The sequence below is a fragment of the Schistosoma haematobium genome, chromosome ZW, assembly GCF_000699445.3.
Source record: "Schistosoma haematobium chromosome ZW, whole genome shotgun sequence".
NCBI classification, from domain to species: domain Eukaryota; kingdom Metazoa; phylum Platyhelminthes; class Trematoda; order Strigeidida; family Schistosomatidae; genus Schistosoma; species Schistosoma haematobium.
The window spans coordinates 17,652,328-17,767,653 of record NC_067195.1 but is presented as its reverse complement, the minus strand read 5'-3'; the positions used below and the strand labels follow the sequence as shown (position 1 = coordinate 17,767,653).

General features: G+C 37.1%; 3 protein-coding genes across 4 annotated transcripts; 2 read left to right on the top strand and 1 right to left on the bottom strand.

Annotated features, from left to right (window-relative positions):
* Positions 1 to 5,970: 5,970 nt before the first annotated feature.
* PLPP1 (Phospholipid phosphatase 1) lies at positions 5,971 to 21,485 on the top strand. The gene is made up of 8 exons (XM_051210568.1): positions 5,971 to 6,074; positions 9,582 to 9,712; positions 9,751 to 9,899; positions 9,939 to 10,010; positions 10,063 to 10,271; positions 11,786 to 11,843; positions 16,217 to 16,393; positions 20,777 to 21,485. The coding sequence occupies exons 2-8, from the start codon at positions 9,658 to 9,660 to the stop codon at positions 20,834 to 20,836; spliced, it is 780 nt and encodes a 259-aa protein (XP_051070575.1). The 5' UTR covers positions 5,971 to 6,074; positions 9,582 to 9,657; the 3' UTR covers positions 20,837 to 21,485.
* Positions 21,486 to 50,694: 29,209 nt separating this feature from the next.
* MS3_00002912 (uncharacterized protein) lies at positions 50,695 to 87,438 on the top strand. Of its 2 annotated transcripts, XM_051210566.1 has the most exons (12): positions 50,695 to 50,756; positions 53,745 to 53,951; positions 58,104 to 58,198; positions 59,662 to 59,724; positions 62,015 to 62,472; positions 63,448 to 63,856; positions 68,054 to 68,332; positions 72,143 to 72,540; positions 81,312 to 81,682; positions 84,295 to 84,866; positions 86,144 to 86,240; positions 87,231 to 87,438. In XM_051210566.1, the coding sequence occupies exons 2-12, from the start codon at positions 53,765 to 53,767 to the stop codon at positions 87,404 to 87,406; spliced, it is 3,105 nt and encodes a 1,034-aa protein (XP_051070573.1). In that variant the 5' UTR covers positions 50,695 to 50,756; positions 53,745 to 53,764; the 3' UTR covers positions 87,407 to 87,438. The 2 variants fall into 2 exon arrangements, with proteins under 2 accessions (XP_051070573.1, XP_051070574.1); XM_051210567.1 differs by lacking the exons at positions 86,144 to 86,240; positions 87,231 to 87,438 and having other exon boundaries at positions 50,695 to 53,951; positions 79,444 to 81,682; positions 84,295 to 85,529.
* On the bottom strand, positions 87,250 to 108,894 carry MS3_00002911 (uncharacterized protein). Its single transcript, XM_051210565.1, has 6 exons — positions 106,890 to 108,894; positions 105,973 to 106,003; positions 99,578 to 99,817; positions 93,143 to 93,228; positions 88,946 to 89,148; positions 87,250 to 87,683 (listed from the first exon to the last, which is right to left on the bottom strand). The coding sequence occupies exon 1, from the start codon at positions 108,094 to 108,096 to the stop codon at positions 107,383 to 107,385; it is 714 nt and encodes a 237-aa protein (XP_051070572.1). The 5' UTR covers positions 108,097 to 108,894; the 3' UTR covers positions 87,250 to 87,683; positions 88,946 to 89,148; positions 93,143 to 93,228; positions 99,578 to 99,817; positions 105,973 to 106,003; positions 106,890 to 107,382.
* Positions 108,895 to 115,326: the final 6,432 nt, after the last annotated feature.

Genomic DNA, 115,326 nt, shown 5'->3' with positions numbered 1-115,326 from the left:
TGATTTTCAGTCAGTAAAATTTCTAAAACTTCGCTCAGTCGTCGTGGTGAACTACATTCTCAATTTCTCCAAAACTCACGTTTGTTTAGTAGTTGTTCCCTTTATCGCAGAAATACGAGAAATGATTCAGCAAAGGATCGCATAGCAGGCTACATAGTTGAGCACAGATTCGGTCAATGTTTATCTCATGGTAAATCTTGCTTGCGTAATTTATGTGTCTTTCTGTGATAATTAGGAGCATTTGAATTATTGTACAAACTAAAAATCCTAGAAATAACGCAACTCAACCAACAAGTATTAGATGAGCACGAACAAACGTATTGTATTTGTAATTCAAATTCAAGCAGTCAACAAGTACAGAGAAGTCGTTAGTTCATATAAACACTGTTATTGACTTTGTGGCCCACTAGTTATCGCGTAGTTTCTTCGCCAATCAAAATAAGACTTATTCGCCCTTGTACTGTACTAAACCAGTGACGTCCGACCGGTCTGATAAGTCTAGTGTCCTACTGGTCCGTCACTCGCCTAACCCGCCCAGCTGAGTCCAGGATGCCAACAACAGCCTCCACTATTCGAATCATTTATTTCAGACATACGGGGTTTATATATCAATCAAACAGACTGCAACGCATCATAAAATAGAAAATAACATTTATACACAATAAAGCCAAAAAGTAGCTGTGAACGTGGGAGACAGTAAATAATAAACTGAGTATAACTTATGAACGGTAAATCGTACAATAATAATCTATAGATCAAAACGAAGCTTATAATAAGGGAAATATAAATATACATAATCTGATGACTGAATAATTATACAATAATAATAATAAGATAATATTTGTCCATTAATAGGTCTCCGAACTTACTCGTAATTCCATCTTTTCTAGGATATAACAAACACCACACTTTCGTCTTCTTAAATGCTTTATGTGTGGTATAGAAGGATACATCAAATCGGTTTGTAATGCTACTGTTTATTTTACCATTGGTGATAAAAAAACCCTGTTATTCAGATTTAATGAGGTTGGGTGCTTATAATAGTCACTTATCTTTATCCACGATTTCGCAAAGTACATTCCGTATTCAGAAAGAATTAAATGCCTCTCTTGTTTTATTTCATGGCTTTATCGTCGACACAAGCGATATAGAATATATTACTTGACTCATGACCTTAAATCCCTACGATTCTATCGTCGTCGAACGACCTACTTAGGTTGCAGTGCTGGGATTACTCGACAAAAAACACCCACACAAGGACAGTGTGAACTGTTAATCAGAGATGATAGTTCTGTAATCATACCTCGTGAGTTTTTAGTCATTGAAACTGGACCTTCAGTGATGGATTTGAAAAATTTGAAAAGACTCGAAATAATTTCTTATAGTGCTCGAGAAGCAGTACATTGGACACTAAATGATTAGCGCACAAAATGCATAATTGAACCAGTTCAGTCTTTAGCATAAGACAATCTCATTGGTATGCTCTTGAAGTCTGATGACAACACCTCTAGAACATGCGGTTATCATACAATGAAGACCAAACTGCTGTTTGCTCAGGCAACACATGTACCTCGGTGGAAGCTTAACCTATTCTTACTTCATGGTTCAAAGGTACTCTCGAACGCAAACCTAAAAGATGGTTGTCTTCGAACCCCTTATACCAATCTGGATTTATTTCGACAACTAACACTCGTCTTGGTTTATGTAAATACAATATCCTTCTACGTTAATTAGGTTGTTCTCCAGCCATATTTCCTGAAGTGATGAATGATGCTGTCACTGACCTCAATCTTGTCGAAGTTTATCAAGGTGATCTTATTATTCATGGTTACGATAAAGTTTCCCGTGATCAGAGACTTATGGCTTTATTGCGTCGTCTATTAAGAATATTTCCGGAAATCTAAGAAAGTGTTCATTCCGTGTATCTAGTGTGGAATGTACTGAATACCTACTTTACTTACTCACTTACTTACTTACGTATGTTAACCTCATGGAAAAGCATAGGTCGTTCACCAGCGTTCTCCACCCAACTTTGTCCTGGACAATCCTTTCCAATTCTTTCCAGTCGCCATTCATCCTTTTAACGTCTGCTTCCAATTGTCGGCTCACTGTGTTCTTTGGTCTTTTACTTTTCCGTTTCCCTTCGGGATTACAAGTTAGCACTTACCTCGTGATGCAGTTTGATGATTTCCTCAATGTGTATCCTATCCACTTTCATCGTCTTTTCCTAATTTTCCTCCTCAGCTAGAAACTGGTTTGTTCTCCCCTACGGTAGATTGTTGCTGACGGTATCCAGCCGACGGACATTCAGTATCCTGCGTCGACAATTGTTTATAAATACTTGTATCTTTTTGGTAGTTCTCCAAGTTTCAACTCTGTACAGTAGAACTGTCTTCACCTTCGTATTAAAGATTCTGACTTTGATATTGATTGACAGTTGTTTTGAGTTCCGTAGGTTCTTCAACTCTAGGAATGTGGCCCTCGCTTTGCCATTCTTCATGTTTACGTCTACATCCGATCCTTCACGTTCATCAATGATGCTACCCAGATACATTAATGTTTCCACTTGTTCAAAACTTCCTCCACCATGTGTGATCGGGTTGGTATTCTTTGTGTTAAATTTGAGCATCTTGCTTTTTCCGTTCTGTATGTTGAAGCCTATGGATGTATAGCTGTTGCTACATTGTTTGTCTTGACCTGCATTTGTTGGTGTGTATGGGATAGAAAGGCCGGTTCAGTGCAAAAAATTTAGCTGCATCCAACCTGTCCATTTTATTATGTGCTTTTCCTCAGATGTCGCGGTTTTCATAATCCAGTCAACCACCAGAAGAAAGAGAATGTTGGAGGGTAAGCAGCCTTGTTGGACTCCGGTCATTATTTGGAATGCATATGTCAACTGTCCTACATGCACCACCTTGCAGTGTAGTCCGTCATATGAATTCCGGGTGATGGTGACTATCTTCTCAGGTACTCCATAGTGTCGAAGGTGTTTTCATAATGTTCAAGAGTTCTTTGGAGTGTTCCATCCATATGACCCTCTGTCCTTCAATTTCAGTGATTTTCTTGCATTCTTTACCATTGATCGGTCTTTCTTCCGTTTTCGTTGCTAGCTGTTCCAAGTATTTCTGCTTGTCGGCTCTAATGTTCCTCTTCACTGACTTCTTTGCTTCTGTATGTTTAGCTTGTGCCTAAACTTTCTGTGTTCCTGTTTATTTATCCTCTCAATTGCTGTCTTCTTGTTCTTCCTTTCTAGAATCTTGGCTGGGCTCTTAGTGGAGATGTATTCTTTGTGATGGTGCTTATCATGACCCTGCACCTTCCAGCAAGTTCAAGTTAATGCTTCTTTGATCCCTATCCGATTATCCTCAATAGTAGTTCCTTCTTCTTTCAGTAGATAATGTAAGGCTTGGAACATGTTGTTGAGAGTTATCTTTAATCCGTTGAGTTTGTGAGTATTTCAAAGGAAGGCTGTATTGAACCTTTGTAATGCTGTTTATCCAGTTGTACAATGTCTCTTTAGCTTCAGTTTCATCTTGGTCACAACCAGTTGGTGATCGGAAACTATGTCAGCTCCTCTCCTGGTTCTCACGTGTCCCACTGTTCTACTGAAATTTTTATTGATGCAAATATGATCTATCTGGCTCGCCGTGGTGTGGTCCGGTTAGACACATGTAGTTTTGCTTATGCGTTTGTGTGGGAATATTGCGCCGCCTATAACCAGTTCGTTGAATGCACGTAGATTTGCGAAGCTCTCTCGATTGTCATTCCTTTTTCCTAGTCCATGTCGTCTCAAGACCATTGTTTTCCACTTCGACTTTGGTGATGAAGCCCTTTCCTGGGCACTTCATTATGGTTGATTGCGATTAATCGATGCGCACTCTTTGTATTTGACCATGATGAGGATCGGTAATCCACTCGATATTAAGTGACCTGACCACCAGGTGATCCGACCAGGTCCCAGCAACATTTCACTGGCCCTACAAAACCTCTGTTAATTGGAATACGGACAAAAACGGTATGTGCGAATTTCACTTTATTACGAAAAAACTCAACTAATTTAGGTTTTCTGTATCTTAATATTCTACCATGTTAGCCTGAAGTAACACTGTGTGTGTAAATTAAAAAAACATTCGTACAATTGTGTTCGGAGTGGTAACGCCGATGTATATGATTGAAAATGTCTCTGCGAAAATGCTCATGCATGTCCGTGGACCTCACCTTGTTATAACGAATCCACACGAATTGGTAGAAGGCAGGTTAATCTATAACCCCAAGATTATCTTTAATATTTAGATGATACATTGTTTAGTTAGTATCTTCATGTGTATTTGGTGATAACTTACCTGTAAGCTTTATGCCAGAATCAAATACTATGTAACGTGACATGTATAAATGCTATGTGGAGCGAATCGCTGCTCACGATGTTCCTTCCCAGATTCAAATCTATCTTCTGGAATAATGGAAGTTGGGTTAAAATCTCAGTAAGAGGGGTAGAAGTAACATAAACATTAGGTAATTCAAAGAACATCTTAAACATGAAACTTTTTCGAGAACTACCGAGTTGTGTCATCTGATTTACGCTGCTAGTTGACTGGTCCTACCAATCTCCCACATTATAAGAATATTCTATGTGCCTACGTCAATCGTTGCTCTGAATGTAACAAGATACATCGGCATCGTGGCCCCCAAAGGATCTCAGTTTTCAGCATGAGGCGTCATAACTTTCTAAATAAAGATTCTTCAACTCTTAGGCTACAGTTTAAATGGTTTAAACGATATTTTCTGGTTCACACCATTTTAGCAAGCTTTGTTTCTTCGACATGTGGTTGCTTACCCCGTACCTCTATCATAATAACACCTTGGTTAGTGTTTGAAAAGTTATCTAATCTAAGCCTCCCAACGACGGTTTAGGCCAGATAATACTGAAAGCTTTGGAGTTTTCCTCTGTTACCCACTAAGCGATGTTTTTCTGCAGTACTTCGGTTATTAGCTGTTAATAGAGATCTATAAACACCAGTCCTCTTCCCAGTTTTCAATAGAACCGAAAAAGCTGACTTCGTTTCCCACAGATCTGTAGCGTTGATTCCGATTTTTAAAAACGTGATGTAACGCTCGAAGGTCGACCAGATGTTTCAAACGATTCCATTTTATGCTGCAAAGGATAAACAGCGCAGCTAGTTCCTTTATAAATCATCTTTACTCAAAGACTTTATAGAATATGAACTACATCTGCTACCTGAACCTCTCCTTTGTGTTTCTCTGGGCAAACCTTAATGACTAACAAATTAAGGGGTTTTTATCCGTGAAAGGTCGCACTTTTACCAATTACTGGTAAGCCCTGCTTTCGACGCCTTATTGATCGATCTGACTATAGCTCCTTCGGTGGACCGTCTCAAGAAGAGACCAGATACCATGTACATACCTACAGATTGCCGGCCCCCCTTCAAACACTAATTAGCCACGCACATACACGCAAAAGTGTCCGTTACATATCTTAAGCTTTTTATGTCATAATTAATTGTTGCTACCAACTTCAGTGATCTACTGTCCAAAGATGCTGCAACTTCCAACAATCCTAATGGCTTAGAATAAACGAGTTATCTATACCCATGCCACACCAACCCTCAATTAATTATCAAATGTACTAGGCTTAATGCACCCGATTAACAGGAGTACCATACTGAGAGGAAAAAGAGATCAGCGCCGTATCTTTGCACCATAAAGCGGGTAAAAGCACTCTCCCAGCACCTCACCACACAGATATTAGAAGCCAAAAGTCAATGCATTGTTTTTCGCTGCTAGAATCAGTAAGTTGTGAGACTCTTATTAGAGCTACAGTAATGACACGGTCTGACCAATATCCCAAAGGAAGGCTGGACGATTACTTTAAATTTATAATTGCCAAGTAGGAATACTCTGTGTGACTATCCAATCGCAGACCACAAGTAACAAATATTTCACTCATCCTCCCAAACAAGGTTGCATCACGAAATTGTCAACTCAGTGGTTGTTGTACATAGTATTCCGCAGTAAATCTTTTGAAGTGTGCGTTACACTATCCCATAGACTGTCAGGTGATATTTCAGTAATTTCTTCTCATTGTATTTCGAACCGCCTCTAAGTTGAGAATTTTACGAAAACCAAATCTCGGTATTTCAGAATATAGGGAGAATCAACGCGCTTCAAACAAGAGTAGTGATTTCGTGCTTGTTGTGTATTACATTTCCTTTTGTGTATTTATTGTATCAAAATCATACTTAGTATACTGTAACATGAATTATTCTAATTAGGTTTTCGGGTTTTCTCCAAATCTATTTTCTGCAACTTTTATATTAGTTAGTTCTCATACTGCTGATTATATAGTTCCGAGCTCCCGAGTTTGGGGAAATCCCCAAAGTCAAATGACCTTCACCAAGGTTAAAGGTAAATTTTGTGGAAATCTTAAGGAATTTCCCTAGTCCAGGAAATTTTGGGGTTTTAGAGGCATTTTCTCAAAATTTCTCCAAATTTAATATAGCGACTTCCCTATAATCGGTCAAATTTTCGGCAAAATTCAGAGCTCCGGGTGCTTTCATCGAGTTCTCAATTCAATAATAATGATAGTAGGTCCGTCGACATATCTCAGTCCTCGAAATTTGTAATACTGTGAAGGTCCGATCTCGTTTTGAATGTGTCTACAGAAGGTGCCGATACTACGTGTTCTGGTAGGGAACTTCACTAATTCACTACTCAGTGTGAGATACAGAACTCCAGACGTAAACGGTTTGATCTCAGTTTTTGAACTGTTCTATAATATCCTTTAAATGATCAATCCTGGAATGAAGTAAAAGGTAAGACTTATTAGTACTAAGATCATTGTTCAGTATACAGTAACCCAGTGTTAGATCACTCTGTAACCTGCGGTAAGATAACGGAAATAGGTAGAGGAGTCTCAGTTTGTTTGTAAAAGATAGGCCAGAGAAACTTGTTACCATTTCCGTCCTTCATCTTTGAAGTCGTTGTATATCCTCACACCTGAAACATGGACCCGCTACTAAAATACTGAATTCCAAATACGGCCTCACGAAAGTTGGTTTCAATTTGGAAAGGGCAGGAATCCTGTTGGCCTGTGCTAGTCCTGGCAACGATGGTCTTTCAGTCAATCCCAAGCGTCGACATGATTAAAAGCCTCACGTATGGACCATAGGGTTCTAAAACATTTGACGTTTATGGCACGGCAATATGTAGTAGTTTTTAAGTCTTGCCCAACAATAACTCCTAAGTCATTGTGCGTCTGGACGATCGGTAGCTCAATGTTATTCACCATGTGTGTATTTGTATCTTGCTTGGTGACCGATATGCATCACAATGCACTTTGAAGCATTTATCGGCAATTTCCAGATTTCAAACCAGCCAGATAATCTCTCCAGGTCATTTTGAAACTCTAAGCTATAACATTTACTTTTTACCGCTCTCCATATCTTGACATCGTCAGGATATAGCAAGACAGATGATGATAGAAGACTAGGAAGGTTGTTAACATACAAGGGGAATAACATTGGTCCCAAAACTGTACCCTGAGGCACTCCTGTAAGCACAGTTTCCCAGCTGGACAACTTGGAGTTCACCCGTACTATTTGTTGGCGTCCAACCACGAAGTCTTTTATCCACATTAATAGATTGCCTTCAACCCTTGATAGTTCTTAACTTATATAAAAGTTGGTTGTGAGGAACTTTGCCAAAAGCTTTGCTGAATTCAGTGTAGGCTACGTCTATAGGTAACTTTTGGTCTTCAAGAGCACACCGGCTTTCACGAGTCACTAATAAGCTAGCGAGACAGGAATAACCTATTCTAAAGCCCTACTGCCTTTCCGAAAAGAGCCGGTTTTCATCGAGATACGTAAACAGCTCCTTCCGAATAATTGTTTCCTAAATTTTCATAACTACGTTGGCTGGAATTACGGGTCGATAGTTTTCAGGTTTGCGTTTCATACCTGTTTTGAAGTTAGGACTTACCGTGACGTTCCTACAGTAGTTTGAGAATACTTGAGCTTTACCATAGTCGTCCTCCACTAATGATAAAGCTTTACTGTCTCCACATAGCGTTGGAGTATTTCCCTTTTTTTAGTCCTCCGTACTTAATGTCTAGATATGTTTTATTTTTGTCTCTCGATATGCTCGTAATATCTTAGAATGAATCGATGTGACAAAATGTGGATTGATCATTTCCGTTTCCAATCCAGTGAAACATTTTCCAAGAGCACTTATACAGAAATACTGCTATGTAACAATCTGAACCATCTGCTATAATCGCCCCTACCTCGTTTTTTTTAGAGTTGTCTACCAACACTGACATGTTTATGGCCTGGAGTAGTCCGGTACTGTCAGCCCATTACAAACAACATTTTCTTGTAGGTCTCTTGAAATCTCGTTTGGATTTTAATCCGACGAGTCACGTCATACTGTATTGAGTGTTGAGTGTGTTCTTCCCTTTTAATCCAGTGAACAACTGGTTGCTGTTAAAGTTCTTTTCAGTAAGTCAGTAATAAACAACATAGAACTTGGCAAGTTGAGACACCGTGCCAGCACATCTAAATGAAGTTATGGAGACTGGTTAAGGTATTAACGGTATCATTGATAGTAAAAACGACTAGATATAAATAATGTAATTTGAGGTAAAAGAATAAATTAGGGAAATAAAAACTATATGATAATTTTAAAACTAAAGATGTAAGCTAAGACAAAAATTAAATGTATATGCGCTATTGAGACCGGCTCTGAGCTTTTCTGCTGATTTTCCATAGCTGTTAAGGTCTCACGCTATTCAATTAACGATAACACGTAGGTAAATGTCGAATGCTAATGATAAATAGTTGCGACACACCTAAATTCACTTATTTGATCTTAAAATCATACTCGAACCTTTAAAACGACTCACAATTATTCGGTGTAATATCCTTGATTTCTCTTGTGTATCATATGATAACCCCAGATTTCCTTTTAGTGTTGAATCATTGCTAAAATCTATTTAAAGAACCTACGTTTAGCGTAATGATTAGACGGGATGTTTCCTGAAGTGTCATAAAATTAACAGGGATCAAAGCTTTTGAGCATTATCTGGACTTTGACAGCGAAATATATTTACGTTGTTGTAAATCGATAAAAAATACATATATTAGTCTGTAGTAGTACATAATCTGCCTTGAATTTAGTTTCTGGCTTGTAATATATCATTTAGCGAATGTTTAGGAAGGATGCAAAAAAACGTATATCATCATTCAAAACTTTTACAGTTGATCCAAGGTTTCAGGCAGTAGTTAAAGTTCCAACAGCGGACAAACACTTGTCCTCCCCCGTTGCTGGATTCATTTTTGATACTTATGATGCTACGTGGTTGCCTGATTCTATGTTTACTAATATTATCTCATCACCCAATGGTTGGTAGGTTTAATGGACTCAAAAAGCTCCGGTATGAAAATCCACTACTACGTATTACTCTAAATGCTGATCTGACCCTGTCTTATTTGTTTTATGAAATGAAGAAATCATTTTCAAGCTTCATTTGTTTCATGTTGTATTGTATCTACTCTTGTCTTTGGTAGTCAAAGCATTTACTGCGATTGAGTTGGGAAATTTATTAGTGATATCAACTCTGTTAACATACTCCATACTGTGATAATGAATCTTCCATTAGCCCTTCGTATTTCTTCGGACTTATTAACGATTATTTTACGTAAGTTAATTCTCGTACTCGATTCACCTTGTTTTTAGTTCATGGTGTTTATTTTCTGATCAAGTACTGTGGAAGTCATAAATGGAGTTTCTTCTGTGATGATTGGAGTATCAAATATCCATATAAAGACAATACTATAACTGATGTAGTAGTAACTGTAGTTAGTTATCTCACGCCACTTGTTACAGTAAATTGTGTTCATGAGAAAATAATCTGTTTTGAAAAGATTTTCTTAGTTGAGATAATCACTGCTGTACTGAGGAAATGTACTGAAAATAAAAATTATTCAATTAAGGGTGTAAGTTGTCACTGTAACTAATCACTCATGTTATCGTTATTTATTTTCTTAGTCTTTACCATTTATCTATGATTTCTGTGTTGCCGCCCTTATATCTCTTGGAACAACGTTTTTTCTAACTACAATTACAAAATACAATCTTGGCCGGTTGAGGCCACATTTTTGGGATATTTGCCAACCAAATGTCCCTGTAAATTGTACTGGTTTGCAGACAACGTATACATGTCAGGGTACAAATTCAAAGTTGATTGCTGATGTATTGTAAGTAATCTTTTCCTTTATTCAAATCAATTAGTTCTCCCACTCTTAATAGTTTTGATTATAAGTCAATGTTATCTCAAAATAGAGTAAAAACAGAGTACACTTAAAAGTTTTATTTTGAAACTCTGTGCAACTTACGGAGTCAAACAGTTATTTTTAACCAATTAATTCAGCTCTCTTGATCTCTTCTGAGTTTTCATCTAAAAGAGCACGTCTTTCGATTGCTTTGTGTCTTTAAATGTCGCACTGCTTGCTAATATGAGTAGATATTCTGCCTACTCATGAAAAATCATGTATTCACTGTTTTCACAATACTTAAATTCGATGTTTTATGAACTAGAATTAAGAATTCTGACTTATTTTTAGGGCCCGCGTGATCGGTTTATTTGACGAAAGGGTCTACTAACGATGACTACGCTTATCCCTATCAGACCACCGACCTTCACTTGACAAATAACACGATTTGACCAACAAAAAATGATCGTAAACAATGACCCATAAAATCCATGTTCTTATTTTTCTCCAACACACCTTTCCTCTATCCTAACATCCAGTCCTAAGTCAAGTACATCAAGCCAAGAAATCCTATTATTATCGATTCATCCGTTGTCACTTACTCAAAACTCAAAATTAATTACCTCATCGCATAGCACCACGAATTACATTGTCTGTATGACTACACCACAAGAGAAAAAACAAAGTAGTAAGTACGTACTTAGTCTACAACAATTTAGTGAAGGTAAACCATATGACAATTGTGTATGCATCAAAAAGAAGCTTACAGCACTAAGAATATAAATGACAATAATCCAGGTATTCAGTAATTACGTAGTAAAAATAAAGAATAGTAACTCGTGATATGTTAGTTCTAAAAGTTCCAACTTTCTCGATATCCTTTCTATCCTAACACAATGGAATTAAATACATAGTTTTCTGATTTTAGGTCCTATCCGTAATGCTATTCTACAAATTACAACAGTCATGCTAACTTCCCTAATTAAAGCCAGGTACCTACTCTAGAACAAGAGGCTATACTAAGAACAATTTACCATCTTTGTTAGCACCCAAAATTGGCTCGATTACTGTCTTGAATGAAAATAATGCAAGACACAAACATTAATTTTGCATTATTATTTAATTAAAAGCTCAGAATATTCATATTCTATTTTATCGAATCAACTTTCAAAAACTGAAAAGTTTATTCATATGAATTCATCAATATACATTGTAAGAGTTCATCAAATTCGATCATTTCACCAAATATTGTTCAATCGTTTTATTCAAGATCAAACTTATGAATTACGATAGCAATACAATCATTTACTTAAATTTTTTTATTAGATTTGTTACTTCATCTTCATAGTTTTACTAAATTAACACAAAAATCAACTTAGCTAAAATTACATTCATGTCATTACATACTATTACAGTGAACATCTTTCTAATAAATCATATTTAATAATTTAACATCAACAATATTCTTTTGCTTTGTCATTATTATTTTATCTATTTAGTTTGTCATTCATGTCAGGCCATGCATCAACAGCTTCTGCTAGTTTATTCTTCACTGTGGTAGGTTGATTTATTTTAAAAATGACCTTTTAAACTGTACTTCGTTATGAATTAGGTGAGTAATGATTGTCCTAATGCTTCGGGTTTCATTCATCTTCAAGAGGTTTATATACTAGTTAAGATTATTAAGCTGTACAATAGATGTGGCTTGTGACTTAATACACAAACATGTTTGGAATCGCGTTTAAGTTTTATCATTATTATTATTATTATTATTATTATTATTATTATTGTGATGAGGTGAGCTGTGTAGTGGTTACTTTCACGCAAATACGGTTTATTGCATCGTGAAGATTAAATGAGTTTAACAAAACATTAGACTAGAGAAAGAACAAAGATTGGTGCAGAATAATATGAATTCATTTTATTTCGTTAGGTTCTCATCAGCTGCTTACAACCTAAATTATTTGAAATTCAAATTATTACAGATATTGACATCTTTATACATAAGAGTGTGATTAAGGATCAATACATGTGTATGATGATGTAGCAAGCAAAGATTCAGATAGAGTTAATGAGCTCATAAAATGTTTGATTCGAATAAATAAATAAAGTTAGAGAGGGGAAGTTCTGGAACATTGAAATAGTGATTAGAACAATAAATAAGAACTTTCGTCTAAATTTGAACGAATAGTTTCACAATATTTGGGCGCCGAGTTAATTTGAGACATTAAAAAGAAGAATATATTTGTAAAATCTCAGCGAATGATTAGAACTCATGAAAATAGATTAATGGTAATAAAGAAAATATGAATTGAAATCAATCAGTTATATATGATGTAATTTATATTTCAGAAAGAGTTGCAATAATGACGTAATAAATAAATAAATAGGAGCAAATTAATAGAAAGAGTGGGGGTTATTGTTACCAGGGTAAGGAAAGATTTATTACTGTCTCTTTTTGTATACATAGATCTGGTTTTAAACTTTCTGACATCCTACCTCTACCAGTACCAGAATTCAAACGACTTTTACTCATTTGTACAAAAGATGTTCAGTTCCAGTTCAACGATATCATATAGAAACAAACCGATGGTGTAGCGATGGGAAGTCCGTTAGGTCCTGTCCTAGCAGATATTTTCATGGCTAACCTCGAAAGAACCAAACTCAAACGAGCGATTGATGAAATGACGTATTATTCGAGGTATGTTGATGATACCTTCATCGTATGTAATAATAAACAACAAGCAATAAATCTGCTAGAGTTTTTCAACGAAGCACATCCGAATATCCATTTCACTATGGAACATGAAAAAGAAAACAAGTTCCATTTTCTCGATATTGCGATGAAAAGAAGAAAAGATGGTACAGTTCAACGTTCAGTTTATAAGAAAGACACATGGAATGGTAGTTATCTTAATTTCAATAGCTTTTGTCCAATCAGTTACAAAAAGGCACTGGTCAAAACACTGTTTTACAGAACAGAAAGAATATGTACTTCCGATACACTAGAAGAGGAAGTTATGAATGTTAAAAAATGTTTAAAGAATAACGGATACCCACTGAAATTTATTGAGAAATACGGCAAATGTGAAGATAAAAAACCGAAAGAAATTACAGCAAATAAAAAGCCTATTTTTATTAAACTTCAATTCAAAGGTGACGATGTCACAGGATCAATCAATATGAGACTAAAAACTGCACTGACAAGAACCTATCCTGCAGCGAAATTGATTGTCCTGTCCAAAACAACATGTTCTTTGACACAATCAAAGGTCGACAGGTATCCCTTTCATGTTACCACCAACTGTGTATACAAATTTACATGTACCTGCCAAAGCAGTTACATTGGTAGAACAGAAAGGAGAGCCTACGTCCGATTCAAAGAACATATTCCTAAAAGTTTAAGATTAAATGGATTGAACTCATTCAACAGTGCTATCGCAAGACATCTCCTTAATACAGGACATAAAGCTGATATACTGAAGTCCTTCAAGGTGATTAACAAACAATCAAACTCGAACCTTTTGAAATTCGCTGAAGCGTTAGCAATCAAACGTTTAAAACCAGATCTATGTATACAAAAAGAGACAGTAATAAATCTTTCCTTACCCTGGTAACAATAACCCCCACTCTTTCTATTAATTTGCTCCTATTTATTTATTTATTACGTCATTATTGCAACTCTTTCTGAAATATAAATTACATCATATATAACTGATTGATTTCAATTCATATTTTCTTTATTACCATTAATCTATTTTCATGAGTTCTAATCATTCGCTGAGATTTTACAAATATATTCTTCTTTTTAATGTCTCAAATTAACTCGGCGCCCAAATATTGTGAAACTATTCGTTCAAATTTAGACGAAAGTTCTTATTTATTGTTCTAATCACTATTTCAATGTTCCAGAACTTCCCCTCTCTAACTTTATTTATTTATTCGAATCAAACATTTTATGAGCTCATTAACTCTATCTGAATCTTTGCTTGCTACATCATCATACACATGTATTGATCCTTAATCACACTCTTATGTATAAAGATGTCAATATCTGTAATAATTTGAATTTCAAATAATTTAGGTTGTAAGCAGCTGATGAGAACCTAACGAAATAAAATGAATTCATATTATTCTGCACCAATCTTTGTTCTTGCTCTATTTAAGATAATAAAGGGAACTATGTGTATGAAAAAACATTAGAATATGTGTCCTAAAGGAGGATTTTATTATTTATGACGCAAAGCATTTTGGATGGTTCAGATAAATTAGTGGAATTCTGATCCATAAATCCTGTGCGATGATGCAATATCATAGACTGATAACTACCCACTAAATTGAATTATCGACGAAAAATTTCCAATGGAACTGCTTTTAAAAGACAAGACAACCAGCCGAAAGCTTGATTAAATGTCATTTAACAGATAAGTGAACAGGCGATAATAGTTTCTTAGGTCACTCACTAATCAAATAAGGACCCTTGTATCAAGCTTAATTCTTATTCGAAATATCGTCATAGTTGGTTGGCAAGGTCAGAGTTGATACCATTCAAGAATAATAATTGTTTTGGGTTGTAGAGATTAGTAAATCCATAATCCAACCATTGTATAAGATTGCTGGTGAGGTCGTGGATACCCACTTTTAAAGGGTCCCATACTAAAACGAAACACATGTCTAATGATTCTTAGTTTTCAATGGTTGTCTTACTAAAGCCAGTTCATGATGTAAAATAATAAAATAATTGTTGTATTTCGCCACATGGAAAACGGCATCGTGAACTCTGGAAATCAATTAGTTAGAAAGTGGAAAAATACGATCCCTGATTAATGGCATATTTTTCCAGGAAAATGACAAACTTTTTGTAAAAAGGGCAGTTTGAATGAATGCTAAACTTATTACATTTTATACGTATATATAAAGATGTCTCTATTTAATCTTAAGGCAATAATAAAGAACTTAGAACCTGATATAAATATACATCAGCCAATTTTCCATCGGACTTCACGTCAACACAGAGAAAGTCAATAAGTTAGTCATCAACGTGATCGATTACAGTGGAAAGCTAAACACATTTAAGATATAGCTAGGATAAAATCAATTAATAACGATTATGATATTAAGACTCAATATTCAAACTGTGTTTAACTAGAGACATAAGATTTTTGGCTTTCTAATCTATATAAGGTGGACTTAGTACTGACACTGTGTTGTTATGCCTACAATTTTCGCCAACTTCATTTTAATTAACTTCAACATATTAATCACACCTACTTACGTTTGACAAAAAGATAGGTATGTTTATTTGTGAATTGAGTTGTAAACTGTAATATCTTATCAGAATCCTGGTGGCATGGCTGTTTGTTGTGACTGAGTAACTGTTGCTAGTTGTTCAGTGAAAAAAGACTAATTGAAAGAAAAATGCAAGATTATAGTTGAAGATTTACTTATGTACCGTCTATTGATTCAAATGACATTTTAAAAAGAATACAATGAAATATCTATCATTTTAAATCTCCGATTAATCGATAAATTTACATATATATTGATCTAGCACTAATTGACAATAATTAATCAATAGATTAACTACTTTTATTAACAAATGTGACTAAATTGCTGTGCTAAATATTTTATTTTTTGCTAATAAAAACTATAATAATTTTTTTATGTTGAAGTAATTCATTCGTAAATTAATCAACTTGTCAGTATTGTCTTCTTTTTCGAGTTCAATGTAGCCAGTTATTGTTACTTTCCAGGGTTTTCTAAAGTACTTTTCGGTCAATCTATTGATGTTAAATGACAGAATAAAGAGTTATTTACAGTACATGTAACTTTCCCCTACTGTTTTTTTTAAAAAAAAAAAGATAAACACGTATATTTTAGATGCTAAAATATACGTTAATCCAACACCAAATTTATTACTTCTTTTACAGATTTATTTACAGGCTCGACTGCATCTACCTGTAATACCTTTCCTACGACCATTTCTACAATACGTTCTGCTTTCTGTTTTGTTTTACATATGCGCCACACGTGTAACTGATCATTATCATCATCCAACAGATGTACTAGCTGGAGCTATATTAGGTCTTTTGACTTCTGTCTTCGCCGTAAGTACCTTCTCCTTCTCTAAATTACCGTTTAGAAATGGAAATTTTGTGTACTGGTTCTATCCAATTTTTAATGTATAAGCTTAAATCATGTAAAAGATGTTTTAAGATGTATTTCCAAGTGATTTAAATAATTGTAATGAATCTACAATTAACTCTCGTTGAACTTGAACGAAAAGTCGCAATATGCTAATTAGTCAACTTTCAGTCAACCAGTTCTCGTTTGCAACTCGAAAATTCAAAAAATTTCTATGTGAATTCTAATGTTTTTCCTACTGGGTCTTTGATTTTTAGGTTTATTAGAGTGTATATTGTTGAATTATTGTTCTGATTTGGGAAGATTTTATTGAAATGGTGTCCAAGGAATAATGAACAGTAGAATAACTCAATACATTGATATTCTCAGGTCCTAAGAATATTGTATGATAATAGTGATGTATTGCGAATCGACTGAAACTAATAAACATAAACAGTTTAATCTAGACTCAGTGTCTAAGTGGTATGTGGAGCTCACTTTGAGAGGCTTTAATGTTTCTAAGTTTGATTCCATGTAGAGAAGTAGGCGCACACTTCTGGTGAATCTCAACCTTGAACTAAATGTCTGTCCATTTATCTTTGGTTTTCATTCACTCTATATTTGATATCAGTTCCTGATGAAAGTTATATTCAATTTGTTTTTGTTTTGTTTACTGCTTAGTAGTATGGTATGGTGTGTTCCTCATCATGAATTGATAACAGCTAGAGCTAGACGCTTCGTATTTTTGACTTCAGTTATTTCATGATATAGGGCAACAAATATTCAATGTGCTTCTGGTATATCATTTTCAAAATAGTTTAATACTATCAGTCATACTGAGTAACAGTTCGCTCTGTATCCCTTTATGACTGTAAAACATGGCCTATAAAATTAAATGTCATGCATAGACTACATATTTTTGATCGTAAGTTTCTTTGAAGTATTTGCCACGTATCATGAAACGACCGATTGAGCAATGTTGAGGTTAAGTATATGGTACAAAGAGGAGATGAAAAATTGGTTGATTACAGTATGAATCTTCATCAACTTAGGTCTTCAACCACTGTCTATCTCAACATATAAATTTGGCTAGAGTAAGAGATAGTTGAAAAATCGGTGTGGTCAAACTAGGTAGAGGCATCAATTCATGGAGTCACTAACTTTTTGTTGGTCTAAGCCATGTTAATAAATTCAGAGTACCTGATTGGGATCCTCGAGGTTGTCGCTGCCAGTTGTTGGAGACAGGGGTTATGTGGGTTAAATCCAGTTACGCAAGGAACACTTCCACTCATTATCTTTCCTCAGATCATGTACCAGGCTCTACATTTATTATAGCTGACTGATCAATCAGTATGTTGTATTTGAACTTACGGGTTCCATGTTAAAGTTAATCCATGATGATAATCTATGACCAAATTGAAGTAATATCAGCAAAGCATTAAATTAAACAAACAAGTTCTTAACCATCTATTTTGTTTACCCGTCTAATCTGAACACATAATATTGAATAAAGTCATTATTATCATTAATTACTGGATCAGGACCTTCAAACTTCAACCACTAAGATCGTTTTCAATAATTACATAGTATATAAACGTGTACTATACAAGTGAGCTACGACTACCCAATTAAATATATCAATAAATTCATTTCATCATATCTATCTTGCTTATCAGCCTAGTTTATACAATTAAAGGTTTAGATATCTCATAAAAATGATGAAAACACTTTTTTTTAGAGGTTAATCATCTTTTTATAGTTTAATTTAAACAATATTGATTAGAAACCACGTGTTGTACCAGGTCCGATCTTTCACAATAGTTGTCTCTACTTTTCTACTAACTTATTCTTGACATTCTCCATTCGGGTTTTTTAAACTATATTATATGAATTCATAGTGTGAATGAAAAAAGTAACTTCTGCTTAAGGAATAAAACTAGGTAGATCACTAACTATTCAATACCTTAGACATTTAGCCGTATTTGTGTTGTACATACAATGCATGAATGTCATAAACTTGTCCAATACTATAATCAGTAAGCAGTAGAACAGAAATTAAATAGTCATCCACTAGTTCCATTGAACTAGCAATTATTGATTATTTTGTATTCGTTTATTCATCTCCTTAATTTAACTCTTGTTTCCGTTCCTTACAATTTGTATGAATTGATAGAACAATGAAATTTTGTTCTGTAGTTTATATTTCACAGAACAAGAAAAACTTATTTGAATGGTGTGTTGTCAAACAAAAGTAATGTATACCGTACACACAGATTTTAGTACAATCATTTAGATTAATTTGATGACAACATGTAATTATTAAATATGATGTTATGAAGAGTTCAATAATCTGTTTTTCTTGGGGGGTGTCGTGTGGAAATAAATGTACCAGTATTTTGTAGGTGATATTGCCATTTTTTAAAACTGTATTGTAACTATTTGTAAACATAGTGTGATAGCATTTAGTGATGACCAGGAATGGAATCTAGAGCTTTTTAGCTAAGTGTATACGTGTGTTCCAATAAGTGTTGATGTTATTTTCAATCTATCATGTATTGATTTGTAATCCAGAGTATTTGTTAAGTAAACGAATAATTCTACGTGTGTAGATATGACACTGCACGTTTTAAAAACAAAAAATGTAGTTTTTTGCTAATAAAGTCTTATTTTACATAGTTGATTGAAGGCTGTTCAACATTAGCACAATTGAGACATTATTCCTGTATGATATTCATCTTATAATCACATTAAATCTCGAGATGAAATTTTAACGACAATCCACCGTAATCATTTGTTTGTAAAACTAGCTCAATGTACTCATTTATTTTAACACATAGATATTGGTACAAGGAGGCACCAAATACATATGCGCCACACAAACCTCATTCGATATGTGTGAGGGCTGTGATACTGCCCGGGTGCCCAAACCGAAGCAGGTGGTTTTCTTAGGGGGCCACTCCTCGAGCCTTCGACCTGAAGGTCTGATCCACAAGGCAGTGGAGCATCGTGAGGAGATGCAGTCCCATGGCAGTCGGTGACCAACAATTAGTTCATACGCCATTTGTTCCCGCAGGATACTGGGGCCCACGTGCACCATTGGTTTGGAATCCAGTTAAAGCGCCGGACATTCGCTTTTCGTCCTCCTATTTTCGTAAACAACACCCTCGCCACGAGAAGGCAGGGAGTAGGACTTCCCTGACAGAGGCTATATACGCGTGGCCATGTGAGAGCATTTTGATAGGGAGAGCGGACTCTCCCCACTCTCGGCCGTACCAGGGCATTTGGGGGCTGGTTTAGTTCAGAGTATCAAATCATTTTGTGGTCCATCGAACAACTGTCGTTGACAAACGCTACATCTAAACATATTATGATGCTATATTTTCTTAAAGTGATCACATTTTCATACAACGAAATAAGAAAAAATGGGTGGTGGCTAGCAGTGGAATCTAAGACGCGCGTTTCGTCCTATTCGGGACTCGCCAACTGGGTGTACCTGCATCCCATACTTGGTGTTCACTCCAGGACTCGAACCCAGTACTGTTCTTTTCAAACACCATCGCGTTATCCACTTAGCTACTGAGCCCAGACAGCCACTAGCTTGTGCTGGTACGTCCGGCTGACGAGTCCCAAATAGAACGAAACGCGCGTCCTGGATTCCACTGCTAGCCATCATCCATCTTTGCTTATAATGCTTGTAAATTAAGGCAATATCGAGGCGATTCGCACAGGATGCGCATATGCTAATAAGAGACTGATCATTTGCAGTCCTAAAATCAATAGGAAGATTGAAACAAACAATACAAAATGAATTAATACAACGAAATGTATATAATGAGCATGCAATTAGCGATAGAATAGCTTTATTTGAGATCATTAACCGATCAATGTTAGGCTACCATCGAAAACCTGGAGGTGCTGGACGGCTGTTTCGTCTTGGTGTGGGACTCCTCAGCAGTGCACATCCGCAATCCTGCACATGGGGTTCGGACCCAGGACCTTCGGCCCCGCGCCCCAACGTTTAAACTCTAGACCACTGGGCGGGCATCCAGCGGCTTTAATGTCTAACTTCAACTAACCCATGATATTGCGCAACCATCTTCCATTGTCTTCGGTAGGTAAATGTCTCTCACCGAGGTTTTTTAGTGGTGGTCTGACATTGATCGGTTCATGATCTCAATCAAAGCTTAACAATTCACGCAACCATATACTGAGAATAGCTTTAATTGTTACCTCCAAATATAATTATCGTTTATGAAATAAAATCCATATCATACACCACTTCCACCTTCGATACACAAGACAATACCTAAAACTGTTACTCATTTCTGTTTTTTTTTATTTACCTTTTCCACTTTTTCTTTCTGCAGTTTTTTTGGTATTTGGGTAACGTGTTCAGTCAAAACGAAAGTGTTAAAACATCTCCCTAATAAGCTGATGCTGCAGTTCAAGATACCGCTTCCGGTCATTGGCTACAAAAAAAATTGGAAGTGGAGTTACTTCTTTTCCTTTAACAGAGATTTTGATGACCGTAACTTCGTGATGCATATCCCTTTATAAGTAATAAAATTCCTGCTTACTTGTTCTATAAATTCCTTTTTTTATTCCATACCTAGACTAATTTACTACTTTGATCAGTTTCAATTTTTTAACGCTAAATAAATGGTGTATGTTCGTTTTTATAGTTGAGGTTGTTTACGTGAGCGTTTAAAACAATTATGCAAGTGGTTATATAATTGATTCCTTTCGGATTGTTTTATCTATGGGGTTTTCTGTTCCCTGAATAATAAAAATTCAGTATACCCTACGTCCATACATACGTTTTTTTGTTTCGTCTTTAACCGATGTGTACTGATTTCAAACAAGCTCCCCGTTTTTATTGTATCACCTAATCGATTCAGTTTATCACTTCATGATGCAGTGAAAATCACTAACCATGCAAAACAGTCATTGTGCATCGGGGGTTACAGGGTGTTAAAGAATCTAAACCAAATAATAATACTTAAAGTTATGGCTCTTTTCCGGTAGTTTTTTAGGAATCGTGATACGCATTTTCATAAAATAAATGTTACCGCCAAACTCATAAATGATATGATCCAAATCGGTGCAGATATGTAACTTACTGGATTAGCGAGGTGATAATACTTGTTTTTACTAAAGAGACGACTAGTTGTTTATGACGATAACTTGGCACTCGAAACGGACAAACACCAATCCATCATAGATCTGAGACAGTCTGTCTTGCAGTTAGCTCAAACTAGGTATCAGAGAGTTTCGCACATTACGTAATTACTTTTCCTCCTAGCTATTTCCGTTTGTTGGTATTTTAAGCTTGTTCAACATTTTATTATCGTTGGTATTACTACTGAAGGTATATTCTATACTGCGTGTCACTCATGATACAACAGACTTTATCACACCTATTTTTCGAATTCTCATCCCCTATGTTGACAATCGTGACTGTACATCTGTCGGTGAAATGTATTTTCGCTAACATACATGTAAGCTGACATGCACTTGACGTCGGAAGACATTTTTAGTCGCCGAAATTTATTAACGTGAAGTGAAATTGAAAAGCCAATGAGTCTTTTACAAACGGTTAGTTTTCTATTACTTCATAATATTGACAGTTCACTTTTACTCATTATGTAACTATACGGTGCAACATGGATAGAAATAATCCCGAGTTAAGTGGCATATTTGTTTAAACATATGTACACAAGAATAACCCTGTGGTACATTAACGTTATCACTAAGTAAACATTGTAGAACGAAGTATACAATCTGGGAATCAGTGACTAGAACTAGTTACAAAAAGAGCAAGATCGTGGTGAGAAAATTTAACTCAATTCACAATCATCATTCTAATGAAAAGTACTTACATAATGCATGGCTTCGAGGACTTTGCAAAATCGGATTGCAACACCTCGATCTCCCTATTTTGGGGAAAAGCTATCAAAACCCCGAGAATTTTAAGTTATTTTGTGTAAATTTTGATTTTCCTCTAATATTTCCGAAAACTGGGAAACCAGCCCATATTCTTTGATAAAACCCCAAAATTTCCTCAACGTTTTGGCGAAATCATTGAGAACTAATCAGAATTTTCTCCGTATTTAGACATCTTTCTTTTTTATTTGTAGTTTATTTTGCAAATTCAACACAATTCTAAAACTCATGCCTATATTCTTCATATAAATGTTTATGTTGCCGTTCCAACTGATTTACTTTTAACGAAATCTCATTCTCTACTTCTTGAAATTCTTGAAGTGAAGTTAAAATACCGGCCAGTAGTGATTCCATAGGACAAGCTGTATCGAAGCATTTAACCAACGTCCATGAAAGTCCTTTTAGTTGATTCTGAAGTGGTCGATCAGTTAGATCGAACGCAACCACAATCTAATATTGATAAATATAATTCTTCTACTTTGACATTTGTCAGTGATTTTCCAATGACCAAACCAAGTTCTACTTCATGATGGACTTCGCCGGTCCCATTTGGCAACTTAATTTTTACCCTTTCAACTATGCATCTAGAAGGTTTTAAAAAGATTCAACTTTATTTCCTAGTTTTCGCATGGTCTGCATGGTTTCGTCCGGCGCTTTAACTGAGCCGGTGGACACGGTAAGTCCATCTAGGGGAGTTGGGAAACCCTGATCCCAAACCAATGGTGCACATGGGCTCCAGGATCCTAAGGGAACCAATTGTTTGTCACCGACTGCCATGGGACTGCATCTCCTGACGATGCACCACTGCCTTGTGGGTCAGACCTTTAATTCAAAGGCTCGGGGAGTGGCCCCCTAAGAAAACCCACCTGCTTCAGTCTTGGCACCCGGGCAGTATCATAACCCTTACACAATTAAAATGAAATGACAACGGTTATTGGTTATAATACTCGCACTCCTATTACAATTCAAATAACCCATAACCATTTGGTAACCTTCACTTTCATTTTTTATGTACTATGTCACTTATCCATCCACTTCCATTCTCACCTTGCATATCCTTACTTTTCAACTTATACAGCAGCTCGCTTATGTTGGAAATTATTTCTATCTAAACGATCTCGAGTCACTGTCCGGTTGAAAATTGTACGTTACCACCGAATATGAATACTGAAGCAGTTTTTCTGAAACCACGTGCATCATTCAAACTGGCTACCTTCAACTTTCGCACATTTATGCAGGTCGGACAACAGATAGAGCTGGCTATATCTTTGGAAAGTCTTAATATCGATGTTTGCTGTCTATCCGAGACCCGTATTCAAGACTCTGGTGAAGTACTACAAATTCGCTCTCCATCTATCGCTTCGAGAAGCTTGTTTTACGTGAGCCTATCCAGGGACCCTGTGGCATCTTCGTCCGGTCTTGCTGGCGTTGGTGTCGCACTAAGCGCTAGAGCTGAGACAGCACTAATCGATTGGATCCCCATTAACAGTCGGTTATGTGTTGTTAGATTAGAAAGTTCAATTAAAGTGAGAAGAAATCGGCCTGAAAAACGATGTCTTTTCGTCATCTCCGCCTATGCCCCGACAGATTGCAGCCCGGATGCAATCAAGGATGAGTTTTACCACCAGTTATCTGTTCTTCTCCAGAAAGTGCGTTCGACAGATATTGTAGTACTAGCCGGAGACTTGGATGCTCAGGTCGGGCGTCTAGGCAAAGAAGAGAGTAGTTTATGTGGCCGATGGGGACTCGTTGGTCGCAGAACAGATAACGGGGACCGTCTACTGCAACTGTGCACAGACCACAACCTGTTTCTGGCTGGCAATAACTTTCGGCACAGTCATCGCCGATGTGCCACCCGGCGTCCTCCGTCTTCATCTCAAGACTGTACTCAGACTGATCACATCACGATCAGCTACCGCTGGCGTGGTTGTGTAAAAGACTACCTCTCCTTCTGGAGTACCTATCTGGACTCTGATCATGCCCTGGTCTGTGCCAACCTTACTTTACATTTCAGTGGACAACGAAGTGACCGCCATCAACGGATTAATGATAGCAAGCTGGTTGCAACTTCTGTTGCTAGTAAGTATCGAACCAAGCTAGCTTCTAGACTAGCTATCATTCCACCGAAAAGTATAGGTGAACATTGGTTTCAGCTTCATGACACCATGAAAATGGAGAGTAAAACCGCTTGCGGCTTCACGAAACATCCCGCTTATAAGGACTGGGTTTCTTCAGGCTCCTTACAACTCGTCGAATCCCGTCGATTCATTCCGGGTGACCGTGAGTTTGACCATAAACGAAGGATGTTACGTAATGAAACCGGGAAAAGCTTGCGTAAGGACCGAGAAGCCTGGTAATTAGAGCGTACCAATAATTTAGAAGCAGCAGCTACATCTGGTAACTACCAGAAGCTCTTTCCATTCATCCGGGTCACTGACAGCAAGAAGTCTGATTTGAACGAAACAATCTATGAAAATGACGAGATGCCAATCACTAACATCCATCGACGTCTTAGACGATGTGCAGAATTCTCCGAAGGACAGTCCAACTGACCCGCTGCTCCGGCAACACCGGTCGAACCGTCCTGCCCTCCATGGCCCGCGACGACTAATCTACCAAATGAGGCGGAAGTCCGCAAAGAACTCCAACTCTTGAAACGCTACAAATCACCTGGCCCAGATGACTTACCTCCGGCTCTTTTTAAAGGTGATGGTGAATTTCTGATTAGGGAACGGACTACGTTGTTTACATCCTCAAAGCCCTATATACAAACACCTCATGTAGTGAGGGCATACAGCCACCTTTCTCAATTCTTCCATTCAGGCTGTGTGGTTAGACATGGTTGCACAGTTTTACTGTTCCTCTTTGACTTTGTCATCGATGGTGTTGCAAAAATAACTCTGATGTCTGTAGGCAGTGGTCGTGTGGATCTGTTGTCTGGGAAAAACATTCCGACCTGGAGTATGCGGATGATGTTGTCTTACTGTGCGATATTACCGCAGCCACACAACCGGCACTTAACCGGTTGGCGGATAGTGTCCGCAGGTATGGTATGTGCTTTGCACCTTCGAAGTGCGAAGTCCTTTTACAAGACTGGCAAGACCCTGAACCTTCACTTATTCTGGGCCGAGGAGTTCGTGTATCTGGGTAGCTGCATAAATGCTGGTGCTGTGAGTGATGAGATCAATTCACGTATATTGAAAGTCAGAGCGTCTTATGTCCATCTGGGCCATCTTTGGCGCCTTCGTGATGTCAGTCTAGCTGTAAAAGGTCGGATCTACGACGCGTCGGTGAGAGCAGTTTTGCTCTATGCTTGTGAAACCTGGCCTCTCCGAGTTGGGGATGGTAGACGACTCTCTGTGCCTGATCATCGTTGTCTCCGAAGAATTATTGACATCCAGTGGCAACATTATATTAGTATTGCAGAGGTTCGGCATCCTGTGTTCAGGCACAGAGATGATAATGCAATTGGTGTCACCATCTTGAAACATCGGCTTCGGTGGCTTGGACATGTTCCACGAATGTCGTCTCAGAGAATTTCTCGTCGTGCATTGTTTGCGGACACCAGGACTGATTGGAAAAAGCTGAGAGGTAGTCAGTGTATGACATGGTGTCGCGGTATGAAAAAAAGCTGCGCAGGACTGACTCCTGTTGATCCTTCACGATTCCCTTGTTGGGGTCCGAGAGACGGTGTAACACGGTGGATAGAGACTTTATCAGATATGGCTCAGAATGGAAGCCAGTGGCGATCCTGTTGTAGCCTTCTTTTAGTTCCTTCCTTAACTGATAGAACTCTTTCTGGTCGTACTTTTTTATTTCCCCCATTATTATTATTATTACACTACCACACATTAATCTGCGGTCGCTACTGTTCTCTTTTATCTTTTCTTCTCTCTTATACTCACCTTACATTCTTTTTCTCTTCCCGTTCTCATTGTTATTTTGTGGCGCATATATATCTGGTGCCCCCTTGTGCCATTATTTGTGTTCAAACAAATAAATAAATTCGTCCAACTACCACTATTTTTCGACAAATGTCCTCCAGACTTTTTGACATTATCTCCACACAACATTCTTCGTGCAAGTTAGAATATTTAAACAGTCTAAGTCTTCATTACGCCACTGAAAACACCAGAAAGGTATGCCAAACCTCCCTTTTGAAAAAACGTACCGTCTTTCTGCGTTACCCATCAACGAGCATCTCTTTAACAGATCATTGTTAACTAATCTCATTCCGGAAATGTGAAGAAATATAATGATCCCAATAGCTAAGAAAGTGTCTGGTGATAAGAATGTGAAGTTTAGAGCCGCAACAACTATTTCACCTTCCCCCAAACAAAGATAAAACTACTGTTACTCCCACTTCGCCCTGCATTGAAAGACCATATTGATCCGTATCAGTTTGTCTGTAAAAGAAGTACCTTAGATGCTGTTATTATTGTGCATTATAATATAGCGTTCAGCTTAAAAAAAGGTTAGAAGTGTGTTCGATGCGCTTTTCTGGATTATACTTCTGCTTTTGACCCTTTCAAGACAACTTTCACTTAACAAGTTAATCAGCGTCAATATGGACAGCTAGATAACAAACTGGCTATGTTCCTACCCCTCTGGAAGAGAACGAAACACTATCTGGAGGAAAATGTTTAACGTCTCTACTGTCTCATGAAGGTGTGCCACTAAGAACTGTTCTTTCTATTCTTCCTTTCTCTTTTTTTCTGCATAATATGCCATCTTCAATTTTGTTAAACATGCGGACGATCTCACTATATATATGCCGATTTTCACCTCTTTGCCATCACCTTGAAATGAATTAGTTCTTTTCTCGTGCTGAATGGTAGTCTGTTGTTGGTCTTCTCTCAGTTAACTCGTCTAAATATGGAAATTTTAACTTCAGCCTGAGACATAAACAGCACCTAATCAACTTAGGTCGATTAGTTAAGAGTTGACCACAAACATCTAAGTAAATGTCAGGACACTAAAGCTTAAGTATTTATTCACTTCCTTATTTTGTATAGGGATTGTATATCCTATTATCTTAGATTGAATGTCGAAATTCTTTGTGTGTTTCAAAAAGTGACCTCGCGCTCTACTCCACCTTCCAGGATTTCAGAATAAAGACATCCTCCTAGCGGCACGAAACTTGTACCATTGAAGATTCTTTGATAAAAACAGTGTTGAAGGCCACTTATTTTGGTGTTATTTTCGCCTTCGATCACTCTTGATTTACTTATTTTTTAGTGGGATCGAAGAAACTTTGCCGGCTGACTTACAATGAGAATAGGCCATATGCCTTCGCTGTATTTTGGAGAGTATTTGAGGCTATTGGAAGGGTGTGTGGTGAATATTTTGAGGTCATTATTAATATGGTTGTGGATAGACATCTTAAGTCTTGTAAACTTCTGACAGGTGCTGTTTTATCAGATACTAGCCATTCTCCTTGTATGTCTTCTGGTAGAACGCGACGTCAGTACATCAGAATGCATGCACGTGAGCTAAGATAAATATGCTCTACAATATTTCGTTTAATAAATAAGCTTTGTGACGAACAGGTTGTCAGAGTTAACCTAATCGATAACTTGTACTTTTAAGTATGCCTTTAATCGATATAGTTGTACAGATTCAGATCTTCTTAAAATATTTCATTTGATTACGGGTAGTTTATTTACTCAATCTTTGTATATACGTATACAACCAAATATCAAACCGAGAAAGGTTCAAGGCAAGCTATCAACCTACCGAAAATTATAGATGAGCATTGGCTGCATGACACTACGAAAATGACAAGTAAAGTCGCTTGTGGCTTCGAAAAACGTCCGGCTTATAAACATTGGGTTCCGAAAGGCTCCTTACAACTCATTGAAGCACTTAGGTCTGCCCTGAGTGACCACGAGCTTGAGGGTAAATGTTGTTATATAATGAAATTATTGCAAAGCTTGCGTAAGTATAGGGAAGTCTGATAGTCAAAACGGGCTAAATGTAGCTGCTGCTTCTAGTAACTACCAGAGGCTCCTTCAACTCATACAAATCACTGGCGGCAAGATGTCTGGCGTAAGTGAAACAATCTATGAGGACAGCAAGATATCAATTACCAACATCTACCGACGCCTAGACGACGAGCAGAGTTTTTCGAAGAGCAGTTCAGTTGGTCTGTTGCCTCGACGACATCGACCAGGCTGTCGTGCTCTCAATAGCCAGTGTCAACTGATCTACCCACTCCGGTGAACAACGACAGTATGGCACTTTCTTATTCCTATATTATTCACTGGTAAAGTCTAAATCAACTCCGAGTGAACTGGAAAATCTATTTTTTGATTATAAAACGTAGAAGAAAGTGGTTTTTCCCTCGAGGTACGTAGCATCGCAATGTCCTTTACAATTCAATATCCAGTTACGGCCAGAACACTAGTTTTCACCCATAAATACATTGGGAGTGGACTGTTGGTTTAGTTTAATATAAAATAACGTGAATAAAGCATATGATGTCATCAAAACTGTCTTGTTGTCGAGGCTACCAAAACTGTGCAAGAAACAGCAATGTCATGATGAGTTTCATGTTCATTTTTATAATTTCGGACAGTTTTTCAGGATTTTGTGCCACTGTTGCACCTAAAAAAGGATAGTAAGAGAGATATTAACGTTCTTCTGGTTGCAATCATTATATATTTGCTTCAGACGATGGTAAATAGTACTGAGTTATAAATATTACCTCCTTTGATTAGATACATACGCAGTCAAATCATTGTATTCCATTGTAGCGGTAAATAAATCCCCAAAATAAATAGCCCTGTAAGTTTTCGACATTGGATGCTGACCATATGTTTTAGTGGACTCATCTAGCTGAAGGCGCTCGGTCAGGCATCCGTACCAGATCACGTGTGGTAACGCCGTGCTCAACATCTATCGCAATCGCTAGCCAGATTAGATCAGAGAATTCCGATATTTTGGTCATCGCCAAATATACTCTTCCGATCTCCTCGACTCTGTCTCTTGATTTCTCTGGGTGGGAACGAAATATATTAGGTGTTACTGGTAAAAGAGTTGTCAAACACTGAATACCTGTGTCATCTTCATTGGTTAGCCCGACGTGATCCGGTACACCTTATTGCAACTGTGAGTCTGTTCCTTTTTGGGATTTTTTTATATATAATTGACTTATTTTTTATTTTTTAAACATTGTGATCTTTTTCATGCTTTTTTTGGATATATATATTTTTTCCCCTCGTTCGTTATCGTACTTCATATTTCACCATGACTGAACAGACACCCAAAGTATTCAAGCTTAAGACTTTGTCCCCACCTTCGTTTCAACTGACGCCTTTCTGGCCCGACAACATCGAAGCCTGGTTTTACTACGCAGAAGCAGACTTCTCCGAGCACGGCGTGAACGACACATGTGCACAATTCCTCGCAGTAGTCAAGGCACTACCGCGGGAATTCAACAGGTACGTAACACCTAGTATGTTTACTAGTGATGTTTCCGAACCTTACGAAATCTTGAAACGTTCGATTCTTAAACGAGGAGACCTGACCGATCGACAAAGGTTAGATCAACTCTTTAATAACATCGACCTGCAACACGGTTCTGCGACAGACATGTTGCAACGGATGAGAGAGGTTATAGGCCCAAGAACTTTTGACGAAAGTATATTCAAACAACTCTTCTTGTCAAAACTTCCCCAACAGGTGCAAGCAGTTCTGGTCTCGTTTCAGAACAACGCCTTAGACGAGCTAGCTGCATCTGCCAACCGCATTTTAGAAATTACGAAATCTACGACAGAGGTTTTTTCAGTCAAAGAAAAGCCTCAAACGACTCGGAATGATATAACCGAGTTATGTCATACACTCACGCGTTATCTTAATCTTCGTACCGACCGTAAGAGATCGCGCACCCCACGTAGAAGCATTTCACGTAAGCGATCTGTCTCTAGACCACGAGAGACGGATAACCCCGACTGGTGCTGGTATCATAACCAGTATGGAAAGTTTTCCAGAAATTGCAGAAAACCCTGCAATTTTCCCAACACGAAACCGACTGACTCGAAAAACAACTCGGGGAACTTCCAAGCCGGCACGCGTTAACGGCAACCGTAGCCGGCGAACATAGCCGTCTGTTATACGTCACAGATGTGACAACGAGAGTTCGCTACCCCGTCGACACTGGCGCAGAAGTTAGCGTTCTCCCAGCGAATCCCAACGACGACTTCACGAATCGACCCTAAACTTACAGGCGGTAAACGGAAAACCGATCGCTACGTATGGCAAAAGGTACGTTTACCTTAACGTGGGTTTACGCAAACCCATCCACTGGATTCTCGTTGTTGCAGATGTTTCTATGCCAATTATTGGTATGGACCTTCCACAACACCATAATCTAATCATCGATACTTGCAAACGGAGGCTAGTAGACGGAAACAAACAATTTGTCCGTTTGCGTAACTTTCTTTCCTGATTGCAAATTATCCCCAGTCACAATTAAGCATATGATAGACCCACTCTGTCAGCCACTACTCGATAAGTACCCTGGGATACAACAAACTCAACCGAAACTACCGTGTGTAACCAGCAATGTTACACATCACATCACGACTACAGGACCACCTGTATTCTCTAAAGCACGGCGACTAGCTCCTGAAAAGCTAAGGTTAGCGAAAAACGAATTCGATCACATGATAGACTAAGGGACCATACGACCATCAAATAGCCCATATGCATCTCCGTTGCACATGGTCCCTAAAAAGGACAGCAACGATTGGCGTCCAACTGGCGACTGTCGGCGATTGAATGCAAAAACCATTCCCGATCGTTACCCGTTGCCTCACATTCACGATTTGACAGCTACCTTGAAAGGTACAACTGTCTTTTCGAAAATCGACTTGGTTAAAGCGTATAACCAAATCCCTATGGCTACTGACGACATACCGAAAACAGCCATCATAACTCCTTTCGGTCTAAGGAACGCTGCTCAAACATTCCAAAGTTTCATAGACGACGTTTTTCGAGGTTTCAGCTTCTTACATGTGTATGTTGACGACTGCCTGATAGTAAGTCCGGACAGAGAATCGCATCTCCAGCATCTGGATCTTGTTTTCGAACGACTACAAAACCACGGCATTAATGTAAACATTCAGAAATGCCAAATCAGGACCGACTCATTAGACTTTCTGGGACACACTATCGATGCTCAAGGTATCCGACTCCTTAAAACCAAAGTGGCGACCATTCTGGATTACCCAGAACCGACCACCGTCAAGCAACTACGAACGTTTAACGGCCTCGTAAGTCTCTATAGACGATTCATACTTAAATGAGCGTTACTTATGAAACTTCTTACCGATCAATTTCTTGGAACTGCGAACTCCATCAATCTGGACGACACCACACGAAGAACATTCTCCACAGTTAAGGAACTTATTGCTAAAGCAACAATGCTCGCACATCAGGACACCGAAGCACCCATTAGTATCGCAGTAGACGCATCCGACTGGGCAATCGGAGGAGTCTTACAACAATGGGTTAACAACTCCTGGAAACCCTTAGCATTTTTCTCTAGACGGTTGCTAGACACCGAATCGAGGTACAGCACATTCGATAGGGAACTCCTAGCTATGTATTGTGCTGTACGGCATTTCCAACACTATATCGAAGGCCGTGAATTCACTCTTTTCACGAACCATAAACCACTCACTTTCTCGTTAAGCTCTCCTTCTGACAAGTACTCTCCACGTGAGTCTCGACAACTGGACTACATTTCGCAGTTTACTTCAGATATTCAACACATCTCTGGAGCGAACAATGTAGTTGCAGACGCCTTATCTCGCATAACTTCCTTGAACAGTTTCCAAGGCATCGACCTCCTTAAACTCGCCGAGCTTCAAAAAGAAGACAGTGATCTTCAGCACGAATTATCGTCCACAACCCTTAAACTACGTATCAAACAGATGGGAACAGGTAAGGAAACCTTACTTTGTGACACATCTACAGGTAGGGATCGCCCAATCGTGCCGAAGCATTATCGACTCAACGTCTTCAATACATTGCACAAACTTTCTCATGCAGGTGTCCGTGCAACTATCAAGCTTATAGCAGAACGGTTTTGCTGGCCTGGTATGAATAAAGACGTGAGGGAGTGGGCACGCTCCTGTGTAAGCTGTCAAAAATCTTAGGTTATCAGAAACAATAAATGTCCCTTAGACTCGTTTAAAACTCTCGATGCTCGTTTCGACCATGTTCATCTGGATTTGGTAGGACCGTTACCAGATTCAAATGGATACTCTTACCTCTTAACCTGCGTAGACCGTTTCACTCGGTGGCTAGAAGCAGTACCTATCAAGGACATCACTGCTGAAACATTGGCCCACGCCTTCGTCGAGCGATGGGTAGCAAACTTCGTCTGCCCTTCAACCATCACTGCAGATCGCGGACGGCAGTTCGAATCTGATCTTTTCCGTCGTCTGACCACACTTTTAGGAATCACTCGCTTCCAAACGACCGCCTACCACCCACAAGCAAACGGGTTGGTAGAACGCTTTCACCGACAACTAAAAGCTTCACTATCAGCTGCAAACGTTTCACAGTGGACCGATGCTCTTCCACTCGTCTTACTAGGTATCCGCAATGCAGTGAAAGCTGACATTGGATACACTGCGGCTCAACTCGTTTATGGAACGACACTTTGACTTCCAGGAGAATTCATGGATCCTTCATCCTCTCCAGTGAACATGGATCTAACCTCCTACACGAACAGGCTTACAAACGCGATGCGTTCAGTTAAACTTGCTTCCACTCGACCTCAATCAACCGATGTTTTCGTTCAATCTGACACGTTTTCATTCGTCGAGACTCGCATCGACGACCTTTCGAATCAGCATACGAAGGACCTTTCAAAGTTCTTCAACGCGAACCGAAGTACTATCTAATCGATAAGAACGGAACCAACGATAGCATCAGCATCGATCTCCTCAAAGCAGCGTATTTAGAAGGAAATCCTATCTACGTCGATTTTCCTTCGGTACAATCGAACGACACGACTCCACTCATAATTCCTCAACCGACAACCAACACACGCGATGATACTCCGAATGTATCTGAAAATAAACTTAAAACGACGCGTTCTGGAAGAAGAGTTAGATTTCCAGAACATTTAAACGACTATTGCACGTAAGGCACTACTAGACATTTAATATTATCTCGATCTTTCTTTTTACGATACATAATATATTTAATAAAAAAAAACAATTTTAATATGCTTATATATTTTTATTTTTATTCCAAAAAAAATAAAACAAAAAAAACATAAATTTTATTCTAACGACATTACGTGTAAATTAGTTTATATTCCATTTTCTTTCGCCGACATTGTTTTTACGCACATACGAGTGTATTTTGACATGCACTTACATTTTGTTTTTTCTTTTCCAGGACGGCTGGAAAAGAACGATAACGTTTATGAGGAGCTGAAATTTTCATTACACATTTTCTTTTTTTACTATGTTGTACCTCGGTCCCATATGGTAAAGAAAGACGACCAGACGCTGCTTATCCTAGCAAGCTATCAGAAGAGTGTTTACCAACGACAAACTCGCTGGGTTTAAACTTCTGGCTGGCCACGTCTTAGGGTCATCACTGTAGCGGTAAATAAATCCCCAAAATAAATAGCCCTGTAAGTTTTCGACATTGGATGCTGACCATATGTTTTAGTGGACTCATCTAGCTGAAGGCGCTCGGTCAGGCATCCGTACCAGATCACGTGTGGTAACGCCGTGCTCAACATCTACCGCAATCGCTAGCCAGATTAGATCAGAGAATTCCGATATTTTGGTCATCGCCAAATATACTCTTCCGATCTCCTCGACTCTGTCTCTTGATTTCTCTGGGTGGGAACGAAATATATTAGGTGTTACTGGTAAAAGAGTTGTCAAACACTGAATACCTGTGTCATCTTCACCATTAAGTTGACCAGATTCTTATGTGAAATGTACCGTTATTTGGTTTGTGATTTCCGTGGTTATGTGTGACCGACATGCAATCCCAGTCGATGAATTCTAGTCGATACTCCTTCAAAGCTACCCGCCGTTTCGTTTCAACAGCGTTGAACGGTTCGACTAGAGGCGGTCATTCCGTATTTCAATTGCCATGGGTTTGTTGGGTTGCATGAGTAGTAGGTTTTTTCAAATTTAGTCATCTGTTGCTGCACTGAATAGCGCAAAATAACTGCCAAAAGCATTTATTTAGCATCCTCTGTTTTGTAGGGTATACGTTGGCTCTGTTGTTGCTTTGTAAGCTAATTTGTGATCCCAGTTGCTGTAGTAAACCCCAACAAAATGTCAAGTCACCAGTAAGTCTTAATTATTTGCAGTAGTTCCTTCAGTTATTATTGTTTCAAGGAATAACTTTTTTATAATTAATGATGGTTGTTTGTAGTGCTTCATGTTCAAGTGACATTCCAGTCGACTTAAGTGATGCTTTTCAATATATCATACTGAACAAGCGTTTCGCAAGCCGGGATGACTTTGATTGCGCACTGAAAGAGTTCCAAGAGGTGTAGAAGAAGAATTTTATCCCTTCTCAGACTATCAATACCCATTATATCCACACAGAAAGCAAATGGCTCAAGGATGTCAAGTTCAAATACCTTTTTGTGACATTTCACTGCACATCCGGTCATAAGCTTAAATCAAAAGTTCCGACAATGACTCAAAAACCATGAGAACCTTAACTAATATGTGACGCTTAAGGACTAAGTTTCTTAACTGACAATCGAGGTTCCGCGTAAGATTGAAAGCGGAAGGATATGTTATTAAATCATACAAGATGCTGCACAATCATCCTTGTAATCGTTCGTTGATGGTTTGTGACTAAACATTCACCCAGGTTTTGAGCAACAAATACGTCAAACTACTGATAAACTGAAATAAAAGCTATGTAACAAATAAAAACATTACGAAAATTGACGTGTGACGGGAAAATGCTGTTAATAGCTGATAAATAACGACACAAAAAGTCCGCGACAATATGTAGCGTGTGCGCGAAAACCCCTGACTTATCGACTTGCCCGTCCTCAAGACACAGCTATCGTGCTTTCAACGTACGCGCCTTCTCAAGCGCGTGGCTCACACAAACCTACTTTATAACAACTGTAAGCTTAAAAAGTTGTATTGCATAAATACTTAACACAACCAGAATTTCCACACAATTTCGCCGGATTTGAAACGTGGACTCAGTGCTACTTTAGAAAAGTAGTTAAAATACTGTACAATACTACAATATAAACCTGACCATCAAATATCTGAGACATCTGCACGGATGTATTGACATTTATTTTTATTGATTTCATTTGCCTAACAACTGTTTGGGAAGCGTAATGCAAGCAAATTAATGTTGCAGCCTATAGATCATGCCTGGAAGATCATGCCCTGATAGAAATATCTAAATTTACGAGTAATTCCCCTTCTGCCCCACAGTTACGAGGAACCTGGTCCTATATAAAACGTTTTACACCGTGGTCTTTTTGTAATATAATGTGCTGTTCTACAGTGTTTGTTACTTATCCCATTACCACCCTAAAGAAGAAGTAGGTTCCACCAGGGACTAAGCAAACATCTCAGAGTTACTACTTTCTGTGTGGAGTTTGGAATTTTAGATTGGTGATATTCTCACAAAGATAGACAGTAGTAGAACTATGATTCGAAAACCTCGTTGAAAAATTTGATCTTTTAATATGAAACCACCATAAGAATACAGAATAATGCCTGGAAAACATTCTGATAGGTATGAAATTAAGCTGATCATCAAACACAGGTCATAGTTATTTAAACTATCCATAACCAAATCAAGGCAGATTGTAATCGTCTTTATCCAACACTGGACAAGAATAACCGTCTGGTGGTTCTGGGACACATTAACACATTATTACACATTGTTATGTCCCTACAGTAACTTTATTGTCATACTTTGATGATCGTATAAATTGATTTATGTGAAACTGGAGAAAAATTATAGTTTTAAACATCTTGTTATCTAAAGGTATAACTATGGTCAGTCAGAACAATGGATTCTGACAATGTACCTTCTCCGTTATTTCCAACTGTACGTAGAACGTTTGATTAACTTCTTCGGATGCTTCGAAACATGAACGGACATGTCTGCTGGCTAGAGGTTCATCAAGAGCTTTGATTGAATGGTTGTTACCAACGAACTTTAGCGGATATTTGTCCTCTGTGGAACTTGACATGCCTTCCATCGCACAGAGAACCAAGTCAATTATCTAGTTCCCTGTCCAACGATTTTTATTCCGAAATAAATCTATGATGGTTATGGTTAGCAACAAATTTACACTTACCCTCAGGAATTAGACCTTTATTATTGCCATACAAAATATGACCGCATGACAATATGTAGTCACTAAAACGCTCACAAGTACATCGTGCGTGCAAAGTGTCAATCGCGCGGATTATGTCTTTGTCGCAGCAACAAAGAGCATGTATAACGGTGTACCTTTTGTTCAAGACTATTAGTTGCGACTAGCTGGAACGGAAAAAACTTCAAGATAATGTTATTATTCATTACTTACCCAACTTTGTTGGTCTGATAAGTAGAGTCAATACGCACTACCTCTGGAAACGCGTGGTGGATAGCTATTCGTTCCCGTCGGCTGGAGCGAATCATAGATATATTTTCATCTTCTCGTTACATTTTTACTTCTGTGTTTTGCTGCATGGACTGCAAAATACCATTGATATGTTTAATGTCCAAATCATTTAATTAAAATGTACTTTTAACTACCTAGATACAATTGTTTCCACATTTTACCAACATCTTCATTGTTAAGCTGCTAGTGAAACTTCCGAGAAATCTGATATCGAACGGCACACTTTAGTGTATTGCTCATCAAAAATAGTCCATTATATCATCACTATCACCATATGTGTTCTGAAGACGAGCATCTGATCCCCATGCACTGCGCTCACATTCGCATGTACAAATAGATTTGACGAAGAAATACTTTCAAGCTAGGTCATATTAGTTTATTCCACATTCAAATATGGCATGCTTCTGTACGTGTACTGTACAAAGAATTAATGACCACAGAGGGTTGTTACCTCATATACTTTTCTGAAGCAGGTCTCAAAATCGTCCTAACCAGAAAGTTGTCACAATATCATTGAAAACTCGTCTCATATCGTCGCATAACTTCCGCTACTTGAAGGATGGAGGCTATCAGACAAAACATGGCTAAACTGAAGTCATGTTTAAAATAGCCTTAGATCGACCGCTTGATCAATAAGTCTTGCAGACGTATGTAATTCATCTGCCATGCGTATTTCAGAGGGAAGACTGTTTCATATAAGTGCGTACTTAATGGAGAAGAAGTTTTCCCGAGTTTTTGATCTATATTTCCCAACTTTGACCGTGGATAATTTGTTTCGAAGGTCGTATTCATGTGTGTCTTCGCAAGAACTACATTACATGTGGAATAAGTAAGGTTTTTGACGAGTTTGAAATAGAAAGTCAAATTGGATCTACGCCTTCTTTTCCAAAGGTGTTCTAGTCCTAAGATAAGACATCGGGAACTGTATTTATTGAGTGAGTCATTCTTAAGTATTTTGCGAGTAAAATCTCGTTGTATTCCTTCCACTTTTAGTATATCAGATAGGCGTAGGTTGGAAAATAAGAACGAGCAGTATTCAACGATAAGTCTTACAGAGACTTTATAAAGTGATTTTAGATTCATTTCGAAGGAAACTACGGATAATTAAGCCAAGCAATTTCCGCATTTTAGATGCTTTGGTTGAGACATGTTCGGAGAAGTTAAGATTGTGTGAGTAATGTGCCCCTAGGTCAGTTACTGATGTCAATCTGTCAGTGTGTTCTTGTTAAATCTAGTTTCATTTTAAGAGACGTGTCTCCTATACATAGCCAGCCGCATTGCTCTGTGTTGAGCTCTAGGCCCCAGCGCCCAAATCAGTTGTCTACCATGTTGAATTCATGTTCATAGAGTTAACTAAACGATATGTATCATTAAAACGTTTTAAACAATTTTGGAGACACTGAAATTACCTACAAGTCACTGTGGTGAAATTCTTCAGTCTATCACTAGCTGGTTCAACATAGCACAAGTTAGTTTCAAGTATATGATATAACGCCGACGGATATAAAACATCAAAAACTAATATATCATGCAACTATGTGTGATAGGTTGTACACTGTATTGAGAACAATTCTTTAAAGCACCTTCTTTGACTATCGAACGATCAGTTGTTTGTTTTATTGGTGTTATATATCGATATAATGTAATATAATAAATTTCTGCATGTGCAGGTACACACCGTTTTTACAGGCATGATCTATAAATTACAACATTTGTTGGTTCACAAAATGCTTAGCAATTTATTAAGTTTATAGTTGTTATAAAGTATACCCTTAGAGCGCTTGCTGTAAACTGCGACCTTGAGGAGACACGTACGTCAAGTTTGTTCCAGACGTCAGAAGTTTCATAGCTGTGCTCTCAGAGCAAATTTATGTAGAAGAAAAAAGAGAAACAGAAGAGCAGCAAGGCACTTAGATATGAACGCCAAACGTTGCTTAACATTGTGTAGTAGAACGGACAGAGGTATAATAAATTAGAATAAATTCATATTATGTCTTGTTAGAGTGAAATGAAGTCAGAGGCTCCATATTAGAGAATGTACTAATAGAGAACAATGAGTTGTGATGTTTAACAAGTTGTGGTAAGCTCACATGAAGGAAGGGAAGTCAAGGTTGATACAAGGGAAGCGGTTTATTAGAAGGGTGTGTATTTATTTATTTGAACACATGAATATTGGTACAAGAGAGCGCCAATATATATGCGCCACACAAAACAATGAGAATTCGAAGAGAAATAGAAAGAAAAAAACTAAGGAGCGCAAAAGAAAAAGAGAACAATAACGAAGAGATTGGTGTAAGGTAGTGTGGTAGTAACGAGGGAACGGAAGGGTACAATCAGAAGAAATCTTTCAAGTAAGGGAGACACAACCACTTTTTATGAAGAAAGTAAAAGGTTACAGCACGATCGCCACTGGCTTCTATTCTGAGCTATATCTGATAACGTCTCTAGCCACTGTGTTGTACCATCTCTCGGACCCCAACCAGGGAGTCGTGAAGGACCAACACAGTCCAGCCCTTTACAGCTTTCTTTCATCCCACGACACCATGTCATATACTGACCACCTCTCCGCGTTTTCCAACTAGTCCCAGAGTCGGCAAATAATACACGACGTGGAATTCGTTGGCACGACATTCGTAGAACATGTCCAAGCCACCGAAGTCGGTGTTTCAAGATAGTGACACCGATTGAATTATCATCTTTGTGCCCGAACACACGATGCCGAACCTCTGCATTACTAGCATGGTGTTGCCACTGGATGTCAGCAATCCTTTAGAGACAGCGATGATCGAACACAGAGAGTCGTCTAACATCCTCAACTCGGAGAGACCAGGTTTCACAAGCATAGAGCAAAACTGCTCTCACCGACGCGTTGTAGATCCGACCTTTTACAGCCAGACTAACATCACGAAGGCGCCAAAGGTGGTCCAGATTGGCATAAGCCGCTCTGGTTTTCACTATACGTGAATTGATCTCATCACTCACACCTCCACCAGCACTTATGCAGCTACCCAGATACACGAACTTCTAGACTACTTCTATCTGTTCACCATTTAGAGTGAGTGCAGGATTGGAATCCTGCCAGTCTTGTAGAAGTACTTTGCACTTCGAAGGTGCAAAGCACATACCATACCTACGAACACTGATTGCCAACTGATTAAGTGCGGATTGCATGCCTTGGGCATTATCGCATAGTAAGACAATATCGTCCGCATACTCAAGGTCGAGAAGTCTTTCTCCAAGCAACAGATCCACGCCGTCATTACTTACATCCATCAGGACTGTTTCCAGAATGTCATCGATGGCAAAGTTGAAGAGGAATGGTGAGATTGGGCAACCCTGCCTAAACCCACTGCTCGAATGGAACAATTGAGAGAGGTGGCTGTATGCCCTCACTCTGCCTGAGGTGTTTTTATATTGGGCTTTTAGGATGTTAATAAACTTCTCAGGTACACCCTTCTTCAATAGACAATCCCAGAGAACAGTCCTGTCCAACGAATCGAAGGCAGCCCTGATGTCAAGAAACACTACGATTGTATGGCGGTGTTCTAACATTTGGCGGAGGGTGAAGATGTGATCAATACATCCTCTACCAGAACGAAAACCAGCCTGCTCCTCGCGAGTCAATCTTTCTCGGGTTTAGAACAACCTACGAAGTATGACGGAAGCCGATAGCTTGGACGCAATCGGAAATAGACTTATCTCCCGATAGTTGTTACAGGAACGGCGTGAACCCCTTATAAAGATAGGGACAACTATCGACTCATTCCATGACGTTGGTACCCTCTCTAGCTCCCAGACCTTCGTAAACAACATCGTCAGTTCCTTAGCCAGAAAGTCACCACCATCTTTATAAAGGGTCGGAGGTAAGTCATCTGGGCCAGGTGATTTGTAGCGTTTCAAGAGTTGGAGTTCTTTGCGGACTTCCGCCTCATTTGGTAGATTAGTCGTCGCGGGCCATGGAGGGCAGGACGGTTCGACCGGTGTTGCCGGAGCAGCGGGTCAGTTGAACTGTCCTTCGGAGAATTCTGCCCATCGTCCGAGACGTCGATGGATGTTAGTGATTGGCGTCCCGTCACCTTCGCAGATTGTTTCGCTCACACCAGACGTCTTGCTGCCAGTGGCTCGGATGAGTTGGAAGAGCTTCCGGTAGTTACCAGATGCAGCTGCTGCTTCCAGCTCATTAGCGCGCTCCGACCACCAGGCTTCTCGGTCCTTGCGCAAGCTTTGCCCAATTTCCTTACGTAACATCCTTCGTTTATGGCCAAACTCACGGTCACCCGGAGTAGACCGACGGGCTTCAATGAGTTGTAAGGAACCAGAAGAAACCCAGTGCTTATAAGCGGGACATTTCGCGAACCCACAACTGACTGTACCCTCCATTTTCATGGCGTCATGCAATTGCAACCAATGCTCATCTATACTTTTCGGTGGAGTGGTAGCTAGCCTAGAGGCTAGCTCGGTTCGATACTTACTAGCAACAGAAGTTGCAACCAGCTTGCTAATATCAATCCGTTGATGAAGGGTGTGTATATAAAGGGTGAAGTGTAAAGAATACTAATGACTATATCTTTTGTTATCTATTTTTCTTCTTTTTTTGTCTATCCGATGCCATCCACACAATCCTAGTGTAAAAGTCCGAGTTAGCATGTTATAGGTTGTCTTAGTAGAATAGCTAATCCAGCATATTATTGGAAACGTGAGTCTGAGTGGTGAGCGTAGGAAGACAATCTATATCACAGATTGATTGACTTATTCTCAATCATGAGAAGCCTGATACATACAAACTGTTCTGCCCCCACAAACACGGGTGGATTGAAGTTATCGCCCTCACCATCAATGCTTGGTGGTCAGTAACTCTACCCTCCCTCCTTTTGTGATGTTAGGCTCATTTAAGCTTATTTTTGTATATATGTCATACCTCACGCAATCCTCTGTGTTTCACATCCTGTTGGAAAGCACTTTTTCTATAAGTACCATTTTACAAGCTTATCAGGCAGTTACAAGCTATGGACTGTGGGTAAGGCATCGATGCAGTGCTTTTGTTGACTATAGTACAAAGTATAGTTTGCCAATCAGAGTATAAGCATTAAGAAGGGTATATTGTAGGATAGTTGTTTATTTAAACAGGCGGAAAAAGTATAGAAGTATATGAGTTGTGGATAAGGGAACGAGTGGAGAAATAATATCAATTGCTAGTCAACATAGTGTGCAGAAGAGTAAAAAGTTAATACAGGATAAACAGGAAGTAACTCACAGTAACTTGGTGCTGATGTTATTTTGTGTTGTCCTAACCAGTTGATTGGTAACAGGCTCCATAGATGCAAGACCACTGGCAGTAGGCAGTCGATTGTGCGGTCCTCTTGACTTCCTGAGGGTGGTAGTGAGTGTCCCTTAGCGACCGAGTTTAGTTGAACAGTATCGATAGGTTCAGTGTGTTACCTGTCTACTTCAAGTGAAAAATTAGGGTGGAAAATGTAACTAGTACAACTGAAAAGTAGGAAAAGTAAGGCAAACTGAACTTGAAGTCCATTTTCGTCTAAACATGGAGAGAGCCTATGATGTCTGAGTGGGGCACAGATTTGTTCGTACGTGCAGGATCAGTGCAAGTGAGGGCTTGATCAAGCAGTTTTACAAACGTATGTAGTTCATCTGCCATGCGAACTTCGGAGGGAAGACTTCCATATTATGGCATACTTGGTGAGGAAGAAGTTTTCCCGAGTTTTTGATCTTTATTTCTCAACCTTGACCGTAGATACTTTGTTTCGAAGTTCGTATTCATGTGAATCTGGGGCAAGAATTATCTTACATGTTGAATAAGTAAGGTTTTTGACGAGTTTGAAGTAGAGAATCAAATTAGACCTCAGCTTTCTCTCCCAAAGGGCTGCTATTCCTAAGATTTGGCATCGGGAACTGTAGTCAATGACTGAGCCAGTCTTAAGTACTTTGCGGGTGAAGTCTCGTTGTATTCCTTCCACTTTTAGTATATCAGATAGGCGTAGGTTGGAAAATAAGAACGAGCAGTATTCAACGATAGGTCTTACACAAACTTTATAAAGAAGGATTTTAGATTCATTTTGATAGAAATTACGGAGAATGAAGCCAAGCAATTTCCGCATTTTAGATGCTTTGGCTGAGATGTGTTCAGAGAAATTAAGACTGTGTGAGTAATGTGCCCCTAGGTCAGTTACTGATTCCAGTCTGGGCAGTGTGTGATTGCTAAGTGTTAGTTTTGTTTTAAGAGACGTGTCTCCTATACATAACCAGCCGCATTTCTCTGTGTTGAGCTCTAACCTCCAGCGTTTGCACCAGTCGTCTACCATGTTGAGTTCATGTTGGGCTGTTTGCATAGTACTGCGTAAATCGCAAATGTCAGTTTTATAGATGACTTTCGAGTCATCGGTATAGAGGTAGGTCTTACCTGTGCTAAAGCACTTGCATATATTGTTGATGTAGATTATAAAGAGCAATGGACCCAAGACACTACCCTGCACAACACCACTGGTTATTGGTCGAGGTGTAGATGTATTAGAGTTAATCTTGGTTATTTGATATCTGTTCGTAAGAAAAGACTTGATCCATTGCAAAAGGGGATTTATAATTCCAACTGACTTCAGTCTGTTGATTAGAAGATTATGAGGTACTTTATCAAAGGCTTTCTTAATATCGAAGTGTAGTATAATAAATAATTTCTTCTGGTCGCGTATACGAGTAACCTCGTTAAAGAAGTCTATCAGACATGTACTGTACGACCTTGTTCTAATGAAGCCGTGTTGTGACGGGTCTTCCTTGAGTAGGTGATCAGATAGTTGGTTTTGTATCACTTTTCCATTATGCGTGATATGACTGGAGTGATATTTATAGGTCTGTAGTTTTCGACCAGGTTCCTCGGTCCGGATTTGTGTTTGGGAGGTACATACGTTACCTTCCACGTTTCCGGATATGTACCTGCCTCTAAAGATAATGTGTATATTTTGAGTAGTAGCGTCTGTATGTCCGGCCCTGACATTTTATAAAGGATTGAAGGGATGTCATCGGCACCAGAACTGGCATTTGGCTTAAGGGTTTTAATGACGGTATGTATATTCCTAATGTCGAAGTTTATGGTACTAAGATAGGTTTTGCCGGTGCACTTTATGTCGATATCTGGAGCATCAGATGTATTCCCATTGTGAGAAAACCATTCACTTAATAGTTCACATATGACGGTTTGGTCATTATACGTTACTCCATCGTGTAGTAAGGAGTGAATGTAGTGGTCTGTGTTCTTTCTTATGCGTTTCGTGAGGAGACAACATAGGGCTTGGGCTTTAGATGAAGAAGTGAGAGCGGTACGTTCCTCTACCTGTTTATGCTTGTTGTGGTGACTTTGTACTTCTTCAAGTACAGAGTATATCTGGTGCAGAGCACTGAAGTCATTTGATTTATAGTACGTCCTTCTCAGTTTTCGCAGTTTAGACCTTGTCTTTTGGTTTATATAGGGAGTAATTGTTTTAAAACCAATTTTAGAGGGTATAGTAGTGTCTAGTGCAGATTTGGTGGTGATATTCAATATTTCTAATGTTTCTAAGAGGTTATTACTGGTAAAGAAACTGCCCCAGTCAGAGTGCTTTATTAGAAATCGAAAGCTTTCCCAGTCAGCGTTTGCATAGTCTCTATATTGGAAACGCGTATTTAATGTCTGTAATTTTTTGCAAATGGCAACAGTCGGAAGGGTGCAGAGGACTATTTTATGATCGCTATTGTGAAACTTTTCGCCAACCACCATTGATGTTGGTGTGACATTATGACAGAATATCAAGTCAAGAATGTTGTGATTTCGTGTAGGCATGTGTACATGTTGTTGCCAGCTGTGTATGTCTAAGGACCTAAGTATGCTTTCAAAGCACAATGGGCCAGAATATGTCGTCCAGTCGATGGTGGGAAGGTTGAAATCACCACATACAATTTTGTAAGTGAAGTGAAGCGAGGCAGCCTGAGCAAATGACTCACGTATAATAGTGTCGGTAAAACTAGGAGTGTTAGGAGCTCGATATATGCATCCGATTAGTATTTTACATTCATGGGTGTGCACAGTAAGCCATATCGATTCAGGAAGTTTGCTGAGGACGTGGTCGCTATAGATTTCCGCTCTCAAATTTTTTATTCATAAACGAGACAACCACCACCCTTCTTGGTGACTCGATCACAGAGGAAGAGCTCATAGGTGTCTATTTGTAGATATGTGTCTGTGGTATCGGAGCACAGCCAACTTTTAGCTTTTAATTTATTACCAGTAGGGTTAATGCGAGAAGGGTAGTCGGGTGTTGTTTTGGTGAAAGAAGTATGTCTAAGAGTGACAGGTAGAGTTAAATGGTTAGGTAGTGTGTTCGGGGAGTAATCAGGAGTTTCAGTCAAGGAGTTTTTAAGACTAGAGACAGCTATCGAAGTTGAGTAGGATGTGCCGCTCCCCATTAAATCGGAGTACATAGACGGTCTCAGAATAGTGGGATTGTCGCCCTCAACATTTGGAGACCCCATAGCAGTAATGTTGAAGGGGAGAGAGATAAAAAAGGATGAGATGGTGTATATGTCGAATTAGGGGGGACTAAACCGCTGTATTGGGTGGCTTGACTTAGATAGTACCTAGAATCAGTAGGTGGGTTCCCAAGTAGGCCAACGTTATGGCTTCCTTGTGTGCAGTGGGCAATTTTAGTCCTATTGTGGTTAGTTGGGGAGGTTGTATGATTCTGGTAAGGAATGAAGAGATGCCTGTTATTGTTGCCAAGAGAGCGGTTTCTGTTGTGTATAGTTGTTTGCTGGTTCATGGAGCTCACCAGGTTCACACTATATGACTTATGGGTATCACGTGTAGGTGTGGTTCTTTTTGAGTGTCGTTTCACATTAGGATTAGTGGGTTTTGCCAGTTCACTATGTTTGTTGTAGGACATTCTATTGCTATGAGAAGGTGCATGTTTTGGGTTAGGGGTGCTGGAGTATTGGTGGGTTTTTACAGAGAGTTTGGTATTATTTCGTACAGCGGTGTCTGAGCGTCTGTAGCTGTTAGCGCAATTCCTGGGAGGATCGTTTTTACGCTTTTTATAGGGGCCGCTAGGGTAATACTTGGACGCTATTGAGGCATAAGTGGATTGGCATTTTGGGGTAGCTGAGTGTTTGGGCTGAGGGTGAGTGGTTGCAGCTGCTTTATATGCGGTCTTGTCCTTAGGATTAATAGCGGTGTCCGACGTGCCTCCGTTTTTTTTGGGGGGGGGCAGTGTATGATATTTTAGGATTTGTGCTGCGACAAGAGCTGTAGCTGCCGCGGCTACGTAAGCTGAGTTGATCAGTTTGTGTTCCATTGCAGATTCGACGCTGGATAGCGGTCCTGTCATGAATGGTCCTAATCTTTTTAAATGTTGGAATACGCCTCAGTAATGACTGACTATTGAGGAGGTGATTATCCTCAGTGGTACTACCAAACTGAAATAGAATGGGACAGGAGGCTTTAGTGTGTGCTTTACGTAATCTTCTTGTTACACACCTAGATTGCGACAATCCACATTCTTGTAGTAGAGTATTTTTAGCAATCTTTATGTTCGTACTATCAGGTATATTATACACAATGACATTCTGCATACACTGAAGTCTTTTCAACACTTCAGTTGATATATGGTCAATTACTTTTTCAGTGTTTTTTTATAATTTCCAGATCGGGATTTTCTGGAACACTGAATAAATATTTGTACGGTAATAGGTGTTGAATAGTTTGGGTGATGCTAAGTTCTGTTTGGCTGCTTTTAGGTCTACCAGTGGTAGGATTATTGGAGTTTATATCAAAGTTTTTAAGGTCGATATGGTTACATACAGGCCTGTTGCAGGTGTCTAGCGGATGGTCACTTTGTGCACACTTAGTTGGGGGATGGGGTATATGTCTGGGTGAGTAGTCAAGATCTACATCATCGGGCTGGCTATTGTAGGCAGGTTTACATGTGCTCCGTGGGCCGCTACTCAGGATGGCCGATTGTGAGATTGCTGGATGTTTGGGGTCAACAGCACTGTCTAAATACTGCTCACAACATGTGATGCTTTTGTTTGGACTGACAAATGATGGCGACTCTAACGGTATGTGACTGCTCTTATTTATATGGACAAGCGAGATGCAAGGTAGTGATATGTCTTGTCCAAGTAAACGGTGCACGTTTAGTGTGACTGAGGGAAGACCAAAGTAGGATGCAGACTGATCAGTTTGTTTATAAGGTTTCATATTATTCGCTTTAGTGACTGATTTAGATCTTTTGCAGGTGCTATAGGCATCAGGAGAGATTATATAATTTTTAGATGGCCTGGACATTATCGGAAGTCATGTAAATACAAAGTTTATTTAGGTGGACGGCGATAGTTGTAATTTAACTTAGTGAACGTGTAAAGTTTTATGGTAGGATCAGACCCAGTATTAGTTAAGAGTAAATATCTTAACGTTAATTGGTGATAGAGATAGCGTGAAAATTAGCAAGAATAATTTATGACGTTGAGTTCCTAATCAGGCGTCAAGTTGATAGAACCCTATCAGTGACGAATTATTTATCGCTATTAAGTGTTAAATTAAAGAGAAAAACTAATAGGAAAATAAAATAATACCACGTGAAAAAAAAGTTACAACCTTTAAAAGCGCGGGTTAGTTCGAAAAAACTGGAGTTAATAGTTCTGTATTAAACCCTGAAGCTAATTCTCGTTCTTACTTCTTTCGGGTTTTAAGGGTGATACTATAATTTGTGGATGACCTCTAAGCGACGTGTAAGTGACCTTGAGAATATCCATATACTTACTAGTGCCAAATGAATTATAAGCCAGCACGAAGGATGAGTATCGTGATTTAGAGTTGATGGTCAAGGTCAGGAACAAGATTAAAATTTTTCTAGACGAACCAACACCATCTAAAATGCTAAAATGTTTTTAATCGAATAGACGGATTAATTTCACGCCAAAATCCAAGATCTCTTACCGTAAATTCGATTGATTCATCCATAAATTTATGTCTCGCCGATTGAGGTCTTAGCACCTCTCTTTAGCCCTCCTTAGACCAGCTCATGATGATAATATTCCGTAAATCTGCATCCTGACCTCGAAGCTACTAAAGCTTAAACCTTGATCAGTTTCATTTTGGGATGGGCAAGAAGCTTGTTCCATGTGTTAGTCCTGGCAATGATTATCTCTCAATCAACTCCACTTTCTTTTGAAATAGTCGACAGATGGAGCTCCATCCACCTGCGGAGGTAATAAATTCCACTCGTTGACGATTTGATGGCAAAGTCGATAGTCAGCTAATAAGTAAGTAATTTGTTCCGGGTTGGTGAAAGTTTTGAGAGTGTTCTCGTAAACCGAAAGGCGGAAAAATGAGAGCATATCAGACAAAATTATCACTTAGGAATTTGAAAAATGTAATCAAGTCACCTCTAGTTCTTCAATATGACAAAGAGAATAGGATTAGTTTAGCCAGTCGAGCATCAAACAGAAGCTTCGCTATTCCGGGAATCAACTTAGCTGCTATCCTTTGAACCTTTTCCAGAAGCTCACCGTCTTTTTTAAGCAGATGCTAGCCACTCGTATGCAGTACTCGAGTTTAGGACGCACTAATCTGCATACAAAGTCAAAAACGTTCAAGCGTCGACATGATTAAAGGCCTCACGTATGGACCATAGGGTTCTAAAACATTTGACGTTTATGGCACGGCAATATGTAGTAGTTTTTAAGTCTTGCCCAACAATAACTCCTAAGTCATTGTGCGTCTGGACGATCGGTAGCTCAATGTTATTCACCATGTGTGTATTTGTATCTTGCTTGGTGACCGATATGCATCACAATGCACTTTGAAGCATTTATCGGCAATTTCCAGATTTCAAACCAGCCAGATAATCTCTCCAGGTCATTTTGAAACTCTAAGCTATAACATTTACTTTTTACCGCTCTCCATATCTTGACATCGTCAGGATATAGCAAGACAGATGATGATAGAAGACTAGGAAGGTTGTTAACATACAAGGGGAATAACATTGGTCCCAAAACTGTACCCTGAGGCACTCCTGTAAGCACAGTTTCCCAGCTGGACAACTTGGAGTTCACCCGTACTATTTGTTGGCGTCCAACCACGAAGTCTTTTATCCACATTAATAGATTGCCTCCAACATAAATATCTTAACTTCGGCATCATTTTCCGTTGAGGCCTCATAACCCGAAAATTTACATTTTGTAGGTCCTTTTCTTCAGCATCTAACCTAAGTTTTTCTTTTTTTCAGTTTATCGTCTTTTCGCACGTTCTGCGAGCGTCAACTCGTAACTGACATACCTCCTGATTCCTTCAGTTTATAACCATTCTGTAGTATTCTATCCCTTTTCAGTGAGTTGTTTGAATACTAATTTTGCAAGCCTGTTTTTGTTCTATTTCAACTTCATTTGGCTACCCAGTCTATAGACCTTTTACGATTGACTCCGGGGATATCCTGACGCATGAGCTTATTTGGCTACTGTTTTGTCTTCTCAACGTCATGCTCAAAAACGAGCTCTTTGTTGTGATCTTTCAATATCCTTGACTCAATGAACAGTTTTCGATTTTACGTCTACTTTTCGTGGATTGTCTTTTCTTTAATAATATTATGTCGTTTCTTACACTACATCTGGACCCAGTTATCAACTTTCGCTGGAGTATCAACCACAGTCGAGTCACACACACACTGTAATCCTGGATAATTGTCGATGACTTGGGTTGTCAGGTTTCTCTTTTATAGATATTAAAGGACCTATATTTGCGATTTGGTCCTCTAGGCGTGTTAGCTGTCATTTTGGGGACGGCGGACAGAATAAACTTCTTTTCTTTAGGTTTTATTTCTGAAAACCTCTTTAAGATCGGTCCTCTTTCCTTTGGCCGATGTAAGTCAATCGATTCCGAGCTAATGTGTAGTATCCTCACACAAATTTGTGTATCAACCGAGTGAGTACCGTCCGATGTGTTTCGACTACGCCTAGTAGTTCTCCTCTTAGGGGCATTCACCATGGCAATGACTTCGGATAGCAATCAGTTTGTATATGAGCAGCATTGTTGTCACAGTCACACGCAGACATTTTTACTGATCCGGTTAAAAGTAGCGAGCGTTAGATTCACGCAGACTTCGTGGTCCAATCGTTTGCACTAATCTCACTGCAAGCTACATTCTATGGTGTAGCGACATCCCGGGAGATAGCAATTGCTTTTTCTGAAATATGCGGCCATCGATCGGAAGCTTCCGAAAAAAACTATGCACGAACAATATAAAGAGAGGAGAAGCGCGTAATGACCAGAAAAAGCGAAAACTATTCGGATCAAATGTGCAAACAAATATAAAAACGAACCAATGTGCTTGAAAGTACAGAAGATTAAGTACCGTCGGATAAAACGACACTCTTAGAGAATACTTTACCTGAGATAAATTCATCCTAAGTGAAAACAGTAGTTTTGATGAGTAATTTACGATCGAAACAGTAAAATTAATCCAGAGAGGGAAAATACCACTGCCCGTTTTAAATAGCGCGCAGATACAGTTGTTATACTTCTAGTAGCAGCATGTCTACTTTAACAGATAGATAAGAAATAAAATCATCATTCAAAGCTTTTAAAATACGAATTATAATGAATAACATGACTTTTAGCAACATACTATCTGTTACAGCGTTTTAAATTCGCTCATTGGCGGGTGTAGTTTTGATTGTTCGTTCAAGGCCGCTGGTTTGGTATAGTTTTGATGAAGTTTGTACGGAATCGATTGAGAACTTCCTTAGATTCCTAGTTGACGTTTACATTTCTCGAAATTAAATCTTCCGCTTTGCTCGTTATCCCGATAGTTTGTATGCTATCACCCCCAATTTATGCCTAGAGCGGATTTATCAGCTGACTGCCGGCCTTCATGGTTTAAACTTTATGCACTCAAAATAAAGTTGAACCAACTGAGGGACTTCTATCACAAGGATTGTCATAAGCTATCCAGTTCGCTGTCGCCCCAAGTGTGGAACTAGGATTCTATTCTTTCGTAAAACTTCCGATTATTCAAGAACTGGTCAAGTAGTTACCACAAGAAATTGTTTTTATAATGCACATCTTAGCTTAATAGAACACCACTTGACCTAATAGAATCTATGTCAGCGGACAAATAAACAAGCGATTCGTAAACCAATGTGCAGATCATATATTATTCATTTAAAAGGACCGATAAAGTTCATGGATGTTACCTTTTTCTGGAATATTTTCAGTATCTAGCGGCATAATTCTGTGCTGCTGTAAGCAGAGGACTAACGTAGTAATAATGATAACATATTTGATTTCACTAAAATTATAGACAACATTTTTCGTTATTCTCATTTTCTTATAATAGGTTTGAGTTAGAAATGAATGCAGGATAAATGTTTAGTTTCTATTCGAATTGCTCATAATATTTCGAAAGAACCATGAGGAAAAAAGAGCACTAACCAATAGTATCATGAGACTATCATCATGATGCACTGAAAGTTACTAAGATAAAATAGATTCAAGAAGATACATTAGTATAGGTAAAAAGTCCAAAAATAAATATTACACCACTTAATCAGTTTCGTAAAATGTTGTTGCCGGGATTTATTTATGAGTTTCATATAGAAAGAGTTGGTATGAACAATGAAACAACGGGATGAATAACCTATCAGGGCATCACTTAATACTCGGGAAGCCGGATAAAAAACGAAAGCAAACAGTGATATTTTGTGTACAAACCTGTGATCTGACAATCCAAATATACGTAGCTTATACTCCCTCTTACTTTGAGGATAATGTGAGCTAAAATTGACTTCGTCGCTATACTAATGTCACTCAGTGATCGATGTCAATTTTGTCGCTATAGTCGTTATAAATAAATTTTGTAACCTACAAAGTCATCACAAGGTTTCTGATCTGATTGGGCTTTTGTTGATTCTGGTTTTTAGATGTTTAAAGTGAAAATTCTTAGGACCAGGAATCCACACTGTGGATCGTTGTGCTTAATTTCAAAAGTTGAGTTTTTAGTGAAAGGCACCAAATTATCCGACTAGACAAATTTCAAATGTCCGAGCAATACATATTCGTTCCAAATTATGAGGACTCACTAACCGATAATCTGTTATTGTTGTCATCCAACAAATTATTGTGATTTGTGGTGTTGTGTTTTTGTATATTTATTTATAATTTCATATATCGCAGTTTAATTACTAACGGAAGTTTTCGGTTACATCTTTTTGGCAATCATAACAGTGGGAGTATCTTCAACTGTCAACTTACAGAGACTGTACTAACTTAACATGCTACATTGTATCTTTACCAAACTAATGTTATGTAACATACCTATTAAAACTTCTCAATGTGTTCTATAAGATAATATAACGTAATCAGAGGACATTTTAAGTTAGCTCGAGCTTCATAGTTCAAATATATTCACATTTTATTTCTCTTTCCAGTCTCTTTATTTCATCCCAAAAATGCTTTTATTAATTAGTAATAGAGAGCCTGTTTACTTAGACTAGGAACCAGTTACCTCTTAGACAATGTGATCCACAGCCTAGTTAGTGTAACGTTATCTGTTTTTCCTCGTATCGAATACACAGAAATATTGATAATACACTATTACCATTAATTAGTATATCCACATCTGACCTCAATTCCGCCTGTTTAGAACAACAAAATTAGTTGTTTGTTTTAGCAAATGATGTTACCTCTTTCCATGAACAAATCATGTTTGTGATATTCTAGATTAAAAAATGATATGTATATTCATTTATATGTCTTCGGAGGATCTGCCCCCGAATGCCCTGGTACGACTGAGGGTGGGGGGGTTGCTCTTCTCGAAATGCTCGCACGTGGCCACGTGTATACAGCCACCTCCAGGGAAGTCCTACTCACTGCGTTCTCGCGGTGGGGATGTTTACAAAGTTGATAGGACGAAAACCTAACTAAAACTCCAAAGATTCCACTCTAGTGAAATACTGTTCAGATAATTGGTCCTTGGTTCTCAGTCTGACATCAGTTCAGGGTGGAAATTATCTTCGAATCAGCGAGAATTTCTACAAGCGTTAAATTGTCTTGTAGCCTTCAGTGACTCACTTGGGAACCTTCTTCAGCTTTTATATTTCGTAACTTGTGAAATCAATAAAATCAAATAAGCGTCCTTCAATATTATCGATCGTACTATATCGTCGGATTACTATGGTTAAACAACATAGGCTAATAAGTTCCAAGTTAGTAGATAAATAACGTGTTCACGTCATGTTCGTGATTGACTACTATCAAACGGTCTTGAATCAGGATGAAATAACTGCCCAGTTTCATAATGATTTTAAAATTTCACTTGTCTTAGAAGACTCACCAGCCCTGGTGGGTTGATGTTTTACAGTCTTAATACGGGTTCAAAAAGATGACTGTTTTTTGGCAACTTGCATTACTCATGGAGTAGGCGTGATATCCATCTGACCATAAAAGGGTGAGTGGAACTATGTACTACTCTGTGGCTGTGAAACCTGGTCTCTGAAAGTAGAACATATGTGTTTGTTCCGGATGTTTGATCGCAAGCGTTTTCAAAGTATTGCACGTGTATCATAAAATGGTCAAGTAAGCAGTGCTGAGGTTATCCACAGGGTACTAAGCAAAGATAGATTGCCATAATTTATCACTTAATCCGTAAACTTTTAGTTCTGTATTTTAAAACACAACAAACAAAGTACATCAGTCTTTTTTAAAATAGATTTTAGCTCATAGTGAACCATGAAAGAGAGCGACAAATTTATCCCATCTTGTGAGCACCATGCAACGGAAGAATTATCACCAACCAAATCTGAGGATTCTAATCTTCAAAACACTCCTGAAATTCCCACAAGCTTGCCTAGTCGAATTGAACTAGTTCGGCCTATTTATCATCAAATTTCAGATTTTTGTTTTGATTTTGATTCGGGTAAGTGTCAAATTCATCAAAATGTATCATTACTTACATTGATTTGCAATATTAGCGTTTATTCTGCATTTTGTTTCCTTCAAAATAAGTGGTTGCACCCAAATGCCCTGGTACGGCCGAGGGTGGGGAAAGTCAACTCTCCTTATCGAAATACTCTCACATGACTACGCGTACACAGCCACCGCCAGGGAAGCCCTACTCACTGCCTTCTCGTGGCGAGGGTGTTGTTTAAGAAATTGAGAAGACAAAAAGCGAATATATGGCACTTTAATCAGGTTGGTAAATACGGAGAATCCACCTAGGGGAGTTGGGAAACCTGGATTTCGAACCAATGGTGCACATGGGCTCAGAATTCTGAGTGAACAAATGGCACATGAATCAATTGTTGGTCACCGGATACCATGGGACTGCATCCCTTGACGACGCTCCACTGCCTTGTGGATCAGACATTAAGGTTAAAGGCTTTGAATATGGCCCTCTAAGTAGACTACCTGCTTCAGTCCGGGCAGTATCACAGCCCACACACAAATCAAGTGACTTGTGTGGCGCATATGTAATCGGTGCACCTTTGTACTAATATTTATGTGTTCAAATAAATAATAATAAAATAAGTGATTAATGTAATGTGATAAAAATACCATGGTCGTACAATAATATTCCTGTTAAATTTATTGTCGCTTCATAACGTCTCTTGATAAGTGTTGTTTCAACTAAATGAAGTCCCAGGTAAAAAATATTGCTACTCTAAAGTCGCAAGTAATAATATCTAACCTGATAATAAAGAATTTATCAGTTAAAATTTACCATGTAATCGAAATGTCACGATTATGCCATTGTAGAATGTTTTACTGTGCAATCTATTCATTTACTTTAACTAAACTTTCTGCTATCTTAGATAATATTCTCGAACAAATGTCGAACTTTTCTGCAGATGCTATTTGAACTGATTGGATGATTATGTAACTCATTTACCATATATGGGTTTATGTATTCGACTTAAAGCCATTCTTTTCATGTGAGAGCTATTAATTCGTGCTCTTTTCAAACTGCAAATAGATAAAGTTTAAATATTCGACCTACCAGTCGTTAAAAGTTGAGTGCTGTAAGCGCTAAGCAGACTGGCCATTCCCAAATCAATACAGTATATTTCTGATAATATCAATATTTTTATCAGTTTATAAATGTTATTAATGAGACCTTTATGATTTGATAAACGGATTTTCGGTTTGTTTAGTGAGTGAATTCGATCTCGATCGATAGTCAGCTAATCTACAGCTATCCACCGTTTCCAACATCCTGAATGGAACACTGAAATAGGTCCTCCAATTCTAATTAGAGTTCAAAAGACTTAAGCTAATCTGGAACGAGAAAAAGCGGCTAGTCCAGATGGATTAATTTCAGAAGTCTTTAAGGATGGAGGTCCAGTTTTCAGCGATTAGGTTGACTAGTATTTTAGCTAAAATTCGGAAACTGGATATAATCCCATCTGACTGGTCTCAATCACTGATCGTCCCAATATATAAGAAAGGATCAATGACATCTTGTGATAACCATAGAGGGATTTGTTTAACTAATAGCGTCTAAAACACAAGCCTCAGTAATTATCGGACACCTAACAAATACTCGTGAACTACAAACACTAGAAAACCGAGCTAGCTTCAGACATGGTCATGTCTGCACCGATTACATATTCACCATTCGTCAGATTTTAGAACATAGGCATGTTTATCGGCGTCCGACAATGATGGTTTTGCTTGACTTAGATGCAGCATTTGACTCTGTAGATCAAAAAGTTCTGTGGCAGTGTCTGTCATTGAAAGGCGTACCTTCAAAGTACATAAATCTAGTGAAGGCTGTTTACTCGAACACTACCAGTCGAGTCAGAGCTTCTGGTGAACTGTCATCTAACTTTACAACCTTAAGTGGTGTCCGGCAAAGTTATCCACTATCTTCATTTTTGTTCAATTCCATCATAGACCTATTACTGGAAATAATGTTCCCATCAACTGCAATATCGGGAATCGGTCTTCTATCAGGAGTTCCCTTTTATTGACTTAGAATACACAGATGACAGTCCTGTTTGGTGAAGACGCTGATAAAATGCAAAGTCTTTTAGTGGCACTCAGCAATAGTGCCAGGATGTTTGGGATATGTTTCCCCCTAAATGCAAGTTGTTGCTTTAGGACTGGCCTGCGTCAACACCTGAACTAATGACAGGGAGCGAAGTAGTCGGACGCATCGACAACTTCACTTATCTTGGAAGTCTGATCAGCCGTAATGGGTTAATGTTTGACGAAATCTCTGCATGGATTCAGATAGCTCGTTTGGCTTTTGCCAACTTACGTCACATATGGCGAAGGCGAGATATCCGTCTATCAATAAAAGGACGAGTATACTGAGCGGCAGTCCGTTCTGTTCTACTTTACAGCAGCGAAACATGGCCATTAAGAGTAGAAGACACTCGTAAGCTACTAGAATTTGACCACAGATGCCTTAGAAATATTTCTGGCATCTGCTGGGATCACCGGGTAAGTAATAGTGAGGTTAGACGCAGGGTATTAGGCAATGATGGTAAATCAGTTGATGACGTTGTGAATCTTCATAGACTGGGATGGTTGGGTCACGTATTACGTATGCCCGAACACCGATTACCACGATGCTTAATTCTGACTAGTCTTGGAGACGGATGGAAGAAAGTTCGGGGCGGCCAAACCAAAACGTGGCATCAGTACTTGAAGCGACTAACTTCTAGTCTCAGTTATGTTGTTAGATGCAGACTACTCGGTTGGGGTCCGCGTGACTTTCGTAACCGATGGTTGGAGACTCTTGGTGACATGGCTCAGAATCGATCACAATGGCGTCGGTGCATACACTCCGTCTTCCTTTAAAATAAGAGATTAAAATCACTTCATATCTTTCTTTCTACGAACTAATTCTTTCTTCCTGCACTATATCCTTATATGCAATCTTTTTTAAAATATATATTGCTACCATTGAAGTAACTGCTTATGTGAACTTGGCTTTCATCTTGTTGTGCTAATGAGGTGTGGTCACGTGAACCGATGCATATATGTGCCTGGTCCTACGTTGTTAATTAGTGACCATCGATAAACAAAATACCATGACATGAGATAGTCAAGTGATGTCCACCACGTGATTATATATCCTTGGGACTTGGAGAAAGTGTTGTAGGTCACCCGCATTCTAATCACTTAAAGTCTTCCCCCATATATCAGTAAACCTGCATAAGATTTCTTTGATCCTACTACTGGCTGATAATAATTTCTGAATATCACATATATGAGTTACCGTCATGTTATGTCGGTCAAATGGAAGCCATCGAACATCGGTTAAATTCACTTCAATTGTTTGGAGTCGGCTTCATATGTGACCGAGAAAACCTAATGACTTTAAATAACAAGGGAAAACATGCTGGTATATCATCATAGGTTACATAAACAACTTATAAATTATTCACAAACTACCCAGTGCATACGATATCAAATGATCTGTATGACATTCTAGACTATTTAAAAAAGTACTACCATGTAGTATGAGTAGTCTGATATAAATCAAACTAATCAACCAACCTTTCCATTCAAATTTATATGTAGACAAAATTTGTCCAACAAAAAATTCATCGTCTTCATATTTCGTTATTTTGTCTTGAAGTTTGCTAACCATCTACATAATGTTTATTTCTAATTGAATACACCTGTGTATAATGTGTTAAAGTCTTACTGATTTTATATAGAATTCGTTAATCATGCAAATGAGGTATTTTAGAAAAGAAATCCAGCTGAAGAGCAAGAGTTCAGTTTAAATGCTATAAATAAGTAATTAAATCAATAACTACTCAAAACAAGTATAGTAATCATGATTAATTAAAAGAAAAAAACCATGGATTACTAAAATCTATGTATTACTAATTCATACAAACTGAAATATTTCGTATCTACTAAATTTCTATAACACTTCCATTAGTTATTGATTTAAGCTGTAGATTTTTCCCCGTTTTGTTTACTGTAAGCCAAATATCTAGAATTGTTTAAAGAATATCCTAGCTAGTTTTATTTCCCTGAAATCTATTCTTGAATTATTTTATCAACTCTCGCATGCTGTAAACCTAATGTCTTAATAATTATATTCCAGAAGGTATTCTTCGTCATACTCAAACAGGAGACACATTCTGTGTAAAGGTAACTTCAACAGGCCCTTCACTTAAAAGACAAGAAATTATTCGTGCAGTAAGTTTACTAAATTTAAGTATTTTAAACATCACTCATTTTTCCCCGTTCCACTTATTTCCACAAAAGTGGCCTAGTGACCTTAAAGAATCAGCTTAACGTTATTAGGCTGCAGGTTTAATTTCTTTTCTTCATATAATAATGTAATATCATTAGCTTTGGTAGTAAAAGTGCAATTTGTAAAACAAAATACACCAATTTACAATTGACAACTGTAAAAGTGCCTGTCTTGTTTGTTTCGTAAATTACATTCTAAATACAAGTTATTTATTTAAAATTATGTACTGTCACACTTATATACTTCTGCACTTGCCAAAATCTCCGCTAGTATCAGCTAAGAAAGAATTTTAAATTATGGCTTTGAAAGTTTTTGAACTTCATGCCCAAAGTTTAATCTGGAGTTCTAAGTGGCTAATCCTCAACGATACCTCAAATTATTATTTAAATACTGTCGCTTTTCTCTCTTATCTTGTTGCAAATCCCATCGATTCAAATAAAGTAGATTATTTGAAAAGTTACATATATAAATAGTTTCTTGTCATATATCAACTATCCATAGATAATTTCTTTGCGTTACTCTATACTTGGCTGTTGATTTTTATGCTATGGTTTACTATTTATAAATTATCAGTAATTTGCACTTTCCGTTAATTTACTGTGCCACCAGAAAAGTTTCATATTTTGGCTTTGGATTTTAATTATTACTCAGGTTATATATACGAACTCATTATCCGTGTATATAATTCATACTTAAAATTAATCAATTATCTTCCTTATTTTCGCTCGATGTCAATTTGTAAATAAATGGAATAATTTACAATTAATTGATCAATGGGTGGTAATCAATGTCATGTATGCAAGGTCCTTCTTAGTGCAGATCGAATCCCATCGACCGTGAGTGAGGTTGTGAATACACACATTATGTTTGTGAGTATGCTTCATAAAAAAAACTTGTAAAAACTTTACTTCGTTGTCATGTTAAATTGTGTAAAATAAAATTTAACATTCTGTACCCATGTGAATTCTTGAAAATAAATTGGGAATAATTTTAGAAGGATAATCATGATTCTCTTGATTATCACTTAATTTTACATTTTAAAGTTTGTTTAGCTACTGGAGAGCTTTCTTTCCATTTCTTACTCTAACTTTATGATTAAGTTTTTTTCAAATATATTCTGTGAATGAAAGACAGTGTTAGGAAATTCAAGAAACTTTATTTCCTTTAGAATATAGCTCGACCATTTTGCATTCTGTTCATAAAATTATTAATCTATTGAAAAGCGTTTCTAATTGAAATATATTTAGAATCGAGAAAATAAAAATCCACATTTTTGAAAGTACACTATCGTATTAATGTTTACTAGACTTATTTATTTAACCTAGGTAAAATCTTTTTAATAAACTTTAGACTTTTTAACGTAAGAAACAATAGTTTAAAGTGAAATTATCTATTTTGTATCTAGATTTGTACACGTTTAATTCGTCAACGGCTATTTGCTTTAAATATGGAATCAAGTCAAGTTCCGGTAAGAGTATTCTAAAATAACTACATAGTCTATGTATGGTTGGATTATATAAATTTTATTTCATTATGTATGGAAAAAATCAGTAATATATTACTTTTCCATCATAACTCAATAAATCAAGTTCTAAAGAATTGGTATATGATAAATTTACAATTATTAACTCGCAGTATTTATGCGGTTTTTATAGACAATTGAATGGGTGTATTATACAAAGTAAAACCGTACTCAAATTTACTGTTTTGATCTAGATTATGAAAATAAGATATAAAAGACATGGGAATGATGATAACATTTAATTATCAGAGTTTTCAGAGCTCTGGTTTTGTCTAGTCGAATTATTACGTTAGATATATTGATATTAGTCATAGAATTGTATTTGGTAGTTTTCTCGTGATGATTGAAATCATTTGTTGAATATTCATTTAATATTTGCAGCAGTAAAGTTCATAGTTAGTCTAAACTAGAGAATAAAATATAACCAGGTAAATGGCATTTTGGAAATAGTTTTTACAATCTATTCTTTAAGCTATCTTATTAGATACGTTACTGAGTTAGTGTGCTAAATGATGGCCTAAGTACCGCCCTCAGAGGTATTATCTTATTTTTATTCGAATAATATAAACCTGAATTATGAAGATCTCCACATCTTAGGGGAAGCGCAAAATACAACCGACAGCTTGAATGCAACTAGACGATTTAGACTTCGCAGGTGAACTGGCTATTGCGTCCCATACACACGAACAAATGCAGGTCAGGATAACCAGTGTAGCAGAAACCTCTGTATCAGTAAGCCTCAACATATATAAAGGAAAAAGCAAGATCCTCAAATACAATTCGAAAACAGCAACGCAGTCACACTTGACGGAAAAACTCCGGAAGGGGTGGAAACTTTCACGTACCTGGACACCATTATCTATGAAAAAGAAGGATCCGATGCAGACGTAAAGACAAGGATTAGCAAAGCAAGGGAAGCATTCCTATGGTTGAAGAGTATATGGAACTCAAAACAACTTTCAACCAAAATCAAAGTCAGAACTTTCCATGCCCATGTCGAGACAGTCCCGTTGTGAGGAGCTGAAACTTGGAGAACTGTTACAACCAACTCCCTAAGTGTACAGGTATTTATAAATAGCTTTCCACTCGACATCCGTTGGCCAGACACTATCAGTAATAGTCGACTCTAGCAGAGAACAAACCAGCTTTTATTTGAAGAGGAAATTAGTAAAAGGTGCTGGATTTTGATAGGACACATTGTGGAAATCGTCAAACTGCATTGAGAGGGTAGTCGTAACTTGGAATCCTGAAGGCAAAAGTTAAAGAGATAGAAAGAACAACAAATTGCACTGCAAATTGGAAGACACCAAAATAACGAGCAGAATTTAGCAACTACTGGTAAAGAAAGCCCAGGATAAAGCAAACTTTAGAATCCCTATAGGCGGCCTACGTTCTACGTGGTGTAACAGGCGTATATAAGTAATGTAACCCTTTGCACAAGTTTATCATTTATGTTCTCCAACCACAGCCTCCAAATGCCCTGGTACGGCCGAGAGTGGGGAGAGTCCGCTCTCCCTATCGAAATGCTCTCACATGGCCACGCGTATATAGCCTCTGTCAGGGAGGTCCTACTCACTGCCTTCTCGTGGCGAGGGTGTTGTTTACGAAAATAAGAGGACGAAAAGCGAATGTCCGGCGCCTTAACTGGATTCCAAACCAATAATGCACATGGGCTCTAGTATCCTGCGGGAACAAATGGCGTATGAACTAATTGTTGGTCACCGACTGCCATGGGACTGCATCTCCTCACGATGCTCCACTGCCTTGTGGATCAGACCTTCAGGTCGAAGGCTCGGGGAGTGGCCCCCTAATGAAACCACCTGCTTCGGTTTGGGCACCCGGGCAGTATCACAGCCCTCACACATATCAAATGAGATTTGTGTGGCGCATATGTATTTGGTGCCTCCTTGTACCATTATCTGTGTTGAAATAAATAAATAATAATAAAATATTCAACCACAAAGATTTGATTCACTAAAGGGATTTTTATAAACTATGATTCAGCTTAGGTTGCAAACTGTTAGGAGATACTTATAATAATACCAGCAACTATAGTCAATATAAAACACATAGAGGAACAAAAGATACGTAGTTCAATATAATCGCATCATCAGAATCACGTTGCTAGTTTACAACCAATAAAATTGTGCAATAAATTCTTGGTTACTTATAAGTAGTCTATCCCACTAACTACCTTTTTATAATTATTCTATTTTTCTTTTAAAAAATTCGACAGATTCCTGGACATCCTACTCACTGTATGAGAGTTTTACATTCTAAAAATTTTTTTACCCACAAAGGTCCCATCATTATTTTGTTACAAGGGGGTGGAATCGCTCAGGCTGGCGTTTGGGCTCCTCGTCTTCTATTACATCCTCAACATGGTCTACAGTCTGGCAGTCAAATATCTTTAGTCAAAAAAGCACATGAACAAGGTTATGCAATAGCTATTATCAATGCAAACGAACATGTCCCAAGTGAAGCAGAAATGGATGCTATGGAAAAATTTCCTAATCCTTCTTGTCCATTATTCAATGTTACAGAATGTGTACGTATTGATCATAATCTTAAGTCACCTGTTCATGACAATAATCATGATGTACCAATCTATCTTACTTTACCTGATCATTCAAATAAGTTAATATTACCTGCGCTTGACAACAAATCTCACCATCCAGTTGCTTTCGATTCAAAGTACGTTAAAAACTGTATTTGTCAAAATAAAGTTATTGTCACTTTTGTATAACTAAAGAATCCGATGTATACATGATCATTTTTTATCAGTTGCATAAATTATAGACACTATAACAAAGGTGTCAAATTTATCCGGTTTTTTCCTGATTGAAGATTATTATCTAACTTATGCTTTCTAAGTCATCTTTCTGCTTCTTAAAATCCAATACTAGCTATTTTTTACCGGAACATAAACATAAGTTCATCAGTTCAAGTGCAGTGAGTATTCGAATCTGTGAAGAAGGTAGACCATTTCATCTGTCAGGCTTTTGGCCTATTTTATTTAGTTAGTAGCCATTCTCAAAATCCTATTGTAACCAAATCTTCACCTTTATTTTGAATATTTTTTGAGCTCCATAAATACGACTCATGTCAAAGAAATTCTTTAAATTATTGTTTGAATTATGATTAGTTCGTTAGAATGAGGTGCAAATTAAATACTTATGTATTATCAGAGAATCAGCTACTCACACCTGAAAACCTTCATTCTTCTCTACTCCTGGTAGAGTCATAGATTCGCACCTCTGAGGAGTCCCATATCTGAACGAAACAGCTTTCTAGTGATTCCTGGTTTTCATTGGTTATCTGACCAAGTCATTCTGTAATTTCAAACAATAAAATAAACATATCTACATTCTTTTTCTTTTCTATGACCACCTAGCTTGAAATTGATATTTATCTTTCCAGTAAAACGATACCTTGTATAGAACGTCCATTTTAAATTCTATGCTTTATTGTTTATTTTGCTCTTTGAAGTACATAGTTTTTTCTTGTCATTGTTTTACTGAATACTCTTTCGCCCGAAAATTAAGTTAATGAAATCCTAATCAAGCTACACCTTTTATGTTTGAGCAAAATACCAGACAGTTTCTCCATACGTTGGCCACATTCATATATTTCCTTGTATATTTTATGGAATTTTTTGTTCTTAAAAAGTTTAGAAAATCCAATACTCTTTGTACCATGTAAATCATCTACTGAACAAGAATCCAAACAGTTATTTCGATCGTGTTTGACAAGAACACCGTCATCATCATCAGCTTTATCATGTTTACTCACTGGATCGAATTCTACATCCAGTTCAACTATGCGAACAAATTCTAACCTACAGAAAACACCTGTTTGCTGCGTGAATTCAATTTGTTCGACGAATGAAACTTGTTTAACTTCATCGACTACTGATTTGACATTGAATGCGCATGTAAAATCTGTTGGTTCGACAGTTAACGCACCTTCATCATCCTCAATGTTAAATGCTACTCATTCACTGAACTACGAATCACAGTCACAAAAACATGTGTTTTTAGTTCCATCTAATAGTGTCGCTCTTAAGAATTTGATACAGGTGAGTATTTTAATCATCATTTAATGATTTTACACTAATCGCTTTATAGTATATATTTGACAGTTTAATTCCAAAAAATTTCGAAATTAAAATCACTTAAGGGAGACATGACTAGAATTTAATTCAGTTTCCTGATAGATGATTGATCAACTATGACCCATATAAAGTTTTATCTAGAAATTTTAAAAATCTGGATTAAATAGTGGAAGTCTCATGATTAAGACAAGTTACAATAGTTATGTATTTGTCTATTTTTATCTGATTAGTGAAAGTTCCCACTTTGACACAGTAAAAAGAATGAATAGAACGAGAAAAACTTCTTTCCAATTAGTTTGTCATCACGGTCCTACACTAATATACTTATATATGATCTACTCGATGAGCATCACTTCATTGTTATATATATATATATATATATATATATATATATATGTTAGTGTAGAGCCACAATGAAAGACTAATTGGAAAGAAATTTCTGCGCTGTGCTTATTCTTCTAATTGAATATTGTACCTTTTATATGTGGCACATTTTTCCGTACAGCATACAATGTATTCTTCCTTCATTTCGTATTAATTCAATGGATATTGCGGCAACTTTTAACTCAAGGTACTTTTTACATACAATAATTATAACAACTAAAGCAGACATTTTTACTGTCTTCATAAAATAACAGACAAAGCGACTCTAAACTCAAATGTTCTATATAATCAGATAATATGTCATTCTCGCTCATATTAAAAAAAACTACAAAATTACTAGTCTAAATATATTTTCTATCTACAATACTTTTTGCTGAATCAAAATTTAAATGACCTTAGTTCACTAAGATAATTTGATAGTGTAACCATTTAAGTGGGCGCATTAGATTAGGTATGTGATAATATGCTTTGTTATACTTCCTGATAAGCGAAAAAGTTTCCAAAGAATTTCAAAGTAGCTGCATTATGTTAGGTAGCTGGTGACTGTCGGGAGGGGCATTCCCCTTAAGATTTCAAATTAAAGACCAGCCATGATTTGCAGGAAACCTTGGTTTAATGTTTCTTGTTGATCCCTTTCAACTACCACCATATACCAAAGGACAGTTCACTCAATATCGAATTAATTAAATCTGTGACTATATAACATCTTGATCGATAAAATTCGATCGGCACTAGAGAACTATACAAACAAGAAATCGTTTTTCAGTCAACTTGAACCTAGGTTTGTATCCTTCGCGATACATACTTTCTTCTTACATCTATATAAAATTTTGTCAACATATTTTGAATTCTTGATTTTCAATATCTATTTCGTTATTTAAGAGTAGAGTTTCAGCAGAGCGAACTTCATTCATCAAATCCACCGACGTAAGAATTTTTTTCCTCTGTGTTCTGATTAAATTGACCGGTCGATTATCTCATTTTGAAGTGTAAGGAAAACCTTTTTCATCTTTTTATTTTGCATAATGGGAATTTAGTTCTTGAAAGCTATAATCAGTAAAACATTATCGGAAAAGTTAAAAACACTAACCAGATTTCAACTTTCCATTCTATATCATGGTAACTCGCTCTTTAGCGCTCGATAGTACCGTACGGTATCAATCCGATGCTTTACCTGAGTCATTAAATCGAGGATTTAATACACAAAACACTTGATTTACTTACGATATTATGTCAGAAATATAATCGTCACCATGTAGATCAACTTCTCGCGAGATATATATATGTGAGTTGATCTCATGGAAAATTTTCGACACTTGTCAGTATAATATCTTGTTATTTTCTATGGATCTTCAGTAGATTTTGTGTTTTCTTTATGGGATTGTGTTTTATACCTGTCTTGTACTGACGTAAAACCAATTTACAAGATTATTAAACAACTGTGAAATCAATTATTTAAATACATGCTATCTTCCTCTTTTGTTATTTTTTCTTGCCTTGTGTGCGAAAATCAACAAAAGGATATAAAATTTTCTGGACTTACCTACTTAGTTGATCCATAAGGGTTTTTTGGTGATCTAAATAGTTTGTTGGAAGTATTCGCCACAGATTAGTCTCTTTTGAAGTACCATTTAGAACCAGATAACACTGAAAAATTGTTTCATCTTAGTACGGGACTCGTTAACAGTCAGTCATTCAATCGCCGTGTAGGATCTGGTACATGTACATCTTTTCAAGTTACCATACCTCATTAGCATAGCGACATGGAACTGTTAGAGAAAATACCAGACTAGTAGAGGTAGTGACACTCGTTAACAAATAAAATCAATCTTTGACAAATACTACTTACAAATTAAACATGTTTCCACTAACCTCCTTCGAATAAACTGTAATGGGCAATTCACTAGCGATTTCCTTCAAGGCTTTCTTGAAGTTTGAGTCAGAAGTTGTAACCTGTAAAGTTCAGACATTTCAGAAGTTTAACGTTTGTCCCTAATGTTGGTCGTGCTTTGTCGACCTAGTGGTTCTGCGGGTTAAGCGTTCTCTGTGAGGGCTTAAGGTTCTAAGTCTGACCCCCTATGTGGTCGTAGATATATACTCCTGAGAAGTTACTAGAACTAGACAGTCATCATGTAATACCCGATTATCAATGATCAGTCTGTGACGAATACTACTTACAAATGATTTACATAGTTAACAGATATTTACATTAATTATTGTGCGTTTTTTGTATCGAAAAAAAAGAAAATGTTTAACAAGCTCAATAATAAGTTTTACCAGTTGATTAATAACTTTGCTTTTCCAGTATTTGTTTCAGGTATTTCTAAATTATTCTGTTTTTTTGTTAATATATATGCGAAAAATTGATTCACGTGTTAGAGAAGTCGATCGCTCATGGGCTATGTTTCTTATAATTGATATTTCTACTGGATTTATATAATTTAGAATGTCCATTTCGTTTAGTTAGTTAGTATTCCTTGATTTAACTACTTGAGGTGGGAAAGGAATAATATTTTATGTTTTATGCTAACCTTTTTTCTAATGAATCTAATTAATTAAGCTTTCATAGTATCAAGTCAAGGCGACATTGAAAGGAAGTAAAAGTAAATTGGATTATTAAGAAGTGATTTTAAAAACTTCATAGACAATTAAAACAAATTCCCAAAGTAAAGAGCTTTAGTAAAAAGTGAGACATTGTTTTTTCGAGATATGAGGGGAGACGAGGACCTGTTCACCACTGATATCAATTAAAACTCAAGAATATATATATGATGTGTTCTACTTATGTTGACAGATATAAGTAGTATGTAACACCAATCAGAAGTGGAAGACCTGGGAGAAGCTTGAGAAGATCGAATTGAAGAGAGCAGGAATTCAAACAGAGAGTAATAGTAATAACGGATTTGAAGAAATCAGGATGCATGTAAAGGACAACTGAAGGAAGATGTGCAAATAATGTATTTAAAGTATGGTTTTCATATTTTACGAAAGTACTGTAATTTTGCATCAAACAATAAACTGGTCTTCCTCATCTGAGTTCTCGTTCACTACAGGTATGTTTATGAATTCGCCTCCCACACGATCTGATCACATCAATTGATTTGTCGTCTTTATATAATTCTCTGTTTTCAAATACGATCTTCACTACTTGGTCTTCAAGAATGTCATGATTGTCATCACTGTGTACAAAGAAACTTACACATTTTTTTTAACTATCTGTTTTTATATGTGGTTTTCCTTATTATGTTTTTGATAATACAGTATATGTTACTGTTAATTGTATGATATATGGATTTGACCATTAAACTTTTAATCCATAATCTACTTGAAGTATAACGTATTTCTTTAAACATCCTACTAATGGAAATAAATATTTAGTTGGGCGGATTGTGCGGAAAGTCTTGCAATCACGGAATGACACCAGTTGGTGAATTGTTAATGATACCAGAGGACGATCGCACTATGTAGTAAATTAATCGAGACTGTAAATGGGGACTATTATGGATTCTAACTCAACGGTTTAAAGGCAGAGACCTCGCCTTGAGATTTGAAGGTCATGATTCCAATCATTGGGGGGTTTGTGGGTATACTTTCCTAAGGAATTCCATACTAGGATGAAACAGGTATCTCTGGTTTTCATTGGTCTTCACTGCCTGACATCAGTCTGTGATAAAAAGGTCTGTCATTATATAAGTATTCATCATTCACTATCATATCATTATCAACGATGGGATAAAGAAATAATTCCCTTTATGTGTTTACTCATTAAAATTATAGGTTCCACAAGGTAGAAATATTGTTTCAGATGATATGAATTCACTTAACTCATCTAACTGTCAATCATTTGTTGAAAATTCAACTTGCGTGATAAATTCCGGAAATAATATTACTGCTGTTAAAAAATCTTCAATCATCTGTCATTTTCCCGCAACATCAATGCCAACAGCATCAACAACAACGACACTACCAACAACATCTGATATACCATCATACTCCATTGAAGATAAAGACCGAAATTTTCCGAAGGGTCGTTCATTAAACAATGATCCAATAGTGGTATGCTTGATGGTGTGATTTTTACTAATGGTGCTTTTCTCTATTTTAAGTGATTGTTTGGTTAAAGTCACCAAATGATGTGATTTTTATTCATGCTACATTGTAATAGGTTAAGCTATAGTCTTATTATCGTATTATTAGAAACTTGTTCAAAAATCCCACACATTTTAAACACGTTTCTTACAGTTATAAGTTCAATTTTATCTTACTGTGCAATGCCCCCAATGCCCTGGTACGTACGAGAGTGGGGAGAGTCCGCTCTCCCTATCGAAATGCTCTCACATGGCCACGCGTATATAGCCTCTGTCAGGGAGGTCCTACTCACTGCCTTCTCGTGGCGAGGGTGTTGTTTACGAAAATAAGAGGACGAAAAGCGAATGTCCGGCGCCTTAACTGGATTCCAAACCAATAATGCACATGGGCTCTAGTATCCTGCGGGAACAAATGGCGTATGAACTAATTGTTGGTCACCGACTGCCATGGGACTGCATCTCCTCACGATGCTCCACTGCCTTGTGGATCAGACCTTCAGGTCGAAGGCTCGGGGAGTGGCCCCCTAATGAAACCACCTGCTTCGGTTTGGGCACCCGGGCAGTATCACAGCCCTCACACATATCAAATGAGATTTGTGTGGCGCATATGTATTTGGTGCCTCCTTGTACCAATATCTATGTGTTAAAATAAATAAATACTGTTCGATAGAATCAGTTGTAAAAAATAATCTTCATTGAATTACGTTCACTAATTCAAGGGGTCTGTTGTTGGATTGTAAATAGAATGCTACCCGTCTGTCAAGCAGAAACTTGTGTACTTGGTTCTGAACCACAATTTATATGTAAAGGTTATTGATACTACTCGATTGCCCAAATCAAAGTGGGACAACACTCAAAGCTGCGACCTTGTAGTTTAAAGTTAAACGCCATCCGTTGAACTTCTACCGTTTTTTCTTAAATTTCATGTAAACACTTAGTAAAGACTAATATGTATTATTATTATTATTATTATTAATCATTGGTTAAACATTATTAGTCTGCACAATACATGATTCATTTACTTCGCATTCATCCCACCTTATTATGTCTTACTAATTTTATACGCAATATAGTCTTCTACTAAACATTTGATTGAACTGTATTTGCACGATTATTTCTCTCACCCTATCTGACCCATATTTATTATGATTATGAATCTTAAATTCTCACTTAACATATAAGCTGATTCTATGAGTCATATCAACAAATATATTTTCCTTGAAAAAGCTTAGACCAGATTGCCAAGCGAAACGTTGGATTTACTTCAAATTCTTTCGCTGAGATTTTACAAATACATTCTTCCTCTTTAATGTCTCACATTGACTTGGCGCCCAAATATTGTGAAACTATTCGTTCAAATTTAAACGAAAGTTCTTATTTATTATTTATTCTATTTAGTTTGACAATCCTAAATTCACATGCTTTAAACGATTCACTTTGCCCTTAACCTGGTCATTTTTCGAAATATTAATCTGTTTATTATTGATAGGCTTCTCGAATAGCTAATTACCATCGTGACCTGTAATGTAAGTTCATCTATGACATTAAGATGTAATCCTCTGACTGTGTCACAAGTGTTGACTAAAGCTATGAATATGCACTATTGGATTCTGTTACACTGACTAGGTGGAAGATTTATGTTTTCCACTAATAATGGCTTTATGTTGGATTACGTGTCTTCATATGTATTGATTTAGGTATGTACTACTTAGGCATCGCAAATCCAAATAAAACTGCATTGACCAGTAGTTTTTCAATTACTATCTCTTCTGTCGTTGATTTTAATGACGTGATTTAAAAAGATCCAGGAAAAAATAAACAAAAATTACAACATCAGGGACTGACTATGTTTGTACGGCCGTTGAAACTAGAAAGTATGGGACAGTTGTTTTGTATGAGTATGGAACCACTGAGCAGTGTGCGTCCAGGACACCACTCAGGATTAAGCTTAGGCAGCTCAGGCTTCTTGGTCAACACTTAGCCATTCAACAACTGAATTGGCATTCAATATTCCTAATTCCAATCAAATTAGGCCCGAAGGTCCTGCGTCAATCCCTGATAGGCTTATGGAAGCGCATTACTGTGGAAAAAACAACTATCCAGTGGTTCCTACTTTTCAATCGTTGTTTAACTAAAGTCCATCTATGATATTAGGCTTCAACAATCTCTAAAACATCTTATAGACAAAAGTTGTCCAAATAAGATTGACGTTATTTACCAATAAAATATTTTAATAGTTGAGGTCATGAGTCAGTTGAAGCTAGACCACCATGGAAAACCTGGAAGCACTGGACGGCCGTTTCGTCCCACTGTAGGACTTCTCACCAGTGTGCGTCCCACCTTTCAGGATCCAAAACCAGGACCTATCAGTCTTGAGCGCAAGCACTTAACTACTAGACCACTGATCCGGTCGGCATCCAATGGTGTTAATGTCTAACTTCAATTAATCCGCGAAATTGAGCGACACATCCACCATTGTCTTCAGTGAGTTACTATCTCACAACAGACCCGGTTGAACTCCACTGGTCATCGCTTCTCAGTAGAACTCCAGTAAATACCTCTTGAAGCCAGTCACTAGTGAGCATATTTTGATTAGTATCAGAAGGGGTTTTGTGGAGATTGTAGTAATTTCAATAGTTGAGATCATGAGTCAGTTGAATTCATGAATTCAATTTGATTATCACTTATTTGTATAAAAGTCTCATTATACAATTAGTATAGTTCTACCCATTTATGGTAAAAAATAATAGCCTAAATTGTTTATCTTCCATTATTTTATCACCATTTACTTGTCAAAATTATCATGATGTATTTCTTTGCTGGAACGGTAATGTTCAGTAAAATAAAGTCCTTTTCATATCGTCTATTTTTTTCAATGTTTACATACTTTTTACGTGCGTATTCTTTCGGTCTACCTACCCTATCGTTGTTCACTACAGAAAGAAAAAAGCCTGCGTTGTTTATCATCATCATCTTCAACTTGTTGTCTTAAGAATATTCATCTATTCGATGTGGTACTATGATTTCTTTTTCCTTTTTTAACATTATAAGAACCTTGATTAATAGGCAGTGATATAACACGAAAATATTTTGTCATACTTAGGGTAGCTAAGAGATGATAAGAAAATTTTACCAATTAAAGCGAGAATATTTTTTAATATTAACTCTAATGAATTGGATTAGAATAACTATATGTCAGTAGGTCATTGTTAAAAAAATTCAAATAATTTCTGTTAAATTTACATATTGTCATTAATATAACCCAAACAGTAGTTTACCTTAACAAATTACTTAGATTGTACTATGTGGTCCGTTTTGGCACGCGAGTAAACTAATGTTGAGAATTCCAACATTAATGAGACATTTCTTACATTAAGCAGCTATCGAGAAAGAAATCAAACAGCTTAAAATTTAGCTCAGCAAAGTAGCTACCTTCGTGTTTTTCCAATTAATTGTAATTGGTGATATTGTGCATATATATTATCAGCTGTTCTAGTTAGAAATCAGTCCTTGGTGTGGCCTCTCTTCAAAGTATATTTTTATCACATCCCGATTCTAGTGTTCCTTGACTTCATTAAAGCTTTATTATACTTAGCAACCTTGTTACTGTCTTTAAATCCGGTGTATTTCTTTGCTTACACTCTTTTAATAATTATTATCTCGATGGAAAGTAACTACATTTTCCTGTATGATCGTGTATAGTATAGTATAGTATATATGACTGACAATTCACATTACTTTCCATTTTTATTTCAATCGAATTTCACTTGTATTCCAGTCAAATATTTCTGTAGAGGATCGTCTCTATGGCATATGGCGTCAACTTATACCACATTGTGCATCAAATCATATATTAGTTTGGGCTCATCAACAAGGTGCCAATGCATTTATTCATCCATTCAAACCGATGCCTGATGTGTTTCCTGGGTTTTCATTACCAGTTCCAATTAATTCACGTAAGAAATTGTCTTCAGCTCCTATCAACACGGATATAAAACAAATGTCAGAAAAACCGATTATCCCACCTACCATACATAATGATTCCATGCTTGATAAATGTCCGGAATCCTTATCCAATAACCACAACAATCTGGATTCTGTAGTTCAGCACAACTCTAAGATGCGGATTAATAAACAATTAGAGTGGTCAACTGGTTGTTTATCAAAAGTATTAAAGTACGTTTAAAAGTTACTGTGGTGCTAATAAGTTATACTTGTCACTAAATGTTTAAATCTTTCGTCTAAAAATCAATTAGCTTAAAATGTTTGTGTGTTTGGTCAGTTTACTAACTCCTACTCTGTACGATATAGTCTCCATAATGACATAATCAATAACATTCACATCATAGGTTCGACACTAACGAAATGTTTAAACTTACGCACTGTTACTCAGTTTTTAGACCATTATCTTTCCTAATAATACGTAGGAGATTCAAGAAAACCTGGTAATTGGGTTGTGTTATGTTCGCGATATATCACCTTTGACCAGCGAACGGAACAATACCAGGGACCCAATAACAGAACAAAGCTAAGATATTCCTCTGCGTTCCAGCCCTGCTAACTAGGGGAAGAAGACCAGACTCGGTTGGGTCATTATATAATTCCTCAAGCAGCCCAGAAGAATGGATAACAAACAGTCAACTCATGCGTAATTTATACAATACAAAAATGTCCTTGAGAAACGTCACAAAATAGCGTACTAAATGAGAAAACCAACCAATAACATTTAAATTCCTTCCAGATGGGAAGCAAATTGAATGTAATAATGGGCGCTTTTGGCACAAACTTTACCGAGTGATTTCCGGGGACCTAGCATCCCTAAAAGACTTTAGGCCTAATAAGATTTGTGTTACGTTTCGTCCATTGTGTCCAACAAGTACATGGATTAATCTTAAACTTGAGGAAAACTCTGAGAAAATTTGAAATTGCCTAGAGCTGTTTAAGGAGATAGTGCATTAACAGAAACAGTTATTTCCAGTGAATCAGACTTCTTGGTATAAGTTATGAAGACTGCATGAATAATATAAGACTTATAACCGTCGACTTCCTGTCGGACATATTCAGTCTCTTCCAACGACTCACTGTGTGGATATTATTGACAGATAGGTCTATTTATCATTGTATTCGTGTAACTTTGCTAAACGGGTGATCAGAACAACATTACGATAACGAAATATGTTATATAATGTTACATTATATATATATGCTCTTCCGATAAAGTTCATAATACGAAATATTTAACAAAATTTTTGACCTAATTTTGTTACTCTTTCATCCATCATTCATTTATGTCTTGAAAAGTCTTAGTTGTTTATATAATTTAAAAGGGTGTAATATTTCGTCTAAATAATAATTAGGTTAATGCAGTTCATTGATCTAATACAAATTGTTTAGATTAAGGCGTTAGTGACACCTACTATCTAACTAGCTACATACTTTTATCATTATTATTATTATTATTATTATTATTATTATTATTATTATTATTATTATTATTATTGGTTTTACTCAATATTAGATTTTTTGGTACAATATGGAATTCTCAGCACAAAGTATTTCAACAAGTTTTCTTTTCTTGTTTCTTGATCGATCCTGTTGACAAATATTGAATGAGTTAGATGTTAGCAGTTCAGGAATTGACATCTGAATAATGTTCACTCTTTTAATTGCATATTGTCAGCCATCACGATGTCTCTGATTGTACTTTTTTGTAACTTATACAGTGAATGATCGTAAACTTTTCATAAACGTGCATGAAATAGGTTATGCAATTAGTAGGCATAATGATGTGTTAAAACAAACAAAAAGCAGATAACTTGTTTAATTATCTAGATGTCCGGATCAAGTAGCCCAGATATTCAAGCAGGCCACATATTCAACCAATCATATTTGTGCTTGAGCGTAGAAACTGTAACCTACTAGTTAACAAAATCGAGCAATTTAATCAGTAAACCAGTGTTCCAAATATTACGCTTAATTTTACTTTGGTTTTTTTATGAATTCAGTTGTGAATCTTTAGTTGTTAGTTTCTTTCAGTTCAAATATTGTTCTTAAGAACTAGGAGTTAAGTATTAAAACATTCTACAAATTAATAATTATTTTGACACTTGGTAAATAAAGAAGGAACGAATTGAGCGACGAAATTTCTTTTCAACTAATCGAAAAGAAATTTCGTCGCTCAATTCGTTCCTTCTTTAATAATTATTTCAAATTTCATGATATTTAAGAGAATTTGCAAAGTTTAATCAGTGTTAGAGTGATGATACAGTTATCCACTAATAATGGCATGGAATGATGTTTAGGATCTGTTTTAAACTCTCTTTTCTTACGGTAATGACCTAGCTATTCCTATTGCTTAGTATTCTCGGACACCGATGCACTCGACAAGTCCCCAAATCAAAACACGGTTGAACAGGAAGAGATTATATTCCAAATAACAAGGTTAGATGGAAGTCAGAAGCACAATAGGGAAAACGTCAGTATATTTATAGTTTTTACATAAGAAGATTCCAGAGTATTCTCCAACTATCGACTAGTGCTGATTGGATAAGAATTAGCCAATCAGCGTGCACCAAAGCAATCATGCATTGAGCATGCTTTAATCTAGTCTATGTCCCGCTAACAGGATCTTTCTCTAATTAAAAATGTTGACCATAGGATTTGCGAACTAAATCTTTGGAAATTATCATTTAATTTTGATTATCACTTCATAATACTCATAATTATGTAGTTTAAATCACATGACGTTTCTAACTTGCGCAATATATTGCGTTTAAACCAAAAAAATTTACTCATTCGATAGTAATTTTATGAATATATAAAATGTGTTCCTTACGTTTTTATTGTAGTCAATATAACTTATTTACAATCTTAAAGGAACTAAAACATTTTTTTCCAAATATATCGTCACAGTCTGACCTTCTAATGGGGATTTGTGAATACATTTCTGTAGGATTCAGCTCTAAGTAATATAGAATTTACTACTTATATGCATCCATCGATGTGGACGCACTACATCAGTACAGTGAAATAGAATTGTTAAAATGAATAACAACGTAGTAGTAGTAGCAGTAGTATTAAAACAAATTAAACATGAGGAAAACAATTCAATAAGAAAGAATTAGTTCATGTAACAAAAGGTAAACAATACTTTTGAAAATTTGGGTTGGAGAGAAGATGAAAAATAAGTACACTTGACTCATTGCGACTAATTCTGAACCATGTCACTCAATTTCCCCAACCACTGATCACCATAACTGCATGGACTTTAACTCGGTTGTCTCAACCTGATAAGCAATAACTTCATGAACTAATGCTATTTTTTGGTTTGATCGCCTTTAGCCTAATTCCAACCTGCTCCTACCTCAGGAAACGTAGCTCTTCGAGGTAAAATATTTGTTTGTAGCATTATATTTACTTATGAATTCTCTTCGAAATCTGCCATTCTTTTATCACTCCTCTAAATATTAAAACTTAAATTCAGTTAGCTTATCAGTTTTTCTAATTCGTTTCGACTGAAAACTAGGAAATGTGATATACACTAGAACTCAGTAACCAATTAATAGCAAACTACTCATCCAAATGACATGTCAACTATTTTCAAATGCCACAGTTATTACTTACCTGTCTGTTCCTCTTAGTAACAGTTAGTTGATTCGCAGAGGAATCATTATTTATATAAACTATTTGTATTGATTTAAAAAATATTAATACTGATGAAACTTTGTTTATTATTGGTCGGGGAAATTAGTTCACTCTTATAACCTTAACGTGATAACTGAATAAACATGGACATTCATGTAACATACGTAAAACTATTGATTAAGTGTGAACTGTGGTCATATGATTACTATCGAATTATTGTCATCAAAAGTAATTGTCGTTGACTAAAAACCAATGGCTTGTATCTATCTTCATTTTTTACATCAACTGTTAATTGTAAAACAATGAAAATCGAACTTTATTTAATAACTATAGTTAGAAATTTGTTGTTATTGAATCATGAATAGCAATTATTATTATTATTATTTTTTTATTTTTATTATTATTTAATTTATATATTCCTGATATTGATTTGTTTCGTTAAGTTACGAGTTTATTTCAAATGAACCCTGTCCTGTTTCTTGAAAAATCCGTTATTGATTTGTTTATTTTACGTTGATTTTTGTTACATTAGGTCATTGTAATCTTGTTTCAAAATTATGTAATGTTTTGTATAAATAAGTGTTGACATTTCAATATAGTCAGTAATTATCATGCACATAGTATGTTTATGAGCATTAACAAGTGGTATTATTGTGTTTTGACATTAGTATTATGAATGAATGTACTTATCATTACTTTCAGGTAATTTATTCACTAAAGATAGTTTTATCTACTTAGACGTCTGCTCAGATTTCACTTTTTACGTGTGTTTTTTTAAAATACTTTTAATTGTCCACATAAATTTCTGCTTTGAAGTAACAAACAAACTTCAGCTCTCACAACAGTCGCTTAATCTTAATATCACTAAGTAAAAATTCATTGGTTCACATTTTCGATTTCAGTCAATTCAAATTAAAAAGCCTACCGAGTTCCATCAATGATGAATATCTCTTCCCCCGATATGGCTAAACTCCACCAGTAATGATCTCTCACTAGAAGTTGGAAACAGTGTAGACCATAGGATTCTAGATTAATTCTGTCTATAATGTAATTGCCTCCTATAGGATTAGAGGTTGAGACTCGATCTATTTCCGCTGACCTATTGATCATTAAATGAATATCTTTTTCATTCGCACTAAACATGTTACATATACATCTTGGCTTAAAGTCGTTTCCATGAAAATTAAAGTTTGTAGATTCAAAAAAATCTAAAGGAAGTGATTATATTAATCATATGTATATACTAAACACTAGTCTAACTAATTCAACATCGTAACCAATGGTTGTAGACTGTGGGTGACATGACTCAGAATCGATCACGATGGCGTAGATGTATATACTCTCTGTCTTCCCTTAAACTGTGAGACTAAAATCGCTTCATATCTTTCTTTCTACGAACTAATTCTTTCTTCCTGTACTATATCCTTATATGCAATCTTTCTTTTATATATTACCATCACTTGATTAACTACTTTTATGAATCCGGTGTTTATCTTGTCGTGTTAATAAGGTATGGCAACTTCGACCGATGTATAAATGTGCCTGGTCCTACGTTGTAGCTGACTGACCGACATCATGTGTGTAAAAATTGGATTCACAGTTATCTGCCTTTTACTCCTAACTCTTTAAGATTGAATGATAACGACAGAATTCTGTCAGCACTAAGGATTAGAGAAGTATTATATTGTTCACTACTCAATGATCGATTTGTGTAAATATATCAGTTTTATAGAACGTCCGTCGATAGCCGAATGAGTTAAAGGTAATGCATTTGATTTTGTATAACAATGATTGATTACAGCCACCACATATATATATTGTCAGTATTACACAAAGTCAGTTTAGAAGTATAAATACCAATCACTAAGACGCAGTATGCATGCACGTGCACTCACTAATACATCTAGTATGAAATGAATGACGTTCTAAACATCACCTATGAATATCTCTGAATTTCATACAATGGTCAGCTGCTTGTTCACAGTTTACACATCCACACTTTTTTTTTCTAAATTATATTAAAACAGTACACAATCTGGCGACTCATTATTTGTTTTTAGGGATCATTTATAATAATTACAGTTTTATGGTTAGTATTTCATACAAGATCAAAACAAGTACAGAGTGAAATAAAAATGATCGGTGTTTAAATGGTAACCTAATTAATTTAATGGTTCTTAAATATGTATACTAAAGTTACCTCAGTTCCTTTCATAAGGTAATGTCAAGGCACAACTACAATTTATGGATGAACCATTCACATATAAGATAACAGGTCTTAGATTTAGGCGCGAAATTCACCCACCCATTTAACTAAACAGCGTTTTGGCGTTTTAACTGATGTCAGTTCGTGATGAAAACCCTAAATGTAGTTTGTAACCCTAACCATCAACTGTAAATCTTAATTCTAATTCCTCACACTGCTTTATAAACCCTCATTTAGTCCTAGTTAATAGGCAGACAATCTCAAGATCACTTTAGCACCGCTCAAAGGTCGTCCATAAATTATAGTCTCACCAAGAAAAGAATTAGGAAAATAAAAACCGTAAATAGTAGTACATGTAATAGTGAAAGTATGAATATATCGTAAGGTCAACGAATACCCTACTTGTTAATTGATTGGCGTAGCACACAAAAATAAACAGTAGCTAGATACACAGTTTATCTTTTATAGGCATTAAGCCATATATAAATATAAGTTAATTTATAGTAATTAACATTTCTATATTTCGTAATGTAAATATGTTTTTGTTAAGTAACATATAAAGTAGTGTCTTAAAAAATAGAAGGATCGCATCATTTCAGATATCAAAACGAAAGTTACTTAAGAATCAAGAATTTAATAATGAGATGGAACTAAATGTGTGAAAGTTAGTCGCCTACTTAGCGATTATAAACGGGTGAAGGATAAGTTATAAACGTGTAAGTGATAATAAAGAATAATTAAAAAACCAAACGAATGTATTAACAACCAAATTACCGACCATGAAAATCAAGTGTTGGGGCTACAAAAGAATGATATCTTGCACGTTTCACTTTTGAATACAGAGTTGAGGCTTGAAAGAATGAATTACTAACGCTTCCTCAGTACACAATTTGTTGATTTATGATCCTATCAAACCCAGTCGTTTGACTGTTTAGGTGATTCTAAAGAATATATAAGATGAGACTGTGTAACCAAAATTAGCAATTTATTATTCACCTTTCTCATATACATCAAGTGAACAATTAACTTTCACACATTTAGTTCCATCTCATTATCTTCCTTTAAATTCTCGATTGTCACGTAACTTTCATTTTGACCTTTGAAATGATGTAATCCTCCTTTTCCAATACACTACTTTATATCCTAATTAGCTAAAAAACTATTGTATGGCTGAACAACCCAACGGGAATGCTATGGTTATCAAAATTTTGAATTTTTCTACTTTTTAGAATTTGGCTTATTTGATTGGTTGTATGCTTGTTTACTTATATAAACTGTTTAACTAATGAAGCAGCTCTTATCCTGGTGGTTCACTTCTGAAGAAATTGAATAAGGTCAATGGGAACTGTGTGTGCAGTAGTACAGAAGTAATAAATTCAAGAGGGTTAATGATTGTGCATTATGAATTTCAACTTAGAAACCTAGTAATAACGAATTCAATGCATACACGATATTTAATTGCATGTTATATTTTTTTTAAAAAAATAAATCACTTAACAAAACACATGAGACTTTTTTTGATAGGTGATCTATCAGCAAAACAGAATACACATGAAAGTAGATGGAAATAGCTAATATAAGAAATCATATGATCACATGACGGATGCATAAAGGAGTTGCTTGAAATCACTAAATTACAGTGAAATGAGTTAAGCACATGAAGTATTATTCATGTTTAAATAGACCACTAAGTGAGAAATCTAGCCTGTACTCAACTGCGTAAAAGACATTTTTAACTGAATGCTGTCGGTAAAAGTCTGAGAGGAAGAGGGTTTATCCTGTTATGGGAATCATTAACGTTTACTAAATTCGTCTACGAAGGTTTCCAATAAAATATCTTTTTTCTACGTCAGCAAGTTGTTCTCAAGGTAATCGAAAAAGGTGGGATTTTCCTGTTCAATTACGTTGACGTACAATTGTAGTCTAAAAATGGTATTAATGGACCAAACACATTTTTTTTACCGTTCAATCTCTCTTGTGTATATTACCTTCAGAAACTGTTGAAACGTACCGGTTGACACATTTTAGAGAAATAGTGATCAAATAATGTTTTGCTCACTCGCTGCAAAACGTTCTGACTCGTGTGAACTCTGCACAAAACGCTGCATTTGCTCTTTGCCTATCAGCTGGACGATGTGCGCTGCAAAAATGTCAAAACTACCTTTTAAGGTAGCATTATGAAGACCATTAAACAAATCTTGAAGTTTTAATTGATTGAACACACACACTGTGGCGCATACTGCAGATATCTTGTACAATGATTCACTCTTCATACGTTTCGTAAACGATATCAATCATAAAAATGTCTGCGGCTCCCAACAGCATTAAAGGGCGAATGCTGTTCATTTAATCTGTCAAACAACGGAACCATGAGCTTCACTCATGAACAACGCATAGTAGACCATGGTTATATGCCATTGACCTGTTTCCGGTGAACGATCCACCTACCATTCGAAGATGAGCGAAGGATTGACATCCATAACCAATAGCTTGCCTAATTTATTATTATACTGGATATTTGCAGAAACATCGTCGTCAGCTACTGACGATGCCGATTCATTCTGCACACACATTTAATATAAATATCGCTTTCTACAATGGCTAGCACATAAAATAAAATGTCAGAAAGCTTGATTCCCCGCAGACTCTTAATTGTTTGGCTAGCTCTTCTTCAAATGTAAATCTAACGCCGAGAAATGTCTCAAAATATATTCTCTCTACCTCGCTGTTCGATATAGACATGTGAAACGACATAACTGTGATAATAAGATTTCTGAAATAATTATCCTTTGAAGTTCAAAGTTTTTAATCGTCTAAAAGCAGGTTCTCCATTGGACGATTAGAACTATGTTTTTGATTGATCTAATGCTACATGGAAATATAGGTTTACACCTAGAAAAAGATTATTCCCTGAGACAATCGATTACTCTAACTGTATAGTTTGAGTAAATAATGCCATCGGAAAGAAACGTTTCTTCACTAAACTCTTTTTAATTCTTCAATCGTAGGAAGACTAACATTAGTAAAAATAACCGTTAATTAACGATATTTAAATTTTATTTTTCGAAGTTTCTTTTACATTTCTTGTTTGATTCAGATCACCAGTTGTTCTGTCTGATACAGTATCACATAACACTTCTAAAAAACCACGTTTATCTAATGAATGCGATGGAAATAATCCTTCTACACAAGTTGCATATAATAATGTGCCTAGTGACTATCATAACAATGGCATCAATAATATTGACAAAGCAAAAATACGTTTTACAAGAAGACGTCATTTATCTTCTGGACCTATACTTATGACCCATAAAAATGAAAATAGTACACGTAAAAGTGCATATATTTTGGAGCCTACAAATGATAATTTACCTCTCATTACAAATGATTATGAACAATCTCAACAAAATAAACCTCTTGTGACTATCAACACTATTCCTGATGAAATTAGAGAAATACTTCCTAAAGGTAACTCTTATGTTAGTAAATGGACGATAAATCTATCAACTTGTAAATAATTCTTTTATTATTACGTAATGAACTTCATGTTTGCATTGTATTGCGGTGAAAACGAAAAAGTTTAGTTCAGTTGCGAGTACTCTTTTCGACGAATCTATTTTCATAGTTGTATACTCGTAAAACATAATTTATTTTTACTTTAATGATCAGTGATATGTTTATCAAAAAAAAACCCGTAAATATGATTAGTAAGACATTAAAATATTCATTAGAAAATATCTTAGACATTAAACAAATAATGATTATTATGAAAAGCTGTTTGGGTGGCAAGGTAAAATGAAATATTATCAGAAAGGGTATGGAAACAAAATTAATCAGTTATTAGTTTAAGACATCAATAGAGAGGTTAATAACATTGGAAAACTAGAGCCTGAGACTATGATAAAAAAGGAAGTTGTATAAGTTTTCGTTTGAGCACTACATCTGTACTATTTAAATTCAGCAACAGCGGCACTAAAGCCCAGTTTGTCCAACTTTATACTTCGTCTTCGTTCTTCATTTCGATCCCGTAGATCGCATAGGCTACATTTTTTCGAATAACTCTCGAACTTTCATCACCTGTCAGTTTATTAGACCCAATGCTATCTACCGTGTAAATAAACTGGTCTATATCAGTGAGCACTTGATTCTCTGTATGAAACTGGGTCTAACCAAACAACAAGAATATATGGTACAAGCTGAACAATAGTCTTCTCTACTAGATAATCTAATGTATGTAGTACCAGTTAGCTAGCATCTGTATGTACGCAAGAAAAAAGGTAATGCATAACTCGGTTACAAATTATTTTTAAGGTTAAGGTTTCCAGTGTATTCAGTTTAAAATGTTACCAATAAAGATATCACGTAAATAAGTAATCAAAACCATGGAGTACTGTAAAAATATTTTACTTCATGTTGAAACTTCTCATCAATACATACTCAACCTCCCTATAGTAAGAATAGAATGTTGTACATATAAGCTTCTGTATGGTGGAGAAGATTTGTAGCTCAGGTGGATGATTTTGATGGAGTTTTGTTCTCTGAGCTGGATGGTTTGGTCGTGGAGCTTTCATCGTTCTTCTGAACGACATCATCAGCACAAACTTCAGATAGAAGTGAAGTGTTCGAATTTCTCCATATGTGTTTCACAGCTTGTTCTGTGCACCTCGATGTTGATTGGTTCTTGTTGACCTTAAATTTATCATTGTTTACTTCTTTGTTTTGGTTGTGTCTCCCATTGGTTTGATTTTTGTTCCCATATTTATGCATGGTTTTCCTGATTGGTTGATAAATTGGATTGATTTCAATATGTTTGTTAATTGCTGATTGACCTGAGTGCCAGGCTTCTAGAAATTCTCTGGTGTTTTTGGAGTTTCCTCTGTCTAAGATTTCTACATTTTCCCAATCGAATGAGTGTCCGTAGTTATCCACGTGTATTGAAATAAGTGAAGAAATATCATGGCGTTTGACTGCTAATTGATGTTCATGTAGGCGTAGGTGGAGGGGACGTCCGCTTTGTCCGATGTAGTGTTTGTCGCAGTTGGTGCAATTTATTTTGTAGATAATGTTTGATTTGTTCTCCTTTGTTATTTCATCTTTTGGTTTGCATAAGATTGATTGTAGTGATTTTGTTGGTTTGTGTGCCACACCTATCCCGAAGGTTTTCAGCAGTCTCGTTGCAGTTTCTGATATTCCTTGTATGTACGGTAGGGTGATCCTTTTACTGATTTTTGTGCTTGACTTGGGTTGTGATGCTGTGTGCCGTTGGTGCTTTTTGATGAAGTTGATTGGGTAGCCGTTCTTTTGAAATATGTCCTTCAGGTATTTCTCTTCACTTCTTCGTGCTGCCAGTGTGCTGCAGTGTGTCCTCGCCCTCTTGAACAATGTGTGTACGCAGTTGATTTTGTGAGCCCTTGGGTTGTTGCTGTTGTAGTTGAGAATTTGATCTGTATGGGTTGGTTTCCTATATACTTGAGTTTCCAGTTTTCCTGTATCAGTTCTAGTGACCAATATATCCAAAAATGCTAGTTGGTTGTTTGACTCTTGTTCCATTGTAACTTAGTAACTTAAATTCAGATCACTGTTAACATCCATTCGGTTAAATCGGAAATCTTGATCACTATTTATGATTGATTCGTTCGTGCAATACAAGTTCATGTAACCATACCGGACGCTTAATGATATTGAGTCGCTGGATATTTGGGTTTCGGATATTTCTGAAATAATTACTTTGGAACTGTTTAATATCTAGAATCTGTTACATTTCTCGTAAATGGCCTTCATCAATCTTCTAATCATTTGATTAAATGGTGAAAATTAAAATAAGTTCAAATTTTTCCTGGTCAAATTTCCGATTGCTGAGTGTCAACGAAAAAAGAAATAATGTATTCACACGGAAATCTTATTTGAATGTAGTACAAAAATTTCATATCCTACAAGCATCTAATAATTACGTTTGCAAATAATTGTAATATGAACCTCAAATACAGTAATCCTTATATACAGTCTAACTTTTTCCCACTATGTATAACCATCCGAAATATAGCCACAACTGAACTGTATTAAACTTTAATTGTTTGTAGTTTCAACTGGACGTTTATGGTTCGATCGACGTATTTATGGACCATGGAGACATCATGTCACTCCAGAAGCTTCAAGGCGTGCATTTTGGTTACCAAATGATAACGGCTTATTAGTTAAAAACATTTCAAAGAAAAATGCCTCAAATTCTATTACAAACCAAACTGAAAATAAATTATGTGTTGATAATTTACCAGCAGTAAGTGGTAGTGACTTGGATGCCATGCGTTTCGCTAAACATGGTGGTGTCATACCTCAAAGTGTTGGTATATGGTCTGATATCATTTCAAAGGATAATAATAATTCAGATGAATTTTTACAGCTACGTTTAGCAAGAGCATGGCAACGTAAAGCGGAGCGTTTATGGCGTGAGTTGACAAGTCGTGTAAAAGCTGTTGTATTTACTGATTCAGCAGATGTGTTGGATTTATGTGCAGCTGGGGTTGGATGGGGGTTGAATATCCTTAATGAACAGAATATTAATGATAATGAATTACCCTGTATTTATAAGCCTACAATATATCAGCAAAATATACCAGAAAAAGTCTTACAATTCAGAGAATGGTTATCACAGGTACGTTAGTTTTATGAAGAAAGAACACATTTTCATAGCTAAATTCACAAGTCGATCTAAACCAGACCTCCATTGAAGACGTAAAAGCAATGAACGAACATTCCCTCCCAGTATGAATCCACACTGCTGAGTACCATACTAGGACGAATTCAACCGTTAAAATACTACAATCTCCACAAATTTCTGTACTGATAAAGAACACATTGTTGTCCACTTGCGATAGGGTATTTTTACGCTTAATATTTTGTTAAAGTCATTCATAAATTGGGATCATACCACGAACAATTCTAATTGTCGTATGTTGGAGAGTCTACTTTCACTTTAGTGTACCTATAAAATGTGAACAAAACTATAAAGTATATTCATCTTTGCTTACTCCAAACTTTAACTATCGAAAACCATTCATGTACCTAACTATTATACGACTCAGATTGTAATTTGAATATCTATTTCATTTTACACCACGTTATCACGATTTCGGACTGTTTAAGGTGATATTCACTGATATTCATTTTTTTAGAATAACTACTACATAATAATCGGATGATATTCAAGTAAATTTTCCAACAATTTCTAAACATGATGACTGATAGTCGAACTAAAACAATAATTTTATCAGAATTATATGAATTAATGAGCCCCATTATAATTGTAATAACCTGGTTATATATATATATATATATATATATATATATATATATATATATATATCAAAAGGAGTATAAATAAAAATGTAGGAAGCACCAGAGTGATAGAGGAACGACTCACTAAACTAAAGTGCACCATTACCCGAGTTGGATTAATATAAGTGCAAAATGATTTTTAACATACAAGCAATTTTAAATATTTTTCTTATGACCAAAGCTTTCAAAGATCTAAGTATTCACCCAAAAACTATATGTGATAATAAAAAGGTTGAATCAAAATCAATCCTTAGACCTGTTTCAAATACAGAAGAGGATGAGTGTTTATCATTCGTTTTGATAAACTTCGTTCATATTAGTGTGTAGAAGTTACTTAGATTTAGAAGACAGTTGTTTCAAGTTCACTATAGGTTTAATTACTCGATGTTTCTGTGTTAAATGAACATTTTGCGCTAAAATGAATGCTCAAAGGCATTCAATTCCCAAACTTTTAAATGTGTTTATTTGTCGAAAATTTTGGAAAAAAGTATGGTCTATTAATTTTTCATAATGGTCTGTCGTAACACCATTGTTGATGTGCCTAAATTTTATATATCTACTTTCATTTTCAATCTACTACTACAAACAACTCAGAATTCAGTGAACTATGTAGCAGCCAATCTCAAATTAGGTACACGACTCAATCCACAAGTTAATGCACAACGACATGCTATCCCAACACTGTCATCAAGTAGGTATTTTTTAAAATTAATTACCACATTTATCTTTAAATACCGCTTTAAAGTGTTTGTTTTAGTTAAGTTTACCTGCAGAGTTGTTCTTTCGATACACATATATGTGCTGACCTTGTTGGGAGATGTTGACTACCTGACTGGGGTTTATCAGACAACCACGATCAGTAGTTGAAGACTAGGTTATGCAGTTTAGGATCAGTAATAATGTACTAGGTCCGGAGTACCTCTTTTCCTTCACATGTACATTTTCATTGTCTTTTCGAAGTATGAACTCAGTGTTTAATCTTGCTATTACTTCGGCTCTTGTAATATTCATCTAATTTATTTCATCTCATCATACTGATGTGATATAACGACTGGAACCTACTCACACATGTTCTAGGCTGTCTTATTGACCAGGTTTTTTCAATGATGATTACTCTTACAGTATTTTACTTCGATCGGCTCAGAAACAATAATGATTTATACAAATGTGAAAATTACAGTCTATGTCATCCATGAACCTTGTCAATATTTAATTCGTTTTTGTACTGTTCGTTTGGATCTTCCCATTGATGTTTGGGACTGCAATTGATCCGTCTCTTATTGGCATATATGCATCTTGTGCATTGATATTGCCTTAAGTCACAAGCATTATAAGCAATGATGGGTGGTGGCAAGCAGTGGAATCTAGAACACGCGTTTTGTTCTATTTGGGATGCGATACTATTTGAAACGAACGGTGCTGGGTTCTAGTCCCAGAGTGAACATCAACTCGGATGTAAGTACATCTAGCTGACGAGTCCCAAATAGGATGAAACGTGAGTCCTGGATTCCACTGCTAGCCACCATCCGTCTTATTAGATTTGTGATGAGATAAATATTGCCCCTTTGTACCAATATTTGTGTTCAAATACAATAAATAAATAAACACCACCCATCTTTGCTCATAATGCTTGTCAATATTTGTTTCTTTTTCAACTTTTCTTTTTTGCTTTTAATTCAAGGCACAACAGAACATGATCTCATTCCTAGTACTGTATTACATCATATATTTGATTTTTTCCGATCAAAATTACAACCATCATTTCCCAAGGAAGACAGTGAACATACAAAATCAGAATCACCTTCAACAACCGTGGAGAATAGTACGTGTTCAATGTTGTCATCTGTACATTCATAGAAGTAGTAAATTCAGACACTGTAGTTCTTTATTTTTGTTTTTCGCAAAGCAATTAATAATGAAAATATATGTAATATGTGACCAAAAAAGGTCAGTTGTTTGTTTTTTAACTGTTTTGTGACGAATGCATGGATAAAATCAAGTCACTGACAAACGCGCGTACAATCATAAAACTTGTACTAAACCAACTGATATGGCAACACCAAGTGATAATCCAAAAGATAAGTATATACTTAATGCTGCACCAGCGGATTCTTGGTTACCAGGTGATGCGAAACTAAACGAAACAATAAACAGGGAAGTTTAATCATACGCATATATCAAATAATTAGTAAAATTACAAAAATAAAAATAGTAGTGATAATTACAAGGTGTGATATACAAGCAGGTAGAAATAGTGTGGGATGTTCAAGAAATTCGAAATTTAATGGAAAGTGAATGAACATATAATCACGTTCGCTATGCATCACTTAAAGTGTCAGAATTCCTGGTAGTACCTTGTAAGTCAGCCAAGAAGTTACGAGCATAAATCAATAATCCCTGCAAAATCATTTTCTGTACTCAATAAACTGCGTAGAGTTTGTAAACTAACATATCTAAGTCCCTTAAATCCTGAACAACATCTGCACTACCTTGTCAAAAATTACGATACGTTTATGAATGCTATTATTCATTAGTGTTGTTGAATTAAGTCCTAAATCAAACCACGCGAACCAATAATTCCAACCATGATATTATCTTATGCAGTAAAGAAGTAGTTATTTGAACTCTAACTAACACACTTGCAGGAAGAATCATTGTCACTTATATCCATTCATCTAAATATTTAGAGCAAAAATCTAATGTAGAAATGAGTTTGTCAAATGGATTTGGTTATCGAATCTTAGTTTTGAACTGTGAACAAATCAAATTTTCAACAACCTAACAGTAGCTATTAACTTATGCTTCTCCTATATCCGTAAGCTACTGGAATCTGATCATAGATGCCTTAGAAACATTGTGCATGTTGGGACGCCTGAGCGTGTAGTGCTGAAGTTAGACTGACAGTGCTAGACAAAAATGACAGACAGGTTGGTGAGGTAGTGAATGTCCAACGACTGAGATAATTGAGACATGTATTACTTATCCCCAAACACCGTGTTTTGTGATATAGAAGTATGCTGGAAGAAAACCGTGCTAATGTAAGTGCAGCAATTTGAACCAATCAGTACATATACCACGTTCTGCGTCGCACATTACTGATTGATTTGTCTGTCAACGTCAAATGAAAAAAGACAAATATTCATGACTGTAGTTATTGATGACTCGCTACCATAATAATAATGGTGACCGATTGTCGAATAGCTCGTAAGTGATAGTGCTTAACTGTACTGTAAATGAAATGAATAAAATTCAAATCTTTGATTCAAAACTAGCTGTACAATATACAGTGAATTACTACCAATTCAACTATCTATTACGAATATTTTGATAGAAAAAAGTTTGTCTTTACAGTGTAGGAAATTGTTAGTATATGAAAAAAGCACAAACAACACTTGCCTTGGTCCATGTATCATGGATATCGATACTAAATAACCATTAGTTAGTCCCAAAAATAGAATCATGAATGCTGGGAAAATATCATGTTTAAATATGACTGGTAAATAAAATCTAGGTTGTGCATTACACAGCATACATAATGGGATGATAGCAGCACGTAGAACACATAATAACAAGACTATTAGCATTTGATTTCTTCTAGGCTGTAGAAAAGACCCAATGAAAAGATTTTATGTTATCTCAGTTGATAAATGTATTATTTTGAAATTATAGTAGTTGTATAACATCACGTTATGAAATAACCTTTCTAGTTCCTTTAAAACAAATAGAACCATTACGTAATTAGACATGAAAAAACTCACAAGTTATAACTAAATTCAAACTTAAATCAAATGCTTTGCGGACAGAAGAATTAGATCTGAACCTGTAAAAACAGGAAGGTTCAACAAAATGATCACAATAAAAAGTAGATCAGGTATAGTCTTTTACTTAATGAAACACTCCTAGGTAGCGTGGTTGCTAAGTTAACTAAGTATCACCTGGGTGCAGATTTTGCAACTCTGTCTGACTTTTTAGAGGCTGATCAACCAGGAGATTTACTTGTTGACTAAGAATGCACAGATGATTTAGTTTTGTTTTGTGAAGACACTTCTCTGACAAGCAAGCAAACATGTGACTACTGGCAGGATCAACCAGTTTATTCAGTTATACGATTTACCCTTGTGGGCCATGGTAATTTTACATTGGTTTTCAGGAGAATCGAACATCATCCAGACTTTTACGTGACAACAAAAACAATACAGCTCAATCCGTTTCGCAGGAGAACCAGACACCAACCAAGCTTAAACTTTATAACCCGAGCAGTACAGCTCAATCCTGTGGCGCAACCACACAGGTACCAAGCACTTTGGTGGGTCATTCATATAAACATCACATGTATAATTATTCCGATCATTGACCGCGTAAATCAATTATGCACAGCATGAATAGGCCAAAGTTGACCTATTCCGCTTTAAACGACAGTCAAACTCATTAATGTTAGCAATGGCGATATGCCTTACAATGGCCCTTGAGAACACTGAAAAGTAACCACCAGTATGAATGAAATCGGTTAACCAGCAAACCAGCTTTGCGTATAAACAGTCAGCAAAAGTAATGCCGAACCTTCCACAATATCAATAGCGAACCTCCAGTCTCATATGAGACCTTCAGCTGTACATAGCAATATAGCTTATATGATGAAGACTTACCCTAAAACTGACAGCCCTAAACAACTATGCAAACATGTTTGGGATGCGATTCTCTCCCCGAAAATGCAAAACATTGCTTCAGGATTGGCTTGCATAGGCGCCTGAATTAGTGACAGGGAGTGAAGTAGTTGAGCCTATTGACCGCTTCTCTTATCCTAATAGTCTCATAAGTCCTCATGGGCTGTCGTTTAACGAAATCTCGGCACGGATTCGGAAGATTCAATTGGCTTTTGCCGACTCCAGTTACTTGTGAAGTAAGCGAGATATCCATCTGCCAACCAAAAGAAGTTTACTGTTCAGTAGTTCGCTCTGTCCTACTTTATGAGTGTGAATCATGACCATTAAAAATGGAGGATATTCGTAGGTTACTTTTATTCGACCATAGGTGTTTTCGAAGCATTACTCGTGTATTTTGGGGCTACCGAGCAAATAATGACTGGGTTAAGAAATAGGATATCATGTAAAGATGGGAAATCGATGGGTGGTTGGGACATGTGTTACGTATGCCCAACTACCACTTATATCGACGGGTGGTGTTCATTCTTTGTCTTCCCTCAGAGTCTAGGACTCCGAATTTTTTACAATTTTTACCCCACTAATTTATATTTTTTTAGTCGTATCTTCGTTACCTAGTCTTTTATTAACACTAATACTACTACCTCTACCACTGTGGGAATCTTCCTAACAATTTGATCCCGCTCTGCTAATGGGATGTGGGAACGTGAACTGACGTGTATACGTACCAGGTTTTGCGTTGCGACTGACTAACCATCAATTTCGTCCCGTGTAATTTCAATGAAATTAGAAAACAATCACCATCAAATTGACTATTTTCGATTTCTAATTTAAATCCGTACGGTAGTTTGTTAACTGGTTCATAATACACTTCTGATTGGCCATTTATTCACGAAATTTCTCGAGTTTATATTCTAACACCCTTAATATGTAATTCTATCATATTACTCTAACGGCATGCACGCTAGCAAAGAAATCAGTCTTTTCACGTTTATAATTAATGGATCGATCTATCATGAACTTGATGAGGTTTTTACATTTTGCTTAATTAAATCACTAGTACAAATTGGTCAATAAATACTGATGTCAATAAAATCATTAGTGATGTATCAGTTGTGAAGTTTTAAAGCAAATGCGTTAATCATTTACAATGATAAAGTGGGGAAGGAAACATTGATTGACCAATATCATGACAAATTTAGAACAGAAGTATTCGTCATTATAAATCGTTAATAATATAACCGTAAATAGTTTTGATATCAGTAAATACCAATTTATCTTCGAAAGGACAATACTTCATTGTACGAACCCTTATACGTTAGACAAATTCAAAATAACATGTCTACTACTAACAAAAATTTAATGGTTTGAAAATATTCCTACTCTGAGTCGACTTTTTACGTTGTATAAAGTATAAAGATTTAAAAAGATACATTTAGCAAAATAATACAATATACTAAGAAGAAATAGTAATAATAGCAGAAATATATTACACTTCATATTAACGATAAAACGAATGAAAAAAATATAAAGAGAAAATAATCATACTAATTACAATAAAACAACAAATATGAAGAATAAAAGTTAATAAAATATGAGTGATGGAATAACACTAAGTTCAATATTTAAAGGGAAATAAAGATGGAAACCACTTGTGTCGCTGAGAATGGCCTTAAGCCGTTTGTGTCACTGAATCCTACCAGAAAGCTCAATCTGCTCGACATGCTCTATGCAAATGATCAACAAAACCACACACCGATACTATGTCTTGATATGGTCGAACTTTCAATCTAGTAAGTATAGTGCATCGTGAGTATGTGGTTGACTCTACATCAGTACCATGTGTCTTAACAGCTTCGTTAAATCACCATCCCTTAAGTTTACTGGATTTTAATAAGCTACTGACTAAGCTTGCTTACAGAAGTCACTGTTACATTTTCAACAGGCGTAAATCATGATTGCTTTTTCTGGTTAAGTCCGTTTAACTTGAATGTTAAAGTCGTCGGCTAAAGTTACGACATTAGAGTATTTGACTTTTTGGACACCAAAAAGCGTTTCATAGAATTGTTTCATTAATGATTTAGTCAACAGGAGCGGTTTCATTAATTGCAAACAGTTAGCAACGTGTATCCCTGTTCTTTTGAATTGTTATCATTCCACTTAACCGAACAGGTAACTAGTAACATAGTCAAAAAGTTTCGATCCTGCTTCCAAACAACTTCAAGAATGAGATACCATGCCTGAGACCGTAATGAGGAACTATGCATGACTCTTTACGTCAATTTTTTTTTTAATTCTAGAGGCCGTTCATGTGATTTAGCGTCGATGAATTTTATTCCTTTCAGAAACTGATGACACTGAGTGGAACATCCTGAAGCTATTAATGATTAAATCTTTATTATAATCACATACACTGTTCAGTTTTAGTATAACTTATATTTTAATCGAAAATGAATAAACAGCAAATGTCAACCATGCTGTTCCAAGTTTACTGATGGAAAATAAGACTGCCAAACATAAAATAATGCACCCGATCTCAAGCAAATGCTATAACTATGATAAATAAAGACCGAGTCAAGATGTAGCAGTCTAGTTTCGACCATAAAAGACTTGATTTTGTAAAACATATTCTCAGAAGAAATTTTGAAATATTGGGGATATCTATCACCTCAGGTGGAGGAAATCCGCATGCTCTAGGAATCCTTCTTAAAGTACATTTTGCGTAAGTACAAAATTATATTTTACACATTACGACAGTTTATGTTTTTAAAAGGTTATTGCATCACTGGCTGGATGATTGGTTCACACTGTAACAATAAACTGAAAAGGTATTTGGCACATAATAAAGATATTAATTCAAGCTGAAATTGTTTTTACATATCAGTCTGAAAATTTTACACCAACAGAAAAAAGACGAATTTTTTTTATTTACCCATTTTATAAAGCCGGCTAGCATCCTTCCACACCAATCACCAACATTGTACAAAAGATACACAAGTACTGGCACAAAATAAACTTCTAAAAATATATAACCACAGAATAAATAAATAGATAAACATATTATATATATATATATATATATATATATATATATATATATATATATATATATATATATATATATATATATATATATATATATATATATATATATATATATATATATATATATAAGTTAACATGAGAATAATCGGCAGTTGTTTATATTTACTAGATGATTGGCGAAATTCTCATAGATAAAACTACATTGAGTATATAGTTTGTAGGTGGATTTGCTTTCATATCGTCTGCTGATATATTTTGGTAACCAATTCAACTTAGACAGTCTTCAGTTGTCTAAGATTTAGTCGTACGCTAGATGAGATGACAATAGCTTCTTAACATAGATATTAGTTGAGGAATTCAAAATAACAACAAAATATCTTTAATCAGAGATAGATGGCGGCCAGCTGTAGAGTTCAGGATGAGCTTTTCGTCTTATTTGGGACTCGTTCTGGATGTCACTGCTAGCCACCATCTATCTTTGCTTAGAATGCCTGTGACAAGATCAAGGCTATCTGAACAGCATATACATATTCCAAAAGTTAATGATCAATTATAGCCCTAAACATCAATGGGAAGATTCAAAGAATTAATTCATATAAATTAACTCCAAAATAGTTTCTTATTTGCCATACATTTGAAAGAACGAAAGGTTTTTAAAATGAAGAGTATGAAATGAATCTAAATTTAGGACTTCAATGAAGACAACTATGATGAACTTGAAATATTGTAAGAAAAATGTTAAGAAATCATAATAACACTAGGTGAATACGAAGGATTCTCCTGTAGAGTTGGAAAACACTGGTTTCAAACCGATGGTGCACGTCAGTTTAGGATCCTGAGTGAACATATGGTGTATGAACTTACCCTCCATTCTCAGACAGTATGAATGGAACATTGAAGTAGGTCCCCCAACTCTCGCTGAAGTTCAAAAGGCTATAGTTAATCTGAAACGAGGAAGGGCAGCTGCTCCAGATGGATTGGCTCCAGAGGTCTTTAAGGATGGTGGTCCAATTTTAGCGATTACGTTGACTAATATTTTAGCTAAGTTCTGGGAGTTAGACGTTATTCCACCTGACTGGTCACAATCACTTATCGTCCCAATATATAAGAGAGGGTTAAAATCATCCTGTGACAACCATAGAGGGATTTGTTTAACTAATATAGTATCTAAAATACTAGCCTCGATAAATATCGGACGCCTAACTAAGACTCGTGAACTGAAAACACGAGAGAATCAAGCTGGCTTCAGACCTGGTCGTGGCTGCATCGACCACATATTCACCATTCGTCAGGTTCTAGAACACAGGCATACTTATCGGCGTCCGACAATGGTGGTATTTCTCGACTTAAAAGCAGCATTTGACTCCGTAGACCACGAGATTCTGTGGCAGTGTCTGTCATTGAAAGGCGTACCTCAGAAGTACATAAACCTTGTGAAGGCTCTTTACTCGAACACTACTACTCGAGTCTGAGCTTATGGCAAACTGTCATCTGATTTTGCAACCTCAAGTGGTGTCCGTCAAGGCTGTCCACTTTCTCCATTTTTATTTAACTTCATCATAGATCTACTGATGGAAATAACATTCTCGTCGACTGAATTATCGGGTATTGATCTCCTTCCAGGAAGTCCACTTATCGACTTAGAATACGCAGATGACATAGTCCTGTTTGCAATGCGCTTCTCTCCCTCTAAATGCAAGTTGTTGCTTCAGGAGTGGCCTGCGTCAACACCTGAACTAAGGATAGGCAGTGAAGTAGTCGAACGCTTTGACAACTTCACTTATCTTGGAAGTCTGATCAGCCGTAATGAGTTGGTGTCTGACGAAATCTCAGCACAAATTCGAAAAGCTCGTTTGGCTTTTGCCAACTTACGTCACCTATGTCGAAGGCGAGATATTCGTCTATCAATAAAAGGACGAATATACTGAGCGGCAGTCCGTTCTGTTCTACTTTACAGCAGCGAAACATGGCCATTAAGAGTAGAAGACACTCGTAAGCTACTAGAATTTGACCACAGATGCCTTAGAAATATTTCTGGCATCTGCTGGGATCACCGGGTAAGTGATAGTGAGGTTCGACGCAGGGTATTAGGCAATGATGGTAAATCAGTTGATGACGTTGTGAATCTTCATAGACTGGGATGGTTGGGTCACGTGTTACGTATGCCCGAACACCGATTACCACGATGCTTAATGCTGACTAGTCTTGGAGACGGATGGAAGAAAGTTCGGGGCGGCCAAACCAAAACGTGGCATCAGTACTTGAAGCGACTAACTTCTAGTCTCAGTTATGTTGTTAGATGCAGACTACTTGGTTGTGGTTCGCGCGACTATCGTAACCAATGGTTAGAGACTCTGGGTGGAACGGCTCAGAATCGATCACAGTGGTATTGGTGTATACACTCTCTGCCTTCCCTTAAACTAAGAGATTAAAATCACTTCATATCTTTCTTTCTACGAACTAATTCTTTCTTCCTGCACTATATCCTTATATGCAATCTTTTTTAAAATATATATTGCCACCATTGAAGTAACTGCTTATATGAACTTGGCTTTCATCTTGTTGTGCTAATGAGGTGTGGTTACGTGAACCGATGCATATATGTGCCTGGTCCTACGTTGTAGCTGACTGACTGACGCAAATCAGGTGATAATTATAACTAGAAAAAACTATTCTTTATTTAACTCGAATTCGGACAAATCACATTCACAATCATTTGATGTCATTCGTTTATATTTCTTTTGTACAACTTAACTTATCTACTTCTTTTTATTCTCACTGTATTTTATTTTTAAACTTATAGAGCAGCTCGCCTATGGTAGGAACATAGTCCTGTCTAGACGATCTACAGTCACTAACTGGTCTAAGTTTGAATGTAACCGCCAATTAAGTATACTGAACCAGTATTTCTGAAATCATGTAAACCATTCAAACTGGCCTCTGATACGGAGAGCCATTCAGAAGTAGCCTAATGGGAAGGTCAATTGATGGCAATACAAAGTGACCTAAAAGACAGGTGAATTTTATTGGCTAAGAAATAGATCAACAGCCCTACGGATTAGAGTGGCATATATATATATATATATATATATATATATATATATATATATATATATATATATATATATATATATATATGAATGGGTATTTGTGCATTTTATTTGGTACACTTTCTCTCTCACCCTTGTGTTCTCGTCCAAATAGTCAGTTGGGGGAGGGTTAGTGCGTAGCACACAATGTGTCAGCATCAGATTTCAGACAGACATCACAACAACAGCCACCTACAACATTTGCACACTAATGCAGATTGGACGGTAAATAGGATTAGCTTCTAGTGGCCCCGTATCTGACTCCAGTTAAATCATATGCTGATTGTTATCGAAATATACATGCCGTCAACCTTCGTATATTTTTATCGACTTTAATCGCGTTCGAGAATTACGAAATAAAAACCGAATACGTAAATGAATTTTGTATACGTACATTTCATGCACTCACTGATTCAGACAGACAATCAGAGAAGCGAACTGAAGAAAGAGAAGCAGAATGAAATGAAGGGGCGCACATTCGAGGCGAGTAAGCCAACTCGTTTCGATCAAACGGGACTCATTATTTATATTCAGACCAAAATAAGTAACAGATAAGCAATTAATAGGGTGAGCAATTAACAAACATACGACTATATAAAAAGTCATGGTTAATAAGCAAATAATCAACAAGGCCAAAATGTGGCTTGAGAATAATGAATAAGTTGGTTTGTCCAGAAGCTAGAATAACCTACGAGGGCTTGACATGGTACCAGCCACTATAGGCTACGTCTTTTGAAAGTTTCAACGTCCATTTCTGTTGTCTAGTCCAAAACTCTAGTGAAGTACTAAAATTTTGCTCTCCATCGGTCGCTTTGAGGTTTGCTTCAAGTGCATATATCCGGGGACCATGTGGCATCTTCGCTTGGTTTTGCTACTGTTGGTGTCGCACTAAGCGCTAGAGCTGAAGCAGTATTAATCGGCTGGATCCCTATTAACAGTCGGTTATATACTGTCAGATTAGAAAGCTCCATTAAAGTGAGAGGAAATCAGTGCGAGAAATATCTTTTAGTACTCCCCGCCTACACTCCGAAAGATAGCGGCCCGGATGTAATCAAGGATGAGTTTTACCACCAGCTGTTCTTATACGGAAAATGTGTTCGACAAACATTGTAGTACTAGCCTGAGACTTGGATGCTCAGGTCGGGCATCTAGGAGCACAAGAGAGTTTTTAAGTGACCAACGGGGACCGTCTACTGCAACATTACGCACAAACCCAACTACCTGCATAGTCATCGCCGATGTGCTACCTGGAGTCCTGATTCTGCATCCCAAGCCTGGACTCAGATTGATCATATCGCGATCAGCTATCGCTGGCGTGATTCCGTACAAGACATCTGCTCCTTTTGGAGTACCTATATGGACTCTGATAATGTCCTTGTTTGCGCTAATTTTATTTTACGTTTCAGTGACCAACAAATTCGCCATCGTAAACAGATCGATGCAAGCAAATTGGTAGCAGCCTTTGTTTCAACTAAATATCAAACCGAGCGGGGTTCAAGGCTAGCTATCAACCAACCAAAAAGTATAAATGAGCATTGGCTGCAAGTACATTATGCCATGAAAATGGAGAGCAAAGTCGTTTGTGGCTTCGCGAAACGTCTCTCTTATAAAGACTGTTTCTAAGGGCTCCTTACAATTCGTTGAAGCACTTAAGTTTACTCCAAGTGATCACGAGTTTGAAGATGAATGAAGATTGTTACGCCTGATAGTCGGAACGTGCTGACGAGGTACAAGAAGCAGCTGCATCTGGTAGCTACTGGAAGCTCATTCAACTCATTCGAGTCACTAGCAACAGCAAGTCTGGTGTGCGTGAAACGACCTGTAACGCTGATCGATGAAGTCTACCGACGTCTTGGACAATGGGTAGTATTCCAATGAGCAATTTAACTGGTCTGCTGCTCCGGTAACATATATCACTGTTTTTCCATCTCTAGCAAGTGTCAACTGACCCCCCCAAGAGGCCCAAGTCCACAAGGGACTCAAACTCATGGAACGCCAGGCCCAAATGACCTACCACCGATCAGTTTCAAAGTTAGTGGTGACCTTCTAGTTAAGGAACTGAGTTGTTTGCAAATGTATGGCAATTAGTGTTACAACATCCTAGAATGAATCCATAGTCTTCCCTATCTTGAAAGAGTTCACGTCACGCATGCAACAACTATCGGGAGATAAGTTTACTACTCCCGATTGCATCCACATTACAGACTTCCGTCATACTTCGTAGTGCGAAGTACCTTTACAAGACTGGCAGACCCTGAACCTTCACTTATTCTGGGTCGATAAGTTCGTGTATCTGGGTAGCTGCATAAATGCTGGTAGTGCGAGTGATGAGATCAATTCACGCGTAGTGAAAGCCAGAGTGTCCTATGTCCATCTGGACCGTCTTTGGCGCCTTCGTGATGTTAGCTTGGCTGTAGAAGGTCAGATCTACAACGCGTCGATGAGAGCAGTTTTGCTCCGTGCTTATGAAGCCTAGCCTGTCTGAGCTGAGGATGTCAGACGACCTCTCTGTGTTTGATCACTGTTGTCTCTAAAGGATTGCTGACATCCAGTGGCAACACCGTGTTAGTAATGCAGAGGTTCGGCATCGTGCGTCCGGGCGCAGAGACGATAATTCAATGGGTGTCACTATGTTGAAACATCGACTTCGGTGGCTTGGACATGTCCCATGAATGTCGTGCCAACGAATTCCACGTCGTGCATTACTTACCGACTTTGGGATTGGTTGTCAAAAGCGGAGAGGTGGACAGTTCACAACATGGTGTCGTGATATGAAAGAAAGCTGTACAAGACTGGCATCTACTGGTACATCATGACTCCCTTGTTGGGGTCCCAGAGATGGTGCAACATAGTGATTTGAAACGCTATCATATATGGCTCAGAATAGAAACCAATAGCAGTCCTGCTGTGAATTTCTTTTACTTTGTTCAAATGAGTGAGATGAATTTTCTTAATTGGATGAACTCATCCTGGTTCTATTTTTCTTAACAGAACTAGCTCTCCAGTTATTATTATTATTATTATTTAACTCTAATATACTAGTTTATGTTCGTTGTTCTTTCTTATTACACCCAATTTACATCATCTCTTCACAACCTCATTGTTATTGTGTCGCATATGTATTTTAGTGTTTCTTTATACCAATGTCCATGGGTTCAAATAAATAAATAAGATATCGGTTACACACCAGTACAAAATAGTATCGCATAAAAATGAAAACATTTTTAATTTACTTGTCCAAAGATCTTGAGGGATAACTGTGATAGGTCTGATACGTGCTACAACTGCTGGGAATAGTGAGAGAGTAATCATCAATGTGATTAAAACACAAATTCCAGGAAGAAATGTCTCTTTCATTGTTGATAAAATTCCACTCTTATTTATGCTAATAACTAGTTCTTGAGATTCATTACAATCATTAGTCACTCCTTTTAATGATGGATCAGATTCAATATTATTTTTATCTGGTGAGTCTACAAAGACAAAAAATATATATAAAGAAATCCACGAATCATAAGGTTATGTTTCCAACTTATGCTTTAAGCAATTATTCTTGGCATTTATATAAGGAAGACTAGTACATATGAATCGCTACAGGCCAATTGTGACCAATAACTTATTTACATAAAAATACTTCGGATATCATTTTTATGAACTCGGAAGAATAATAAAAAATAAGATTATTGAATGTATGCAAGCGAAAAAATAAATAAATAAATGTAGTTTGCCCATTATTTTACTACATCAGGTAGATGACAGAAAATTTATCACTGATATCCAGTGTGTCACGAGACATAATTCAAAATGGCTGGCAAAAATACGTCTTTCGCAGTTCATTTAAACATTATATGATCATACAAAAACGTTGTTTCCTGAAGTCTCGTGTATCTAATTTATTGGCAAAATTACGTGTACATCCTTAACGATATTGGATGAAGGTGAAATTCAGGTAGAGATAAAAGGACAATCACTGGTTAAATTATTAGTAACACGATGTCTGTGAATAGTTTAAAAAACCTTCCTCAATAATTCTGGTACTTTGGAAATTTTCAGTTGTGTTCATCATCATAACCACACGTAACTGATTTCGCTATGTTTAAGTTTTGTAGTAAATGAAATCCCATTCAGCCATTCATTTGGAATTCCATATTTTCAGACTTTCATCAACCTTCTGTACATACATATCCTATGAAGTTGAGACTAAACATTCCTTAGTCTCAAATTATAAGGATTCAATGCTTAAGTACCGATTAATTTTGAAGATTTTATCAGTCAGTCATGAGGATTTTCAAATATTCTGTTCATTTACCGAAACATTTTACCGTGAACTTTCAGGAATATGATATTTTTCTAACAAATTTATCACGAATGAATTTCAATCCACTTTATATTACTTCATCATATGCTTTTTTGATTTTAAATATTTTTATCAGATTACTTTTTCTAAGTCGGTGTATTGAGCCATAATCTCACAAAAATCCACAAAAAAGCAACATAAAACAAACTCAGTCTACCTTCAAATTTTACTTTATTAATATAATACAAGAAAATATGACAATTGATTGATCACTGAATAATGAACAAAGTCATGTTTGTCTAGTTCTTCTAGTGAAGAGTGAATTCTATCGATCAGGATGCAATGTAGCTACTAGTCTGAGTGACTGAATATCGTGTTCACCATATTGGGATGTCAGTTGGAAGAAACATTTTGACCTAGGTTTCATATCAGTCGTCACTCACCAACAAGTTGCAGTTGTAATGCTGAAGCAACTGAACATCCTTTTGGTGTTTGAATCAGCATCAGCAAACCTCACAGTCGATGTTATCATTGAGCTATTTGAGAAGTGAGTGGTTGATCACCAAAGAGCTAGACAAGCATAACATTGGCCGCCACTTGATGATCAATAAATTGTAAATACCTAAGTCCTACAAGAGATCAGTCTAAACATGAATAACTCAGTGGTAATTTCCCAGACTGTGAAGCTGGGTGACTCGGATTTAAGCACCACATAGAACGTCAGTTCTCTAAAGATGACAGTTAAGCCTTGTTGATAAGTAGGAGATATAATGTAACTCAGGTCCAGTGTTTCCTAATGAATACCTCTAGCCACTAAACATTACTGAACTTTGTATATAAAAACTCCATTTCGATCAATCAACTCAGAAATTTCGTAAAATAACTCATGGAAGTTTTTAAAATAATTACATGGTAAAATGATGCAGTGACATTGTAAATTGATAAATTCTAGATATCATGATCACCAAAATATACATCAAAGGATTCTATACAATAAAGTTTATATTTATCAATGAAGACGGAATTTGAAACAAATCTAATATTCTATTGAAAATTATAACGCAGGAAAAGTGAAGAAAAAAACAACGGCCTAATAACATTAACTAAGATTCAAGTAATGGTATGAAATATAATATTTTATATGACGTTGAGCAAGTGAGCGTATACGTAATCAAGTCTGTTCAGAGTTAGGTAAACACAAAATATTACAAACTTGTTATTCAGATTATGATTACTTTAGCAAATAGTTTGGTAAAATTGCTTGATAAATCATTGAGGCATAAGAATCGGAAAAACTAGTTTAAAAGTACTCTCTTCGGCGAGTTTATACTCAAAGCTGTACAGTCACAAAATACATATATTTAGGTAGGGTTTTGTTCTCTGAGTTGGATCATAGAACTCTCCTTGTTCTTCTAAACATCATCAGCACAAACTTAAGTTAGAAGTTTAGTGTTGAATTTCTCTACGTGATTCATAGCTTATCCTGTCACCTCGATTGGTCATTATTGACCTTTGACCCGTTATTGTAGAGGTAGACAAAATACATACTTTGGCCTTTTCTTCAATACAAAACAACTCATTCGACTTCTGGTTGTACTAACGTCTTAACACACAGTTCGCGAAAGTTACTAACAAACAGATCATTGATTGGTAATCTGAAAAGAAATCATATGTTTTACGATTATGCATATTTGAGAATGGATTGGCCGAAGAGAACTCTTTGCCAAACCAATCGTTTTTGTAGTTTGAAATTTCTTAATCTTACAACAAGGCTTCTCCATACTTTGTCCTATTTGCCACTAGATATTTTTCCCTAAATCGTATAGCTAAAATAAAATATTTGTTAGACATTTACGTAAGATAATCAAAGCCATATGGTTAACATGCTAAGAAGATAGAAAGTGTAATAGTAGAACGGTCGCTTATTGAATGGACAACCAACCGGTAGGCTGCATGTCCGAACCTCACCAACCCCCTACTTCAGTTCAGATAACCGGATTGTATCATTTGCCCCCTTACAAAAATAGTGTGGCTTAATATCAAGTACATAAACTAGTACTCGGTAGATGAATCGCAGAGAGTATAATGCTTTTTGTTGTTAAAAAATCCGCGTGTTGACACCTCTACCATTTATTAATACTGTAAAAAGACGAAAACCAATTTCTATTCATCAAAAAAGATGCAGTCAATGTTGCAAGATAACTCATCAAGTTAATTCTAATGGGTTTCAAGATAATTATTAATCCAGCGATAGAATAGCTAGAAGAGAAGTAAATAACAGCCGATCGACAATTTAAAAAGATACATTTTAACTGTACATTATAAAACAATGAAATGACTCATAGAATACAAAACGTTTTGCAATCGTGGGAAGGAAAAGAAATGTAAGAGGATATTTTTAGACTATGATAACATCTAGAAAAATTAATTACCAATAAACAAATACACAGAGTAAAGGATGTTACACGTATGCTATATGACGAAATTAAATTAATAACTGGACATCCACACAATAAATACAAGAAACAGGAAAACAGTAGATAGAGGGAATTTTCTTTTTCTTACACGTATTGTCATCACAGTGGTGGTGAAAAATAACAAACAAAGAGAAGTAAAGCGAATTTATTTCAGGTGTCTCAAAACTTTAACAAGAATAATAATCTCACGAATTGCATTTTGTCAAAAGCAAGTACTGAACTATTTATTGCAACAAAGTATGTATATTTAACCACAGTTATTCCACTTCCCATCAGACTTGTAGGTTACTGTGATTAATTATTATTACTTTTATTACTATTATTACTATTATTATTATTATAAATACATTTGCCCTTGTTTTATAAACCAGTCATTTGAATCGACTAAACAACTGATAAATTTTCTTCGAGGTTCCTTGTCTAATGAATTCCATGACTAAGTAATGAACCGCTACATGTATGTGTTTCTTACAAACCACAACTACAAATCAGATAGGAGTGATCGTCACCTGCTTGCCTGTTAATTTACTTCTTTTCTCGTATTTAGTAAGTGAATAATTTCAATAAGATCCAACAACCTCCACAACCCCTTACTGAAAATTATCATATGCTCACCAGTGACTAGGTTCGAGAGGGAATTTCCGGATTTCCAATGGAAAGCCGTAACCGATGTGTGTGATGTAGTTACTCAGCGAAGACAATGGAAGATGGTCACTCAGTGCCATGGATTGATTGAGGCTAGACATAAACACTGTTAGATTCCATCACAGTGGTCTAGGGGTTAAGCGTTCGTGAACGAGACCAAAGGTGCTGGTTTTGAGTACTGCGTGAGCAAACTATTAAGGAGTCCCATGCTAAGGCGAAACGGCCGTCCAATATTTCTGGGCTTTTGATAGTCATCTTAACTTAGATCGTCTCATGATTCAATGAAAGTTAAAAATCTTCACAAGCGCCTATACTGAAAACTTTCACCTTGTCGGTTTCTGTACTTCATAATGCTTATATTACATTACAGATGTTGATACAATTTGGTTATCCTACTTCTAAATAACTTGTCCCTCATTTAAAATATAGTAAGATTCTTTGGTTATCTAAACCGGTGACAAAACGTTCCAGTTACGTATTTTTTGTAGTTATACGACAAACCAAGATTTAATTGTCACTAGATTTCGTTCCACCACACTTTTTGTTGCTCCTCTAACCTCGGAAATATTGGTAATCTAATTAATTTGACGAAAGTATTTAACCTCGTAGTAAACGTATGCAATCAATACTAAGTCTATTATTTGTTCTCGTAATACTATTAACAACTTTAGAATGTAGATCCCAATAGTGTTTATGGCTTAGGAAGTTCAAAACTACTTAAATATTTCAAATATGTTCATTTCTCGGCCAAGATCATTCGATTCACTATCAAATCCCCTTGGTATAGTCATTGTAACTTATACAAAAGTATTGGAAGTATAAGAACCACGGACTTAGTTGTCTTGGATTTTGAAATTTATTCGATTTCCTCGGTCGTGTATGATACTGACCAGTCATCAATATTTATCCGTTCAAAGCAAGGAGATCACTCTACTCCAGTACAACGGAAGTTGGTCGCGCAATTTCGTGGATTGGTTGATGTTAGAAACGATCACCATTGGATGCCGGCTCAGTGGTCCAGTTGGTTAAGCGTTCGCGCACGAGGCCGAAGGCCCTGGGTTCGAATCCCGCGGGCGGGATCGTGGATGCGCACTGTTGAGGAGTCCCAAAATAGGACGAAACGGCCGTCCAGTGCTTCCAGGTTTTCAATTGTGGTGGTCTAACATCAATCGGTTCATGATCTCAATCATATATTTGTATCGGACAATGAGTTCCAAAGCGTTTTTAGAAAGGTAGTAGCTGTTGTCAGATTTTCAACGGAAAATACTTTCACCAAGAAGTCTCAACCATGAGTATGAAATTCTCTGTCACCAAATGATTGATATATCTGCATTAACAAGGTAGGTCTGGAAAATTCAAAATTCATGGACAGAAGGAAGGAAATTCATACTTCCTAAGATGTAGTGAATAAAATTAAGTAGTTGTAAAAACAATCTAACCCTACTGCAAACACTATCATTGTCAAAGGTTAGGCTTATCATAATTTAGTGGACAACATGGAAGTTTGAAGTAACTCATGCCTATTTTAAATGACAGAAAGAGAACACACATGAACTTGGATGAAACCATATCTTAGCTGATTAATAGAAAAATAAAACTCCTATTGTTGTTCAGAATTAAATTACACAGGAAAAACAATTCAGTCAGTCAGTTATACTTAACGTAGGACTTGGCATATGTGTGCACTGACTCAAGTAACTACAATCCATTAGCATACTCTGATGACGCTGTCAAAACATATCTCAGAGTAGTAGAGGTAGTAACAGTATTAGTGGTAATAAATGAGATATCGAAAATATTATTTGAAAAGAAGATATGGATTAGCATAATGAAAAGAACTTCTAAGGTAATTTAGAAGCTTAAGACCTAAGGAAATACAAAAAGTGAATGCACCTGACCCATTTCGACCGATTTTAAGTCATATCACATAACGCCTTTTACCATTGGCTATGATAGTCACGCTGGTCCTAACCAGGTGATCTGCACCTAACTCAATGGCTCAGCACAATAATCGGTGGTTTTGTGCGCGAATTCCAAGTCCATAAGTACTTGAAAATGAAAAATAGTTATTATACATACTTTTCCATTTTAAATCCATTTATGTTTTGCCTATAAATATAATCTTTGGTAGACATGAAGTAATTAAAGAATATCCTTATATTACGTAAGTTTTTTAAATCATTAAGAACTAAATAAATACTAAACTTACCTTTTTTGTCCCAGTAATATTTAAAATAGCCCTAGAAATTAATAACATAACAAAAAGTGTCAGCGAAAGCTTGTGAAAAGTATTCAAACTAGGAAGCCTAACATATGAGATAACGAACATTAAAATAATTAGCAATCAAACTATTATCAATTACGGTGGAAATTATATGTTTTTTATCAGATGCACATAAATGAGAGACAATAATACTCGAGGCAATAAACGCTACGACAGGTAATAAAGTAAAGCGACTGACACATCAGCAGAATCAACCACAAATTTATTTCTGAATTCAAAGGAAATATGATAAATGGTTCTCATATTACTACGTACGACTAATTTGTCCTTATGTTTGCATTTACCGCTCGTGGAGATTTAGATCTAAGTTTCACCTAAATCTAATATCAGTTTGAATAAGACTAAAAAAACATGTGGATCAGTGGACAATTATTGGAGTGAACATTGACAATCTAAAATCGGAATGAATCCGTAACTTCTGGATTATTCAGTAAGCACCATATAATTTAGCCTGTAAGCAAGAATCAAGTCCACATTTTCCAGTTTAGACTTATTTAGCAATAAAATCCTACCTTCATCTGATGTCAATGATGAGCATACCCCCCCTGGTGCTTATGAAGTCAATACCTTTATTACTTCGTTTTTACTTACGAAACATTTTTTGGAATGTATCCAATAGAAAGATGTTTCCTACTCAAATATGACGTAATAAATTCGACTGATTCCGAATATTATATTTGAATCAAATAGTATGATTTTAATGATTATTAAGTTGCCGAGAAAACTCCATTCACAGTAATTTTATTTTAACGTTAGTTATTACCTTAGTAAAAAATCATAAAAAATACATCGAATACAAAGGACGAGTAATTACTGTATAAGTCCTAGTCAACGTTACTTACACATGTTACTTCAAATGGAGAATAGGACGCCGACCAGCATTCTCCAACCCACTCTGTCCTGGGCCTTCCTTTCTAGTTCTATCTAATTGTTGTTCCTTCTCATGTCTGTCTCCATTTCTCAGCGTAATGTGTTCATTGGTCTTCCTCTACTCCTTTGGCCTTCAGGATTCTTAGTGAGGTCTTGCCTTGTGACCCAATCGGGTGCTCTCCTCAATGTGTATCCTATCCACTTCCAGCGCTTCTTCCTGATCTCTTCCTCCGTTGGGATCTGGTTTGTTCTCTCCCACAGTAGATTGTTGTTGATAGTGTCTGGCCAACTGATCCGAAGTATTTTGTATAGACAACTGTTAATAAAAACTTGTATCTCCTGAATGATGGCTTACGTAGTTCTCTAAGTTTCCGTCCCATACAGTGGAACTGTTTTGACATTTGTAATGAAAATTCTGACTTCGGTGTTGGTTGAGTTCTAGATGTTCTTTAACTGTAGATATGCTTACCTTGCTTTGCCAATCCGCACCATCACATCTGCATCAGATCCACCCTGTTCATCAATGATGCTGCCCAAATAAGTAAAGGTTTTTACATCTTCCAAATCTTCTCCGTCAATTGTGATTGGATTGGTGCATTCTGTGTTGTATCGGAGAATCCTGCTTTTCCCTTTGTGTGTATTGAGACCTATTGCTGTTGAGGCTGCTGTCACATTATTCGTCTTCTCCTGCATTTGTTGTTGCGTTTGCGATAGAAGAGTCAGAGCATCTGCGAAGTCTAAATCGTCCAACTTCATCCTAGCTGTCCAATGTATCCCATGCTTCCCTTCAGATGTTGACGTCTTCATGATCCAGTCGATGACTAGGAGAAAGAGAAAGGGTGAGAGTAAGCAACCTTGCCTAACACCGGTCTTCAATTCGAACGACTTTGTCAACTGTCCTCCATGCACGATTTTGCAGTTTAATCCATCATAGGGATTCTGTATGATACTGACCATCTTCAGAGGCACGCCGTAGTGTCGAAGAAGCTTCCATAGTGTTGTCCTGTCCACGCTATCAAATGCTTCCTCGTACTCAATGAATTTGATGTAGAGTGATGAATTCCATTCAATTGATTGTTCCACAATGATCCATAGTGCTGCGATTTGATCTGTACACGACCGATTTTTACGGAATCCAGCTTGTTGGTCTCGAAGTCGGGTGTCTACGGATTCCTTCATCTTGTTAAACAATACCCCGTTGAAGACTTTTCTTGGTATTGAGAGAAAAGTGATGCCCCTGTAGTTATCACGCTTGCTGATATCGCCTTTCTTTGGTATCTTGATCAGGTGTCATTCTTTCCAGTCTGTTGATACTTGTTCTTCATCCGAAATCTTGCTGAAGAAAATGTGGAGTATCTTCACAGTTACTACTAGGTCTGCTTTCAGTGCCTCTGCTGGAATGTTGTCTAGTTCTGCTGCTTTCCCTCTCTTCATTTGTCTGATGGCCATGCTGATCCCTTCAATTGTAGGTGTGCTGACATCGATTTGGAGGTCCATGGGTGCTGTTTCGATGTTGGCCCCCAAACGCCCTGGTATGGCCGAGAGCAGGGTGGGTTCGTCCTCCCAGTCGAAATACTCTCACACGGCCACGCATATACAGCCTCTGCCAGGGAAGTCCTACTCACTACCTTCTCGTGGCTGGGGTGTTGTTTACGAAAATGAGAAGACGAAAAGCGAATGTCCGGCGCTTTAACCGGATCACAAACCAATGGTGCAATTGGGCTCCAGTATTCTGCGGGAACAAATGGCGTATGAACCAATCGTTGATCACCGGCTACCATGGGACTGCATCTCCTTACGATGCTCCACTGCCTTGTGGGTTAGACCTTTAGGTCAAAGGCTCGGGGTGTGGCCCCCTAAGATAACCACCTGCTTCGGTCTGGGCACTCGGGCAGTATCGCAGCCCACACGCAAATAATGGACTCTCTATATCCATGGAAACTACTTTTCTCGCTCCGAATAACAATCAAATTATTATTATTATTATTATTGTTATTATTATTATTATTATTATTATTATTATTTACCACATTATTCATACTCTTTTATACTTATACAGCGGCTCGTCTTTGGTGGAAATTCGACTGTATCTAAACGTTCTCGAGTCACTGTTCGGTTAAAAATTGTATGTTACCACTGAATATAAATACTGAAGCAGTTTTTCTTAAACCACGTGCATCATTCAAACTGGCTGCCTTCAACGTTCGCACACTTATGCAGGTTGGACAACAGATAGGGCTGGCTATATCTTTGGAAAGTCTTAATATCGATGTTTGCTGTCTATCCGAGATCCGTATTCAAGACTCTGGTGCAGTACTACAAATTCGCTCTCGACCTGTCGCTTCAAAAAGCTTGTTTTACGTGCGTTTATCCCGGGACTCTGTGGCATCTTCGTCTGGTCTTGTTGACGTTGGTGTCGCACTGAGCGCTAGAGTTGAGGCAGCACTAATCGATTGGATCCCCATTAACAGTCGGTTATGTGCTGTTAGATTAGATAGTTCCATCAAAGTGGGAAGCAATCGGTATGGGAAACGATGTCTGTTCGTCATCTCCGCCTACGCCCCGACAGATGGCAGCCCGGATGCAATCAAGGATGAGTTTTACCACCAGTTATCTGTTCTTCTCCAGAAAGTGCGTTCGACAGATATTGTAGTACTAGCCGGAGACTTGAATGCTCAGGTTGGGCGTCTAGGCAAAGAAGACAGTCGTTTAGGTGGCCGATGGGGACTTGTTGGTCGTAGGTCAGATAACGGGGACCGTCTACTGCAACTATGCACAGACCACAACCTGTTTCTGGCTAGCTCTAACTTTCGGCACAGTCATTGCCGATGTGCCACCTGGCGTTCTCCCTCTGCATCTCAAGCCTGGACTCTGATTGATCACATCGCGATCAGCTACCGCTAGCGTGGTTGTGTACAAGACTGCCGCTCCTTTTGGAGTACCTATCTGAACTCTGATCATGCCCTGGTCTGCGCCAATCTTACCTTACTTTTCAGTGGACAACGAAGTGACCGCCATCAACGGATTGATATTAGCAAGCTGGTTGCAACTTCTGTTGCTAGTAAGTATCGAACCGAGCTAGCCTCTAGGCTAGCTACCACTCCACCGAAAAGTATAGATGAGCATTGGTTGCAATTGCATGACGCCATGAAAATGGAGGGTACAGTCAGTTGTGGGTTCGCGAAATGTCCCGCTTATAAGCACTGGGTTTCTTCTGGTTCCTTACAACTCATTGAAGCCCGTCGGTCTACTCCGGGTGACCGTGAGTTTGGCCACAAACGAAGGATGTTACGTAAAGAAATTGGGCAAAGCTTGCGTAAGGACCGAGAAGCCTGGTGGTCGAAGCGTGCTAATGAGCTGGAAGCAGCAGCTGCATCTGGTAACTACCGGAAGCTCTTCCAACTCATTCGAGCCATTTGCAGCAAGACGTCTGGTGTGGGCGAAACAATCTGTGAGGGTGATGGGATGCCAATCACTAACATCCATCAACGTCTTGGACGATGGACAGAATTTTTCGAAGGGCAGTTCAACTGGCCTGCTGCTCCGGCAACACCGGTCAGACTGCCCTGTCCTCCATGGCCGGTGAAGACTGATACACCAAATGAGGCGGAAGTCCGCAAGGAACTCCAACTCTTGAAGCGTTAAAAATCACCTGGCACAGATGACTTACCTCCGGCTCTTTTTAAAGATGGTGGTGACTTTCTGACTAAGCAACTGACGATGCTGTTTACGATGGTCTGGGAGCTAGAGAGGGTACCGACGTCATGGAATGAGTCGATAGTTGTCCCTATCTTTATAAGGGGTTCACGTCGTTCCTGTAACAACTATCGGGCGATAAGTCTATTTCCGATTGCGTCCAAGCTATCGGCTTCCGTCATACTTCGTAGGTTGTTCTAAACCCGAGAAAGATTGACTCGCGAGGAGCAGGCTGGTTTTCGTTCTGGTAGAGGATGTATTGATCACATCTTCACCCTCCGCCAAATGTTAGAACACTGCCATACTTATCAAAGGCCAACAATCGTAGTGTTTCTTGACTTCAGAGCTGCCTTCGATTCGTTGGATAGGACTGTTCTCTGGGATTGTCTATTGAAGAAGGGTGTGCCTGAGAAGTTTATTAACATCCTAAAAGCCCTATATACAAACACCTCAGGCAGAGTGAGGGCATACAACCACCTCTCTCCATTGTTCCATTCGAGCAGTGGGGTTAGGCAGGGTTGCCCAATCTCACCATTCCTCTTCAACTTTGCCATCGATGACATTCTGGAAACAGTCCTGATGGATGTAAGTAATGGAGGCGTGGATCTGTTGCCTGGAGAAAGACTTCTCGACCTTGAGTATGCGGATGATATTGTCTTACTGTGCGATAATGCCCAAGGCATGCAATCCGCACTTAATCAGTTGGCAATCAGTGTTCGTAGGTATGGTATGTGCTTTGCATCTTCGAAGTGCAAAGTACTTCTACAAGACTGGCAGGATTCTAATCCTGTACTCACTCTGGATGTGGAGCAGATAGAAGTAGTCTAGAAGTTCGTGTATCTGGGTAGCTGCATAAGTGCTGGTGGGGGCGTGAGTGATGAGATCAATGCACGTATAGTGAAAACCAAAGCGGCTTATGCCAATCTGGGCCACCTTTGGCGCCTTCGTGATGTTAGTCTGGCTGTAAAAGGTCGGATCTACAACGCGTCGGTGAGAGCAGTTTTGCTCTATGCTTGTGAAACCTGGTCTCTCCGAGTTGAGGATGTTAGACGACTCTCTGTGTTCGATCATCGCTGTCTCTAAAGGATTGCTGACATCCAGTGGCAACACCATGCTAGTAATGCAGAGGTTCGGCATCGTGTGTTCGGGCACAAAGATGATAATTCAATCGGTGTCACTATCTTGAAACACCGACTTCGGTGGCTTGGACATGTTCTACGAATGTCGTGCCAACGAATTCCACGTCGTGTATTATTTGCCGACTCTGGGACTAGTTGGAAAACGCGGAGAGGTGGTCAGTATATGACATGGTGTCGTGGGATGAAAGAAAGCTGTAAAGGGCTGGACTGTGTTGGTCCTTCACGACTCCCTGGTTGGGGTCCGAGAGATGGTACAACACAGTGGCTAGAGACGTTATCAGATATAGCTCAGAATAGAAGCCAGTGGTGATCCTGCTGTAACCTTCTTTTACTTTCTTCATAAAAAGTGGTTGTATCTCCCTTAACTGAAAGATTTCTTCCGATTGTACCTTTCCGTTCCCCCATTATTACTATCATTATTATTACACTACCTTACACCAATCTCTTCGTTATTGTTCTCTTTTTACGCTCCTTACCTTGTTTCTTCTTCTTTCTCTTTAAATTCTCATTGTTTTGTGTGGCACATATATATTTGGCGCACACTTGTACCAATATTTATGCGTTCAAATAAAATAAAATAAATATTAATGTTTCGATGGTGGATGGGTTCAGTGGGACTGGTCAACTCAAGAGTTCTTTGAAGTGCTCTACCCGCCTGTTTCGCTATTCTTCAGTGTTGTTGATTACTTTGCCTTTCCTACATTTCACCAGTTGTTCTGGTTTACGAAAATTTCCAGCGAGTTTCTTCGTTGTGCCATACAATTTTCTTATATTACCTTCTATTGCAGCCTTTTCCGCCGTCACTGCTAAATCTTCCACATATTTACGTTTGTCGGCTCTGATGCTCCTCTTGACTTGCTTGTTTGCTTCTTTGTATTTAGCTTGTGCCTTGGCTTCCTCTGCTCTTGTTCGACTGATATTGATTGTTGCCTTCTTGTTCCACTTTTCTTGAATCTTATCCAGTGCATCGACGGTTATCCTTGTGGCCCAGAACCTCATGACATGTTGAAGTGATTGCCTCCTTGATCCCTTTCCAGTGGTTCTGTATGACAGCCACTTTTCCATTGAGTAAATCGTGGAAGGCCTGGAACCTATTGTTGATGACTATCTTGAATTCGTTGAGTCAGTCAGTGTCCCGAAGGCCGTATTAAACTTTAATGATGCTGCCCTCTCCGTTGTTCAGCGCTTCTTGAGTTTCAGTTTTATCTTGGTGACCAACAAGTGATGGTCTGTGGCTATTATCAGCTCCTCTCTTGCTTCTCACGTCCTCCATCGTCCTTCTAAACTTTTTATTGATGCAGGTATGGTCGATTTGGTTCTTCGAAGTATAATCCGGTGAAGTCCATGTGGTTTTGTGTATACATTTATGTGGGAATATAGTGCCGCCTATGACCAGTTTATTAAAGGCACATAGGTTTGCAAATCTCTCACCATCTGCGTTTCTATCTCCCAGTCCATGTCGTCCCATGGTGTCTTCATATCCGGTGTTGTCCATTCCGACCTTAGCATTTAGGTCTCCCATCAGGACGGTCAAGTCCTTTGTTGGGAACTTCTCGACGATTGACTGCTGCATATCGTAGAATTGATCTTTAGCGTCTTCATTGTAGTCGTTGGTAGGCGCATAGCATTGGATAACGTTCATTGTAATGCCCTCTTTCTTTGTTTTGAAGGAGGCTTTGATCCATGAAATTCCAATCCTATAAGTACATTTTGTGCTTGTTTGGATAGCACCAATGCAACTCCTTGTGTATGTGAGGCATTTCCTTCTTCATGGCCGGAGTATAACAGAAGCTCCCCTGAAGCTAGTCGTTGTTGTCCAATCTGCGTCCAATGTGTTTCACTGATTCCGAGCACATCCAGATTGTATCTCTTCATTTCTGCAGCAATTCGGAAGACTCTCCCGATCTCCCACATTGTACGAGCATTTCATGTACCTAAATTAATGGTTGCTCCGGTTGTCAGAAGAGCATCAGCCTCGTGACTTCCGAAGGAACTCGGCTTTCACCATAAGGCGTCATAACTCCCCTAAATGAGGACCTTCTAACTCCCAGAGCGGGATTTAAATGGTTTGAATTATTTTTCCCTGGTTGGTGTTTTTATAGCGAGTTAGTTATATACAGGATGGAGTGGTCAACTCCATGCCCAACCTTCCTCCTTTATCCGGGCTTGGAACCGGCAGTAGCCTCAGAGGGGCTCAAGGCGGAGTTCTTAGTCAATGTAGATATAACCAAAGGCATTTTTACCAACACAAAATAACAAAATCCTTAAAATCAAAAGATTAAAGTAGAATCGTACTTCAGATATTGTAAATATCCTATCAACTATAAGCAAGTGGGTAAAGCCACAGAATTCTACAGTAAATCCACAAGTTGTTCATAATTTTTTGTGATTGTACTGGTTTCTCAAAAGGAATTTGTAAGCCTTCATTGTTAGTAAAATCATAGAAGTTAATTTGCTAAAGAAATCACAACATGAAGTAGCATGATTTATTGAACGACGATATTATACAATCCTTTGTATACAGTCATAAAAATAGGAATTGTGTAATCTAAAACTCTACTTTTAAAAATTCCCTATACCTTTCTAGATTTTATGAACAGGGTGATTTGAAACTGTATTTTTCCACAATAACCAAGGTCCAGTCTTAAATTATAATAAATTTTGATGAAAAGAGAGTAATATAGTGATGTCAAACCCCGACTTCTTTCTTCATACTCGTAGGATTAGTTGTTTTACGAATCCATTAGGTCACTTTTAACTAATCCGACTGATTATAACACTAACATTAGAATTCTGAGGTAGATGTCTCTTTAACTTGTAGTGACCTACTTTTATGAAGAGAACACGATTGGTATAATGGAAACAATTGTCATCATAACTAATTGTACTAGTGATTGTTTTACTGTACCTGTTTGTTTAAGTGTACTAAAAACACACATACCTCCGTTGTGTGTGACCTTGCACGAACTCGTGTACGCTCAGTAGTCCTGCTTGTAAACTTTGGCACGACCTCGGTATTCTTTTGATGCCACGAGATCGCCAACAAATACATCTTACTACAACCTCCAACTGCCTTCTGATATTTGGTCTACGGAGGGATCTAACATGGTAACTGGCAAGTAGTCTTGCTGTAGTGGTGATCATAGTCAACGGCGACTCGGCTCCACACTATAAAACTGACAATTACACCCTCTGTTTACTCAAATTATTTCCTTGAAACACAGCGTTTAAACTAACAGATACAAAACTCATAGAAAAACTTTCCGTTCTAATCTCCTATAAAGCACGACACAACATAACACACATTTTTGCCGTGATGCACCTTTCTGATTGCTTTGCATTTCTCAATGAACAGATATTAAGCAACAATTCATAATTACAGCATCGCATTGAATACAGCCTGATAATAAGTTCACGAACAGTATTCCTTAGATTCATTCTTCCTTTTCAGTGTAAAGTGATCCAAAACAACTTTATAAACAAGTACCGGTTCGTTTACGTGGTTTCAGCCATTTTTATATAAAACAAGTGATACCAATTAACTTCCTGAATCAAAATGCATATAGCAGAGTTC

Excerpts from the sequence above, each read along its gene's own strand:
- PLPP1 (XM_051210568.1), top strand. The coding sequence starts at position 9,658 with ATGAATCTTCCATTAGCCCTTCGTATTTCTTCGGACTTATTAACGATT. Across the intron at positions 9,900-9,938 it reads ATCTCACGCCACTTGTTACA|ATTTTCTTAGTTGAGATAAT; the intron begins GTAAATTGTGTT and ends TGTTTTGAAAAG. Across the intron at positions 11,844-16,216 it reads CTAGTTTATTCTTCACTGTG|ATTTATTTACAGGCTCGACT; the intron begins GTAGGTTGATTT and ends CTTCTTTTACAG.
- MS3_00002912 (XM_051210566.1), top strand. The coding sequence starts at position 53,765 with ATGAAAGAGAGCGACAAATTTATCCCATCTTGTGAGCACCATGCAACG. Across the intron at positions 53,952-58,103 it reads TTGTTTTGATTTTGATTCGG|AAGGTATTCTTCGTCATACT; the intron begins GTAAGTGTCAAA and ends ATTATATTCCAG. Across the intron at positions 68,333-72,142 it reads TAAACAATGATCCAATAGTG|TCAAATATTTCTGTAGAGGA; the intron begins GTATGCTTGATG and ends CTTGTATTCCAG.
- MS3_00002911 (XM_051210565.1), bottom strand. The coding sequence starts at position 108,096 with ATGAAGGAATCCGTAGACACCCGACTTCGAGACCAACAAGCTGGATTC.